General features: G+C 41.0%; 1 protein-coding gene across 2 annotated transcripts; it reads right to left on the reverse strand.

Moving 5' to 3' along the window:
• Positions 1–18,077: 18,077 nt before the first annotated feature.
• On the reverse strand, positions 18,078–103,927 carry PHF8 (PHD finger protein 8; the record flags this gene model as incomplete). Of its 2 annotated transcripts, XM_079727124.1 has the most annotated exons (21): positions 18,078–18,211; positions 19,131–19,467; positions 23,166–23,275; positions 39,123–39,218; positions 50,700–51,013; positions 51,615–51,748; positions 52,261–52,346; positions 52,641–52,819; positions 57,094–57,197; positions 57,961–58,263; positions 59,975–60,064; positions 62,578–62,669; positions 63,907–64,013; positions 64,381–64,468; positions 73,878–74,040; positions 75,872–76,058; positions 76,781–76,922; positions 77,551–77,711; positions 79,814–79,922; positions 80,313–80,398; positions 103,815–103,927. In XM_079727124.1, the coding sequence occupies 21 exons, from the start codon at positions 103,910–103,912 to the stop codon at positions 18,123–18,125; spliced, it is 3,075 nt and encodes a 1,024-aa protein (XP_079583250.1). In that variant the 3' UTR covers positions 18,078–18,122. The 2 variants fall into 2 exon arrangements, with proteins under 2 accessions (XP_079583250.1, XP_079583249.1); XM_079727123.1 differs by lacking the exon at positions 57,961–58,263 and having other exon boundaries at positions 103,815–103,912.
• Between the last annotated feature and the right edge of the window lie 17,969 nt (positions 103,928–121,896).

Below are 121,896 nucleotides of genomic sequence, written 5' to 3' on the forward strand. Positions count from 1 at the left end.
AGAACAATGTTGGCTGTGGGTTTGTCATATATGGCCTTTATTATGTTGAGGAAAGTTCCCTCTATGCCTACTTTCTGCAGGGTTTTTATCATAAATGGGTGTTGAATTTTGTCGAAAGCTTTCTCTGCATCTATTGAGATGATCATATGGTTTTTCTCCTTCAACCTGTGAATATGGTGTATCACATTGATTGATTTGCGTATATTGAAGAATCCTTGCATTCCTGGAATAAACCCCGCTTGATCATGGTGTATGATCCTTTTAATGTGCTGTTGGATTCTGTTTGCTAGTATTTTGTTGAGGATTTTTGCATCTATGTTCATCAGTGATATTGGCCTGGAGTTTTCTTTCTTTGTGACATCCTTGCCTGGTTTTGGTATCAAGGTGATGGTGGCCTCGTAGAATGAGTTTGGGAGTGTTCCTTCCTCTGATATTGTTTGGAAGAGTTTGAGAAGGATGGGTCTTAGCTCTTCTCTAAATGTTTGATAGAATTCGCCTGTGAAGCCATCTGGTCCTGGGCTTTGGTTTGATGGAAGATTTTTAATCACAGTTTCAATTTCAGTGCTTGTGATTGGTCTATTCATATTTTCTATTTCTTCCTGATTCAGTCTTGGCAGGTTGTGCATTTCTAAGAATTTGTCCATTTCTTCCAGGTTGTCCATTTTATTGGCATAGAGTTGCTTATAGTAATCTCTCATGATCTTTTGTATTTCTGCAGTGTCAGTTGTTACTTCTCCTTTTTCCTTTCTAATTCTATTGATTTGAGTCTTCTCCCTTGTTTTCTTGATGAGTCTGGCTAATGGTTTGTCAATTTTGTTTATCTTCTCAAAGAACCAGCTTTTAGTTTGGTTGATCTTTGCTATTGTTTCCTTCATTTCTTTTTCATTTATTTCTGATCTGATCTTTATGATTTCTTTCCTTCTGCTAACTTTGGGGGTTTTTTATTCTTCTTTCTCTAATTGCTTTAGGTGCAGGGTCAGGTTGTTTACTCGAAATGTTTCCTGTTTCTTAAGGTGGGATTGTATTGCTATAAACTTCCCCCTTAGAACTGCTTTTGCTGCGTCCCATAGGTTTTGGGTTGTCGTGTCTCCATTGTCATTTGTTTCTAGGTATTTTTTTATTTCCTCTTTGATTTCTTCAGTGATCACTTCGTTATTGAGCAGTGTATTGTTTAGCCTCCATGTGTTTGTATTTTTTACAGATCTTTTCCTGTAATTGATGTCTTGTCTCATAGCATTGTGGTCGGAAAAGATACTTGATACAATTTCAATTTTCTTAAATTTACCAAGGCTTGATTTGTGACCCAACATATGATCTATCCTGGAGAATGTTCCATGAGCACTTGAGAAAAATGTGTATTCTGTTGTTTTTGGATGGAATGTCCTATAAATATCAACTAAGTCCATCTTGTTTAATGTATCATTTAAAGCTTGTGTTTCCTTATTTATTTTCATTTTGGATGATCTGTCCATTGGTGAAAGTGGGGTGTTAAAGTCCCCTACTATGATTGTTTTACTGTCGATTTCCCCTTTTATGGCTGTTAGTATTTGCCTTATGTATTGAGGTGCTCCTATGTTGGGTGCATAAATATTTACAATTATTATATCTTCTTCTTGGATCGATCCCTTTATCGTTATGTAGTGTCCTTCTTTGTCTCTTCTAATAGTCTTTATTTTAAAGTCTATTTTGTCTGATATAAGAATTGCTACTCCAGCTTTCTTTTGATTTCCATTTGCATGGAATATCTTTTCCCGTCCCCTTACTTTCAATCTGTATGTGTCTCTAGGTCTGAAGTGGGTCTCTTGTAGACAGCATATATATGGGTCTTGTTTTTGTATCCATTCAGCCACTCTGTGTCTTTTGGTGGGAGCATTTAGTCCATTTACATTTAAGGTAATTATTGATATGTATGTTCCTATTCCCATTTCCTTAATGGCTTTGGGTTCGTTATTGTAGGTATATTCCTTCTGTTGTGTTTCTTGCCTAGAGAAGTTCCTTTAGCATTTGTTGTAAAGCTGGTTTGGTGGTGCTGAGCTCTCTCAGGTTTTGCTTGTCTGTAAAGGTTTTAATTTCTCCATCAATTCTGAATGAGATCCTTGCTGGGTAGAGTAATCTTGGTTGCAGGTTTCTCTCCTTCATCACTTTAATTATGTCCTGCCACTCCCTTCTGGCTTGTAGAGTTTCTGCTGAGAGATCAGCTGTTAACCTGATGGGGATTCCCTTGTGTGTTATTTGTTGTTTTTCCCTTGCTGCTTTTAATATGATTTCTTTGTGTTTAATTTTTGACAGTTTGATTAATATGTGTCTTGGCGTATTTCTCCTTGGATTTATTCTGTATGGGACTCTCTGTGCCTCCTGGACTTGATTAACTATTTCCTTTCCCATATTAGGGAAGTTTTCAACTATAATCTCTTCAAATATTTTCTCAGTCCCTTTCTTTTTCTCTTCTTCTTCTGGAACCCCTATAATTCGAATGTTGATGCGTTTAATGTTGTCCCAGAGGTCTCTGAGACTGTCCTCTGTTCTTTTCATTCTTTTTTCTTTATTTTGCTCTGCAGCAGTTATTTCCACTATTTTATCTTCCACCTCACTTATCCGTTCTTCTGCCTCAGTTATTCTGCTATTGATCCCATCTAGAGTATTTTTCATTTCATTTATTGTGTTTTTAATCAATGCTTGATTCATCTTTAGTTCTTCTAGGTCCTTGTTAACTGTTTCTTGCATTTTGTCTATTCTATTTCCAAGATTATGGATCTTGGAAATAAAATCTTGGATCAGCTTTACTATCATTATTCTGAATTCTTTGTCAGGTTGACTGCCTATTACCTTTTCATTTGTTAGGTCTGGTAGGTTTTTATCTCGCTCCTTCACCTGCTGTGTGTTTTTCTGTCTTCTCATTTTGCTTATGTTACTGTGTTTGGCGTCTCCTTTTGGCAGGCTGCTGATTCATAGTTCCCGTTGTTTTTGGTATCTGTCCCCAGTGGCTAAGGTTGTTTCAGTCGGTTGTGTAGGCTTCCTGGTGGGGGGGACTAATGCCTGTGTTCTGGTGGTTGAGGCTCGATCTTGTCTTTCTGGTGGACAGGTCCACGTCCGGTGGTGTGTTTTGGGGTGCCTATGGCCTTATTATGTTTTTAGGTAGCCTCTCTGCTAATGGGTGGGGTTGTGTTCCTGCCTTGCTAGTTGCTTGGCATAGGGTGACCAGCACTGTAGCTTGCTGGTCGTTGACTGAAGCTGGGTGCTGGTGTTGAGATGGAGATCTCTGGGAGATTTTCGCCGCTTGATATTATGTGGAGCTGGGAGGTCTCTTGTGGACCCGTGTCCTGAAGTTGGCTCTCCCACTTCAGAGGCACAGCACTGACTCCTGGCTGTAGCACCAAGAGCCTTTCATCCACCCGGCTCAGAATAACAGGGAGAAAAAGTAGAAAGAAAGAATTAGTAGAAGAAAGAAAGAGAGAGGGAAAGAAAGGAAGAAGGGAAGAAAGGAAGGAAGAAAGAAAGAAAGGAGGGAGGGAGGGAGGAAGGACGGAAAGAAAGAAGGAAAGAAAGGAGGGAGGGAGGAATGAAAGCAAAAGGAAGAGTGAATGGAAGAAGGGAGGGAGGGAGGGAGGAAGGAAAGAAAGAAAGAAAGACAGGAGGGGAGGGAGGGAGGAAGGAAAGAATAAGAAAGTGGAAAGAAGAAGGGTGGGAGGGAGGGAGGGAGGAAAGAAGAAGAAAGAAGGAAAGGAGGAGTGGAGGGAGGGAGGGAGGAAGGGAAGGTAGGAAAAAAAGAAAGAGCAGGTAAAGTAAAATAGAATAAAGTATGAAATATAGTAGCGTTATTAAAATTTAAAAGTAATTATTGAAAAAAAACACGGACTGATAGAACCCTGGGACATATGGTGGAAGCAAAGCTATACAGAGAGAATCTTACACAGAAGATTACACATACACATTCACAAAAAGAGAGCAGGGGGAAAAATCAAAAATCTTGCTCTCCAAGTCCACCTCCTCAATTTGGGATAATTCGTTGTAAAAAGAGGAAAAGGGCGAGAAGTCTGAAATCTTGCTAAGTCCACCTCCTTAATTTGGGATAATTCGTTGTAAAAAGAGGAAAAAAAAGGGGGGGAAAGTCTTAAAGCTTGTCCTCAAAGTCCACTTCCTCAATTTGGGATGATTCGCTGTCCATTCATGCACTCCACAGACGCAGGGCACATCAAATGGACCGTGGAGCTTTAATCCGCTGCCTCCGAGGCTGCACAGAGAGATTTCCCTGTCTCTGCTCTCACAACTCCCGGGTCTCAGCCTTGGACCTGGCCCCGCCTCTGCGCGTAGGTCGCCGGAGGGCGTCTGTTCTTCGCTCAGACAGGACGGGTTTAAAGGAGCCGCTGATTCGGGGGCTCTGGCTCACTCAGGCAGAGGGGAGGGAGGCGCGCGCAGTGTGGGGCGGGCCTGCGGCGTCAGAGGCCGGCGTGACGTTGCAGCAGCCCGAGGCGCTCCGTGTGCTTTCCCGGGAAAGCCGTCCCCGGGTCCCGGGACCCCGGCAGTGGCGGGGTGCACAGGCCCCCCCGGAAGGCGGGGCGGACAGTGACCCGCGCTCGCACACAGGCCCCGCGGCGGCGGCGGCGGCGGCGGCGGCGGCGGCGGCGGCGGCGGCGGCGGCGGCGGCGGCGGCGGCGGCGGCCCCAGCGTACCACGCCCGTCTCCGAGGTCCGCGCCTTACCCGCGGCTTGCGCCTGTCTCCGGCGCTTCCCCAAGCAGCCCTCTTAATGCCCTCTCCTCGCGCACCAGGAAACAAAAGGGAAAAAAGTCTCTTGCCTCTTCGGTAGCTCCAGACCCTTTCCCCGGACTCCCTCCGGGCTAGCCGTGGTGCACTGACCCCTTCAGGCTCTCTTCCTGCCGCCAGCCCCCGTCCTTTCCCTGCGCTCCGACTGAAAGCGGATACCCGAGCCTCAGCTCCCAGCCCCGCCCGCCCTGGCGGCCGAGCAGACAAGCCTCTCGGGCTGGTGTGTGCCTGAGGGCACCGATCCTCTGTGCCAGAATCTCTCCGCTTTGCCCTCCGCACCCCTGTTGCTGTGCTCTCCTCCGCTACTCCGAAGCTTTCCCCCTCCGCCACCTGCAGTCTCCGCCCGCGAAGGGGCTTGTAGTGTGTAGAAACCTTCCCTCCTTCACGGCTCCCTCCCACTGGTGCAGGTCCCGTCCCTATCCTATTGTCTCTGTTTATTCTTTTTTTCTTTTGCCCTACCCAGGTATGTGGGGAGTTTCTTGCCTTTTGGGGGGTCTGAGGTCTTCTGTCAGCGTTCAGTAGGTGTTCTGTAGGAGTTGTTCCACGTGTAGATGAATTTCTGATGTATCTGGGGAGGAAGGTGATCTCCGTGTCTTACTCTTCCGCCACCTTCCTCCGGGTCTCTCTATTGAGTTTTTAATTTTAGTTATTTAACATTTTAGTTCTAAAATTTTCATTTTGTTCTTTATATCTTCTATTGCTTTGCTGTGACTTTTCTTTTTCATTTATATCAAGTGGGTTTGTAATTGCTTGTTGAGCATTTTTATAATGGTTCTTTTACACTTGTCAGAAGATCCAATCATCTATTTCATCTTGCTGTTAGTATCTGTTGATTGTCTTTTCTTATTCAATTTGAGATCTTTTCCTGGTTCTTAGTACAAGTGCTTTTTTTAATTGAAACTTGGACACTTGGGTATTGTTATGAGACTCTGGACCTTAGTTAAATCTTTTGTTGGAGGTGGCCTCTTCTGAGAAGACTCTGATAAGGGAAATTAGGGTGCCACAACATTACTGCTAGCTGGGAGTGGAAATCCAGGTTCTCCACTTGGCTTTCTCTGACACCACCATGTTGAAGGTTGGAGCCTCTCATCACAGCCCACAAAGAGTCTAGGCTCTTCACTCAGTCTTTATTGGTGAGGGTAGGGGTAGAGCCACAGTTTTTCTGCGATTGGCTGGAGTAAAATGGTCACCGTCTAAAAGTTTTCTCTGTTTCTAGGTTACCCCTTTATGGATCCTTTAGCTAGAGAAAGCAGGCTTTTCTTGGATCTTTTTCTGTCTGCATCTGTTGGTGTTTGTGGATTGCCAGCTTCTCCAGTATCCAGTCTGGATGTATGAGGCAAAACAAAACAAAACACAAACAAACCAAGGAACTTATCACTGTGCTGTTTCTCAGGTGTCAATGCCCGTAGCTGATCTGCCTTCTCTCTGCCTTTCAAAGTCTTGTGTTTGTTTATATGTAATACCCAAGTTGTATTTAGTGGATGGAACAGAGAAAAGTATGTCTTCTCCATTTTCTCTCAAGTGGAAGTCTCTGACTTATATTTTTAAAAAGATCTCTCTTGATACCATGTTGAAATTAGATTATAGAGAAGCAATGGAGGAAACAGCGAGATGGGTTAGGAGGCTACTGTAATTTTCCAGGTGAGAAATGATGATGGTTCTGGCCAAGGTGGTAGCAGTGGAGATGGTGAAAAGTGGACAGATTTTGGAAATACTTTGAAGGAAAGCCAATGGGATTTGCCTACAGCTTGGATATGGGGTGTGAAAGAGGTGAATCAAGGACTACCCAAGGTTTTTGGCTTGAGCAACTGAAAGGATGAAGTTGCCATCTACTGATATGAGGGAGACCCGGAGAGAAACAGTTTTGAGGAGGGAAGATCATGCGTTACATTTTGGATATATTTCCAAGTGAAAATGTTGAGTTGGCAGTTGTATATTACCTTCCCCCTCTTTCCCACCTATTTATTCCTTCTGCAACTCCAATTAATCCTTTGTGAGACCTTCTCATTCTGTCCTCCATGTATCCTAGCCTCTTTTTTCTCTCTTTAACTCTATGTTGCTATCTGCTGAGTAATTTCCGATCTGTGTTCCAATTAAATGATCTCTTCAATAGTATCTAATCTGTTTAACTCATTCACTGAGTTTTAATTTTCAATTACTGCATTTTTCATTTCTAGAAGTCAGCTTTAGTTCTTTTTTCAAATCTGCCTACTCTTTTTAAAAATAGTGTTTGTTTTATGTTTTTTTATTTCTTCTTTTATGTTCTTAATCAAATTTAACATAATTAACTCTTAATTATCTGAAGTTCATAAAGGTTTAATCCTACTGTTTGTTGTTTGATGACTATTGCTTATTGTGGATTATTTTGTTCACATTCAACTGGGTTTTATCTATGAAATTCCTGTTCAGCCTGGCTTGCAAGCTTGTTCATACTGAGGTTTGGTGTTTGCTTTTGTCAGATCCCCCAGAGAGATCAGTTTTTCTGTTAATTTTACAAGTTGTAGGTTCTCAGCCCATGTAAGTAGTATGGGCTTGAACCACAAACACATGTGAAGCTCAATTACACAGTTAAGAAAAAGTTGTCCCCCATCCAAAGCCCAAGTCAAGACAGACAAGCTGCCTCATTGTGTCCTTATGCCGGTAGGAAGGCTATTTTCTCATCCTTTTCCTTGAGGGTATAGCTCTCTAAGGGACTCTTCATCTCAAGAGCTCATCTCTTATCTCTTTTGTGTTAAGACACAATCTCCTTGGTGCTACTCATCATATTTCTTGAACTGGGTAATGATTACAGGGAGGTGTTCACTTTATGACAATTCCTTAATCTGTACATTTTGAATTTGTGCCCTTCTATTTATGTATATTATACTTATTATACTTCAATTTAAAATTATATAAAAATCTAAAAATCCTCAACATGTCAGTTCTCTCCAAATTGGTCTATAGATTCAATGCAATTTCTTTCAAAATACCAGCAAGGTATGTGTAGGCACAGAAAAGCTTATTCTAAAATTTATATGAAAAGGCACAGGCCCTAGAATAGCTCAACCATTTTGAAAAAGAAGAATGGAGTGGGAGGAATAACTCTATTTGATATTAAGGGTTACTATATAGCTACAATCAAAACAGTGTGGTATTGGTGGAAGTACAGAAGCATAAGATTAATGGGACAGACTAGAGATTACAGAAATAGACCCACACAAGTACGGCTACCTGATTTTTGACAAAGGGACAAAAGCAATTCAACAGAGACAGTTTTTTCAACAAGTGATGTTGGTACAATTGAACACCTCATGGGCAAAAAAGGAACTTTGACCTAAACCTCTTACAGTATACAAAAAGTATCTCAAAATTGATCATAGATCTAAATGTAAAACATAAAACTTCTAGAAGGTAACATAGGAGAAAATTTTCCTGACCTAGGGTTAGTCAAATAATTCTTAAACATGACGATCCATAAAATAAATAAAATTGGAATTTATCAAAATTAAACACTGTTGCTCAGCAAAAGATACTGATAAGAGAATAAAAAGAGAATCTACAGACTGGGAGAAAATATTTGCAAACCACATATCCCACAAAGAATTTGTATCCTACATATATAAAAGGCTCTCAAAGCTCAATAGCAAGAAAACAAACAACCCAATAAAAAAATATCAAGGGCCTCCCTGGTGGCGCAGTGGTTGAGAGTCCGCCTGCCGATGCAGGGGATACGGGTTCGTGCCCCGGTCTGGGAGGATCCCATATGCCGCGGAGCGGCTGGGCCCGTGAGCCATGGCTGCTGAGCCTGCGCATCCGGAGCCTGTGCTCCGCAACGGGAGAGGCCACAACAGTGAGAGGCCCGCATACCACAAAAAAAAAAAAAAAAAAAAAAAAAAAAAAAAAAAAAAAAAAAAAAAAATATCAAAAGACTTCAACAGGCACTTCACTAAAGGGAATGTATAAGATGAAAAATGAGCACAAATGGAAGCACTGTGTTATGTGCAGCCACTGTTTTTTTTTAAAAATTAATCCCAAACTCCCAGTCCTTCCCTCCCCTACCTCACTCCCCCTTGGCAACCACAAGTTCTCTATGTCTGTGAGTCTGTGTGTGTGTGGGGGGGGGTATTTTAAAATAAATTTATTTATTTATTTTTGGCTGCATTGGGTCTTCGTCACTGTGTGTGGGCTTTCTCTAGTTGCAGAGCATGGGCTCTAGGCATGCAGGCTTCAGTAGTTGTGGCATGCAGGCTCAGTAGTTGTGGCTCGAGGGCTCTAGAGCACTGGCTCAGTAGTCATGGCGCACGGGCTCAGTTGCTCCACAGCATGTGGAATCTTCCCGGACCAGGGCTTGAACCCATGTCTCCTGCACTGGCAGGCAGATTCTTAACCACTGTGCCACCAGGGAAGCCCTGTGAGTCTGTTTCTGTTTTGTAGATAGGTTCATTTGTGCCATATTTTAGATTCCACATATAAGTGATATCATATGGTATTTGTCTTTCTCTTTCTGACTTACGTAGTATGATAATCTCTAGGTCCATCCATGTTGCTGCAAATGGCATTATTTCGTTCTTTTTTATGGCTGAGTAGTATTCCATTGTATATATGTACCACATCTTCTTTATCCATTCATCTGTCAATGGACATTTAGGTTGTTTCCATGTCTTGGCTACTGTGAATAGTGCTGCTATGAACACAGGGGTGTATGTATCTTTTTGAATTATAGTTTTGTCCGGGTATATGCCCAGGAGTGGGATTGCTGGGTCATATGGTAACCCTCTTTTTAGCTTTTTAAGGAACATCCATACTGTTCTCCATAGTGGCTGCACCAACTTACATTCCCAACAACAGTGTAGGCGGGTTCCCTTTTCTCCACACCTCCTTCAGCATTTGTGATTTGTAGACATTTTAATGATGGCCATTCTGACCGGTGTGAGGTGGTATCTCATTGTAGTCTTGATTTCTCTATTTCTCTAATAATTAGTGATGTTGAGCATATTTTCATGTGCATACTGCCCATCTGTATGTCTTCTTTGGAGAAATGTCTATTAAGGTCTTCTGCCCATTTCTCAATTGGGTTGTTTTTTGTTGTTGTTTTTTAAAATTTTATTTTTGGCTATGTTGGGCCTTCGTTGCTGCATGTGGGCTTTCTCTAGTTGCAGCAAGTGGGGGCTACTCTTCATTGTGGTGCATGGGCTTCTCACTGCGGTGGCTCCTCTTGTTGCAGAGCACAGGCTCTAGGTGTGTGGGCTTCAGTAGTTGTGGCACGTGGGCTCAGTAGTTGTGGCTCATGGGCTGTAGAGTGCAGGCTCAGTAGTTGTGGCACATGGGCTTAGTTGCCCCACAGCATGTGGGATCTTCCCAGGCCAGGGCTTGAACCCATGTCCCTGCCTTTGCAGGCGGATTCTTAACCACTGTGCCACCAGGGAAGTCCCTAGTTCTTTGGTTTTGTTGTTGCTGTTGAGTTGTATGAGCTGTTTGTATATTTTGGAGATTAAGCCCTTGTCTGTCATATCATTTGCAAATATTTTCTCCCATTCTGTAGGTTGTCTTTTCGTTTTTTTTGTTTTGTTTTGTTTTTATGTTTGCTTTTGCTGTTGTGTGCAGCCATCTTTTAACCATGAAGAAATATCCTGAAGACAAAGCTAACACACACGAAAGCTCTGGTTAAACTGTTCCTAAAATCCACATACTCTTAGGCTTTTCAGTTACATAAGCCAATGTCCCATGCTTGACTTGCATTTTCTGTTACTTGCAACTTAAAATATCTTTGTGTTTATGACACATATTATCAAAGTCAACATCATTCAAGATTTTAGTCCTTTCACCTCCAGGTAAATTTTCACGGCTCCTAAATACTCTTCCTCCCTTTTTCCTTTGAGTCCTCCAGTCCCTGCCAAGAGTCTGAGCCACTCGCCTTATCTCTCCCCTCTCCCCCCACCTACACACACCCCAAACCCTTTTGGAACTTCTGTGTTGTTTTATCTCACTTTCCACTCTTTCCTCTGTTATAGCACTGACCCCGGTACAATGCAACATTCAACATCTGTCACATGGAATTGTGATCCTGTTTCTCTCTGTCTCCCCCACAAGATTGTTAGTTCCTGAGGGCCCGGCAGTCTCTTGACTCAATTCCTCTCTGCCTCACCATTTCATGAATTGACCCATAAAGATGAGGCTCAGGAGGGGGAGAGGAGGGAGGTTGAAAGGCATCCATCCATCCAAGCTTGTTTACCAATGCTTGTGTATACCCCATGGCTACCTGCCCTCATGACTTTGCTGAAAGGGGAAGCCACCCAGACTCTCCTCCTGGATCATCTATTTTCAACTCCTACCCTTTCAAACTCAAGACCTACTGTGGCAGGGAGAAGGGCTGTGATTGGGAAGAGACATGTGGGAACTTTCTGGGTGGATGGTAATGTTCTGTGTCTTGATAGGGGTGTGGGTTACACAGGTATATACATTTATCAAAACATGAAATTATACTCTTAAAGTATGTGAAAGTTGTATTCATTGTGTGAATATTTTAGCTAAAGAAGAATCACAAACATATATTGAACTCTAGTTTATGGCATGCATGCAGAAGTGTTTAAGAGAATGGGTTACAGGTATCAAATTTGGAAATGCATAAAAAATAAGATGGGTTGATGGATAGATATATTTGACAAAGTAAATGTAGTAAAACACTGATTGTAGAACCTAAATGGTAAATATATGGGTATTCACTGTATAATTACTTTGATTTTCTGAATGCTTGAAAATGTTCATAGTAAAATATCAGGGAAATAAAAAAGAGAGGTGTGGGTTAACATCTCTAGTATCTTCATAGCCACTACCCAGGTTTAGACCTCACTGCATCTTAATTGGAATCTTGCAACCACCCTCACACTGGCCTCCACACTAACCCGCTTTTGTCTCACCACCCCAAGGATCGCCAGAAAGAACGTTCTGAAACATAAACCGGACCTTCATGGTTGCGTTCCTGCCAACCTCTTCAGCTTCATCCCCCAACATTTGCCATCTCACCCCAGCCTGTACACCAACTCAACTCAAAGTCTTGTAGTTCCACCCACAAACCAGGCTGCTTTGATTTTCTACTTTTGCTTATGCTGTTCCTTTTACTTGTAATGCTCTCTATTCCAACTCATCCTTCTGCCTTCCCTTGCCTGGTGAATTGCCCTTCAACAGTCAACTCAGGTGTTGTTTCTTCCTAGAAGACTTTCCTTCTCCTCAGACTGGGTTTGGTCTCCTTCCTTCATGCTCCCATAGCACCCTATACTTATTTGTAACAGTATTTATCCTAGTATTGCTGTACTTGGGTTTCCATGTCTGTGTACTAAACCACATGCTCCTTAGGATTAAGTCCTCCAAAGGCATGCACAGGGCTTGACACAAAATAAGCTTTGATAAACCACTGTAGAACTGAACCAATGATATTGAACTGGCATGGATGATACTCTGGCACCTTCCAGCAACTTTGTGTCATAGATTTAGTTGTATTTCCTCTACAGAGTGTAAGGCTCACCACAGCTATTGACTCAGCCATCTTTCTATGTCCTTCAAACATGTTCCTCATGAAGCCAACTTGATTTCCCACCCCAGGTTGAAATATTCTCTCTGACTCCTTTAAAGGCTTACTTTCTCTGTAATCTTTATAAGATTATAGGCCTTGTTGGGCAAATTTTAACAGGGGAAAATTAAACTAGATTTACCAATGACCTGAGTGCTCGTCATAGAATTAAGTTCTTTAATGACACTGATATAATTCCTCCCAACAATACTATGAGGTAGGAATTATATCTTCATGTTATAGATGATGAAACTGAGTCAAGGAAACATGAAGTAGCCAGCTCAATATCCCATAGGTGGCAGAGTTGGAATTGAGTCATTGGTTTTCTCAGCTCCCAGGTACATCCTCCTTCCACCACAGCCCATTGTCTCCAGGTTGGGCCAGGTTTGAAAAGCCTTGAAACCCAGAAGGTGTAATAAGCAGTGGGAAGCCATGGATGTTTTTATGCAGGAAGAGATGATGAAGAGAGGACTTTGGGGAGATAACCCTGAAAGGCTGTGTATGATAGAATGGAATGGAATGTGATGGAGGCTTGCTGGACTCCTGACAAGGAAAATATAAAATGGGTATTGTATCTCTCTTATCACATTCATTGGTGAGTGCTGGCATTATGTTGTGGCCCTATAGGAAAGGAGAGCTTTCTTGAGAGTTAAAAAGCTGAAAATGGGGATAAAGGGGTGCAACTTCTATCACTTGGGTTATATAAGTGGCTGACTCCATGGTTCTGCCTCCTGGAAATGGCCTGGAATATCCACCCTTTATGAGATGTAGAAGTCAAGAAAAGGTCAGAATCGACTGCAGAGTTGGGTGAAGACTTCCTTAGGGAAGTGGCATTTGATGGGGCATTAGAAGATAAGATGGTGCCCTCCCCATCCTTCTTTCAGTAACTTCCTCACTCATCTCCCTATCTTCATCTCTCTCCCTCCTAATCCACTCCTATGACTGGCAAGGGGATCCTTTTAAAAAGCAAGTTGGATCGTGCCATTTTCTGCTTAAACCCCTTTAATGATTCTCTGTCATTCATGGGATATAGCTATGTCTTTCGACAAACATCAAATTACATATCCTCCATTGTCTGAGGTTTTAAAATAAATATTGTGTCTAAAAACTAATCAATTTGGATCATATGTCTTCTCAAACTATACATTCCTTCTTGGAGACTCTGCATATGTTCCCCCGGATGAAAGTTACAGCTGCAGTTATACTAAATTGCCTGTCCTCTATATGCACATGGATTTTGTTTTTTGCCTCCACTTTTGTTTTTATTCATGCTATTGCCTTGGTTTGGAATACTCTTCCCACTGTTCTCTGCCTGGCTAATTAACTTTCATCCTTCAGCTCAAACACCACCCCTGACAGGAAGCCTTGTCTGAACTCCCAGCTTCCCTGGGACAGATTCCCTGACCAGCATCCTGTGCTCATCTCTATCATCACGTTGTACCATACGGTGCTCTTCTCCTCCACTCAGCTTACTGGAGACAAGTGCCATTTCAGTCAACTGGGTGTGAATAGGGTCCTGATGGAAAGGGAGGAGCCTGTGTACTTGAGGCAGGGAACACAATACAGGCAAGCAGAAGTGTGTGTGATGTGTACTCAGGACAGGTCAGGGCTAGAGGATTCGGTATGGGAATTAACAGCATCCAGAAAGTTTAGGAGTGACCATGCATTAGAGGGCTCCATAGGTGAGATCATTCCATCTGATATCAAGACAAGCAATCTCCCCCAAATTACTTGGTTAATCATTGAGAAGGCAGGCTCTTAGTGACAAGTCCTGTGCACTTTCCCACTCCATATTGGAAAGAGAGAAGACTGAAGTTGGGTGTTCTTGTTCTCCTTCCATTTTTTAGACTGAAGAGTAAGGTGACCAAGACTCTAGCTTATCCTCTAACCTGAGGCTGGTGACAGTGCTTTGGCCCCTTACTGGAAAGGGTGGGGTGGGAGTTGGTGACAGAGAGAACCCAGCCCACCATTCCTGCAAGGGCTATAAAATCCCTCCTCTCTTCCCTGTTGCCTCTCTACCAGGAGACACAGTTCCCCATGCCCCAGACAAGAACCTTCTCTATCCAAATCCTGCCCAATACCAAGATTCATATTGGGAGAGCTGGAGGAGGTCATTTAGCCGGTAGGTGCCAAACCCAGCCAGCCTCACCCCAGAGCCTACAGAAGCAAAATCTCCAGGATGAAGAAATCCTGATTGGGTTCAAACTTCTTTTACAGTGACCCTCAGACAGTAAGCAGCCTGCTGTCGGTCACAGAGAGTCCATGTGGTGGTAAATTTGGAGCTGAGGCTTCTGACATCACCCCAAGGGCTCTCCTCAGGACACAACTCTCAATGCTACGTCTTGCACACAAGTGCTCAATAAACTTCTGTTGGGTCATTGAGCTGCTGAAGATTTTCTAACATGGTGAGAGGAAAGAACATGAATTTTGGCATCAGGGAGATCCTGTTGTGGAAGGCCAGTGGCAAGCTTCAGTCTCCTTCACTGTAAAATAGGGCTAGTAACTATCTCCTGGGGTTGTCCGTGAGAATTAAATGACATATCCTAGGTAAAATCCCTAGCCCAACGCCTGGCACAGAAAAGGCACTTAAACAGTAGTGGTTATCAGTGAGAGGTGCTAGAACAGAGCAATAAGAACACAGACTGTGGAACCAGGTTGGCTCCACAACGTACGATGTGTGATGCCAGAAGTTTCCTTTGCCTGTTTTCTCATCAGTAGCATGAGGATACTGGTGATGATGAAATGAATCAATATACATAGAACACTAAGAGCAGTATCTGGCACAAGGAAATGAGCATGATATGCTAGCTGTAATAATTATATCCCTTGCACTGGCCCTAACACAGTAATCAAGTTCAGGTTTGAGAAACATGTCAGAGAGAGAGAGAGAGAGAGAAGGGGAAGAAAAAATAAAACCCCACAACTTCACATTCACAGAAAGAGGATACAGGTATAGCCAGTAAAAACAGCCCATGGAAGCCATGGAAAGCCTTCCCAACAAACTTGTCAGGCCCCTTTGAATTGTTGCACCCCTTTCTTTTCTGCTCACTATACTTTTGACTGTTTTTGGTGTGTGAACTGTGTCTCTTGTGAGGGCAGGGATCCTGTCCCCTCCCCACCTCAGGCATAAGGCTGTGCACTGGGGAAGAGGTGAGTTGATGAGAGAGACAGAATGTAAAGAGAAGGCAGTACTCCTGGGCCCCAACACCCCACCACTCCCACCACCACCACCAAAAAAAAAAAAAAAAAAAAGAATGCTGAGCAAAGCAATTGCCAAGATAAATCACTTTTATCTCTATAGGAAAGGGAGGATCTAAAAAAAATATATAAATTACATTAGTAACACAACATAAGAAAAAAACAGGGGAAAAAAAACCAACAGAGAAGTCTGTATGATGCTATTCTAACCTGTTTATAAAAAGGCCCTGCATCAGAAATTCACAATCCTACCCACTTCTAAAAATATATTTAGACATGTACAGAAGCGGTGGGCTTGTTTTTAAATTGCTTTTTTGTAAAAATATATTAAAGGTGAATAGAAATCCTCTCTCCCTGCCCCCTATCCAAGCCCCAGCTGTGCTGGGGATTGGAGACCAGAGGTAACTCTCTCATCATGTTCTAAACCTTGGTTACAACCACTCCCAACCCCTCCCCAACTCATTTCACTTAGAACCTGAAACATTAAAAAAAAAAAAAAAGAAAGGAAAAAAAAAAGCACACTAGCCTCTTTGGAAAAGCGTAAATCTGAGGGTAAACTTGCTTTTCATTTAAAACACAAAACAACAAACAGCCAGCTCTGAGAGCCCAACTAAATTAATCAGAAACCCAGTCAAATGGAGGTTGGGTTTCAGCTCCACAAAACTTTTAACAAAGAAACAGAAGGGAAAGAGGCCTGGAACCAGGGGGGATATGCTAGCAATTAGCTGCCTTTGAAAGATCAAGGGGAGGGGGGTGTTAATGGGCAGAAGGGCTGGGGTCCTGGTCTTGGTTACAGCAGTCAGGGCCTAGTCAGGCAGTTGCCTACACAGGGACACAGGCTGCCCTCCTTCCCTCCCCTCGCTACCCTCTGTTGCTTTGAAATCCCCAAGAAAAGCAAAGCTGGGCAGAAACAGAGGGGAGGGGAGTGGGAACCTCACGTGCTAAGGGGGAGGTAGCCAGGCTTTTTTGCCTTTGGTGTGTATAGATGGAGGACTGCTTGGCCCCTGGGGCCCCCAAGATAGGAAAAGGATATGGGGCTAAGGGACCCCTGATTCCAAGGAAGGAGAGTAAATGTCGGGCTGTGGAGAAAAGAAAGACAAACTGGAGACACGAAGACGACCAGGGAAGCCTCACATATTCCCTGTGGCCTGCACGGTAGCTGTTAAGTTCCCCAGAGGCACTGGGAAAACTGAGGTGAAGTTAAAGTGGGGGGTAGAAGACAATGAAGCACTCCGCTTGGGCAGTGCCGAGATGGAGAGAGGGAGACGTTCTCCATCCAGTCCAGGTCACCAGGGAGGCAAGACAGGTGGAGGTGGAGGGAGCTGGGGGAGGGGGAGGGAGGGGGTGGGCACTGTCTGGACAATAGAAACATTCACAAAGGGAAGAGGGGGTGGGAGGTTCAGATGATCTGCTCCTTTACAGGTGGGCATCTCCGCTCCTAGGCTCGGGCTCCCCCCACATCAGCACTCTGCTTGAGCGTCCACCTGACATCTGGGAGTGTAAAGGTCCAGGAGTGAAGATGTGAGTTCCGAAGTCTTCTTCAGACCAAGACCTCAAGGTGGGGAGAGAAGCAGGGGGGCTCCTGATGGAGAACCTGGGGTGAGCTGTCCTGCCACATCCTCTCCAGAAGGTCCAGGCTGTGCTTTGTGGTACGGGTGAAGGGATCAGGCCGTAGAGCAAGGGCTATCTGCTTCAGTGGCAGATGCTTTCAAGGCGTTTGGGAGATGGTCTTTGCCTCCTGGAGCCCAGCCAAAGCTATGTGCATAATGTTCTGTAGGACCTCAAACTCTAGGCAAATCCCTGGAGCTCACCCTGGGAGAGGTGGCTTCATCTGTAGCCACCCAAAAGTAGTTTCCTCCAATGGGCTACAAAGTCTCGGTCAAAGTCTTGGGTGTTGGTCCTCTCCCCACCTTGAGAAGTGACAGGAATCTCTCTTCTTCCCAAGGATGAATGAAGTCAGCCCATGGCCTTTCTAGGCCACTCTGGAAATGGCCCACGGTGGGGCAGTACGAAGACTCTGGGCCCTCCTCTCTATTTCCATGAAGCATTTGGCAAGAGGGGGCAGAGGCCAGAGGCTTCTCCCAGGAACGAGTCTTGAGTGGGACACATCCATTGGGCTAAGAAGAGGAAGGAGAATGGGCAGAGGTGGGCAGGCTTCTGGAGACAGGGCTGGAGCCGCAGAAAGTGTTGAGCACTGGGCCTCCCGCTTCATGAGCAGGGAAATACCGAGGGGCCCAGGCTCTCCTCATGCCTCTCCTCATCCTGCTTTCCAGCTTTAAGTGGGGATGACAGTAAAGGGCAGACAAAGCTGGTGAAAGGGAAATGGATTGGGGCAGCAGAAAAGAGGGCTCTAGTCAGCTGGAAACCTCTCCCATTTACTGGCTACTCAGAGATATGGAAAAGGAAGGCAGGATGCTCCAGTGGAAGTAGGGAAGGGAGTTGAGGGAGTAGGTGAAGGGGCCCATGGGAGAGTCCATGCCTTTGGTCAGTTCCAAGAAAGCAGGACAATGCGCCTCAGCACCTTGTCCGGGGCAGGTAGGATCCAGGAGTGCCCCGAGAATTGACAACGGAGAAGGCAATGGGGGTGAAGGGGTGAGGGGCAGGACACAAAGGGGATCACAGAAGCAGTTTGCCATTTCTGTGGATTTTCAGGATACGGCCGAGTCTCTGCTTTGCTGTAGCCAGGCCCTTTTTGGGACGCTTTCCTGTGGGGGAAGGGAGAGGTAAGCAAAGGATATGGCAAGGGTGCCAGCAGCAGCTCCAGCACCAACTGTCCTTGGGCCACCCTCCTCCTCTGTTCCTCTGCCCACAGAGTCTCCCCATCCTTATGCCTGGCTCCAGGACCATCTTGGGCCAAGGGGCCCCCCTTAACTACTCCCATCCAACACCACATGCTTTGGCTCTTCCTCCTATGACCTCCTGCATTGGCTACAGACTCCCTGGTTACTCTGTCTGGTTACTTTTCCCCACTGATTTCTTTGGTCCTATTTTCCTTCCTAACTTCTGCAAGGTGATTGTGCCTCTCCATCTTCTTATCCTGCCCACCAGGATTGAAAAAGTGCCTGGTTAGTGATTATAGCTCGGTGTCCCTGAAGTTGCCACTCCCAGGGCCTTGTTTCATTAGAAACAAGCACCAATCTCATCACCCTTGAGCTGCGTACTCTAGGGACTGGGCTTTCAGAGCCAAAGTGAGGAAAAGGAGGGCTTGAGCTCTCCCCACTTCCTCTTTCCCCACATCAAATCACCTCATCACCACATCAATCACATGTTCCATGTGACCTCCTCCATATTTGATCAATTTATCCCCTCCTTCATTCCCTCTGCCAGAGCCCTAGCCTCTCTTCACTGCAGCCTGGACTTGTGTATGTGCCTCCTTCCTAGACTTCCCACCTTCAACCCACCCTCCACTCTGGCCCACCGGAAGGATCTTTCCAAACCCACATCTGAGTTTGTCCCTGCTTAACACCAGTCAATGTCTCTTCATGGCCTATGAGGTCAAGTCCAAGTATCTTAGGTTGCCCATCAGTGTCCCTCCCAGGTGTTCTCATTTACCAGAATGCTTAAGGGTTTGAAGCCAGTGACCCTAAGATCCTTCTCAGGTCTACAACCATATGCCAGTCATACCTGGTCCTGCTTGATTGCTCTGGGAGCCAACTGAAGGGCGCCGCTGGGTCAAGAAGACACCAGGGGCCATGGGTGTGGTGCTGCGGTTTGCCTGGGCCATGCCAAAGGCATTGGGACGAGCAGTATACTCATGGTCAGCAAGACTTCCTGAGAGGGCCTCTTGTTTAGGCTCAGGGGGAGGCAGGGGCGAGGAGGAGGTGAGAAGTTGGGGTGTAGTGGCCAGAGTTGGGGCTGGTACTGCCACGCTGAGATTAGGCTCTTGAGGGCGAGGCTGTTCTACCTCCTTCAACAAAGGCTTCTTCTTGATATATTTCTTCTTTTGGGCCTTCTGTAGCTCCTGAAACACAAGCCAAATGGGAGGGGAGAATTTAGGAGTGAAGAAAACAGAAGAAAATTTCCCAGAAAGGGATCTAGACAGTGGTCAGTGTGGTTCTGCAACCTGCCCCTACTCCAAGCTTAGCCTGGATATATGTACACACAACACACAGGACTTCCAATACCTCAGGTCCTTTGGTACCATCCATTCTTAAGTCAACCCTGCTACTAACCAGTACAGTGGCAACAGAAGGGTAAATGAGTTCACAGGCTTGGGTTTTGGTCCTAGAATTGCCACTTATGAGGTGAACCATGGACATGCCTAATAATAATAGCTAAATTTACACCAGCAGCTGAGGCACTTTATATGTTTGACCTCATTTACTCCTCAGAACAGCCCTGAGAAGGAAAATCCCTCAGTTTACAGATGAGAAAACTGAGGTACAGGGATATTAAGTAACTTGAGCCCAAAGCCTCACAGCTGAACAGTTGTTGGGTTCAGGATTCAACTAGGTCTATCTGAACACCCACCCTGCACAATTCTCAAAATGGGACATCTGCGAGTGAAAGAGTAGCAGCTTTGGAATGAGATAAACTTGGGTTCAAATCTAGGCTTGTGCTCCCTAAGTTGGATGACCTTGGTCAAGTTACTAACCTTTCTGAAATTCAATTGCCTCGTCTGTAAAATGGGCAAAACAATAGCTGGTTTTCAGGGTTGCCGGAAAGATTAAATAATGACATTAAACACATAGCACATAGTAGGTACTCAACAAATGGAAACTATTATTCTATCTTCATCTCTTACAATGGTTTCTCTTCTTCTTGCTGGTCTTTTCTTTTAATAGAAGAGTCTTCCAGGTCACTGGATCTTAAAATCTCTGTTTTGGATGGGAGGGATGAATAAGGAGTTGTGTCACTTCTCACAATATCTTGGATTTCATCCATCCATTGCTCTATGAATATACTATCCACTGTGTAGTGGGTACCTTTATAGTGGGCACCTGGGCCCCTGAGAACCTGGAAAGGTGGTGCTGAGAGCATGTGAACGACTTCACCTTCTGAAATGCTACACAGCCACAGAGACCAACTCAGTGATTACATTTCTTTGCTTTCTCTTGGCAACACAGGCCTACTCCTGCCTTCAGAAGATCTGACAGGCTGTGGCTACCTTAGGGATTTTTGTGGGACGAGAATAATAATATTAGTAATATATGCCAGGTACTGTTCTATAATTTAACTCATTTAATACTCCTATGAAGCATGAGAAAAAAATAATTATAATTCCATTTTTATGAGAAGAAACTGGCACAGAGAGGTTAAGTCACTTTCCTAAGGTTATAGGAACAGTAAGTGGCCAAGCTGCGATTCAGACCCAAGCCATCTGTCTTCAGTCTCTTTTATCAGCCAAAATGCTTGTTACTCCATCCATACCAAGAACTGCATTTCTGCCCCCATTGCTCTCATCTGAATCCAGAAATTATCTCTTCATACCTAGATCACATAGTTTAAAATTTTCTACCTTTGTTGCCAATCTCCTTTTCATATACTTCATCCAGATCCCCCACAGAAGACTAGACTATCTTATGACAGGGCCACTTTCACCTTATCTCAAAAGGCCATCAGCAAGTCCCCACCCAAGTTCAGACTCCCTGGCCTGACATTTATGGTCATCCATCGTCTGGCCACTTATACCTAGCCAACCTGTAGTGATAATGATGAAAAGCTAATGTGTCTATAGTACTTACTGTGTGGCAAGTGCTGTTCTCAGAGCTTTCACATATATTACCTCATCTAATCCTCAGACAGAGTCTACAAGGAAACTGAGGCACAGAGAAATTAAGTAACTTGCTCATGTAAGAGGGAGGAGATTTGAACTCAGGCAGGCTGGCTCCAGAATTCATTTTTTAACCTCTATTTATCTTACTCCATTCCCCAACAAGAAGCCTCCAATCCAAAAAGATCTGTTCATTCTTTTATTCATTCGTTCATTCATTCATTCACTCAACCAACAACGACTAAACACATGCTTAGCATAGTAGGGATACCAAGTTAAATTAGATATGTCTTCACCCTTGAGGCCCTTACAGTTTAATAAGGAACACAGAAAAGTACACTTATGATTGTAAGTACCATGAGAATGCTATGGAAGCACAGAAGGCCACTGAAATAAACTGGTGGTGGATGGTGTGAAGGGGTGTTAGGTAAAGGCATCTGAGAGGGCACGATTCCCAATGGGCAGAGGAAACAGTTTGTGCAAAGGCACAGAGGCATGAGACAGTCTGATACACTGAATGAACAATGAGTTACCGTAATGGGTGGTGTAAAGGGCATGCATGAAGGGTTGACACAAGGTCAGGGAGGAGAGGTAACCAGAGGGCAAATCAAGAGGGCCTTGTGTGCTTACCAAGGAATCCCCTTCTCCTAGAATGCCTCCCTTTCCCCTCCAATAGCTTAGCCTGCAAAACCCTTCCCAATTTCAAAATCTCTTCTTTGAGGTCATCCCTGATCAACTCAACCAGAAGTGAGCTCCACAGAAGGCACTAAAAATAGTTTTCACAACTTTAATTAATTTGTTCATTTAAAGCAGTCAAACTTCCTTTTTTTTTTCAAATTACATCTTACATGGCACTAGGATATACATAATAGAGAAAAGTTCTGGACAAAGAATGGCCGCCTGGCCTGGTTGGTCTCTGCTGGCTTCCATCAGTAGCCTCCAAAACATTTCTAAACTCTGGAACTCCACAGAACATGATATGAAAAACATCATTCTATTAAATTTTATTTAAATAGGATGTAATTACTTAATTATATAAACATTTAACTATTTCATTTTATTTTAATAGCAAGTAACATGAAATCTGAAGTTAGAGGATATGAGTTTGAATCTTGTCTCCTCCATTTACTGGCTGTATTATCCTGGACTAGTCACTTAAAGAGAGCCTCATTTTCTTCACCTGTAAAATGATGAAAATATTACCTATTGAAAAGGGTTATTGAGCAGATTACATGAGACACTGTACATGGAAGCACCTAACATAAAGCAGATGCTCAATAAATGCTCTAAGCTATAGGATGTGGCATGAGAATCTAAGGGGATACTGATAAGGAGAGAACCAAAAGATTCACTTCCAACTGCTCCCAGGGTTGCCAAGCACATTTAAGAACTTTGAAAACCATAACATGCTAGGAAGTCAACTTGATTCTAGGCCAAAAATTAGTGGGTGAAGTTTTCTTGGGAAGCATGGAGTGAAGATCAGGCAAAGTATTTGGTACAGAGAACAAGAAAAGCCTCTCCCCAGAAAAACCAAATTCCGATACTGATGAGAGACTGAGAAACTGAGTGTACTCAACTGAGTCACCTCCTTGGAGCTTCATCTGAAGACAAGTGCTCTCACCGAAGGACAGACTTGGTCCTTCCCATCTGAGAGGTTTTTACACACCCAGAAAGGCAAGTGATATATTCAAGGGCTTTTCTCTGGCCCCCTATTTTCTTTCATCCTAAATCATTTCAACGGTGTGCCCTATGGAGGTAGCTTGTCACTGAGTTGGTATATGTAGGATATAGGAGGGAGCTGGGATACTGCCATGGATAAAGATCACAAGTTACCCACTTCCCAGTGAGACAACAGTGGGATCCTGTCAGCCTGGAGGTCTGAGTTTTGAGGCTCCAAGTCAAACTGGGATCAGTGGCAGGGCCATTGCCTGAGTGTCAGCACTTACCTGCTGGGCCAACTTTGCAGCTGCTGCAGCCAAGCCTGTCTCAATGGAAGCTACCCGGGTCCCCTCACGCACAGGACGGTCCTGCTTCGGTAGAGTTGGGGTCACACGGGCTGCAGAGGGAACAGGATGAAGACATTTATCTGAATGACAATCATATTCCCTACCTCTGGGCCCCCCAAAGGTGGTCTCATTGGTTTTCCTGCTTCTAGCTTTATACAAAGCCAGATTTTGCTTCCCATTGGGTAAAAAGCGAATTCACAAATGCCCAAGGTACACAAAGCATGCACTGATTAAAGGATAAAAGTTAATTTCCCTGAATTGGCATGTAAAGTTGTCCATGTTCTTCTCCCTACCTACCTCCCCAACCTTATTTCCACTCCCATATCCTCAGCTTCTCCAGACAGAATGGCTTCCTTATTACACTTCCAGAACATGTACAGCTCATCCTCTCCCCCTATGCCTTCATCCTCATCATCTACACTGCCTGCAGTACCCTTTTCCCTTTTGTCCACCTCTTTAAACCTGCCCATTATTCAAAAGTAAGCTGAAATCAATCTTCTATGCAAAACATCTAGGACCTCTTTGGCTCACATTGACCCCTCCCCTCCCCTGAACTTATGTACAAGTCACTTAATACATAGCACATACTATCCTGTCTCATTCCCTAATGCTGATGTGTGTTATTCTATCTAATAACCAGGCTATGAGTTCCTAAAGAAGATCACCTTCTTGTACAATTTTTTCATATAATGCCTTAACAATCTTGAATCAAAAAATAGTTACTCATCCCACATTTTACATAGGAAGTGTATTTCAGGATAACCAAACAGCCCCAGATGATGAGGGAAAGCTGTTCTTTACAGACGAATGCCAGCTAATGAATGTAAAAGGAATGACAAAATTAGAAAATCACAGGTTTGTAAGCCCTAATGAAATAACTGATTCTAGGGAATTGGATATTCACACAGTACCAAAGTATTATCTCACAGATGACTTGCTAGTCTTGAGAAAAAGAACTAACCTTACAATGATGAGATCAGGAGATCACCCCCTTATTGTCACTAACAGAAAGATGGCCAACTTCATGCACCTCCTAATGCAATTCAATAGGAAATCTACAGCATTACCTGGGAAGTAGTTTTGCCAAGACCTAACATCAAGTGAGCAGTTCATATTACTTCCAGTTTTTAGGAAACACAGAGATTAAAAAAAAAAAAAACAAGTTAAATGACACTGAGGACAAACAGTCATCCTATAAAATAACTGGCCTGGTTTCTTTAAAAACACAATGTCACAAAGAAGCAAACAAACAAATCTAGAAGGTGGGATGTGCTAAAGGACAATTATAATAGTTTTTATAACAAATCAACAGCATCAAAGAAAAAAGTATTTCTCTAGATTAAGAGATACTCAAAAAACGTGATAGCCAAATGCCATATGGACCCTGTTCAGATCCTGATTTAAACAAATCCACTATGAAAATGCCTTTTTTGTTAGACAATTAAGGAAATTTGATTACGGATTTAGTATTAGATAACATCAAGGAATTATCAAATTATTATTAATTTTGTTATGTATGATGACAGGACAGTGGTTATGTGAGAAAATGTATACTTTAGAGATGCATACTGAAGTACATGGTGGGGTGGGGAGGGAATGACACTATCTGGGATTTGCTTTAGACAGTTTTTAAAAAAAGAAGAAAGTTATAGATGAATCAAATATGGCAAAATGTTTACAACTGTTGATTCTCATTGGTGAGTGTATGGGATTTCACTCTTTTTAATTAATGAAAAAAGTCAATGTCACAGGAAAAAAAGAGGTGGTGGTGGTATCTCACCTAGACTTAAAGATTCCTTGGTTGGTTAGCTATTGTTATTGCTATAAAGGAGACTTTCTGTATAAGCGGTATGCAGATTCTAGAACAGGCAATTCAGGAGGTTGAAGTCCTTTCTTTAAAGGTGATATTGATATTTAACTTGTTTAAAAAATGATCTGAAGCAAATCTAGCAAAAATGTTAACACACAATTTTCAGTCATGGATTCTTGGGTATATTTCATATCATTCTCCATAGTTTTGTGTGTGTGGTGGCTTTAAAACATGGCCCCAAATTCTTTGACATTTTTCCTATTAATAGGTGGGGTCTATGTTCCCTCCTGTTGAACCTAAGCAGGCTCATTTGTAGCCTATAGAATGTGACAAAAGTGACACTGCATGACTTCTGAGGCTAGGTCAGAAAAGGCAACTTTAGTTTCTGCTCTGCTTCCTGGAACACTCACACTTAGAGCCCTGAGCAACCACGTAAGAAGTCTGATTGCCTTGAGGCCATCAGGCAGTGAGGAAGCTAGTCACATGGAGAGGTCACATGTTGGCACTCTGCTTGGTACTTCTAGTCTTTGAGTCCACCCAGCCCAGGCACCAGACATGTGAGTTAATGAGACTTCAGATGGTTCAAACTCTTGGCCATCCAGCCTTCAAATTATCCCAGCTGAGGCCCCAGACATCATGGAGTAGAGACAAGTTGTCCCCATTGTGTCCTTTCTAAATTCCTGACCTGTATAATACAAAAGCAAGTTGTTTTAATCTGAAAAAAATTAACCTCCTTGATTAGATCTGGATTTAGGGGGGGAAAAAAACTATGTAAAACATTTTGTAGGGACAGTTGAGAAAATCTGATCATAGAATGGGTTATTAGAAGATCTTAGGGAATTATTAACTGTTAAGTATAACAAAGTTAGTGTGGTTATATAGGAGGACATTCTTATTCTTAGGAGATACTGAAGTATTAACGTGCAGCCACCATAACATACTATAGTATGTTATGGTGGCTGCACATTACTTTAAAGTGGCTCAGCAAAAACTAGACAGATATAGATAATGAAGCAAATACAGAAAAATATTACAACTGTAGGATCTAAGTATTGAGAATATGGGTGTTTGTGTACTCTCCTACATTTATGGATGTTTGAAAGTTCTCATAATAAAAAATTTTAAATAGTGAATGAGATTAAGAGATTATAATAACCAAATGAAATGTGTAGTCCTTGAATAGATCCTGGTTTAAATAAGCAAATTATAAAAGCTATTTTTGGTACAATTGGGGGAAATTAGAATAAGGATTTGGTATTAAATGATATTAGGAAATAAATGTTACTTTACTTAGGTGTAAAATAATGGAACTATGGTTATGAAAGAAAAAGTCATTTTCATAGAGATGCATACTGAACTAATATTTAGTATGTCACGATGGATGAAATCCACAAAAAAGGCAAAGTTAAGGACTTCCAAAACGTCACTTCTGAATTAAAACAATGAAAAAACTGGCAAAAACTGTCATAATAAACTTTTTCAGAACTCTGGAAATTAACCAAAGGTTTACAGCTACCTGGAGAGCATTTATTTAAGAAAAAGAGCTGAATCTCAGTAAAATCAGTGAGCTTTGTGGCATTTTAACTTGCCCTAGACCCATACACTTCTCCCCAGCTCAGTGGTAGCCTTGAAAAATAACAGGCCACATTGCCAGTGATGTAGGGAACAGAAAGGAGCTGAAGCTTTCTTCCAAAGCCTAGTGCTCCCTGGGGAGCATTTATCAAAAATATTTAAAGGCAAGTGCTTAATGTCACAGATGCTTAAGGTGATGGATAACAGTTGTGGCAAACAACAGACTAACCCAAAAGCTGAAAAGGAAAAGTTGAGGAATGAGATATCCACTGGGGATTAAAAAAGCTCTCACATATTTCTGGGAGTCTAAAAGACCATATGCATGCATAGGGGCTGTGTGCATGATCAGGAAAGACTTGAGAAATCCCAGGCACTCACCTCTGGCTGACTTTGTGGCTCTGCAAAGCAGGAAGTGAAGGCTAAGGCACAGTTGTAAATTGCCTGCCTGAGTGCTGAAGGTATGTCCCAACATGCATATAGAGCCCCTTGTCAAGCACTGGGAGATTTCCTGGTTCCAGGCATTTAAGGAAATCTCTGTCTAATCATTAGCTGACCACTAAGCAAACCGAGTAGAAACTTCTACTTTAGTGACTTTTCTGAACAAATTCTGTAAATAAACAAATAACAACAAGCAGCAACAAAACAAACCCTGGGGAGTGAAGTAGGGAGTCTCTGATTTCCAGAGTTGCCACATTATTTTAAATGTTCAGTTTTCAAAAAATTAGAAGATATGCAAAAAAACAGGAAAGGGTAGCCACACACAGGAAAAAAGTAATGGATAAAAACTCTCCCTGACTACCTGAACAAAGTTGGACCTACTAGACAAGGACTTTATACCACCTATTTCAAACATGTTCAAAGAGCTAAAGGAGATCATGTCTAAAGAACAAAACGAGAGTATGAGAATGAAGTTTCACCAAATAAATAATACCAATAAACAGACAGAAACCATAAAAAGGAATCAAATAGATATTTTAGAGTTGTAAAGTAACGGAAATGAAAATTTCACTAGAGGGTTTCAACAGCAGATTTGAGTAGGCAGAACGAAGACTTAGTGATCTTCAAGAAAGGTCAATTGAGATTATCCAGTCTAACGAACAGAAAGAAAAAAGAATGAGGAAAATGAGCAGAGCCAAAGGGACCTGTGGGATGGATCAACTTTGCCAACACAGGCATATGGGAGGCCCAAAAGGAGAGAGAAAAAGGGGTGGAAAGTCTATTTCAAGAAATAATGGCTGAGAGGGACCACGAGAAGATGGCGGAAGAGTATGACTCGGAGATCACCTTCCTCCCCACAGATACATCAGAAATTCATCTACATGTGGAACAACTCCTACAGAACACCTACTGAATGCTGGCAGAAGACCTCAGACCTCCCAAAAGGCAAGAAACTCCCCACGTACCTGGGTAGGGCAAAAGAAAAAAGAATAAACAGAGACAAAAGGATAGGGACGGGACCTGCACCACTGGGAGGGAGCGGGGAAGGAGAAAAGGTTTCCACACATTAGGAAGCCCCTTCGCGGGAGGAGACTGTGGGTGGGGGAGGAGGAAAGCTTCGGAGTAGCAGAGGAGAGCACAGCAACAGGGGTGCGGAGGGCAAAGCGGAGAGATTCTCGCACAGAGGATCGGTGCCGACCGGCACTCACCAGCCCGAGAGGCTTGTCTGCTCGGCCGCCGGGGCAGGTGGGGCTGGGAGCTGAGGCTAAGGCTTCTCGGTCGGAGCGCAGGGAGAGGACTGGGGTTGGCGGCATGAACACAGCCTGTAGGGGTTAGTGCACCACGGCTGGCTGGGAGGGAGTCCGGGAAAAAGTCTGGACCTGCCGAAGAGGCAAGAGACTTTTTCTTCCCTTTTGTTTCCTGGTGCATGAGGAGAGGGGATTAAGAGTGCTGCTTAAAGGAGCCCCACAGACAGGCACGAGCCGCGGCTAAAAGCGCGGACCCCAGAGATGGGCGTGGGACGCTGGGGCTGCTGCTGCCACCGCCAAGAGACCAGTGTGCGAGCGCAGGTCACTGTCCACAAGCACTTTACGGGGAGCCTGTGCAGCCCGCCACTGCCGGGGTCCCGGGATCCAGGGACAGCTTCCCCGGGAGAGCAGAGGGCGCGCCTCAGGCTGGTGCAATGTCACACCGGGCTCTGCCACAGCAGGCTCGCCCCGCACTCCGTACCCCTCCCTTCCCCCGGCCTGAGTGAGCCAGAGTCCCCGAAGCGGCTGCTCCTTTAACCCCGTCCTGTCTGAGCGAAGAACAGACGCACCACAGCAACCTACACGCAGAGGTGGGGCCAAATCCAAAGCTGAGACCCGGGAGCTGTGAGAATAAAGAAGAGAAAGGGAAATCTCTCCCAGCAGCCTCAGAAGCAGCGGATTAAAGCTCCACAATCCACTTGATGTACCCTGCATCTGTGGAATACACGAATAGACAACGAATCATCCCAAATTGAGGAGGTGGACTTTGAGAGCAAGATTTATGATTTTTTCCCCTTTTCCTCTTTTTGTGAGTGTGTATGTGTATGCTTCTGTGTGAGATTTTGTCTGTATAGCTTTGCTTCCACCATTTGTCGCAGGGATCTATCCATCCGTTTTGAAATTTTTTTCTTAATAATTATTTTTTATTTTAATAACTTTATTATATTTTATCATACTTTATTCTATTTTACTTTATCTTCGCTCTTTTTTTCCTACCTTCCGTCCTTCCTCCTTCCCTCCCACCCTTTCTTTCTTTCTCTCTTTCTTTCTTGCTTTCTTGCTTTCTACTTCTAATAATTCTTTCTTTCTAGTTTTTCTCCCTTTTATTCTGAGCCGTGTGGATGAAAGGCTCTTGGTGCTCCAGCCAGGAGTCAGTGCTGTGCCTCTGAGGTGGGAGAGCCAACTTCAGGACACTGGTCCAAAAGAGACCTCCCAGCTCCACGTAATATCAAATGGCGAAAATCTCCCAGAGATCTCCATCTCAACACCAGCACCCAGCTTCACTCAACCACCAGCAAGCTACAGTGCTGGACACCCTATGCCAAACAACTAGCAAGACAGGAACACAATGCCACCCATTAGCAGAGAGGCTGCCTAAAATCATAGTAAGTCCACAGACACCCCAAAACACACCACCAGACGTGGACCTGCCCACCAGAAAGACAAGATCCAGCCTCATCCACCAGAACACAGGCACTAGACCCCTCTACCAGGAAGCCTAAACAACCCACTTAACCAACCTTAGCCACTGGGGACAGACACCAAAAACAACGGGAACTACGAACCTGCAGGCTGCAAAAAGGAGACCCCAAACACAGTAAGATAAGCAAAATGAGAAGACAGAAAAACACACAGCAGGTGAAGGAGCAAGAGAAAAACCCACCAGACCTAACAAATGAAGAGGAAATAGGCAGTTTACCTGAAAAAGAATTCAGAATAAGGATAGTAAAGATGATCCAAAATCTTGGAAATAGAACAGACAAAATGCAAGAAACATTTAACAAGGAACTATAAGAACTAAAGATGAATCAAGCAACGATGAGCAACACAATAAATGAAATAAAAAATACTCTAGATGGGATCAATAGCAGAATAACTGAGGCAGAAGAACGGATAAGTGACGTGGAAGATAAAACAGTGGAAATAACTGGTGCAGAGCAAAGAAAAAACAATGAAAAGAACTGAGGACAGTCTCAGAGACCTCTGGGACAACATTAAACACACCAACATTCGAATTATAGGGGTTGCAGAAGAAGAAGAGAAAAAGAAAGGGACTGAGAAAATATTTGAAGAGATTATAGTTGAAAACTTCCCTAATATGGGAAAGGAAATAGTTAATCAAGTCCAGGAGGCACAGAGAGTCCCATACAGGATAAATCCAAGGAGAAATACGCCAAGACACATATTAATCAAACTGTCAAAAATTAAACACAAAGAAAACATACTAAAAGCAGCAAGGGAAAAACAGCAAATAACACACAAGGGAATCCCCCAGAAGGTTAACAGCTGATCTCTCAGCAGAAACTCTGCAAGCCAGTAGGGACTGGCAGGACATATTTAAAGTGACGTAGGAGAAAAACCTGCAACCAAGATTACTCTACCCAGCAAGGATCTCATTCAGATTTGATGGAGAAATTAAAACCTTTACAGACAAGGAAAAGCTGAGAGAGTTCAGCACCACCAAACCAGCTTTACAACAAATGCTAAAGGAACTTCTCTAGGCAAGAAACACAACAGAAGGAAAATACCTACAATAACGAACCCAAAACAATTAAGAAAATGGGAATAGGAACATACATATCGAAAATTACCTTAAATGTAAATGGACTAAATGCTCCCACCAAAAGACACGGATTGGTTGAATGGATACAAAAACAAGACCAGTATATATGCTGTCTACAAGAGACCCACTTCAGACCTAGAGACACATACAGACTGAAACTAAGGGGATGGAAAAGGTATTCCATGCAAATGGAAATCAAAAGAAAGCTGGAGTAGCAATTCGCAAAGCAGAAAAAATAGACTTTAAAATAAAGACTATCAGAAGAGACAAAGAAGGACACTACATAATGATCAAGGGATCGATCCAAGAAGAAGATATAAGAATTGTAAATATTTATGCACCCAACAAAGGAGCACCTCAATACATAAGGCAAATACTAAGAGCCATAAAAGGGGAAATCGACAGTAACACATTCATAGTAGGGGACTTTAACACCCCCACTTTCACCAATGGACAGATCATCCAAAAGGAAAATAAATAAGGAACACAAGCTTTAAATGATACATTAAACAAGATGGACTTAATTGATATTTATAGGACATTCCATCCAAAAACAACACAATACACATTTTTCTCAAGTGCCCATGGAATATTCTCCAGGATAGATCATACTTTGGGTCACAAATCAAGCCTTGGTAAATTTAAGAAAATTGAAATCGTATCAAGTATCTTTTCCGACCACAACGCTATGAGACTAGATATCAATTACAGGAAAAGATCTGTAAAAAATACAAACACATGAGGCTAAACAATACACTACTTAATAACGAAGTGATCACTGAAGAAATAAAAGAGGAAATAAAAAAATACCTAGAAACAAATGACAGTGGAGACACGACGACCCAAAACCGATGGGATGCAGCAAAAGCAGATCTAAGAGGAAAGTTTATAGCAATACAATCCCACCTTAAGAAACAGGAAATATCTCAAGTAAACAACCTGACCTTGCACATAAAGCAATTACAGAAAGAACAAAAAGCCCCCAAAGTTAGCAGAAGGAAAGAAATCATAAAAATCAGATCAGAAATAAATGAAAAAGAAATGAAGGAAACGATAGCAAAGATCAATAAAACAAAAAGTTGGTTCTTTGAGAAGATAAACAAAATTGATATACCATTAGCCAGACTCATCAAGAAAAAAAGGGAGAAGACTCAAATCAATAGAATTAGAAATGAAAAAGGAGAAGTAACAACTGACACTGCAGAAATACAAAAGATCATGAGAGATTACTACAGGCAACACTATGCCAGTAAAATGGACAACCTGGAAGAAATGGACAAATTCTTAGAAATGCACAACCTGCCAAGACTGAATCAGGAAGAAATAGAAAATATGAACAGACCAATCACAAGCACTGAAATTGAAACTATGATTAAAAATCTTCCAACAAACAAAAGCCCAGGACCAGATGGCTTCACAGGCGAATTCTATCAAACATTTAGAGAAGAGCTAACACCTATCCTTCTCAAACTCTTCCAAAATATAGCAGAGGGAGGAACACTACCAAACTCATTCTACGAGGCCACCATCACCTTGATACCAAAAGCAGACAAGGATGTCACAAAGAAAGGGAACTACAGGCCAATATCACTGATGAACATAGATGCAAAAATCCTCAACAAAATACTAGCAAACAGAATCCAACAGCACATTAAAAGGATCATACGGGCCTCCCTGGTGGCGCAGTGGTTGAGAGTCCGCCTGCCGATGCAGGGGATACGGGTTCGTACCCCGGTCCGGGAGGATCCCATATGCCGCGGAGCGGCTGGGCCCGTGAGCCATGGCTGCTGAGCCTGCGCATCCAGAGCCTGTGCTGCGCAACGGGAGAGGCCACAACAGTGAGAGGCCCGCGTACCGCAAAAAAAAAAAAAAAAAAAAAAAAAAAAAAAGGATCATACACCATGATCAAGTGGGGTTTATTCCAGGAATGTAAAGATTTTTCAATATACACAAATCAATCAATGTGATACACCATATTAAGAAACTGAAGGAGAAAAACCATATGATCATCTCAATAGATGCAGAGAAAGGTTTCAACAAAATTCAACACCCATTTATGATAAAAACCCTGCAGAAAGTAGGCATAGAGGGGACTTTCCTCAACATAATAAAGGCCATATATGACAAACCCACAGCCAACATTGTCCTCAATGGTGAAAAACTGAAACCATTTCCACTAAGATCAGGGACAATACAAGGTTGCACACTCTCACCACTCTTATTCAACATAGATATGGAAGTTTTAGCTACAGCAATCAGAGAAGAAAAGGAAATAAAAGGAATCGAACTCGGAAAAGAAGAAGTAAAGCTGTCACTGTTTGCAGATGACATGATACTATACATAGAGAATCCTAAAGATGCTACCAGAAAACTACTAGAGCTAATCAATGAATTTGGTAAAGTAGCAGGATACAAAATTAATGCACAGAAATCTCTGGCATTCCTGTATACTAATGATGAAAAATCTGAAAGTGAAACCAATAAAACACTCCCATTTACCATTGCAACAAAAATAATAAAATATTTAGGAATAAACCTACCTAAGGAGACAAAAACCTGTATGCAGAAAATTATAAGACACTGATGAAAGAAATTAAAGATGATATAAATAGATGGAGAGATATACCATGTTCCTGGATTGGAAGAATCAACATTGTGAAAATGACTCTACTACCCAAAGCAATCTACGGATTTAATGCAATCCCTATGAAACTATCACTGGCATTTTTCACAGAACCAGGACAAAAAATTTCACAGTTTGTATGGAAACACAAAAGACCCCGAATAGCCAAAGCAATCTTGAGAACGAAAAACGGAGCTGGAGGAATCAGGCTCCCTGACTTCAGACTATAGTACAAAGCTACAGTAATCAAGACAGTATGGTACTGGCACAAAAATAGAAAGATAGATCAACGGAACAGGATAGAAAGCCCAGAGATAAACCCACGCACATATGGTCACCTTATCTTTGATAAAGGAGGCAGGAATGTACAGTGGAGAAAGGACAGCCTCTTCAATAAGTGGTCCTGGGAAAACCGGAGAGGTACATGTAAAAGTACGAGATTAGATCACTCCCTAACACCATACACAAAAATAAGCTCAAAATGGATTAAAGACCTAAATGTAAGGCCAGAAACTATCAAACTCTTAGAGGAATACATAGGCAGAACACTCTATGACATAAATCACAGCAAGATCCTTTTTGAGCCACCTCCTAGAGAAATGGAAATAAAAACAAAAATAAACAAATGGGACTGAATGAAACTTCAAAACTTTTGCACAGCAAAGGATACCATAAACAAGACCAAAAGATAACCCTCAGAGTGGGAGATAGTATTTGCAAATGAAGCAACTGACAAAGGATTAATCTCCAAAATTTATAAGCAGCTCATGCAGCTCAATAGCAAAAAAACAAACAACCCAATCCAAAAATGGGCAGAAGACCTAAATAGACATTTCTACAAAGAAGATATACAGACTGCCAACAAACACATGAAAGAATGCTCAACATCATTAATCATTAGAGAAATGCACATCAAAACTACAATGAGATATCATCTCACACTGGTCAGAATGGCCATATTCAAAAAATCTACAAACAATAAATGCTGGAGAGGGTGTGGAGAAAAGGGAACCCTCTTGCACTGTTGGTGGGAATATAAATTGATACAGCCACTATGGAGAACAGTATGGAGGTTCCTTTTTTTTCTTTAAAGAAGATTTTGGGGGTAGGAGTTTATTAATTTATTTCTTTATTTTGGCTGTGTTGAGTCTTCGTTTCTGTGTGAGGGCTTTCTCTAGTTATGGCAAGCGGGGGCCACTCTTCATCACGGAGCACGGGCCTCTCACTATCGTGGCCTCTCTTGTTGTGGAGCATGGGCTCCAGACGCGCAGGCTCAGTAGTTGTGGCTCACGGGCCTAGCCGCTCTGAGGCATGTGGGATCCTCCCAGACCAGGGCTCGAACCCGTGTCCCCTTCATTGCCAGGCAGATTCTCAACCACTGCGCCACCAGGGAAGCCCCTGGAGGTTCGTTAAGAAACTAAAAATAGAAGTACCATATGACCCAGCAATCCCACTACTGGGCATATACCCTGAGAAAACCATAATTCAAAAAGAGTCACGTACCAAAATGTTCATTGCAGCTCTATTTACAATAGCCAGGTGATGGAAGCAACCTAAGTATCCATCATCGGATGAATGGATAAAGAAGATGTGGCACATATATACAATGGAACATTACTCAGCCATAAAATGAAGCGAAATTGAGTTATTTGTAGTGAGGTGCATGGACCTAGAGTCTGTCATACAGAGTGAAGTAAGTCAGAAAGAGAAAGACAAATATCGTATGCTAACACATATATATGGAATCTAAGAAAAAAAATGTAATGAAGAACCTAAGGGTAAGACAGGAATAAAGACATAGACCTACTAGAGAATGGACTTGAGGATATGGGGGGGGGGAAGGGTAAGATGTGACAAAGTGAGAGAGCGGCATGGACATATATACACTACCAAACGTAAGGTAGATAGCTAGTGGGAAGCAGCCGCATAACACAGGGAGATCAGCTTCGTGCTTTGTGATCACCTAGAGGGGTGTGATAGGGAGGGTGGGAGGGAGGGAGATGCAAGAGGGAAGAGATATGGGAATATATGTATATGTATAACAGATTCACTTTGCTATAAAGCAGAAACTAACACACCATTGTAAAGCAATTATACTCCAATAAAGATGTTAAAAAAAGTATCTACTTTGAAAATGTGATAAAAGTTATTAGCTTTCTTTTTAGAGAAATATACATAGATATATGCATACATTTATGTTAAAAATACAGCAGTGTTAATTATCTGCTCTAGGAATAGGGAAACAATGGATAAGATCACCTTTTGATATAGAAATATTCGTATTTTTTATGTAGAATGAGGAAAAAATATCATAAATAAATCATATATATATTTGACTATTTCTTACTATATGTAAAAAGGGCATATGAAAATTTTGAAGACCTACATGAATAAATGGGCAAAACTCAGACATAAAATTTAGAAAAGAAGAAATTCTAATGCTAATACAAACATATAGGAAATGTCTAATCAAAGAAATGCAAATTAAATCAGTGAGATGCTGTTGTTTGCTTGTGAATTACCAAAGATCAAAAAATACCATGATACAGACTGCTTGTTTTCAACCTAGTATCATTCTCCCTTTCTTGCTTACTAATAAAAACATAATTTTGTGGAACAACAATGTACCTAACTAAAAACTACACTTCTTGGCCTTTCTAGCAGATAATCTTGGCCATGTGACACAGTTTCAGCCAAAGAGATATTTTTTTAAAAGTAGAACTTAAAGCAGCCATCTTGCGACCCTGAGGGGATAAGCACTCACTAAGGATGCCTGAGAGGTTCCTATTACTCATAGGCAAAGACTTTTGTTAACTATATGCTCAATGCCTGTGAGGATTCATAAACAAGTACTCTTGCATATGGCTGGTGGTAGCGTAAACTAGTAAAACCTTTCTGGAAAACAATTTGGCAATACATATCAAGAGCTTTTAAAACATTCACATTAACAAATTGTAGTGGCAAGAGTGTAGGGAAATAAGCACTCTCATGCATTGTTTGTGGGAGTGTAAACAATCTCCAACATGTAATTGTTAAGTGAGAAAAGTAAAGCACATAACATATATAATGTATGTCTCCAATTGAGTTAAGAGGGGGAAAGAAAATATATACATGCATTTACTTGTATATGAATAAACTACGTCTAAAAGGATACACATAAAACTGGTAATAGTGGTTGACTCCAGGTGGGGAATTGGAAGGCTGTGGAACAGGGTTGGGAGCGAGACTTTTCACTGGATATCCTTATATACCTTGGCCCTTCAAGAGTTTCATGGGAATCTATCCTAAGCATATAAATAGAGATACAAACACTTACATACAAAAATGTTCACTCCAATGTTACCACTAATTGTAAACACCTGGCAATCGGCTAAATGCCCTACATTAAAGAGGTCAGGTAAATTTAGGTTTATCCATGGGATAGAATATTTTGTAGCCATTAAAATATTATTTATAAATAATGGCACAGGGACATGCTTATGATATAATATTAATTTAAAAGGCCAGATATATTTACTGGTTTTCAACTTTTACAGTCAACCTCTAGTGAATATAGAGTATTAATTACAAGTCAATGGTAACAACCTTGACAATATAAACAAAAAAGTACAGCTTATAGAAGGTTGGAGGAAGAAAGAAAGAATAACAGCACTAATGTCCATATCTTAGAAAGTGGGTAATCAAGAGAGACTGACAAAAGCCGATGGGAGGAGAAACAGAGGTTAAGTTAATAAATCAAGGGGGAAAGGGCAGGGGGTGGGATGAATTGGGAGATTGGGATTGATATATATACACTATTGATTCTATGTATAAAATAGATAACTAATGAAAACCTACTGTATAGCATAGGGAACTCTACTCAGTGCTCTGTGGTGACCTAAATAGGAAGGAAATCCAAAAAAGAGGGGATATATGTATATATGTATAGCTGATTCACTTTGCTGTACAGTATAAACACAATATTGTAAAGCAACTACACTCCAATTAAAAAAAATCAAAAAAAGGTTAATAAATCAAGAAATGGTGGTATAAACCCTATTTTCTTGAGTTTTGGAGGCAACTACCAGAAAAATGAAAATGACAAGTTTGCCTCTCAGGCAAGGGATTGGAAGTAGGGAAAGCAGAGGCAGAAGACCATTGCATTTCATCGTAAATCTCTCTGTACTATTTGGTTTGCTACCAGATATACACATTATTTTGATTAAAAGGCAAAAAAAATTTTTAAGTAGGATATATGACTGTGATTTCAACCATAAAAAGAAAAATGCATAGGAAAAAAGACTAGAAGGAACTATATCAAAACGTTAACAGTGGTTGCTTCTGGGTGGCAGAATCATGGGTGATTTCTTCTTTATACTTTCCTCTATTTTCCAAGTTTCCTATTATGCTAAAAAGCCAGAAAGTATAGGAGGAAATAAAATCAGAAAATAGGCCTGAAGAAAGAAAAAAGAAACATTTGCTGATTGACTCACTAAGAGAACACTTCCCAGGACTGCCCTGCCACCCCATTCCTCCAATCCCAAGCAAATACCAGAAAGGTCAAATAAGGCTGGGTGGGGACAGCATGCCCTTTATTTCCTGGGGAGCCACAGGGGTACTGCGATGCCAGCACCCTCTGTGGCAGACTGTTGCAGTAACGGCTCTCAATCTGCTCACATGTCCTTGTGTGCATAGGAAAACTTTGCAGTTCCCACTCCCAAGAGATAGAATCTATTTCTCCACTTTTGGAATCAAGACTTGGCCATGTAACTTGCTTTGGCAATGGGACAATAGAAAACATGACACAACAGAGGCTTGAAAAGTGCTTGCATATTGGGTTTGTCCTCTCTTGCTGCTGGACACCCTTCTGCTACCTTGTGAAAAAGCTTAGGCTGGCCTTCAGGTGGGTGAAAGACCACATGGAGAGAGGCCCCAGACACCCCAAATTAGGTCCCGGACACCTGAAGGAGATCTTTTTAGACCATCCAGCCCCAGGCAATCTGGTCCAGACTGAAACAGTAGTTCAGCCAACCTACAGAATCATGAGAAATGATCAACCATTGTTCTAAGACACTAAGTTTTGGATAGTTTGATAAGCAGCAAAAGCCAACTGACATACCCTCCAATGAAAAAACCACCCAGCCAGTGAGATGAATAAAATTCTTTTATTACCCTCTAAGTTCCATATTCAACTCAAAAGTCATTCTTTCTTCCTTCCTCAGAGATGGCCTCTCAGCCAGTACAGGTAACAATCTAAGGAGTCTTGGGCCTTGTAGAGCTCAACAGTTAGCAGAATTTCCCTCCTTTGACAACAATATTATTACAAAAGGGCTGGGATGATGGTAGCAGAATGTTCTCAGGAGGCTTAGACTGCTTGCTGAAATCTGCTCAAGGTCTTCCTCTTTTCATCTCAAGCCATGTAATATCAAAAGCAACATGCTCCATTACCTCTGATTTTGCTGAACTGAGTGCACGAACTCTGTGTCTTATTGATCATTTTTGCTCCAGCACCTAACATGGTACCTGGCATACAGCAGGCACTCATCAAATGTTTGCTGAATAAACAAATGAGTGTTTTCCTATATTAAATGTCCCACCTAGCCAGTGGGACATATTTTTCCCCCCAACCACCCCCACAGAGTTTAAGGACAGAATACTGGATCACCTTTAGGACTCCATGGAGCATCATCTGAATTCTTCTTTTTCTTGGGTCGAGATTTCAAAGCAGGGTCATCATCGTCAGACTCCAGGGAAGGGTAAACTGCAGTGAGAGGGAAAAGCAGGGTAAAATGAGATCTCATCCAGAAGGGTGATGACAGGATGATACCTACCTGAGCTCCTCCCACCCCTCTACAAGTGGACCCTTTACTTAATCCATACTCAACTGTAGGAATTCTTGAATATGCCACATACTTTTCATGTCTTTCTACTTTTGTACCCTTGCTGCAAATGTCCTTCTCCCAGCATCACCTAACTCTGATTTCACTCACCCAACATCCATTTAGTGAGTAACTTCATGAGTTAATGACCGTACAAAATTCAGCTTTAGATTCACATCCTAAAGAAGCCTTCCCTCTTCTCTTAATCTCATTCAGATGCGTCCTCAACTCTCCACAGTATTCTGTGTATACCTCTATTGGAGTTGTTATATAGTATTTAAGAGATGATTAGTAAAAGTCACCCCCAATTTACTGTGAGGGCAAGGATATGTATTATTTGATTTTAAACTAAGGGAGCTGAACATAATGAAGAGTGGGTGCTCAGTAAGTGTTTGAATTAATGGAAAAAGAAATTGCTCACACATTCACACAAAGGGAACAAAAAGACCACTTAGGCTGAACTGGGAACAAGATTATTATAACTGAATGATGTGAATGACAAAACACACATATATAAGTATCTCAACCTATATAAATACATAGAAACATCCAGTTTTATCATACACATGCAACACTATACAGTTTAATAGGAAAATGGTCTAGAAAGGTCCTACTGATGAGGTCAAAGTCTGCTGCTGCTAAACTAAAAGAGAAGCAAAGTGAGAGTGAATATTTCCTCCTAATGACTACTCCCATTCCTCCTACTGATCAGCTTCAAACTTCTCTAGAATTCTGCTTCATCAGAGGAATCTAGTCTCCCACTTCCTTCCAGAAGGGTCTCTCTGTAGGAAAATAAGTCCATTTTTCAGGACTTCCTCCTTGAGCAAAGAAGTAAAACACCTCTTTGACTCATTAAAATTTTTTTTTTGAATTTATTAATTGTCCCTAGAAAGAAATGACTACTGGTAACAGAGTTGTTTGAGAAAGGTTCCATCCCTACTAGACTAATGGCTGTCAATGTTATTTTGTTGGGTTTGAAAAGTTTTTCCACCTAAAGGAAAGAAGTGTAGTATAGTAGAAAGACCTTGAGTCTCAGGATTAGACAATTACTTTGAAATCCTGGACTGACCCACTAGCTTAGTAGCCTAGGAGAACTCCTATAAGTCTCACTACCTTCACCCATAAAATTGAAGTAATAGATGAACCTGCCTTGCAAAGTTCTGAGGATTGAGAGATAACAGGTATAAAGTAACATACAAAAGGAATTCCATTCTAAGGTTCATGTCTTATTCAAGATGGAATAAGATGTAGATAATAATTAATTTTAGACATTTAAAGAAAATACAAGTTAAAATACGCATATTAAAAATACAAGGGTGAGGGGCTTCCCTGGTGGCGCAGTGGTTGAGAGTCCGCCTGCCGATGCAGGGGACGTGGGTTCGTGCCCCGGTCTGGGAGGATCCCACAGGCCGCCGAGCGGCTGGGCCTGTGAGCCATGGCCGCTGAGCCTGCATGTCCAGAGCCTGTGCTCCGCAACGGGAGAGGCCACAGCAGTGAGAGGCCCGTGTACCGCAAAAAAAAAAAACAAAAAAAAAAAAACAAAAAAAAAAAACAAGGGTGGGAGGAGTGATGCCTCCTCCAAAAATGATGGAGTTGGGAGCTCCAAGGATCTGTCCCTCCAATGAAGCAACCATTAAGCTGTCAAAAACTACAATAATCAACTTTTTGGGGACTCTGGAATCCAATCAAAAACTTATAACAACAAAGGGGATGCTTAACAAAGAAGAAGCCTGCTTAATTAAGGCATTTAAGGGAAATTCTGTCAGGGAATCTCAGCTGACTGCTGAGGCAATGGAACAGATGCTTCAGTGACCACACACAACAAGGAACATGGTATTTGCAAAAACTTATTTGGAAAGTCATTAAATAAATAGCTAACTGTAGCTCACAATAAGCAACAACAGCAATCTCTAGGGAAGAAGGAAGATATGACTTCCAGAGTTATCACATTATAATATTCAAAAGGTCTAGGTTTGAAACAAAAATTATAAGGCATGCAAAGAAACAGGAAATTATGTCCCATTTACAGGAAAAATATTGATAAAAATTGTCCATGAGGAAGCTCAGACATTGGACTTACTATACAAAGACTCTAAATCAACTGTCTTAAATATGATCAAAAATAACCATGTCTCTGGAAGCAACTTAAATGTCCATCAACAGAGGAACAGATGAAGAAGATGTGGTACATATATACAATGGAATATTACTCAGCCATAAAAAGGAACGAAATTGGGTAATTTGTAGAGACATGGATAGACCCAGAGAGTGTCATACAGAGTGAAGTAAGTCAGAAAGAGAAAAACAAATACCGCATATTAACACATACATGTGGAATCTAGAAAAATGGTATCGATAATCCTATTTGCGAAGCAGAAATAGAGACACAGACGTAGAGAACAAATGTATGGATACCAATGGGGAAAGAAGGGGGGTGAGAGGAATTGGGAGATTGGGATTGACACATATACACTATTGATACTATGTATAAAATAGATAACTAATGAAAACATACTGTATAGCACAGGGAACTCTACTTAATGCACTGTGGTGACCTGAATGGGAAGGAAGTCCAAAAGGGAGGGGATATATGTATATATGTATGGCTGATTCATTTTGCTGTACAGTAGAAACTAACACAACATTGTAAAGCAACTATACTCCAATAAAAATTAATTTTAAAAAATGTCCTTTGAAAAGATCAATTAAGTTGATAAGATGCCAGCAAGAATGACAAAGAAAAAGACACAAATTACTAACATCAAGAATAAAAGTAAAAAGAATAAAAAAATAAAATAACATCAGATAAAAAAATGTCACTAAAGACTTCACAGACATTGGAAGGATAATAGGGGAATACTACAAACAACTCTATGCTCATAAATTCTACAACTTAGCTAAAACGGACCAATTCCTTGAATACCATGAACTATCAAAACTCACCCAAGACGAAATAGAAAACCTGAATAATCCTATATCTACTAAAGAAAATAAATCCATAGTAAAGGCCTAAAAAAATATCCCTAGGTCCAGGTGGTTTCACTCAAAAATTCTACTAAACATTTAAAAAAACCCACTAATTGTACATAATCTCTTCTAGAAAACAGAAGAGAAGGGAACATTTCCCAACTCATTCTTTGAGGCCAGCACTGATTGCCCTGATACCAAAACTAAAGACAGTACAAGAAAAGAAAATTATAGACCAATATCCCTCACGAACACAGACACAAAAATCCTCAGTGAAATACTAGTAAACCAAATCCAGTAATATATAAAAAGAATAATACACCATGAGCAATTAAGGTCTATCCTGTGATTTCAATTCTGGTTTGATATTTGAAAATCAGTCAATGTAACCTACCATATTAACAGACTAAAGGGAAAAAAAACACATGATTATATCCACTGGTGGAATAAAAACATGGGGAAAATTCAATATTCATTCATTAAAAAAAAAAAACCTCTCAGCAAAATAGGAACAGAAGTGAACTTCCTTAACTTGATAACCTATATAGATAATATCACAATAATGAAAAGACCAAATGCCTTCCCCCTTAGATTGGAAACAAGGCAAGGGTGTAAGTTCACTCTCACCACATTGTGCTTGAAATCCTAGCCAGAACAAAAAGGCAAGAAGGAAAAAAGACATACAGATTGGAAAGAAAGGAATAAAACTGTACCTACTTGCACATGACATGATCATGATCATCTAGACAAAAAAAAATACCAAGAATATATAAAACATTCCTAGAATTAATAAGTGAGTTACCAAGGTTGCAAGATACAAGGTCAACACACAAAAACCAATCATACTTATATATACTAGCAATAAACAGTTGGAAACCAAAGGTTAAGAAAAGTACCATTTACAGTATCTCCAAAAAATATGCAACTCAGGGATAAATCCAACAAAAAACATGTGTAGGACCCGTATGCTGAAAACTATGAGACACTGATGAAAGAAATTTTTAAAAGAGTAAATATGGAGGAACATACCATGTACACAGATTAGAAGATTCAATATACCTAAGGTGACAATTCTCTTGCAGTCCTTGTGTAAAAAACAGTTTGGTGGTCCCTCAAAGAGTTAAACACAGAATTATCAGATGACCCAGCAATTCGACTCTTAGGTATATGCCCAAGAGAAATGAAAACGTGTGTCCACACAGAAACATGCACAAAAATGTCTACAGCAGCATTATTCATAACAGCCAAAAGGTGGAAATAACCCAAATGCCTATCAGCAGATGAATGGATAAACAAACTGTGGTATAACCATACAATGGAATACTAACTCAACCATAAAAAGGAACAAAATACTGATACATCCTATAACTTGGATGAACCTTAAAAACATGGTAAGTGAAAGAAGCCAGACACAAAAGGTCACAAACTATATGATTACTTTATATGACATATCCCAAATAGGCAAATCCATATGGACAAAAAGCAGATTAGTGGTTACCAGGGGATGAGGGGAGGGGGGCATAGGGAACAGTTACTTAATGGATCCCGGGTATTTTTCTGGGGCCATGAAAATATCTTGGAAACAGAGGTGGTGGTTGCACCACATTGTGAATGTGCTAAATGTCACTGAACTGTACACTTTAAAATGTTTAATTATATGTAATGTGACTTGCACCTCGATAAAAAATAAAGATCACAATTCTCTCTGAATTGATCTATATATTTAACACAATTCCAACCAAAATCCTAGCAGAAATTGCTGTGGATTCAGACAAACTGATTCTAAAATTTATATGGAAAGGCAAAATTGAAGAAATCATATTACTTGATTTTAAGAATTAATAAAGCTTCAGTAATCAAGATAGTAAGGTATTGACAAAGAGACTGACACGCAGATCAATGGAAAAGAACAATTCAGAAAGAAAACCACACAAATATGGTCATTCGATTTTTGACAAAGGTACAAATGCGAGTCAATAGAAAAATAAATAAAAAATAGTCTTTTCAAGAAATGGTGTTGGAACAACTGGACATCCATATGCCAAAAAAAAGGTGAACCTCAACCTAAACATCATACCTTATGTAAAAATTTAGTCAAAATGGAACATGGATAGAACTGTAAAACCTAAAACCATACAGTTTTTAGGTGAAAAAAAAGGGAGAAAACTGTGCCCTGAGTTTACAGAAAGAGTCGTTAAATAAGACACTAAAAGCATAAGCCATGAAAGATAAAATTGATAAACTGGACTTTCTAGAAAGTGAAAGTGTTTACTTTAAGAAAGAAAGTCTTAAGAGAATGAAATACAAGCCACAGACTGGGAGAAAATATTTGCAAATCACTTATCTGACAAGAGACTTGAATCCAGACTATATAAAGAACTTTCAAAGCTCAACAGTTAAGAAACAACCTAATGTTTTAAAAGGCAGCAGTTGTTCAAAGTGCCTGTTTAGGCATTTCAAAAAAGAGTATATGACTGGCAAATAAATACATGAAAAGATGTTCAACATCATTAGCCATTAGATGAGCCGCTAAATGAGATATTGCTACACACCTATTAGGATGACTAAAATAAGTATACTGACAATACCAAGTGCTGATGAATATGCAGAGCAATTAGAACTCTCACACGTTGCTGGTGGGAATGTAAAATGGCACAGTCACTGGAAAACAGTTTGGCAGTTTCCAGTAAAGTTAAAGCATCCACTGCCCACATTGTTCAGGAATCCCATTCCTAGGTATTTATCCTAGGGAAATAAAAACTCATGTTCACACAAAAGCCTTCATACAAATATTCACAGCAGCTCAATTCATAATCACCCAAAGCTGTAAACAATCCAATGTCCTTCAATGGGTGAATGGATAAAGAAACTGTGGTAGAGGGACTTCCCTGGCGGTCCAGTGGTTAGAACTCTGTGCTTCCACTGCAGGGGGCATGGGTTCAATCCCTGGTCAGAGAACTAAGATCCCACATGCCACATGGCAAGCCAAAAAAAAAACCCCCAAAACAAAACAAAACTGTGGTAGATCCATACAATGGAAAACTATTCTTCAACAAAAAAGAACAAGCTATTGATACGCAACAACATGGATAGAATCTTAAAGGCATTATGCTAAGTAAAAGATACCAGTCTCAAAATATTACATACTGTATAATTCCATTTATATGACATTCTGGCAAAGGCAAAATCACAGTGATGGGGAACGGTGGTTGCCAGGAGTTAGGGGTAGAAGGAGGGCATGACTACTAAGGGATAACATAAGGGACTCTGGAGGGGTTCTGTGTTCTACTCATTGTGGTGGTGGTGGTGGTTACAAGAATCTAAGCGTGTGTATACCAACAAAGCCAATTTTACGTAATGTTAATTTTAAAAATAAAATTTAAAAAACCCTTTATCAAAAGGGAAAACAGACTGAAAATAAATGAACAGAGCTTTCAACTCAAGATGTTATACAAAGAACATTAAGAAAAAGGAATAAAATAAAACCAGAAATTAACAGTAAACAAACACCAAACACTGGAGATAATTAGTAAATCATCAAATAAACTAGACAAACTATGTTAAACACTACAACCAAATAAAGCTAATTTCAAGAAGGAAATATCAATTCAAAATCAGTAATTCTACTAATGTAAATCACCATTAGCAAATTAACAGAAAAACTATGTGTTTATATTAAAAGATGCCCAAAAATCATTTGATAAAACCCAATTCCACTCTGGATTTTTTTTTTTTTTTTTTTGGTGATATGCGGGCCTCTCACTGTTGTGGCCTCTCCCGTTGCAGAGCACAGGCTCTGGACGCGCAGGCTCAGCGGCCATGGCGCACGGGCCCAGTCGCTCCGTGGCATGTGGGATCTTCCCGGACCGGGGCACGAACCCATGTCCCCTGCATCGGCAGGCGGACTCTCAACCACTGCGCCACCAAGTAAGCCCCTGGATTTTAAAACAAACAAAAACCTCTCAAACTCCCCTGAACTTCATGGGAGTAGTCTAACAGAGACCTACAGAGCCCCACATACTGAGTGGACAAACACTAGCAGCATTACCTTTAAAGTCAGAAACAACACAAGGGTGCCCCCTATCACCATTACTACTCAACACTGTAATAAAACTAGGAAAATTTCTGAATACCAGAAAGAAAGGGGGTGTTATGGGCTAATTGTGCCCCCACCCCAAAATTCGTATGTTGAATTCTTAATCCCTGGTACTTCAGAATATGACTGTATTTGGAGATAAGGCTTTGAAAGAGGTAATTAAGTTAAAATGAGACCACTAGGGTAGGCCCTAAGCCAATCTGACTGGTGCCTTTTTAAGAAGAGATTAGGATATAGAGAGTGACACCAGGGGCCCATGTGCACAGGGGATGACCATGTGAAAAGGTAGCAAGAGAGAGGTCATCTGCAAGCCAAGGAGAGGCCTCAGGAGAAAGCAACCCTGCTAATACTTTGATCTTGGACTTCTAGCCTCTAGAACTGTGAAAAAAATAATTTGTTGTTTAAGCCAACCAGTCTGTGGTATTTTGTTATGGCAGCCCTAGCAAACTAAGATAGGGGACACAGATCACCTACCTCAAGAGCCCAAGACAATTAGCTGAAAAACTAACAGAACTAATAAGAGTATATAAGGCAATCCAACACAGGATCAATATAGAAAAATCAACTATTTTCCTGCATACTAGCAACAGCCAAATGGAAAATATAATAGATAAAAAGATGCCATTTTCAATAGGAACCAGACTATAAAATAAAATACCTAGTAATAAACTGAAGAAGAGATATACAAGAAAGCCTGAATAAATCGACCATTTTTGAAGATAGAAGGACAAGATGGCCTGTTTTGCGGCTGCTCAAAGGTAAATGGCAGAATGATAGCAATGTCATCCAGAAGTTGCACTGGTTCAAAAGCAATTTTCCCTGGCATGTTGTTTTTAACCAATCAGTGGTGAGTTTTCTCACATTTCAGAGAAAACCTTAGCTATATATGAAGACCTACACACAAATGCTAAAAATCCTGCAATAGTGCCTCCCGTCAGAGGAAGGGTAAATGGTGGCTTTGTTTTCTACAAAATTAAGTTCTGTTGGGAGAGGAGGATGGTGGAGAGTGCAGCTGAAGACGTTGTGAAGACACTTTCCCCTGTGTTTAAAAACAACAAAGGACTTCCCTGGTGGTGCAGTGGTTAAGAATCCGCCTGCCAATGCAGGGGACACGGGTTTGAGCCCTGGTCCGGGAAGATTCCACATACCACGGAGCAACTAAGCCCGTGTGCCACAACTACTGAGCCTGTGCTCTAGAGCCCGTGAGCCACAACTACTGAGCCCGTGCGCCACAACTACTGAAGCCCGTGCACCTAGAGCCTGTGCTCCGCAACAAGAGAAGCCACGCACAACAATGAGAAGCCCACATACCACAACAAAGACTAGCCTCTGCTCACAACTAGAGAAAGCCCACGCACAGCAACGAAGACCCAACACAGCCAAAAATAAATAAATAATTAAAAAAAAATAAAAACAACAACAAAAGACTGCTGACGACTAGGCTCTGGATCAGATTTTAATTTGATAAAGCTGCTATTTATCTTAAGCAAATGCCCTCAAGAACCTACATCTGGAAGGAGGAACCTGAGCCCAGGCAGAGTTTAGGGCTACAAAGGATCCACTGACTACAATGCTGGGTGCAAATGCCGATGGGCTCTAACCAGGCAAGGATTACTATTAGGACTGTCATTATCTGGGCCAGTGTTTTGGCTTCAAAGCCACAGAGATTTTGAGGGGTATACCCCTTTCTTTTTCTTGTAAGCCCTATTATTTTTAGTGTACAAATCTTCAGGATATTTTTCAGAAATGTGTATATCCCACTGTAGCAGAAAGGGCTCTGATGAAAGATGTCAGTCTCCATAAATTAATCCATAAATTGCAAATGCCAAGCAATCTTAATAAAAAATCCTAATAGGATTTTTCATGGAGTTTGACAAGCTGATTCTATAATCCATCTGGACTAGAAAAAACTCAATAATGGCCTAGAAATTCTGGAAAAATAATAACAAGTAGTTGGGTACCTCCTCATTAAACTGCCTTTCTAGTGTTGCTGGGCAAAGCAGGGAGGGGGAAGCAGACAGAGGCTGAGTGAGCTGTTTGTCCTGAGGTAGGACTAGTGAGACCAGGTCCAGATTCCTTGGCTATAGGTCAATGTGACTGTCTGCTGAAGGTAAGATGGATAGCCAGGGAAATTTGGCAACAAACTAAGACCAATCACAGCTCAACCCAGAGATGATGGGCTTGCTGAACATCTGTATTCTCCTCAGGTCCAAAGCAAGTTATGCAGAGGGGATTTGCCCTACCAGACACAAGGCCTAGAGTAACTAACCTATGAGGTAGTGCCACATGAGTGGACAAGTTGGTTTTATGGAACAGAATAATATTAATAATATCTAACACACAGCACTTACCATGTGCTGGGCAATGTTTTAAGTGCGTTATGTATAACTCATTTAATCCTCACAACAACCTATGAGGTAGGTACTATTATCACAGAGAGGTTAATTAGCTTGCCCAAGGTTACATAGCTATTGAGGAACAGAACTGGGAATAGAGTAGAAAAACAAACCCAGGGAATTGCCTGGCAGTCCAGTGGTTAGGACTCTGCACTTTCACTGCCAAGGGGGTGGGCTCAATCCCTGGTCGGGAACTAAGATCCCACAAGCCTCTCAGCGCAACCCCCCCCAAAAGAGAAAAACAAATCCATATATATATGGGAATTTAGTTCAGGACAGAAGCGGAGCTTCAAATCAGGGGGATAACTGATGAACTAGTCAATAAGTGGTATTGGGGCAAATGACTATCCATGTGGAAAAAAATATAGATTCTTACCTCTCACAATTCACAAAACCTAATTCCAGAAAAAAAGCTAAAATTTTAACTTCTATACAAGTTTTAGGTGAAAGTATAAGAAATTCTTCTTACACAAAACATAAAATACAAAAAAAATTGATAAAGACGACTATGTAAAAACTGAAATCTGCTACATGCTAAAAGATACCATAAGTAAAATTAAAATACAAGCAACAGACTAAGAGAAAATATTTTTCAACACTTGCAGAATATATAAAAAACACTCCAACAAATCTAGAATACATAAAGAACTCCTACAAATCAATAAGAAAAACTAACATCCTGAAAATGAGTGAAAAACTGAATAGATAATTCACGGGAAAGGAATAAGGAAGAGCCAATAAACATAAAACAAACAAACTGCAACACCATTTTTTGCCATCAGATTGGCAAAAATTAAAAAGGCTGATAACATCCACTGTTGGTAAGGCTGTCGGAAAACAGGTATATCTCATACACCACTCATATACTGACCTTTTTGGAAGGAATTCGGCACTATCAACATTTATGTTGTATGTACCTTTAACTCAGCAGGTCTAGCTACCTTACAGAAATGTTAACGGGCACATGGGCACAAAAGGTTATTTACAAGAATTTTCAAAACACTAAAAATTAGAAACAACCTAAATGATAATCAGCAGGAAATAGTTAAACATATGATGCTATACCTATGCTACAGACTACTACGCAGCAGGTAGATCTCAATGCATTGATGAAGTGTATCTCTAGGTACTGATGTTGAAAGATACCCAAGTAAGTTGTAGAACCACACACACTAAACGAAACTATACCTCTATCTATTTATGTCTACATATGGGTGTAAACACAAGAAAATAAAAGGTATATATCAAACTGATAACAAAGGTTACCTCTGGATAACCTTTCTCAGAAGGGGAAGAGTGTTAGTCAAAGGGAATTTCTGCCTTCTCTGTCTTGTTCTAATTTTGGTCAATGAGGATTAATTTTTAAAATAATATTAAAACAAAAACCTACATTAAAGTCAGCTGCACTATACAAAAAAGTGCTTTATACATTGTAGTACTCAACAAAGTTTACTTTACAAAAAAGGAGTCATCTATTAAATGTGAAAAGCCCACCGAAAAGTCATCATAAACCTTTGCAAGGGATGAACTGAATGACACATAACACAAATGATACAGGTAATGGAAGTAAAATAGACAAGAGGGAAAAAAGAGTCACCAGCAGTGAAGATTGGACAATGCTAAAAATGGTTAATAGCTAATTATAATAGCTACCATTTTTTGAGGGCCTCCCATGAACAAGACACGGTGCCAGGTGCTCTGTGCAAGCATCATCTTTAATTCTTACATCAACCTGTGAGATATCCCCATTTTACAGATTAAGAAAATACGGCACAGAGAGACCAAGTGTCAGGCTTAAGGCCATGCCTTTGCTCACTACAGGCTGTCCTGGATTGGAATTGGGATTGAGACGGGGGCAGGGGGGAGCCCTCCTGGCCTGGACTCAAGTGCTCAGCTGCCCTTACTATACTCTGCATCCTTGAAGCATGCTCCCAAGCTGTCCTGTTCATCGAGACTGGCGTTCTCCTCCTCCTCCTCGCTCTCGGTTCTCCAGTATGCTGGCCGCTTGATGGGCCGCTTCCCTGGGATGCGCTGGGAAGCAGGACTGCTAGACACTGTGCCCAGCCCACTGCTGGAACTCCCACTGCTTCGGTCCTGCCCCCCGGTCCACCAGGCCTGCAGGCTGGAGGTAGCTGGCGAGGATGATGAGGATTGCAGGTTGGCCATGCACAGCATGCCCTGGATGGCCTCCTGAGTGCTGGGAGAGGCAGGGGCCTCGCTGCAAGGGACAGAGGAGAAATGCTGAGGGAGTTTCTCTAGTTGTCAGAGGAAATCAGTCATCAGAAGAGTCAGGGAGGAGGGACAACAGCTGCCGGGGTCAGGGTGGGAGGAAGGAGGAGAGAACCATCCCTGGCGAAAAACCAGAAACCACACTAAAGGTCAAAATAGTATCAAAGACTATTTTCATAAAAAGGCCAGTCCTTCTTGACTCAAGTCTCTCCATAGACAGCAGGCAAGAAGGCAAAAAGAGGGGTGCACCTCCCTTCCTGTTCACCAATACTGCATTCTTTCCTTTTTCTTTTTTCTTAAAGCAAGGCCCAGAAAAGGCCCAGCTCTTCTTCCATGCCTCTTCTAACTTCCAAAAACCCCCAAACTTATTACCCTTGAAGTCCGTATATCCTCTCTCAGTCAGATCTTAAGTACCTCGGGACAGATTTCATGTCTACTTTATTCTTTCAGCCCAAATGCCCTGGCTAATTTTTGTCCCTTTAAATGACCCAATTAATATCTACTGATTGGTTGACCTAGCCCTTTGGGTGGCAGGTGGGGGTGTGTGTTGTCTGAACACCTAGAAAGGGGAGATCAAAGCCAGTACTCACGTGAGGGCAGCATAGTCAGGTCCCCCCACCTGCCTGCTGGCCTTGAGCAGATCAAGAATTCCACCAGCTCCACTCCCATTTCCAAGCTTGCCTTCGACCCCTTCTACCATGTCCTCATCTGTTGTATAGTCCTCCTGTTGGAGAAAAAGGATATCACCTCAGCTGCCCAGGGTTGGTCTGGTAAGGCCCCAATACAGGGTTGACAGTCTCACTCCTGATACTAATATCTTCTGAGCACCAAGTGTCTACCAAGTACTAAGCAGAATATTTGTTCTTTCATCTTAATCTCCACAGCATCTTTGTGAGGCAAGTCTAACTCCCATTTTACAGATAAGGAAACTAAGGCTCAGTGAAGTTAAATAATTTGTGTAAAGTCACAAACAGATATTCCAAATCAGATACTCTTTCTGCTACATCACACTGACTTTTATTCTACTCTATATTAAAGAATTTTTAAAATATTTCAACTAAAGTATAATCTTCCATTTATATGTTCAGGAGCACTTAGCCCACAGTCTTTTATTTTATAAATATTTTAGGAATGGAATGCATAGGATGTCTCCCCCACCCTCAACTAGAATGACAATCTGTATTCTGTCTACGTAACCAGAATGAGCAGAAGATTAGAAACAGGGCAGGCCCCTACCTCAATGTCAAACTCAACTTCTCCTGGTTCACGAACTCGGTTGGGGTCAGAGCAAGGCTTCGCACGGGGCAACTTTCGGGGAAATTCTAGAAAGCAATGGAATGCACTTATCATGAAGCTAAGATTAGCATCTGAGCCAAACACCCAGGGGAAAGAGAATAAGACTATAATTTTCCTGAAAGTAATGACCACAGACGAGTAATTTAGGGAGGTTAGGAATTAGCTTATAAATAAATCTCTAGAGCAAAGGATACATGGAAGCCTACAGAGCTGGTAAATCAGAATGTCAACAAGCTCAGGCTTAAGGTCTTGAGTCTATCAAGCGGACCAAAAACAAACTGAAATGGGCAGGGCAGGAAAGAAAAAGAACAAGTACACACTTGGTCTTATTATCAGGGTCGCCTTCTCCTTTCCCAGTCTCTCATCAATCTGCAGTTCATCATCTGAATCCAAGTCAAATTCATCCTCCATCACCTGTTCTGCCACCAGCCTAGGCTTGTCTACCTTCTTTGCGATCTTGGCTCGCCGAGACTTGGATAAGCTCTTTACCCTCTTGGCACTGGAGAGAGAGTGAAGGTGAACATAAAAACAGTCACACTCGATGGCAATTCTACCCAAATTGATCTACAGATTCAATGCAATCCTATCTAAATCCATCTAGTTTTGTAGAGATTAATAAGCTGATACTAAAATGTATATGGGCATACAAAGGACTTAACATGGCCAAAACAATTTCAAAAAAGAACAAAGTTGGAGGACTTATACTACTCAATTTCAAAATTTACTATAAAGCTACAGTAATCAAGGTAGTGTGATATTGCCATAAGGATAGACATACACATCAATGGAACAGACCTGTGAGTCTAGAACTAAACCCTTAAATTTATAGTCAGTTGATTTCTGACAAAGGTGCTTATTAGGCAATTCAGTGGAGAAAGAATAGTCTTTTCAACAAATGATGCTGAGGTAAGTGGATATCACATGCAAAGAAATGAATGTGCACTCTTACCTCATATCATACACAAAAATTAACTAAAAATGGATCATAGATCTAAATGTAAAAGCTAACACTATAAAACTTCTAGAAGAAAATATAGGAAAATATCTTTGTGGCCTGAGATTAGGTAAAATTCAAAACAATTGTGCTTCAAAAGACACCATTAAGAAAATGAAAAGACAAGCCACAGACTAGGAGAAAATATTTGTAAATCATTTATCTAGAAAAGGATTTGTATCCAGAATATTTAAATAACTCTTAGAATGAAACAAAAGACAAACAAAACCAATTAAAAAATAAGCAAAAGATCTGAATAGACATTTCTCTAATGATGATATATAAATGGCTCAACATTATTAGTCATTAGGGAAATGCAAATCAAAACCACAATAAGATACCACTTTACATCCATCAGAATGGCTATAATCAAAAAGACAGACAATAACAACCATTAGCCAATATATGGAGAAACTCATAATTGCTGGTAGGAGTGTAAAATGGTACATGCTTTGGGATAAATTTTGGCAATTTCTTAAAAAGCTAAACAGAGTTGCCATATGACCCAAAATTTTACTCCTGAGAAACAAAAACACGTCCACACAAAAACTAGTACTCAAATGCTCATAGCACCATTATTCATAATAGCGAAAAAGCATAATCAATCCAAATGACCATCAACTAGTGAATGGATAAACTAAATGTGGTATATCCACACAATGAAATACTATTGAGCAATAAAAAGGAACAAATTAATGATACTTCTACATCATGGATGAACTTCAAAAACACTGTTAAGTGAAAGAAGCCAGACACAAGAGACTACATATGTATGATTCCATTTATATGAAGTGTCTAAAAAAGCAAATCCATAGAGATAGAAAGTAGATTAGTGGTTGCTTGGGCCTGGGGAAGAGAACCAGGACTGACTGTAAGTGGATATGAGGGATCTATTTGGTGTGATAGAAATGTTCCAAAATTATATTGTGGTGATGGCAGCGTATTCTTTAAATTTACTAAAAGTCATTTAATTGTACACTTAAAACAGGTTAATTGTATGGTATGTAAATTATACCTCAAAAAAGCTGTTAAAATATATAAAGGAAGTAGAAAGAACTCAAAAGTGGCTTAAATAATCCTGTTACACATGGTAAACAATATTAACCAGTACAGACTGCTCAAATAAGCCTTATAGTTAAGAGAAACAAGTTTCTGGTAAATCAGTACACTTGACACATTCAGCAAATAGTCATTTGGTGAACTGGATTTTAGTGAATTAGCTGTTTTCTACCTCATAGGGTTGCTGGGAGGATTAACGAGCTAATGTAGAGACTGACACGTGGCAAGTGGCCCAATGGTAGCTAATCTTATAGTTCTCTGGGCCTCACTTTCCCACGTTAGTAAAATGGGGATAACAACACTTACCCTCAGGGTTGTTGTGAGGACTAAATAAAATAATGTATGTAAATGGCTAAGATAGAGTCTGACACAGAGCAGGTGCTCAATAAATGGTAGCTATTTAACCTTGATCTTTTATTAACTTCTAATAATGAAAAATCTCAAACATATATAAAATATTAAAAACTCCCATGTACCTATGACCCAGCTAAGTTTTAGCAATTATCAACACACAGCCAATCTTGTTTCATCTACACCTCAGTCCCCACAAAACATGGCATTATTCTGGAGAAAAGACCAGATATAATATTATATTGTCTATAAATATTTCTATACCTTGACTCCCTAGGTTCACTTAGCAGCAGCCTCTGGCAGGTGCAAGAAGGTAATAGAAGCAGCACAAGAAAGACTGGTGAGGAAGGGGAAAATGTCTCATTGTGTCCTCAATAGCCATTATAGGCTGGACCCTTAGGACTCTTAATTTTCTCTACCCCAGCAGACCAACCATGGGTTCTAGACAAAGGCAATGCTCAACAGTCTCTATAATCTTATTCTTCAGTAACTATGTTCTCAAATAACAAGGATAGCTCTGCTGCTTTCAGAATCTCCCCTGCCCTCACACTCCCTTTTCCCTTATTTCCCAGCCAGGTAGACCTACTACCTTGGGATCTGAAAACAATCTTTTCCTACAAAAAGGCTGTTAAGGTATCCTTGTCGCTTATGTTCCTACACTGTTCATACTCTGTACTTAACTCTTGACTGCTCCTATCTGGTGTTCTGAGTGTCCAGATGGTAACTTTTACTGTCTTCCTTTGCCTCCCTACATGTTTGAGGGTTTCTGATGACCTACTTAGCTTGTGGCCATACCCACAACCATCATCATCACCACCACCACCATCACCTTTCATCTTCAACTTCATCATCATATTCATAAGAGCGACCATTTATTAAGCATTTACTATGTGCCAGAACCTGTGACAGGCACTTTACATGCATTACTTCATTTAGTCCTCCAACAACCCTAAGGTTAGTTTTATCTATAGAATAGATAAAATGAGGACAGAGAGGTGCAGATACGTTAATTAGTTTGTCAAGGTCACATAGCGAATACGTGACAGAGCAGGGATTCAAATTCGGGATTGTCTGATTCCCAAGCTGGAGCTTTTTGCCAAGATGTGCTTTTATTTTATTCTTTTAGAAAACATTCTGTTAAAAATTATTTTAGGGCTTCCCTGGTGGCACAGTGGTTGAGAGTCCGCCTGCCGATGCAGGGGACACGGGTTCGTGCCCCGGTCCGGGAAGATCCTACATGCCGCAGAGCGGCTAGGCCCGTGAGCCATGGCCTCTAAGCCTGTGCTCTGCAACGGGAGAGGCCACAACAGTGAGAGGCCCGCGTACCGCAAAAAAAAAAAAAAAAAAAATTATTTTAAGAAAAGTAATATGTGCTCACTGTATAAAATTCAAATGCTTTTGAAGTGAAAATTTCCTCTCTTGCTTCCCCTATTCTACTTTCCAGAGATAACTACTGTTACAAGTTTGGTGTGACAAGTATAAAATATGTGACAAATATATTTATTTGCATGAATGTGTATAAACATCTCTGGAAGGAAATCGTTGACATTGGTTTTCCATGCGGAGGGGAACTTGGGAACAGAGAGGAGTGGGAGCAAAATTTTTCACTATGTATTCTTTCACACTTTTTGAATTTTAAACCACATAAATTAAATTTTAAACCTCTTCAAAAAGGTTAAGTTAAAGGAAAAGGTGTGTATGTTGTTTTTTTACACAAACACACACACATATGTGCATACGTGCTTTTTTTAAAAGTTAAAATGAACTATTCCTATATATTATCTTGCAACCTGATTTTTTCACTTAAAATATATCTTGGAAATCTTTTCACGTCAGTAGATAGTAAACTCATTCTTTTTAAGTTACAAAGCATTCTATTCCATAGATGTACCATAATTTATTTATCCAACCTTTATTGATGAACGTTTCCAATTGCTTACTATTACAAACAATGATACAGTGACTACTAAATATTTCTCTTTACACACCTGTGCAAATATTTCTGCAAAATAAGTTCCTAAAAACTGAATTGCAAAAGGTATATAAAAAACTAATGCTCTTAACCAGTATGCTGTACTACCTCCTATTCCCACCAACAGTTCTGATCCACTGACTTGCTGAAATTTCTAGAACTTATACAAGATTTTTCTCAGGACTGCCAATTAGTTCCAGACCTCTCCCCCTTCCCACCCCCAATACCACCGTGGTTCTCTGTACTAAGGAATGTTATCTGATAATATCTGGTTATTTCCCCAAGCACAGTCCCTCCCTCACCCATGTCCCAGCCCCAGGTCCCAATTCCATGCCTTGTCTTAGTGGCATATTGCCACCAACAATCCCAGCATCTCTGCTTCTTCTCCCCACCTCACCTGCCATTAGACATCAACAGGGCCAGCGGGACCTCATTCCCATCAAGGTCCAAGTCTGGCGAGTCATCATCTGAGTCATTCAAGCAGGTACCAGTGATGTTGAACTGTAGGAGGAGGAGGCTCAGTTGTCACCTGTCTGGAACTCCCATGTGAATCAGAATGACCAGTTCCCTCTGGTTTCACTGGTTGAGTTCACTGTCAAAACCACCTGAACCAAGGCCTTCTGCTATGCTGTCCCCCCACCCCCAACCCAAATGATCACAGGAGCAGAAGGCTGAGAATGTATGGCTGGCTCAGGGGAAACCTATCAATCTTGCAAAACATGTTCCCTAAAAAGAGGTGGAGCATCTTCACATGCCTATGGAGGGCGCCACAATCTTGAAGCAAGGTGGAGCCCTGGAGGAGGGCTTTTCTCAAGAACCTGTTCAAGATTCCAACCTGCCACTCGTATACCATGCTCTCAAATGTCATTCCCATCCCAGCATTTCAAGATTCATCTCAAGTGTCACGTTTACTGAGAAGAGCTCCTGACCATCGCCCCTACCCAGATAGAATCATCCCCTCCCATGTCTCAGGGTACCACACACACCCTTGATCGTGGCATCCACAACACTTCATTGCACTCATTTCTTTTTATGCCTATCTTTCTCACTAGCCTGTCAGCCTCTTGAGGGTTATGTCCACAGCACCTATCACAGTGCCCAGCATAGACAAGATCTCAATAAATGCCTGTTAAATGAGTGGGACTGGTAGCCAAACACCAGGGGCCCTAAGGGAGGTGGGAGGACAGGAGAGCCTATCCTTTTTATACCCTGCTCTTCCAAGGGACCCAAAAGGGTTGGGCTGAACCCAAGGGCCAGCACCCACCTTTGCTTTCTGGGAACAGCCTGTCTTCAGTGCCTGATGACTGTATGTGTCCATGAGATTATAGCTCAATTGGCCAGCAGGCCCCAAGGCTGAGCTCTCCTTGCCCTTTCGCTCTGCCTTCTTGAAGAATTCCTTGGGCTTCAGGCCTTTCTTCTTTGAACCACTTTTGGAGGGCAGTGACAGCCTGGACATGGATACTGAAGTGGAATGGGCTGGCCTGGTTAAGGGAATGGAGCCGGCTGGGAAGATCCTCTGCAGCCCAAAGATATTGCTTGTCTTCCCAACGTTCTGTTGGAAGATATCCTACAAGAGTGTTAGTACATGAGGGGGTTAGAGCTTACTCAAGGGTTCACTCTGCACTAAGAGCAGAGGTCTGTTCATGGCACTGGCAGTACTGCCATGAAGGGGCTTAAAGATGCTCCACATATGCACTTATGCACACCCTAGTTTTGGCACAATAAGTCATCAAGAATTTACTGGGTGGCATTTCTTTACCCAGCCATTGACGAGTAAGGAGAAGACGAGCAGAGGAAAAGCTCAGCACTACTGTCAAAACCGGAGAGGAAAAGACTCCAAGAGCAGCTGACATGAGACAGAAAATAACTGAGTACTAAAATGTGTGGTTCCAACTCTAAGGACCACAGGATTTGAGAGCAGGAGAGAGGTTCTAGTCCTAATTCTGCTACTAGCCTCCCACCTTCATCTTATTCATAGCAGTTATGCTTTGATTGATTGTATATATTGAGCTTCCACATTAAGATTTCATTTGAAAAAAAGGATTTCATTGCTTCAAAACATTTGAAAGCCAATGAAAAAGATATGATCCATCTCTTAAGTCCTCTTCCAACCAGCCCAAAGTTCTGTGTATATAAAACTGGTTTAAGTGGGAAGAGCCAGAGAAAAGGTAGGCCTAAAACCCTGAAGGATTCTGACAGATGGAAGTGGTGGAAAATGAGGTAGGAGGTGGACAATGTAAGCTATGGTGTAGGCAGTGAAACATGCTGCAGGAGGTGAGGCTAGAACCCCAACTTCCCAGTAGCTCACTCTGACCACCCTTCAGCACAGATTTAGTGCCTATATCCTGGGCACTAAATGGAACCTTACAGCTTCTGAGCTAAAGGAAAGTTGAAACTTCCTCAAATCCAATTCTCCTCTGGTGCCTTTGCTACTTCACCAGCCCACACTGAGTTCTCTCTTTGCTGTAGTCTATTAATAACAATGGCTCACATTTATTGAGTACTTACTCTGCCAGGCACTGTGCGAGGGGCTCTATATACATTAGCTCTTAATCATAACAAAACTCTGAAAAGGTGGTGTTATCCCCACTTTACAGATAAGGATACTGAGGCTCTGAAAGGCTTGCAAATGACAGAGCAGGAACCAGAACCCAAGTTTCTCTGAGTCTCTTACCACTGCACCTTACTGTCTCGTGGTATATGCCACCTGTTGAAACATGGCTTTGTAATCATCTTCAACCCGGGAGAACTGTCATTTTGTAGAATGTAGAGACTGAGTCAAAATATTAATAACAACAACTACTACTACTACTACTATGACCTCTGCCACCCACGACCACCATGACCCACCAGCAGAATTTACTGAGCACCTACTGTGTGCCAAGCCCTATACTTAGTGCTCAACCTGTATTATTTTACTCAATCCTCTTAATAATCCCTCAGTAGTTATTAGTTATCCCCACTTTAGACATGAGGAAACTGAGGCTCAGACAGGTTAACTTTCCTCAGGTTCCTCTACTAGATTGTGAGTTCTTTGTGGGCAGGCACTGTATTATTTATGTATCCTAAGCACCTAGCCCAACATGTGGCACACTTGAGGGCACACTTGAGGCACATAATAATTATCTGAATGAATGAATAAATGAATGAATGAATAGGGTACTTGGCGGGGTCTTCCCAATCCTTCCCCTGAGCTCTCATGCCAACTGCAAAAGCCTGACCTGCCACTTGAGCCTTGAGCCCTTCCCAAACGCCTCCCCTGCTCCCATGCTTCTTACTTCCACCAGGCGAATCTCCCTAGCCAGATCTTTAATGAGCTGTACGGTCCTCACTGTCTCCGGGATCTCATCCTCGTGGTCTGGCAGAGCCTGTCAAACAAAAGGCATGAGGAATAGATCCACACATAAATGAACAACTGATTTTCAACAAAGTTACCAAGGCAATTCAATGGAGAAAGGGTAGTCTCTTTAACAAATGGTACTAGACTGATCAGATACCCATATGCAAAAAAAGAACTTCATTCCATATCTTGCACCAGACACACACACAGACTCACAATGGATCACGGACCTAAATGTCAAATCTAAAACTATAAACCTTTTAGAAGGAAACAGAGGAGAAAATCGTTGGGACCTTGGGTTAGGCAAAGATTTCTTAGGACACAAAAAGTATGAACCATAAAAGAAAAAACTGATAAATTAGACTTATTAAAAAATAAAAACTTCTTTTAGAAAAACACTGTTAAGACAAACCACTGACTGGGAGGAAATATTTGCAAAACATATATCTAATAAAATAAAGGACAGTGTCAAGAGGTGTGAGGAACTTAGTTGTGGCTTGAACCATACCCCTCAGAAAGTCAAGAACCTCAGCAAGATCCCTGGGAACAACCCAGCCTCTCCACTTGTGAGGACAGAACTCAATGTTGAGCAGCTACAAGCCCACAGCTAGCCCAACAGCAACCCGGGGAGAGACCTGTTGATTGTCTCTCTTTTAATTCATTTGCAATCTTATTTATCAATACATCTCTATGCAGACAGACAGCTCAAACTTTTCCTCTGTGACTTCTTCCACCAGTTTTGACTTGAATTCTGTATCCAGAGGACTGATAAAAATTCCTCAGCATTTCCTCCTTGCTTCCCATGGTTTGATTCCTTTAACTCTTTTAATCCATCTGGAATTTATTTTGGTGGCTGGGCAGTGATGGGGGCTGAGAACCCATGTGACCCAGCTGGATAACCTTGATAGCTCTCTCCTCCCAGCCCAGGGGCTCTGGAAGGGTGAAGGAGCAACTCCTTCTCTTCACAAAAGAGAAGTTGTCTGCACTTCACAAAAGACTTCTCCCATGAGTGTGGGCTCCTCAGTTCTGTGTCCTACTCTCTTCCAGCTCCCTTTGGTCACACTGTTTGGGGCCATCCCTTGGTCCCTGAGGCCATCCTGGCTCAGGACATGAGTGCTTAGGACCTACCCACCTCCCTCCCTTTTGGTGTTCCTGGGACAGAGTCACTCTGAAGTTCACTTCGTGGGAGGGTCAGGTGTGGATGCAGAGTCAGAGATGAAACCCAAGGTAGCCACACCTGAGGGATGTGGCAAAACAGAATCGAAGGCTAAGGCCCAGGTGCAGTTGAGTCCAGGGAGCAAAAGGCCCAAAACATGAAGTCCAAGGATACCTGGGGGGAAGGCTGTCAACAGGAAATGGGGAGATTGTGCACATTTAAGCCTGCAGTGGCTGAAAAGTCTCCTCAGGCTACTGTATGCAGGGGAAGGAATCTACAAAGAGTATCAGAAGCATAAAAGAGTATATTGATATTTCCTTTTTTTGCATTTCTTATAATTGGTTTTTAAATAAATTCAACATTTTGAGTAGGTAATCCATTCACGTAGTTCAAAAATCAAACAATATAGAAAGATATATATTGAAAAGCCTCAGTATATATCTGACCCTGCCATCAGCTCCCCTAGCCCACCCCAACAGGTAACCACTTTTATTAGTTTCTTCTGCATCCCTCCAGATTGTGTCTTCAGTCAAATACAAGCACATACAAATATAATTCTTCTTTTCCCCCCTTTTACACATAAGGTAGCGCACTATACACATAGTTCTACACTTTTACATGATAAATTCTGGAGATCTTTCCAAATCAGTACATAAAGAGCTTTCTTAATCTCTTTTAGAGCTGTTTAGTATTCAATTGGATAGATGGATATTGGTATAATCCTAAAAAGCCATTTTGTCAGTATACATCAAGAGTCTTACATTTTTTCACATACTTTGATCTAGTGATCGCTCTTCTAAAAATCTATCCTGAAGAAACAATCAAGAGATGAGGAACAAAGACTAATGCAAACAGCTATTTACTGCATGATTTTCTAGAACTATCTCCCAAATAAATAAATAAGCAACAATAAACAGGTGGTTAGGTAAGGATGGTACATCCCTGCAAAAGAATATCATGTAACTATTAATGTTTGTGGAGAACTCTGATGATACAGAAAAATTAAGATAAGCCAACCAATTCAGATACAAAATTATATGTACAGGGTGAGAGCAATCATGTTTTAAAAATGAATATTAAAAAAACAAAAGAAAGTATACCCAAATGTTAATGTTTATTCCCCGAGTTAAAATTACAGGTGAAGTTTTTCCTTCTTTACACTCTTCTGTATTTTTCTAATTCGCTACAGTAAGCATGTATTACTTTTTATAATCAGAAAGAAAGGTTTAAAAATATAATCCAAGGAGTCCTAGCCCAGTCCTCTACTCTAATCCTAGGAGCCCACAAACCTCCCTAGTTTCCTCCATGTTCCCAGAGGATCTTCCCAAAGCCAGTCCCTGCTGAGAGTAGACCTCTAAAGTAGGTAGAGAAATAAGTATATTTACTTCTTTCCTTGTCCAGGCTCTAAAGGCCAAGTTCAGGGCTTTACCACCATGGACCAGGTAGGAGGCAGGGTGTCTCCTGTTTTCTCGCAAACCTAAAGGGGGAAAGAGGAAGGTAGAGTGTCAAAGAAGCCATGCAGGGAAGTGAAGGACTTGTTAGTTTTTTTCAGGCAACCAGAGAAAATGCTCAAGGTCCTGAGCACAACTCCAGATCTCAGTTCTTATAATGGTGTTCATTTTATGACTACCTTGATGTCTACTAGCTCATTTAATCCTATACCCAACCCTATAAGCCAGATATCATTATCTTCATTTTATAGTTCAGGAAATGAGGCTCAGAGAGGCAGAGAGACAACCAAAGGCCACACCTGGTAAGTGCCAAAGCCAAGATTGAAACCTCATCTGTCTAAATCTGAGGCCTGTGCTCCTTCTACACTACTCTGCCTCTTGGGTTTCAAAATGTGAACACTCAGGACAACTGCCACCTACACAGATCTGAAGAGCCATTAATGCCTTGTTCTGAGTTACTCCAGGAGGAGGTTATAACAAACATCCAGATTTAGGCTCAGTAAAGAATTTTCTACTGAACTAAGCTGTTCAGAACAGAAAATAATAAGCAGTTAGTCATCCAGCCTCTGAATGAACACTTAAGTGATGGTCTGCCTAGATGGCAGAATAAGGGATTGAGGTACTGCATAAGAGACTGTACCCATTGGCCTCTGAGGTTCTTTGTAACTCTTCCTGGCCAAGTCACCTTGAAGAATCTCAGGTCTGAGTAAGGGAGCCACTCTATTTCCAAGCAGACCAGGAAAGAGGAAACCCAGCAGGTTGGCTTCTACCTGGGCTGATACCCAGGAACCAAACCAATGATGGGTAGTCAGGACTGGGCCTTGTCCCCAGGGGAAGCATGTCCAGGGAACTGACACTATACCGATTGAGTTTCTTACTTTAATTGGCAGGAAATAGGAATAATTTCACTGTGATCCAATTTTCTCAGTCCCCTTTGCTAAATAAAAAAGTTAAAATCCATGCCCTACCCTACATTACGATTAGTAAAAAAGCCAATTTCAAAAGATCACATCCTTTGATTCCATTTTTATAGCATTCTTGAAATGACAAAATTACAGAGATGAAAAAGAGATCAGTGGTTTCCTGAAGTTATGGATAGTTCAGGGGGAGAGAGTGGGTGAGGTTATAAAAGGGTAACACTACAGAGATCTTTGTGGTGATGGGTACTGTATCTTGATTTGAGGTGATGGTTATGTGCACATGTGCACACACATATGGTCAGGGCAGCAGGGCAAAAAGGACAGTTGGCAAAGGGCTCCATACCTCGAAAGATGTCCAGGATATGCTTTCCCACATACCAACAGATGGTCTCAAAGTTGGGGAACTTGAAGAGGTCTGCTGTGCTCAACCGCTTCTCAATCTCATAGGCTCTGGAGGAAGTAGGCACAACAATAACAATGATAACAAGGACCCTGTTTACTGGGCACCTACTATGTATCAGGTATTGCTCTGGATGCTCTGTATCCATTATCTCTAATCCTCACAACTACCCTCTAAGACCTTACAGAGGGTTAGGAAACTTGGGCTCAAAGATTATGTGACTTGACAAAATTCACATAACTACTAAGTGAGGAAGAGGTATTCATCTTCAGACTGAACATCATCAGAAACCAGTATCCATTCCTTTCTGATCATCTTGCCTCCCTTCTATGCTGCACTCCTCACAATAGCAGAGAACTCAAGGACTCTAGCAGATGGGAATGGCCAACTTGGGATCACCAGAGCTTCAGGACTCACTTGAGCTGCATTTCAATGTTAAGGCTGTGTAAGAAGTTCCCTCCAAAGGCAAGGCAGTCCACGGGGGTCAGCACAGCATGGATCCATCCTGCAGTGTAACAAGGCAAAAAACATAGCTGGCAGAGGGCCTTTCTTCTTTGGACATCACCACTGCCCACTCAGCTCAAACACATCTCCTTAGACCAGCCAGCCTGGCAGTAATTCAGAACATTCTAGCTTCCTCCACTCTCCCAACGCCCATCCTAGCCAAGTCTGCCATCATTATAACCCTGAACTGCACCAACCTATGGGGTTAATAAACTCCTACTTCCCTTCTCTGCACTTCAAAATCTCTTCATTGCCTCACCCATCCTCTGTCTTATTGCTAAGAAAGGCATCACCTCCTTGCCATGACTACCCGTTCTAACTCTGCGCTAGGTAAAACAAAGAGCTTTTGTGTTAGACAGACCTGGGTTCAAATCTTGCCGTTTCCTATAGCTAAATATCCACTTTACAGGTTGGTTGTGGAGGATGTACCTAGTTGAAACTAAATTATTTTCCTTGCCCTTGACCCTATACTGCCTTCTGGGACCTTCTGATTTTTCTTCTGACATCTCTCTCATATTCATCTCCCCTTCTTCATCCATCCATCCTACTAATGGCTTGGCTCAGATCCATCATTATCTCTCACCTACGCTATTTGCAACAGCCTACAAACTGGCTCCTCTAACACCAGTGGTTCTTTAAGGTGTGATCCAGGGAATCCTGGGGCTCCTTGAGACTCTTTCAAAGTATATGCATATGCATGGTCAAAACTATGTTCATGATAATACTAAGATGTTATTTGTCTTTTTAACCCTCAGTATACAGTGGAGTTTTTCAAGGGGTACATGACATGATATCACAACACACAGAAGCAGATTTGAGAACACAAGTTTTCTGCTAACCCAAATATTAAACAGATTTGCAGAAATGTAAATGTCAATCTTTTCACTAAATTTTTTTAGTTTGAAAATAGTTATTTTCCATAAAAATTGTTACTTATGCTAACATGTAATGGGTTTATTCTTGTTTTTTCCTCAATGAACTAATAAATATTTTTAAATTCTCAGTTTTAATTTATAATATGGTAAATATTAATAAATATAAACCATATAAATAAAAGCTCTTTGGGGTCCTCAATAATATTTAAGGGTATAAAGAGGTCCAGAGTCCAAAGTGTTTGTAAACCACTGGTCCACACCAATCTCAACCTCTGAAGTCCATCCTCCACATCTCAACCCTAAGTGATATATCTGAAATGCAAATCTGCCCATGTCACCTCTTGCTTGAAACTCTTCAATGAAATGTACATCCACAGAAGAATAGATAAACTGCTGTATACTCATACAATGGAATACTAGAAAGCAAGTGAAATGAATGAACAATAGCCACATGTATCAACATGGATCTCACAATCATAATGTTCAGAGAAAAAAGTTGAGAAAAATACATCTAATATGATTCCATTTATATAACATTCAAAAACATGTAAAATAATACTATATACTGCTTACTAAGGCATACCTATGTAATAAAGGGATAAAAATGCATGAGAATGATATCATCAACTTCAGGACAACAGCTAGCTCTGAGAGGGCAGAATGGGAATGTAATTGAGGAGAGGTATATACAAGGCTTCAAATATGTTTGTAATATGTTATATTTTTAGTTGAGTTATAAACACATAAATGTTCATTATATTATTCTTTATATCTTTTGCTACATCTGAAATATTTCATTAGAAATTAAATAAACAAATAAATCTTCAGTAGTCCCCAGTTGCCTCTGAAGTAAGTTCAGCCTGCCAACCTTTTCAGCTTCATCTGCTCCCAGCCCTTGGTCTTTAGGCTCCAGTATCCATAAACTGCTTCAAACATCTTTGCTTTGTTTATGCCTTTCCCTTTATCTGAGAGGACTTTCCTGCCTTTCTTTCCTTGGTCAGTCTCTATTTACTCTTCAGGTGTCACTCTTCTGAGAAGATTTTTACAAACCTCTGGCCAGACTAAGTGCTCTTCTCTGTGCTCCCAAAACTTCTGGTGAATACCTCTATTGTGTCTATTAGAATATTATACTGAAATGGCCTATCCATCTTCTATCTCTAGCACCTAGCCCAATGTTGGGGCAGACAGTAGACATGAAATGCTAGTGGAACTAAGTAGATTGCACCCAGTTTCTGGGAATTTCTACCAAGATGCAAATGAATCCAACTCAAATCTCTGGTAGACAAATTCAATTCACCAGTTACCAAGTGCCCAGTGTACAAAAAAAAAAAACATCATGTGAGACCCAGCAAAAAATTCAAAGATGGGTGAATAAATGCATGGGAATAGAAAACTATAAAAGAGAAAAGCAGATGGGTATGGGAGTAGGAGGAGGGGGGCATGACTTGCCTCATCATATATTAAACATTCTATAAAACCAATGTAATCAAATCAATATGATATTGATATATGAATAGACAAACAGATCTGAGTAACAGAAAAGAAAATCCAGAATTATACAATATAATGTTAGACAAAGATGTTAGAATTATATGACACGAGTTTTAAAGGAGTCATCATAAAAATGCTTCAACAAACAATTACAAGCATCCTGGAAACAAACAAACAAAAGAAAGAGAAGCTATAAATAAGAAACAAGTACAAATTATAGAACTAAAAAATACTACATCTGAAATATATAATGAAACAATGGACTCAACAGAAGAATGGAGACAATGGAGAAAAGAATCAGAGAATTTGAAAACAGAACAATAGAAAGCACCCAATATGAACAAGAGAGAAGAAATAGACTGAGAGAAAAATAAACTCAGGAACCCAACAAGGACCAACTGTATAGCACAGGGAACTATATTCAATATCTTGTAATAACCTATAATAGAAAATAATCTGAAAAAAGATAGATACTATATATATAACTGAGTCTCTTTTTGCTGTATACCTGAATCACTGTAAATCAACTATATGCCAGTAAAAATAAAAAAAGACAAAAAAAATAAAGAACCATGCAATGGTACAGAAAAAAAACCCTCAGGAACCTGTGGGACTACAGCAAAATGTGTTATATTCGTATCATCAAAGACCCAGAAGAAAAGTTAGAGTGAGGGAATGAAAAAGTATTTGAAGAAATAATACCTAAAAATTTCACTAATGTGGCAAAAGACATAAGCCTACACATTCAAGAAGCTCGATGAACATATACAGTATAAACCCAAAGAAATCCACACCAAGACACATTATAGTCAAATTGCTGGAAAACTAAATAAAAAAGAAAAAATATTGGAAGTAGCAAGGAATGACACATACAGGGAGAAAAACAATTTAAAGGGTAGTCAAAATCTTATCAGAAACCACAGAAGCCAGAAGGAAGCAGCACAACATTCAAGTGCTGAAAGAAAATATCGACCCAGATTTCTACACCCAGGAAAAATACCCTTCAGGAGTGAAAGGGAAATCAAGAGATTTACAGATGAAGGAAAACTAACAGAATCTGTTGCCAGCAGACCTACCCTGAAACTCTAAACAGAGAGGAAATGATAAGAGAAGGAATCTTGGAACACCAGAAAGGAAGAACAATGGAAGAGTAAAAATACAGGTAAATACAATAGACTTTCCTGCTCTTGGGTATTCTAAATTATGTTTGACAGCTGAAACAAAAATTAAAACACTATGTGACATGGCTCTAATGTATGCAGAGGAAATATTTAAGACAAATACATTACATATGGTAAGGGTAAAGAGATGTGAAAAGAGGTAAGGTTTCAACTCTTTCTTCAAACTTGTAAAATGTCAATACCAGTAGACTGTCATAAGATAGATATATATGTATATATAAATATACACATATATGCAGAAAATTATAAGACACTGATGAAAGAAATTAAAGATGATACAAATAGACGGAGAGATATACCATGTTCTTGGATTGGAAGAATCAACACTGTGAAAATGACTCTACTACCCAAAGCAATCTATAGATTCAATGCAATCCCTATCAAACTACCACTGGCATTTTTCACAGAACTAGAACAAAAAATTTCACAATTTTTACGGAAACACAAAAGACCCCAAATAGCCAAAGCAATCTTGAGAATGAAAAACAGAGCTGGAGGAATCAGGCTCCCTGACTTCAGACTATACTACAAAGCTACAGTAATCAAGAGAGTATGGTACTGGCACAAAAACAGAAAGATAGATCAATGGAACAGGATAGAAAGCCCACAGATAAACCCCTGCATATATGGTCACCTTATCTTTGATAAAGGAGGCAGGAATGTACAGTGGAGAAAGGACAGCCTCTTCAAAGTGGTGCTGGGAAAACTGGACAGGTACATGTAAAAGTATGAGATTACATCACTCCCTAACACCATATACAAAAATAAGCTCAAAATGGATTAAAGTCCTACTTGTAAGGCCAGAAACTATCAACCTCTTAGAGGAAAACATAGGCAGAACACTCTATGACATAAATCACAGCAAGATCCTTTTGGACCCACCTCCTAGAGAAATGGAAATAAAAACAAAAATAAACAAATGGGACCTAATGAAACTTCAAAGTTTTTGCACAGCAAAGGAAACTGTAAACAAAACCAAAAGACAACCCTCAGAATGGGAGAAAATATTTGCAAATGAAGCAACTGACAAAGGATTAATCTCCAAAATTTATAAGCAGCTCATGCAGCTCAATAGCAAAGAAACAAACAACCCAATCCAAAAATGGGCAGAAGACCTAAATAGACATTTCTACAAAGAAGATATACTGATTGCCAACAAACACATGAAAGAATGCTCAACATCATTAATCATTAGAGAAATGCAAATCAAAACTACAATGAGATATCCTCTCACACCGGCCAGAATGGCCATCATCAAAAAATCTACAAACAATAAATGTTGGAGAGGGTGTGGAGAAAAGGGAACACTCTTGCACTGCTGGTGGGAATGTGAGTTCGTACAGCCACTATGGAGAACAGTATGGAGGTTCCTTAAAGAACTACAAATAGAACTACCATATGACCAAGCAATCCCACTGCTGGGCATATACCCGGAGAAAACCATAATTCAAAAAGAGTCATGTACCAAAATGTTCATTGCAGCTCTATTTACAATAGCCCAGAGATGGAAACAACCTAAGTGTCCATCATCGGATGAATGGATAAAGAAGATGTGGCACATATATACAATGGAATATTACTCAGCCATAAAAAGAAAGGAAATTGAGCTATTTGTAATGAGGTGGATAGACCTAGAGTCTGTCATACAGAGTGAAGTAAGTCAGAAAGAGAAAGACAAATACCGTATGCTAACACATATATATGGAATATAAGAAAAAAAATGTCATGAAGAACCTAGGGGTAAGACAGGAATAAAGACACAGACCTACTAGAGAATGGACTTGAGGATATGGGGAGGGGGAAGGGTAAGCTGTGACAAAGCGAGAGAGAGGCATGGACATATACACACTACCAAACGTAAGGCAGATAGCTAGTGGGAAGCAGCTGCGTAGCACAGGGAGATCAGTTCGGTGCTTTGTGACCGCCTGGAGGGGTGTGATAGGGAGGGTGGGAGGGAGGGAGACGCAAGAGGGAAGAGATATGGGAACATACATATATGTATAACTGATTCACTTTGTTATAAAGCAGAAACTAACACACCACTGTAAAGCAATTATACTCTAATAAAGATGTCAAAAAATTAATTAAATAAATATATACATATAGATCTGTATGTACATATATACATATATACACATATACATATACATATTTATCTATATATGTACATATACAGATATATGTGTATATGTCTATGTCTATGTACATATACATATATATCTATATATGTATACATATATACATAAATATCTATATATGTATACATATATATCTATATATGTATACATATATACATAAATATCTATATATGTATACATATATATATAAAACTAGAGCAAACACTAAAAAAAAATCTATATAGGGCTTCCCTGGTGGCGCAGTGGTTGAGAGTCCGCCTGCCGGTGCAGGGGACATGGGTTCGTGCCCCGGTCCGGGAGGATTCCACATGCCACAGAGCGGCTGGGCCCGTGAGCCATGGCTGCTAAGCCTGCACGTCTGGAGCCTGTGCTCCACAACAGTAGAGGCCACAACAGTGAGAAGCCCGCGTACCACAAAAAAAAAAAAAAAAAACTATATAAAACCTGAAGCTGAAAAATTCATATGGAAATTCTAGGGGCCCAGGAAGGCTGACACTTCCCAATTTCAAAACTTACTACAAGTGTACAATAACTGAGACAGTGTGATACTGTCATAAAGACAGGCATACAGATCAATGGAACAGAATTTAAAGTCCAGAAATAAACCAATACATGGCCTATGGTCAACTGATTTTTGACAAAGGTGTCAAGACAATTCAATGGGGGAAAGAATGGTCTTTTCAAATTGTTCTGGGACATCTGGACATCCACATGCAAAAGAATGAAATTGGACCCATATCTCACACCATATACAAAAATTAACTTGAAATGGATGAAAGACATAAATGTAAGAACTAAAAAGAAAACTCAGAAGGAAACACAGGTGTTAATCTTCATGACCTTGAATTAGGCAACTGTTTCTTAGATATGACACCAAAAGCACAAGCAAAGAAAAAAACAGATAAACTGGACTCTTGGGCTTCACAGAACAACATCAAGAAAGTGAAAAGACAACCTCCAGAATGAGAGAAAGTATTTGCAAATCATACATCTGATAAAGGTCTAAACCAAAATATATAAAGAATTCTTACAACTCAACAATAGAAAGACAAATCACCTAATTAAAGAATGGGCAGGGACTTCCCTGGTGGCACAGGGGATAAGACGCCACACTCGCAATGCAGGGGTCCTGCGTTTGATCCCTGCTCAGGGAACTAGATGTCACATGCATGCCGCAACTGAGAGTTCACATGCCACAACTAAGGAGCTCGTGTGCCGCAACTAAGGAGCCGGTGAGCTGCAACTAAGGAGCCTGCTTGCCTCAACTAAGACCTGGCACAATCAAGTAAATAAATAAATAAAAAGAATGGGCAGAAGTTTTGAATAGATATTTCTTCAAAAAAAGATATATAAACATCCAATAAGTGCATGGAAAGATGTTCAAAATCAATAGCCATTAGAGAAGCACAAATTAAAATCTCAATGAGCTACAACTTCACACCCACTAGGATGGTTATAATCATAAAGACAGGCAAAAACAAGTGTTGGGGAGGATGTGGAAAAATTCAGACCCTCATAAATCGTTGGTGGAAAATGCAGCTGCTTTAGAAAACAGTCTGGCAATTCCTCAAGAAGTTAAACACGGAGTTACCATATATATGACTCAGCAATTTCTCTCCTAGGTAGATATACCCAAGAGAACTGAAAATATATGTTAACACAATAACTTGTACATGAATGTTCATAGCAACACTATTCATAATAGGCAAAAAGTGAAAATAACCCAAATGTCTATAAAATGATGAATGGATAAACAAAATATGGTATATCCATACAATGGAATTATTATTCAGCCATTTAAAGAATGAAGTATGATAACATGGATGAACCTTGAAAATATTATGTTGGGTGAAAGAAGCCAGACATAAAAGACCACATATTGCATGATTCCATTTACATGAAATATTCAGAAAAGGCAAATTCATACACAGAGAAAAGTACAGAAGTGGTTGACAGGGGCTGGGGGGAAAGAAGGAATGGGGAGTAACTGCTAACAGGTACAGGGTTTCTTTTTGAAGTGATGAAAACTTTCTGGTATTAGATAGTGGTGATGTTTGCACAACTTCATGAATATTTTTTTAAAAACTGAATTGTACCCTTTAACATGGTAGTTTTTATGGTATGTGCACTATATCTCAATTTTTTTAAGCACATTTAACAAAATGAAGATACAACATATCAAAATATGTGACACAGCTACATCAGTGCTGAGGGGGGAATTTATAGCACTAAATGTTTATATTAAAAAAAAAGAAGAAAAGGGCTTCCCTGGTGGCGCAGTAGTTAAGAATCTACCTGCCAATGGAGGGGACACAGGTTCGAGCCCTGGTCCAGGAAGATCCCACATACCGTGGAGCAACTAAGCCCATGCGCCACAACTATGGAGCCTGTGCTCTAGAGCCCACAAGCCACAACTACTGGGCCCACGTGCTACAACTACTGAAGCCCGCGCACCTAGAGCCCGTGCTCCGCAACAAGAGAAGCCACCGTGATGAGAAGCCTGTGCACCACAATGGAGTAGCCCCCACTCGCCACAACTAGAGAAAGCCCATCTGCAGCAATGAAGACCCAGTGCAGCCAAAAATAAATAAATAAAATAAATTTATTTAAAAAAAGAAGAAAAGTCTGAAATCAATAATCTAAGCTCTCATCTCATGATTGGGAAAAGGAGAGCAAAATAAGCCCAAAGCAAGCAGAAAGAAGGAAAAACAAAGATAAAAGCAGAAATCAATGAAATTGAAAACAGAAAGACAACAGAGAAAAATCAATGAAACAAAAAGTGATTCTTTAAAAAGTTCAACAAAACTGACAAACTTCCATTAAGACTAACATAGAATAAAAGAGAAGGCACAAATTACTAACATCAGGAATGAAACACAGGGTAGCACTAGAGACTTGGAAGATATCAAAAGAATAATAAAGAAATACTATCTCTACACACATAAATTTGACAACTTAGATAAGATGGACCAATTGCTCGAAAAGCACAAACTTACAATTCACTCAATATGAAACAGATAATTTGAATAGCCTAATACAGGTTTAAAGAAATTGAATGTTAATTAAAAATTTCCCAAAAAGGAAATCTCCAGGTCCATGTGGCTGCAGTAAAGAATTCTACTGAACATTCTGAGAAAATTTAACACTAATTCTGAAATCAAGGAATTAAGAAATTAGAAAGTCAAGAAAAATCTAAATCAATGGAAAGACATATGTTCATGGAAGATTCAACATACTAAAGATGTCAACTTTCCCCAAATTGAGACAACTATGGGGACTCTTTCAAAATAAATACACTCAGACCCCACCCCAGACCAATGAATTTATAATTCTAGGGGTGAAGCCTAGGCATTTTTTGTTTTGGGGAAAAAAAAACCTACCCCCACCCAGGTCATTCTGACTTATAGTCTACAATGCCAGTCTCTCAGTCACTATCTCTAGAGTCACGGGGCTGAGAGTCCTGTTTTCTATCTGTCCACCAAATTGACATCAGTCCAGTGCAAAGGAGCCTATCAACTTCCTCCTGGACCTCCCCAAGAAACCACACTGCCCACTGGCCACCACTAGAATTTTCTTGATGTCCACTTCTGAGCCTTCAACTGATATGGGAGGGATATCTCACATAATCAGATCAACACATTATGGGAAGGGGTTGGTTCCAGTGCCACAAGCTCTCTTCCTCTTCCCACCTTCCTCAAACCCTCCCAGAGGAGACCAGGGAAGACCTGTAGGAATGAAAAGTGTCTGTCCTTGCTTCACAGAACACTTGTAGCACTTGTCCACCTGGTCCCCAAAGAACATCTCATTCTGGTTAGAGGAGCTGCTCCAGCACTCAAAGAGAGTCAGGTTGGCATTTGTTGGGCGGATCAGGTAGAAGATCTTCTCACCCTGAAACAAAGAAAGATTGACATGTCAAAAATATCAAGGGTTTCCAGAGAAGTCTTCTGGGAGTCTCCAAAAGAATATTCTCTCTCTCATGTTCCAAGACCATGTAGTATGCTAGAATTCCTTCTGTCCAAGGATCATTTATATATATATTTGGAAAACTTCAAAAGTCCTTTTGCACTTTGTACTTTTAAGCTTCTATAAAACTGACAAAAACAATTTGGAAAGGGCATTTCAAACAAAATTGTCAACTTAAGACAAATGTACACCAAAGGCTCCTATTTTAGATGCAATGCCAAATGAAAAATGGCCTCTATAGATGAGTAGATCAATATTACTAGCCCTAGGAGAATTTAAGGCCACATTACTAATGAGAAGAAAATTGAATTTGCCTTTAAATGCCATTTACAGAGAGTGTTCCTTCTCACACCTGCAATCAAAAATAATAAAAGTTTAAAAGTTCAGTAATCACCCAAGGACTTCTGTAAGATTATATGTTGGGTGATTATCTGTTGGAAGAACATATTATTTCCTAACTATGTTTTGCCTGGATAATCACCAGATAGATAATTTGGTAGAAAAGAAAAAAACCTACTAGCACAAAAATATCCCCAACCCATAGCTTGATTAGCTTAAGCAATATTTCATAATACATTTCAATGTAGAAAATTATCTACTAGAAATTATCTACTGTACAATTAGAGAAATTTGAATCAGATCCATTGATTAGATAACAGTATTATATCAATATTAATTTTCTGATTTTGATAACTATACTGTGGTTATATAAGAGAATACCCTTGTTTTTAAGAAATACACACTGAATTATTACGAGATAAAGGGACACCTTGTCTGCAACTACTCTCAGGTGTTTCAGAAAAAATATTTATGTAAAACCATTTATTATGTTTGCTTCAGAGAAAGAGAGAGTATAATAAAATAGTAACATGGGAATCTGAGTGAAAGGCACACAGGAAATCTTCCTATTATTTTTGCAATTTTTCTATGAAAAAGAAACTATTTAAAAATAAAAAAGTTAAATCTAACATTTGCATAATAGCACTTTCATTTACACACTCCAATTTCTTCATGATAAACCAATGAAAACAACTAGTTCAGGATTTGTGATCATTTGGACAAGAGCCATATCCAAGTTTTCTGCTCTTTCCTTGGCGTTTCTGATAAGAAAGCTAAATAGCATGAACAGTGGTGGAAAACAATAAAACTTACTTAAGAAATTTGTTTTCCAGACCTCAAAAATCCTTTATAGTCATTGACAATCAATACGCTAATTATAAAATTGTAACGACCGCTAAAAGGGAAACTATAGAAAGGCTGACATTAAAAAAAAACATCTCATACGTGCTCTATCTTGATGGTGGTGGCAGTCATGCAACTATTTATACAATTGTCAAAAATCATCAAACTATACACTTAAAACAGATGAATGTTACGGTATACAAATTATAACTCAGTAAACTTGGGAGGGGAGAGGGAATTTCTCATGTTACCAGAAATTTCTGCAGTAAATATGGCCATTTCCATACATAGCGGTAGGAGTACAGATTGGTTCAATTAAGATAACAGTCAGAGAAAACCTTAGGCATCTGCTGTTATTAAAAAAAATAAGTTAACCATCAAAACTGTAAAGTAGAGACAGTTTATATGGCATATTCACTCAGTACCCAACCCTGATAGAGCAGTTATGTGGAAATGTCACCCAAATAGAATCTGGGACGCAGGTAGGCCTTAGCAGCCTGTCTTTATGCTGCCACCTGAAACAAACAGGGAGGCCCAAGGCCTGGCTGTCTTCAGAAGCCATAGCCATTCTTACCTTGAGCACATGGTACCAGACTGAGGTGCCACCAAAGTCAATGTGAAAGTCTGTATAGCTATCCCGCACGCTCATGAGGCAGTACTTCTGTACATTGGGCCTCTCAAAGATACACTCCTCTGGCCACAAGTTCTCCACCCATGAGAGCTTCCGAACAATCTTGGGTGTCTCCACAAGGTTAGAAAGCCTATCAAGGAAGGGGTGGAGAGCAGATGTCAGCTGATTGGGAATTGAAGGTTGAAGCCTGAATAAAATGCCCCCCATCCCAGTGAGACTCAGATAAGAGAAAGAAGTTCTCTCCACAGAATCCCAAAGAGCACATAGGACACATTTTTGTAAGTCCAGTCAGCATCCTCATTCCACTCAGCTCTGGAATTGCCAAGTCCCAGCTCCACAGCCTTCCCCAGTCAAAGGTGATCATTTCCTCCACTAAATGCTCAGAATCTCCACACCCGGGCCCACTCACTTGGCACATGGTGTTTAACAGTATTGTACTGTCCCCATGTTGTAGTGTCTTCTTTATGAGGAACAATTAGAGAAACCTCTCAGGGCTCAGTTCCAGGTAAAGAAGTGTTTACCTGGGACAGAGGACCTATCCTGGGAGTTAAACAGTGACCATGCCACAATCTAACCACCAAAAAAAAGGTCTAAGAAAGCTGTCCTAAATCTTGAAGGAAACAAAAATTAATTAAATAGCTACTGTATAATCTATCCTATGCTAGAAACTGTAAAGGAGAAATATGATTTGGTTGTTATAATGTGAGCAGCTACCCTAGAAAGTATAAACCAGCTCCTCATCCCAAAGGAAGAAACCACCAGGAAGAAGGGAAAGGAACACTAATACACACTCAGTATATCACAAGTCCTAGGCACTTTGTGAGGCTTTTTACTTACCCCTTTCCCTCTTACCTGGTATCAGAGAATTCCAAACTAATGACATTGAGGACTTTCTCCCTCTTCCCGCTATAATAATATTTCACAAAATCACCAAGCTTCATCTTGCAGTCGGCCTGGCGGGTCACATCAATCACATCAATCTCTTTGTCAGAACCTGGAGTAAAGAGATGGATTCTGCACCAAGTCCCAGGGATCAGAGAAGACTCTCACGTCCTCTAACCAGTCCCTAAAATGAACTTACACTGAAAACTTCTCACTGTATTTGTACGTGCATAAATGGGAAGTGGGGGTAGGTATTCTTCACACTCTCCTTAGACCTATGTGCCAGGTCCAGGCTTGCTAGGGCAACAGAACTGCCTGGACCTGGCACATAGCTCTAAGGAGAGTGTCTCACTCACAGTACTATCCACCTGCCTGGGCCCTGCTTCCTCACTTCTCTTCCTATCCCCCAAAACTCATGTCCAGAACACAACTAGCATGTGAGGGCAAAAGTCAAAGGCTTTCTCATCTCAACAGAGGACAGAGAGGCCATAACAATCCTTGGAATTCCCCAGGTAAAAGATGGGGCTCAGCCTGGGATTTTGTGGTGTGTTAGGAGGAAAAGGAAGGGTAGGCTAGGATTTTGGTTCTAGCTTTGCCTAAGAATGACTCGGGGCAAGGCACTTCACCTCAAATTCCCAAGCTGGCTAGAAAGGAAATGCACAACGTAGACTGGAGGGGAAGGGTCATACGTTTTGATGGAAGTGAACAATGTCACAGTTAAGAGGGTCTGTGGTGCTTACCAACATAGTGTTCCACATCCCTCACAGTGAATGACGGTGAGGGCAGTGTCATCCCCAATCCATCCTTCTTCAAGACCAGGATGGGCACACTGAAGCTATTCTCTTCCAGGAATTCCACGGTCAGCTGACTTCCAGTGGGCTTCAGAATCACTTCATCTGAGCTGTGGGCCACATGAGAGAAAGCCTGAACCCTAGAGGCCCTGCTACTGAAGGCCTCACTGGATGCTGTCACTCACCCAAGGGGTGGGGTCTTCCTGAGGGGATCTAATGTTGGCTGGCAACTAATGAGTGGCATAAACTTCACCTGCCAGGGAAGAAATGACCTATAGAAGGCAAGAAGCCAGGTCACTGGCAGAGGCGGGAAGCTAAATCCAGGATAGCCTGTCAATATGGTGCTCTTCTCTAGATGACAAAGGAAGAAATCACTCAACAGCCTGCCCAGGAAGAAAAGACATATCTGACAAGTCTAGCTAAATTACTCTAACCCAGAGCAGCACTACCCCATTTTAAACACTGGCAAATAAAGAGAAAAGACTGATTTAAAAAACAAAAACAATTTTTACAGCCACTCTCTTGACACACATACTTAGTTAACTAGAAAACAGGAGTTTTTGGTTTTCTTAAGATCATGCTGGAGAAAAGACTGGCTATTTGACAAGTTGTGTTGGGATAAACATCTGGAAAAATATTAAGATCAAAGTCTATCTCACTTTTTAAGTAATTCTAGATGGAACAAAGATCAAATTAGAAAAAATAAAGCCATAGAGTAGTAGAAAAATAATCAGAGAGACAAGGCCCAGTAATCATTATAAATAGTAATAAGTAAATTTACGTAAAAATTAAAATTTTCTGCAAGGAAAGCTATTACAAATCTGTATGAAATAGGCAGTAACCCAACAGAAAAACTGTTAAACAATGTTGAGAAGGCAGTTAACAGAGAAAGAAATAAAGATGACTTATAAATGTATGATAATAGATATGCTTCCTTCATAACTAAAGAAATCCAAGTGGAAACAATTAAATCTCATTTTTTATCTTATCAGAAAGGCAAAAAAGTTTGATAATAAACAGTGTTGGCCAGGATATAGGGAAACAGGTACCCTCACACATTGTCTAGTGGGAGTATGAAATAGTGTGGCCACTTTGAAAGCAATCTGGCAATATTTATAAACATTTTTAAAGCACATACCCTTTGACCTAGCAATTTCACTTTTAGGTAGTAAATCTACACATATTCTCACCCACATATGCAAAAACCTAAGTACAAAGACATTCACTGCGCATTTTTTTTCTAATAGCAAAATACTAGAATTGATTTAAATGTTCATCAACAGAGGACTGGTTAAATAAATTATACATCCATACAGTGGAGTACTAAACATCCATGAAAAAGAATGAAGATCATCTGTATATGCTGTTAGGATTGATCTACATAATTTAGATTTTAAAAAAAGCAAGATGTAGGACAGTAAGTGTTTCTGTTTGTGTTTTTTAATAAAAAAGGGGACACACACACACACACACACACACATATATGTTTGTATAAGCAAAAACTATTTCTGAAAGAATGCACAAGAAATTGGTTGACTCTGGAGAAGGGACCTGAGGGGTCTGGGGTAGAAAGGAGACTCACTGCCGTTAAATAAATAAAACAAAAATTATTAAGTTGAAGAAACACTTATAATCCTAAATAACACTTCAATTACAGGAAAGCTGGAAAAGGTCAAATGAATTAAAAACTAAGCAAAAGAGAATGCTTTATTCATTAATTTTTCTAACATTATTTTTGATCAATTCAAGTAATTTATTTAATAAGCCCATCTTAATTTTCCAAAAGAAAAAATTTTTTTCTTGATTTTAAAAGAAATACATGACTACTCAAAAAAAATTTTTTTCCGAAGAGTTTCATTTTCTCTACAATGAGAGAATTAAACTTTCTGAATTTTATGACTCCTTCTAGTTACAGCATTCCCTGGGTGCATGTAAATATCTTCCCCTGACTGAGGCAAAAACTGCCTATCTACCAAAAGTTTCTACAAGTGGACCTTAATGTACTCTGCACATCAAATGAAACTCTAGCAATGTTTCTCAGAAACTGACTAAAACAGAAGATCCCTCCCCAGAGGGAACTCACAGAGCCCTGCAGACATCCCCAGATGGTGGAGGTACCCAGTGCGACAGCCAGTGGGAAAGCTGGGAAGAGATGGGCCCCAGCTTCCCAGAGCCCTGGCATTCACTGGCCCTTGGAGTACAGGGTCCTCACCTGTCAAAGGTCCTACTCCGAAGCTCTCGAATGAACGTAGGGCTTCCCGTCTTCACTGGCTTCCCCTTGTGTGTATCATGGCCTTTTGAAGATACACGGCGTTTTTTCACTAAACCAGTAAAAGACAAGACACTGTCAGTCAAAATGGCTACAAGCTATGGTTCCAAGAGCAAACGCCTCAGCAGATCCTGCTTCTCTTCCAATCTAACAACCCCTTGGATCATCTGGAGTCAAGGAGGCCCTCACAGTCTCAGGAAAGCTCTTGGTGAGGATAGGTGCTTCCTCTGGGGAATCCCTAAGTAAGGGAGGGAGGTGAAACTCTGCATTTCTGCCCTCTCAGTGGAGCAGCTGCTGGCCTGCAGGGCCTACACAGGCTTCTGCTATTTCCCAAGGGAGACAAATCTGAAGCACTCACGAAAAGGCAATTTTCCTTCCAAGCTTCCTTTGCTTTGTCTCTCCTCTGGACTGCCTTCTCTTAAAAACCCCAAGATCTACTTACTGATGGAGGGTCCATGTAAGACCTCACAATTGGGGCAGTGGTAGAGGTCAATGTCAGCAGCCTTCTCCTCTTCAACACCAACACAACTAGAAAAGAGAAAATCAGCCAAGGTTTGTGGAAATTTTACTTTTCGTAAGGTCTAGAACTGTGCTGTTCAGTACACAATTAAGTAAAATTTTAGATGCAGTTCCTCCATCATACTAGCTACATTTCAAGTGCTTAGTAGCCACACGTGGTTACCATATTGGGCAGATTATCAAACTTTTTTGTCAACGCAAAAAGTTCTATTGGACCAAATGGTCTAAAATAATTATGACAGAGTTAAAAATGTACAGACAATAAAGCTTCATTAAGACTCAGAATGGTCAAAGCTGGAAGAGCCTCTAGAGCAATGCTGTCCAGTAGAAATATAATGTGAGTTAAATATGTAATTTTAAATGTTCTAATAGCCACATTAAAAAGGTAAAAAGAAACAGGTGAAATTAAGTTTAATAATAATTTAATATTTTATTAACCAATATATCTAAAATATTATTTCAACATAAAATCAAACATTTAAACTTTATTGAGCTATTTACTTTATTAAATGAAAAGGAATGAAAATAGTATTTTATAGTCAACAGTGGTTCTCTCTGAGTGAAGGATTATGGTAACCATTTTTCTCTTATATGTATTTTCTAATTTTCTACAATGAACATGTGTTATTTATTTCATACTGTAATGTCTGAGAAAGATTTATTTAATTTTGAAAATCTAAGTTTGCATGTATGTGAGCTGGTAATCTCACAAAATTTAAAGCCTTCCTCACCAAAGAAGTCATCGGCAGCCCTCCAAAAAACTTCTGGCTAAGATCTAAAATCTTTGGTCAGCCACAGAGAACAGGGAGCATAAAAATAAGGCAGAGCTCCAACCATTTCGACCAAGACTGACTTCCTAGGATCAGGACCCCACCACCTTCCCGACTGCTAACCCTGTAAACCTGTTGCACATCAATAAATTGAGGACATTTTATTTTATAAAAGGATTGGTCTATTATGAATTGGAAATTAAAAAAAAAAAAACCAAAATACCCTGGGTCCTTCACCTCAGAAAGTCTAAGAAGCACTGTGTTAGAACCCGGTCAGGTAGAAGCTGTACATTCTCCCAGACCCTTGTAACTCAGGGCTGGGCTGGGGGTGAACATCCCCCTCACTTTCCAGTGAGACTCTGAGATCATCTCTCCTCTATCCTTGTGTAAGATCTCCTATTCCTCTGAGTTTCATATCATCCAACAATAGCTCTTCCCACTCCTCTTCACTATCAGCTACTCATCTCCCCAACATACCTCTTCACTATCAGCTACTTATCTCCCCAACATACCCTCTTCACTCACTGAAGAACCTGCTCACATATTCCTCTTCATCCCAAGTCCTGCCAGCCTCCCATGTGACATAATTATGGATATAAAGGCCTAATATCCCAGCCTCCTAGCTCATTGACCTTCTCATCTTCAGAGTCTGCTGCCTCCACTCCTATTTCAGCTACCAACTCTCATGGCCATCCCCCAGACCTTGTCAACACTTGCAACTGCTTCACCTCTGGAATATGAAATGCATACATCACACTCTGACCACAAGTACATCCATCCAGCTCTCATTCATTACACCTGTTCTTTGCCCTCAAAATCCCTTGATCCTACTTTTCACCTATTCAACTACTGTTGCCTTCACCGTTCTTCCCTATCTAGTTCATAGATTTCATCATTCCTCACTTCAACCATGCTCTTACAGATAGCTTCAACTCACTTGCCCCACTGCCTTTACATTACTCCCACGTGCAAATCCCAACCCTGGCTCAATCCAACTATATAACATTGGACCATTGGACATGGCTAGAGAAAAATCATCCATTGGATTGGTGCCACAATAAATTCACACTGTCCAAAATATCTGAGTCACAGAAAAACCAACACAATATTGAAGGAGAAGAACAAAGTTGGAGGACTGATGCTACCCGACTTGAAGACTTATTATAAAGCTACAGTAATCAAGACAGTGTGTTACTGATGAAAGAATAAACAGATCAATAGAACAGAAAAGAGAGCCCAGAAATAGATCAATAGAAATATAGTCAATTGATCTTTGACAAAGGAGCGAAGGTAACACAATGGAGCAAAGACAGTCTTTTCAACAAATGGTGCTGGAACAACTGGACATGCAAACAAATGGAATTAGACACAGACCTTATATCCTTCACAAAAAAGAACTCAAAATGGATCACAGACCTGAATATAAAATGCAAAACTATAAAACTCCTAGAAGACAACATAGGAGAAAATCTAGATAACCTTGGGTTTGGCAATGACTTTTTAGATGGAACACCACAGGCACAATCCATGAAAAATGAGAACTGATAAGCTGGACTTCATTAAAATTAAAAACCCGTTCTGTGAAAGGCATTGTCAAGAGAATGAAAAGACAAGCCAAAGACTGGAAGTAAATATTTGCAAAGGACATATCTGATAAAGGGCTGTTATCCAAAATATACAAAGAACTCTTAAAACTCAACAATAAGAAAATGAACAACCTGATTAAAAAATGGGCAAAAGATCTGAGCAGACACCTTACCAAAGAAGATATACAGATGGCAAATAAGCATATGAAAAGGTGCTCCACATCCTTTATCAATAGGACAATGCAAATTAAAACAATGAGATATTACTATACACCTATCAGAATAACCAAAAATCCAGAACACTGACAACACCAAATGCTGGCCAGGAGGTGGAGCGACAGGAACTCTCATTCTTTGCAGGTGGGAATGCAAAAAACAGCCCCTTTGGAATACAGTTTGGCAGTTTCTTACAAAACTGAACATACTCTTAGCATACAACCCAGCAATTGTGCTCTCTGCCATTTACTCAAAGTAATTGAAAACTATGTCCACATAACAACGTGCACACAGATGTTTATAGCAACTTTATTCATAATTGCCAAAATTTGGATGCAACCAAGATGTCCTTCAGTAGGTGAATGGATAAACTGTGGTACGTCCAGACAATGGAATATTATTCAGCACTAAAAAAAAAAAAGAGCTATCAAGCCATGAAAAGACATGAAAGAAACTTTGAAAGAAGCCAATCAGGCTACATATTATATGATTCCAACTACATGACATTCTGGAAAAGGCAAAACTATGGGGACAGTAAAAAGATCAGTGGTCATCAGGGATTGGGGGGGAAGAGAGATGAACAGGCGGAGCACAGAGAAGTTTTAGAGCAGTGAAACTATTCTGCTACTAAAATGATATAATGGTGGGTACAAGTTATTATATATTTGCCCAAACCCATAGAATGTATAACACCAAGAGTAAATCCTGATGTAAACTATGGATTTGGGGTGATAATCATGTGTCAATGTAGGTTCATCTACTTTAACAAATGTACCACTCTGGTGGTGGGGGACGTTGTTAACGGGGGAGGCTATGCATGTGGGGGCAGGAGGCATATGGGAAACCTCTGTACCTTCCACTCAATTTGGCTGGGAACCTAAAACTACTCTAAAAAATAAAGTCTATTTAAAAAAATCTGGGTCATGCTGCCTGACAATTCTCCTGTATTTCCCTGCTCAGTTCTCTCCACCATTATCCACAATGGCTATTTCAAATCTCTGACCCCCCCCACTGCCTTCCTCTTCTCTCTCAGCAAATGACCCTGCCTCCTACTTCTTAGACAAAATGAAGTAATCAGATGGGAACTACCTCAACTTCTCACACCAAATCCACCTCCTTCTGCACCCTTCTTTTCCTCCTGTTACAACGAAAGAACTATCTTTCCTTCTTTGTAAAGTCAGCTTTTCCACCTGGGTCACATCTTTTTTTTTTTTTTTTTTTTTTTTTTACCTTCTCAATAAATTCTTTCTTTCTGCAGTATCTTCAACCTCTCCCTCTCTACCTTTTCCTTCACAATAGCATTTAAACTAGCTCACTGATCTTTGCAAGACCTTCCCTGCCTCCTTTCTGCCCCTCTCTGCCACTTCAGAGCTAAATATCTTCTTTGTTTAATCCTATGCAGCTTCACAATCACTTTTACTTAAATAGGTATTGATTATACATTTTATGAAACTCAAAAGGTACAGAATTGTATACAGTGAAAAGTCTCCCTCCTACTCTTAGCCACACTGTACTATCCGGAGATGTTCTACCAGGGCCAAACCTATAAAAAGAATTTTTTTGAGTTGCTGTGTACACTTTCTCACCCACTGCTGCAGTCTGATTTTAGTCCCCACCTTCTCTAAAACAGACTTCACTGATATCTTGACCTCCTTACTGAAACATGCAATAAGTACTTCCTTCCTTTATCTCATTTGACCTCCTAGCAGCATTATCACAGTGCTGACCCTGTGCTCTGTCTACTTGACTTTCGTAACACCCCATTTGCCCGGGGTCCATCCCTCCAGCTAACATTTAATGAGCATCTGCCAGGCCCTGGTCTAGGTGCTGGAGAGACAAAGACACAGAACAAAGCATACAAAAATCCCTGCCCTCATGGAGCTGACAATCTAGTGGGTGAAGCACACAAGAAGCAAGATAAATCAGGGTAATCAGTGAAATATACTGTACGTTAGATAGAGGAGTTAAGTAGAAAAATAAAGCAGGAAGAGGAATATGTATGCATGTATATGTAAGTATACATACACACAGTGGGGGGTGAGGGGAATGACAATGGTGTTGAAATTTTAGGTAGGGAAGCCAGGGAAGGACTCACTGACAAAACAATTTTTGTATAAAGACCTGAAGGGAGTAAAGGAGCAAGCCATATGTATATGAGGGAAGAGCATCCCAATTAGAACAGCAAGTACAAAAGCCCTGTGGCAGGAGTGTGCCTAGATTATTATGCCAACAGAGAGGAGGACAGTGTTCTGGAATAGAGAGAGCAAAGGGGGACAATAATAGGTCAGAAAGGCTCATGCAGTAGAGTCCTGTAGGCCAGGGGTCCCCAATCCCGGGGCCTTGGACCAGTACTGGTCCGTGGCCTGTTAGGAACCGGGCCGCACAGCAGGAGGTGAGTGGCGAGCAAGAGGAAGCTTCATCTGCCGTTCCCCATCGCTCCCCATTGTGCACATTACTGCCTGAATCATCCCCCTCCAACCCCAGTCCGTGGAAAAATTGTCTTCTATGAAACCGGTCCCTGGTGCCAAAAAGGTTGGGGACCACGGCTGTAGGACATCATAAAGGACTTTGGCTTTACCTGAGTGAAGAACTGGGTGGAATCCACCAGAGGATTATGAGCAGGGATGTGATGTGATTTTAATTATGTGTCTGGCTGCTCCTTCTGTTTCCCAGTGCATTCTTTTTCTCCTGCCCACTCCTTAAATGTTGACATTTCTTAGGTCCTCTTTTCTAGGCTCTCTTTTCTCCTCACTTTCTCTCGTTGGTTTCACTAACTCCCAGGGCTCCATATGCCCTCTATATAACTATAACTGCAAGCCAGATCTCTCTGCTGAGTTTCAGACCCTCCCTCGAAATTTCTCCTGGATATTTCTACTAGATAGCCCACTTACATAGGACTTCAAATTTAACACGTCCAAATTCAATTTCTCCCCCTGCCTGGCCCCTAAACCTGCTCCCTCTCTAAGGCACCATAACCTTACCAGGTGTTTAAGCCAGAAACCTGGCAGCCACTGATGACTTGCCTCTCACCTTCTCCCTCCACTGAATACCTGAGTAGGTATTCAAGCTCAGGACCTTAGACTTTAGGGCCAGACTGCTTGGGTTTACAGCCTAGCTATACTTTCCACTTACTACCTGTGAGATCTCAGGCAAGTTACTTAACTCTATGCCTCAGTTTCCTCGTCTCTAAGGTGGGGATAAAAATTTGTATGTGGGGCTTCCCTGGTGGCGCAGTGGTTGAGAGTCCGCCTGCCGATGCAGGGGAGACGGGTTCGTGCCCCGGTCCGGAAAGATCCCACATGCCGCGAGGCGGCTGGGCCCGTGAGCCATGGCCGCTGAGCCTGCGCATCCGGAGCCTGTGCTCCGCAATGGGAGAGGCCACAACAGCGAGAGGCCCGTGTACCGCAAAAAAAAAAAAAAAAAAAAAAAATTTGTATGTGTATTATAATGTTGCTCTCAAAAATAAATGAGTTAATTTATATAGTGTTTAGAACAGTGCCTGGTACAGAGTAAGTGTTCTGTACGTGATGCTATTATCATCCAAGTTATCACCATGTCCTATCACTTCTATCTCCTAACTGGCTATCAATTGTATCCTTCTGTCATCCTCACTGCCCCTGCCCTAATCCAGGCCACTATTATCTCTAACTGGGATTACTGTCCTGTCCTCCTAACTGGGTTCCTGGCCTCTACTCTGTCCTCACCCAAATGGCCCTCCACAGTACAGCCAAAGTGATCTTTTTAAAATGTAAATTTGATCCTGTCAACCCTTGTTCAAAACCCTCACATGCTTCCTATTTTTCTTAAGGTAAAGTATAAACTTATCATGACCTAAAAGACCCCACCTCTTGCCCTTCACACATAGCATTGGCTATAAAATTTGTGGGGCTGGTGCAAATGAAAATCAGGGGCCCCCAGTTGGCAAAGAAAAGCTATTTCCTCTCTTCCATGATCTCTCTCAACTTGCCGTGGGGCTTTTTATTTGTTAATTACTGTCATGTTCCCTTGGGCATGGGGATACTCAAGGGGCAAGCGCAGGCCCTCACAGGCACTCAGGGGCCACGCGCTATGACTTAGTGTGTAGGGTGCATGCACCTGACCCTCACTCTCCAGCACCTGCACCCAGGCCCGGCAACCCAGGCAGCCAGTCGAGAATCCGTTCAGGGAGGCAGCAAGAGGCAGGACCACAGGTGAGCTAAAGCTCTAGGCCCCCAGGATAAACTCCACTGTCCCTTGAACTGCACATACAAAACACAAATTCAAAGGTAAAATTATTAAGAATTTCAAGACTACAACCACAGAGCATTAAACTTCAAGCATGGGCATGGGGCCCCCTTCCAAATATGAGGCTGTGTGTGACTACAGCGGTCACACACCCATGAAGCCAGCCCTGCTCTAAAACCCAGCTCGACTCTCAGTGCCATGCTCTTTCTGGTCTCTGGGACTCATCACACATGGCTCCCTGTGCCTAGAACATTCCTTCCCTTCCTCTTCCCTACTGCCATGCCTCGCCCCCCTAACTATCCATATTTTAGCACTCACCCTGCAGACTTGCAACTGCCCATTTACTTGTTATCTGCCCCTACTACATACAGCAGACAGCATCTCTTGTTCACCCCAAGTCCTCACCTTATCCATCTCCCAGTCTTGCTTTTTTTATTATTCAACCCAATTCATTGGGATAGATAATATCTCACATCAGGAAGGCATATGGATGAAAATCAGGCTTCTGGCTGCACTGTCTCAATAATTATTACCTGGACCAAGGTTCCTAAATGCTGTTTTGCTTCCTTAGTAAAGAGGACAATTATCACAGCACCAGGTCTCAACATTAAGATGAATTATCCCCAACACGTGCCACAGAACCTGGCACATGGTAGGCACTCAGTATTTGGATGTAAGTGGGTGCATAAATTCAATAAATATTGACTGAAAATAGCTACTGCCCTCATGGAGTGGACATTCTAGAGGGGGAGACAGGTGGTACCAGAACAGTTTCATAAGCGCTATAGTAAATAAAGTATATTTACTTTATTTATAAAGTAAATAAAGCAGGGTAAGGGGGTGGTGAGTGAATTTGAAGCCTGCATAAAAGGAGTTGAGGAGAAAAGTGAACTGTGAATATATTATCACACATATATTAACACATCTAATCTCTACAACAAATCAGGGCATTCTGTACAGTATTTAGAGGCACAGAGTTTAAAAGTGCAGACTTGGGAGCCAAACTGCCTGGGTTTAAATCTCACCTCTGCCACTTACTAGCTGTGTGAACTTAGGCAATTTACTTAACCTTGCTGTGCCTCAGTTTCTGCATCTATAAAAGAAGAATATTAATAGTACCCCACCTCATAGAGTTGTTAGGCTTAAATGAGCTAACGTAGGTAAAGAACTGAGAGTACTTGGGACAAAGTATTAGCTATCAACATTACTAATATTATTCTAATTTAACAGATAAGAAATCTGAGTGGTTAGGGAACTTGTTGGTCATTACAAAACTAATAAATAGCAGAGCAGGATAAAAATGCAGATCCATCTGACTCCACTATACCACTACAATACATAACTAGAATATAATATGGGATTATTAGTAGAGTCAAGTGCTATGAGAACACAAAAGTGGGCATTCAATCCTTCCAGGGATGTGGAATTGAGGTGGGGGCTGAGGGCTGGAGAAGCTTGAGAGGTGACAAGATTGCCCAGGATCCTGTCTAGCTTCTTATCTGCTCAACCTCTGCTCTCTGAGGATTCCCAAAGAGCCAGGTCCTGTCACCACCTGTGCCTTGGAAAAACAATGTCTTCATTCATCAATAAAAAGGAAAAAGAACATATTTTACCTTTCTTCATTATTCAAAAAATATCAGAAAATCCAAGTCAATTTCTAGTTTCCTGCAACACCTTGATTAGGCCAAGCACAATGTATAAAAACAGGGATGACCCATCCCGAGATGCTGAGGCACCCACCATTCGCACCAGTGGCCCCCCCTGCCTCCAAGCACATAGGACTTGGAGGAGTACAAAGGACACTGAGCAAGTTTCAGTGCACCAGGGATGTTTCTTTTTGTTCTACCCAGTCCCTGGCACATAAGTTTGCCAATAACAGGCTTCACTAAATGCTGGATGCACCAACAGAATCACTCCATGTGCACGGACATGCAGGCAAGCAGGCTGTAATCTCTATCTCCCAAAAAACCCAACCAAACAAAAAATCCTCTTGTGACCCCTTCTGTCACTGCCCCGTTACTCTGTTCCCCTGTATACCAAAACTCCTCAAAACGGAGTCATCCTTGAGTCCTTTCACAACCCCAATCCAATCTGTCAGCAAATCCTGTATCAATATACATTCAAAATCCAACCGCTTCTCATCACCACTGACTCCAGTCCAAATCACCATTGCCTAATTAGACCAGTGTTTCTCAAACATTAGGGCACATCAGAAACACCTGGAGGGCTTGTTAAGACAGATTCCTAAGCCTCACCTCCAGAGATCCTGATTTGGTAGATCTGGGGTGGGGCTCAGAAATGTGCATTTCTAACAAGGTTGCGGGTGATGCTGATGCTGCTGGTGCAGGGGCCATATTTTAAGAAATAATGATCTACAGTGATCCCCAAACTCTCCCTGCTTCATCCCATACTCACCTTGAGTCTGTCCTCACAACAGCCAAAGCCTAAACCAAATCACAACTCTCCTTTGCTCAAAATCCTTCTATGGCTCCCATCCTATCTAGAGTGAAAACCAAGTTCTTACAATGGCCCATAGGACCCAATACCTGTGGTTCTCAAACTTTAGTGTGCATCAGAATCACCTGGAAGGCTTGTTAAACCATAGATTCCTGGGCCCCACCTCCAGAGTTCCTGATTTGGTAGGCCTGGGGTAGGACAATGGAATTTGCCTAACCAGTTCCCAGGTGATGCTGATCCTGCTGGTCCTACTTGGAGAACCACTGCCCTACATGATTTGGACCCCCAGCCCCTATCATCAGCTTCTGCTACTCTCCCCTCACTCTGTCTAATAACATTGGTCCCTTTGCTATAACTGGAATGGTAACATGTCAGGTGTGCTCCCCACTCAGTGATGCCTCTGTTTCCAAAAGCAGATTTTCATTTAGCTCCCATAACTCAGTCCTGGGCATCATGCCTATCAGACCTGATCTGAATTTTCATAATACTCCTCTTGGATACTGACCACCCATCCTTTGGTAAATGTTTGCCATCCCAAATTTCTTCTAGGTGGGTTGGGGGAAAAATTATGCTACCCCACTGGTGAAGGAATTCTGATTCCTTCTGTTGTTCTGTATTCTGATTGTGGTGGTTACAGGAATCTACAAGTGTGATAAAATTGTATAGAACTAAATACACATACACACACACAAATGAGTGCATGTAAAACTGGTGAAATTGAAATAAGATTGGTGGATTGTACCAAGGTCAGTTTCTTGGTTTTGATATTGTACTGTAGTTATATAAGATATCACCACGGGGGAAACTGGGTAAAGGTACAAAGGCCCTCCACATACACTTTTTACAACTTCCTATGAATCTATAATTATTAAAAAATAAAATTTATTTTTTTAAAATATGTCACTCCAAGAGACATCCTGTGAGCCCTGACAGAGCAAACTGTCCTTCTGATACTTCTAACTCCACACCCTATAAGACTTTCTCCAGGGCAGGGATTCTGCAGCCCATACATTGTATTGTAGTAAACCCTGAATATGAATGCTAGGCCTTCTCTTCCCTTTGCTACACACTCCTAAAGCTGTGTAGCAGCCGCTTCAGCTGCTTCAAAAAGAGTGATGTCCATTTTAACCTGATTTCACTTTGAACAAAAATGTGGAGTGCGTGTGAGTTTATAAGCCTGATTTTCTCTATCTCCCACAACACCTTGAAAATGGCTTAACCTGAACAGTGCTTTATACTATCTATAGTATTATATCCTATAGCAAGAGTCCAAGGGACCCAGGTTTGACTTGTGGTTGAGCAACTAACTGGCTGTGTAGCTTTGAGCAAGCTATTTAGCCTCATGAGAGAAAATAATAGCTCCAAAGAGCTATTTTAAAGATTAATTGGTCACTTCTGGTTTTGGAATAATGGAGTAAACACACTTCTCCCTATTATTGCCACTAAATAAAGCTAAAAAACTTGGACATTAAAAAAAAAAAGGTAAGACGACTCTGAAAGATGGAGAGAAGGCAGCCTGACTAGATGACAGCAGGATCTGAGGTAGTGAGTGCCAACAGAGAGCAACTGGGGGAACCTGGACTTCTACTCCTACCTGGCAGTAAAGAAGTAGTACCCCCTTCCCCTGCCACTGAAGTGCAGTGTCTGAAGAGGCCCGCAAAAACATAAGATATAATAATATCCAGAATCTCATAACATAATACCCAAAATATTCAAGATACAATGAAAATAATCACTCATCATATCAAGAACAAGAAAAATCACAACTTGAATGAGCAAAGAAAATCAATCTCAACAATGAGATGACACAGATGTTGGAATTATCTGATAAGGATTTTAAAGGAGCAACCACAAAAATGCTTCAAAAAACAATTACAAACATGCCTGAAACAAATGAATAAATAAAAAGTGTTAGCAAAAAATAGAATCTCTACAAAGAAATAGAAGATATAGAAAAGAACCAATGGCACTTCTAGAAAAAACTATAGCAACTTAAATGAAAACTCACTGTATGGGCTCAATAGCAGAATGTAGACAACAGAGAAAAAAAATAGTAAACCTGAAGATAGAACAATAGAAATTATCCAATCTGAACAACAGAAAGAAAACAGACTGAACTACGAACAACTATAAGTCAACAAATTGGACAACCTAGAAGAAACAGATAAATTCTTAGAAATATACAATCTGCCAAGACTGAATTGGGAAGAAATAGAAAATTTGAAGAGACCAGTTACTAGTAAGGAGATTGAATCGGTAATTAAAAAAAAAAAAACACCCAACGAAGAGAAACCTAGGACCAGATGGCTTCACTGGTGAATTTTACCAAACATTTAAAGAAGAATTACCACCAATTTTTCTCAAACTCTTTAAAAAATCAAAGAGAAGGGAACACTCCAGAACTCATTTTATGAGGCCAGCATTACCCTGATACCAAAGCCAGATAAGGACACTACAAGAAAAGAAAACTACAGGCCAATATCCCTGATGAATACACATGGAAAAATTTTCAATAAAATACTAGCAAACTGAATTCAGCAGCACACTAAAGGGAACATTTCCCATGATCAAATGGGATTTATCCTTGAAATACAAAGCTGGTTCAACATAAGCAAATCAATAAAGGTGATACATCACATTAACAGAATGAAAGAAAAAAGTGATCTCAAAAGAAGATGCAGAAAAAAACATCTGACAAAATTCAGCACTTATTCATGATTAAAAAAACACTCAATGGGGTATAGAAGAAATGCACTTCAACATAATAAAGGCCATATATGACAAGCCTAGAGCTAACATCAGACTCAGTGGTGAATGGTTGAAAGCTTTTCCTCTAAGATCAGGAACAAGACAAGGGTGCCCACTCGCGCCACTTCTATTCAACAGAGTACTGGAAATCCCAGCTAGAGCAATCAGCCAAGGGGAAAAAGAGGCATCAGAATTGACAAGGAAGAAGGAAGAAGGAAAATTACCTCTATTTGCAGATGACATGATTTTATATATAGAAAATCCTAAAAATTCCACCCAAAAACTGTTAGAGCTAATCAATGAATTATGTAAAGTTGCAGGATAAAAAATTAACATGCAAAAATCAATAGCATCTCTATACACTAAAAACACATTGTCTAAAAAAGAAATAAAGAAAACAATCCCATTTACAATAATGTCAAAAACTATAAAATATTTAGGAATAAATTTAACCAAGCAGGTGAAAGATCTCTGCACTGAAAACTACAAGACATCAATGAAAGAAACTGAAGAAAACACAAAGAAATGGAAAGATATCCTGTGTTGATGGATTGGAAGAATCAATACTGTTAAAATGTCCACACTGCCCAAAGCCATCTATAGATTCAAAACAATCCTTATCAAGATTCCAACAGTATTCTTTTACAAAAGTAGAAAAAACAATCTTCAAATTCATATGGAATCACAAAGGACCCAGAATAGCCAAAGCAGTCCTGATAAAGAAGAAGAAAGTGGGAAACATCACATTTCCTGATTTCAAACTGTATTATAAAGCTACAGTAATCAAAACAGTATGGTACTGGCATTAAAAATAGACACATAGACCAATGGAACAGTATCGAGAGCCCAGAAATAAACCCATGCATACACATTCAAATAATATTTGACAAGGGAGGCAAGAATACTCAGTGGAGAAAAGACAGTCTCTTCAGTGAATGGTGCTGGGAAAATTGGATATTAACATGTAAAAGAATGAAAATAGACCCCTGACTTACACCACTCACAAACATTAACTCGAAATGGATTAAAGAGTTAAATGTAAGACCTGAAACCATGAAACTTCTAGAAGAAAACATAGGAAAAAAGCTCCTTAACATGCATCTTGGCAATGATTTTTTGGATATGACATCTAAAGCACAAAGTGACAAAATCAAAAATAAATTAAAGGGCTTCCCTGGTGGTGCAGTCGTTGAGAATCTGCCTGCTAATGCAGGGGACACAAGTTCGAGCCCTGGTCTGGGAGGATCCCACATGCCACGGAGCAACTAGGCCCGTGAGCCACAACTACTGAGCCTGCGCATCTGGAGCCTGTGCTCCGCAACAAGAGAGGCCGCGATAGTGAGAGGCCCACGCACTGCGATGAAGAGTGGCCCCCGCTTGCCACAACTAGAGAAAGCCCTCACACAGAAACGAAGACCCCACACAGCAAAAATAAATAAATTAATTAATAAACTCCTACCCCAACATCTAAAAATAAATAAATAAATAAATTAATTAATTAATTAATTAAAAATTTAGTTTGACCACATCAAACTAAAAAGTTTCTGCACAGCAAAAAAAAAAAAAAAAGAAAGAAAGAAGAAATCATCACAATAAAAAGTTAACCTATGGAATAGGAGAATATACTTGCAAATCATATGTTAAATAATGGGTTAATATTCAAAATAAATGAAGAACTCATACAGCCCAATAGCAAAAAAAAAAAATCTGGTTATAAAGTGGGCAGAGTAACTGAATAGGTATTTTTACAAAGAAGACATACAAATGGCCAACAGGTACATGAAAAGGTGCTCAACATCACTAATCATCAAGGAGATGCAAACCTAAACCACAATGAGATATCATCTCACACCTGTTATAATGGTTTATAAAAAAGACAAGGGATAACAAATGTTGGTGAGGACATGGAGAAAAGGGAACCTTTGTGCACTGTTGGGATTGCAAACTGGTGCAGCCACTTACAGTATGGAAATTCCTCAAAAAATTAAAAATATAACTATCATATGATCCAGCAATTCCACTTCTAGGTATGTATCTGAAAGAAACAAAAACTATGTTAAAGAGATATCTGCACCTCCATGTCCACTGCAGACTTATTTATAATAACTGAATCATGGAAACAACCTAAATGTCCATCAAAAGATGAATGGATAAAAAAATGTAACACACGTATATATAAATACACCACACACACACACACACACACACACACACACACACACACAAAATGGAGTACTATTCAGTCATAAAAAAGAAAAAAATCCTGCCATTTGCAACAACACGGACAGCCCTTGAAGGCATTATGCTAAGCGAAATAAGTCAGAGAAAAACAAATATTCTATGATCTCACTTATATGTGAAATCTAAAAAAACAAAACCCAAACTCATAGAAAAAGTGAGATTTGTGGTTACCCTGCAGAGCTGGGGGTGGGGTGGGAGAAGTGGATGAAGGTGGTCAAAAGGTACAAACGTCCAGTTATAACATATATAAGTACTGAGGATGTAATGTACAACATGATGACTACTGCTGTATAGTATATTTGAAAATTACTAAGAGTAAATCCTAAAACTTCTTGTCACAAGCAAAAAAACTTATTTTTCTTTCTTTCTCTCTTATTTGTACCTATATGGGATGATGGATGTTAACTAAACTTATTGTGGTAATCATTTCACAATATATGTATATGTAATTCAAGTCATTATACTCTATACCTTAAACTTAAACAGTACTATATGTCAATTATATCTCAATAAAACTGAAGGAAAATAGATTGAAAAAAATGAATAGCGCTTCAGCAACAAAGAAATCCACACTGAGAAACAGCAATAAACAGGGAATTCCCTGGCGGTCCAGTGGTTAAGACTCAGAGCTTTCATTGCTGTGGCCCAGGTTCAATCCCTCGTTGGGGAACTAAGATCCCACAAGCCATGCAGTGTGGCCAAAAAAAATTGCATAATCAAAATCCTGAAAACAAAAGACAAAGGAAAGATCTTGCAATCAGTGAGAAAAATGACATTTCCCAAAGGAAAACACCAATTTAAATGACACAGGATCTCTCAGCAGAAACCATGGTGGCCAAAAGGAAGTAGCACAAGTTTTCAAGGCCTGAAAGAACTGGAAACACAGAATCTGATATCAAATGAAAGGACCCTTCAGGAATTCAAGGGGAAATCAAGACATGCTCATATGAAGGAAAACTAAGAGTATTTGTTGCCAGTAGACCAATTCTAAAAGCATGGCTAAAGGAAGTTGTTTAAACAGAAAGGAAATGATAAAAGAAGGACTCTTAGGAACACTAGGAAGTAAGTGAGAACAAGGGAAAGAGTGAAAATATGGGTACATACAATATACTTTCCTTCTCCTCTTGAGTTTTCTAAATTATGTTTGAGAGTTGAAGCAAAAATTGTAACACTATATGATATGGTTCTCAAAGTATGTAGGTGAAATATTTAAGATAATTATAGCAGGGGAACATAAAGGAATTTAAAGGGAAGTAAGGTTCCTGCTCTTCAATCAAACCGGTAAAATGTCAATACCAGTTGGTTACACTCAAAAACATTATAGATAAATCAAAATGGAATTCTTGAAAAGATTTAAGTAACCCAAAGGAAAGAAGGAGAAAGAAAACAGAATGAACAGAGGGAACAAACAGAAAACAAAAAAATGACTAACTTATGCCCTAACATATCAATAACTGCATTAGGTATATATGGTCAAAATATACCAATTAAAAGATATTGACAGCTTGAGAACAAAAAATGGAGCTGGAGGAATCAGGCTTTTCTTCACCATCATCCACCATCATCCACCATCACCTTGATACCAAAACCAGACAAGGATGTCACAAAGAAAGAAAACTACAGGCCAATATCACTGATGAACATAGATGCAAAAATACTCAACAAAATCCTAGCAAACAGAATCCAACAGCACATTAAAAGGATCATACACCATGATCAACTGGGGTTTATTCCAGGAATGCAAGGATTCTTCAATATATGCAAATCAATCAACGTGATACACCATATTAACAAATTGAAGGAGAAAAACCATATGATCACCTCAATAGATGCAGAGAAAGCTTTCGACAAAATTCAACACCCATTTATGATAAAAACCCTGCAGAAAGTAGGCATAGAGGGAACTTTCCTCAACATAATAAAGGCCATATATGACAAACCCACAGCCAACATTGTCCTCAATGGTGAAAAACTGAAAGCATTTCCACTAAGATCAGGAACAAGACAAGGTTGCCCACTCTCACCACTCTTCTTCAACACAGTTTTGGAAGATTTAGCCACAGCAATCAGAGAAGGAAAGGAAATAAAAGGAATCCAAATCGGAAAAGAAGAAGTAAAGCTGTCACTGTTTGCAGATGACACGATACTATACATAGAGAATCCTAAAGATGCTACCAGAAAACTACTAGAGCTAATCAATGAATTTGGTGAAGTAGCAGGATACAAAATTAATGCACAGAAATCTCTGGCATTCCTATATACTAATGATGAAAAATCTGAAAGTGAAATCGAGAAAACACTCCCATTTACCACTGCAACAAAAAGAATAAAATATCTAGGAATAAACCTACCTAAGGAGACAAAAGACCTGTATGCAGAAAATTATAAGATACTGATGAACGAAATTAAAGATGATACAAATAGACGGAGAGATATACCATGTTCTTGGATTGGAAGAATCAACATTGTGAAAATGACTGTACTACCCAAAGCAATCTACAGATTCAACGCAATCCCTACCAAACTACCACTGGCGTTTTTCACAGAACTAGGACAAAAAATTTCACAATTTTTATGGAAACACAAAATACCCCCAATAGCCAAAGCAATCTTGAGAAAGAAAAACGGAGCTGGAGGAATCAGGTTCCCTGACTTCAGACTATACTACAAAGCTACAGTAATCAAGACAGTATGGTACTGGCACAAAAACAGAAAGATAGATCAATGGAACAGGATAGAAAGCCCAGAGATAAACCCACGCACATATGGTCACCTTATCTTTGATAAAGAAGGCAGGAATGTACAGTGGAGAAAGGACAGCCTCTTCAATAAGTGGTGCTGGGAAAACTGGACAGGGACATGTAAAAGTTTGAGATTAGATCATTCCCTAACACCATACACAAAAATAAGCTCAAAATGGATTAAAGACCTAAATGTAAGGCCAGAAACTATCAAACTCTTAGAGGAAAACATAGGTAGAATACTCTATGACATAAATCACAGCAAGATCCTTTTTGACCCACCTCCTAGAGAAATGGAGATAAAGACAAAAATAAACACATGGGATCTAATGAAACTTAAAAGCTTTTTCATAGCAAAGGAAACCATAAACAAGACGAAAAGACAACCCTCAGAATGGGAGAAAATATTTGCAAATGAAGCAACTGACAAAGGATTAATCTCCAAAATTTATAAGCAGCTCATGCAGCTCAATAACAAAGAAACAAACAACCCAATCCAAAACTGGGCAGAAGACCTAAATAGACATTTCTCCAAAGAAAATATACAGACTGTCAACAAACACATGAAAGAATGCTCAACATCATTAATCATTAGAGAAATGTAAATCAAAACTACAATGAGATATCATCTCACACCAGTCAGAATGGCCATCATCAAAAAATATAGAAACAATAAATGCTGGAGAGGATGTGGAGAAAAGGGAACACTCTTGCACTGCTGGTGGGAATGTGAATTGGTACAGCCACTATGGAGAACAGTATGGAGGTTCCTTAAAAAACTACAAATAGAACTACTATATGATCCAGCAATCCCACTACTGGGCATATACCCTGAGAAAACCATAATTCAAAAAGAGACATGTACCAAAATGTTCATTGCAGCTCTATTTACAATAGGCAGGAGATGCAAAGAACCTAAGTGTCCATCAGCAGATGAATGGATAAAGAAGATGTAGCACATATATACAATGGAATATTACTCAGCCATAAAAAGGAACAGAATTGAGTTATTTGTAGTGAGGTGGATGGACCTAGAGTCTGTCATCCAGAGTGAAGTAAGTCAGAAAGAGAAAGACAAATACCGTATGCTAACACATATATATGGAATCTAAGAACAAAAACATTGTCATGAAGAACCTAGGGGTAAGACGGGAATAAAGACACAGACCTACTAGAGAATGGACCTGAGGATATGGGGAGGGGGAAGGGTAAGCTGTGACAAAGTGAGAGAGTAGCATGGATATATATACACTACCAAACGTAAAACAGATAGCTAGTGGGAAGCAGCCGCATAGCACAGGGAGATCAGCTCAGTGTTTTGTGACCACCTAGAGGGGTGGGATAGGGAGGGTGGGAGGGAGGGAGATGTAAGAGGGAAGAGATATGGGAACATATGTATATGTATAACTGATTTACTTTGTTATAAAGCAGAAACTAACACACCATTGTAAAGCATTCATACTCCAATAAAGATGTAAAAAAGAAAAAAAAAGCGATTGGCAGAGTGGACAAAATTAATTCTGAACTATATGCTGCTTACAAGAAACTCACTTCATATATAACGACATCAGTTGAAAGTAAAGGGATAGAAAAAGATACCAGGCAACCTTTAATCAAAAGAAAGCAGGAGTGGCTATATTAATGGCTATATTAATATCCTATAAAGTGGACTTCCATGCAAAGAAAATTACCAGAGACAGAGAAGGACATTACATAGTAATTAAAGAGTCAATCCACCAAGACACATTGATCCTAAATGCATCTGCATTCAAACAACAAAGCTGCAAGATGTGAGGCAAATGATAGAACTGAAAGGAGGAATTAATAAACTGACAATTATAGCTGGACACTTCAACACCTCCTTCTCAACAACGGACTGAACAACTATACAGAAAATCAGCAAAGAGAGGAGAATTCAGCAACACCATCAACCAACAGGAGTAAGTCAACATTTACAGAAAACTCCTCCCAACATCAGCAGGATATACATTCTTTTCAAGTGACCATGGAACATTTACCATGACAGACCATATCCTGGGCCATAAAACAAACCCCAGTAAATTTAAAGGAACTGAAATTGTATAGAGTATATTCTCTGACCGCTATGGAAACAAATCAGAAATCAATAACAGAATGATAACAGGAAAATCTGCAAACACTTGGAAAGTAAACAACATACTTCTATATAATTCATAGGTCAAATGTGAAGTCTCTAAGCAAAGTAAAAATTATATTGAACTACATGAAAAAGAAAACATATCAGAATTTGTGGGACACAGCTAAATCAGTACTAAGAAGGAAACCAATAGCACTAAATGCTTATATTAGAATACAGGAAAAGTCTCAAATCAATACACTATGCTCCCACCTCAAGACATTAAGAGGAGCAAAATGAACCCAAAGCAAGAAGAAGGAAGGTAATAATAAAGTGCAGAAATCAGTGAAATTGAAAACAGAAAGACAATAGGGAAATTCAATGAAACAAAAGCTTCCACTCTGAAAAGATCAATAAAACCGACAAATCTCTAGCAAGTCTGACAAAGAAAAAAAGAGAGAAGAGACAAAATTTCAATATCAAGAATGAAATGAGATGTCACCACAGAGCCAGCCTGCAGCCATCAAAAGGATAATAAGGGAATACTACGAACAATTCTACATACTTAAATTTGACAACTCAGAAGAAATAGATCAATTCCTTAGAAAGCACAAACTACCACAACATATCCAATACAAAATAGATAATTTAAATAGTCCTATAACTACTAAATGAACTGAATTCATAATTTTAAAACTCCAAAAAAAGGTTAAAGATAATTAAGCAAAGTGTTTAGCATAGTGACTAGCAGACTAGCTAGTGCTCAATAAACAAGGGCCACTACCATTTTATTTAAATCATCACACCCACTCTTGGGGAAGTTGAGGCTTCACAGAGATGAAATCCTTTGCTAAAAGTAACAGAGTCAGAATTTGAACCCAGATCTGAAGCCAGTGCCATTTCCTCTAGAGTTTAGAGTCCACACCACAGCTACCACCTTGGGGATATGCCAACCAATACTTCCTTTAAAGATAGGAAAACTGTAGAGGAGTGAGATTTTGCCAAAGCCCCGGACATCAATAAATGCTTGCCAACTAACTTCCTCCACCAGTGTACAGCAATGTTTCTCAAAAGTTAAGGTACATCAGAATCTACCTGCTTGTTAAAATATTGATTGCCAGGTCTCAACCCAAGAATTTGCATTTTTAACCAATTCCCAGTTAATGAACCACATTTTGAGAACAACAGTGTACAGTAATGATATGTTAGCCCACCCATCCCCCAATATCAGAAGCTGTCACACTCTACAGAAAGGGAAGGAACTGAGACAGAATAATACTCTAAATCAGTGGTTCTGAGAGTGGCCTCCGCTCACATACTGAATCAGAAACCCTGCAAGTGGAGCCTACCTATCTCATCTTTTAAGAGGTCTTCCAAGTAATTCTGACACACCCTAAAGTTTGAGAACCACTGTTCTACAAATCAAAATGCCCTTCAAAATCCAGCCCTTTAAAATAGAGGAATGGAGCTATACCATTTTTTTCCCACTTTTGAGAACCTGGGCTCTGGAGCCAGATAATTCTAAGTTCAAATCCAGACTCAGAAAGTAACTTAACCTCCATGAGATCCAGATTCTCACCAGCAAAATGGAAGAGTCACCTTACTTGCTATAACCTTACCAGGAAGTAACATGGCATTACTAATCCCCAACTGGACTTTAAGAAATCTGGCCTATGGAAGTCATCAGAGATGTGAACAGATTTATATCATCTATAGGCATTTGTGGGCTTACCTATTGTGAACAACCGTGAAAAGTCCACAATATTTAGTAATTTTCAATTATGCTAAAGTACAGACTTAACTAGAGCACTATGAGCCTGGTGTGTGTGTGTGTGTGTGTGTGTGTATGTGTGTGCGTGCATGCGCACGCGCACGCAATGCACTGAGTAAGCAAGAACAGCCACCCACCAAGGACCTGATTCTCAGCTGGCTTCCTTATTCTCTGGCATCCCATAGAGAAAAGCATGATAAGAGATAAAAGCTTGGTCTCTTTCACAGGAAAAACAATTAAGGCAGTTAACTTATGTCAGGGTGTGCACAGAAACACAGGACTCGCCACAGAAATGTGATTAAGGAGGGGCCTGGCCCATAAATCCATTTCCATATTTGTAAATTTGGAATTATTAAATGCCTCAGTGGTGTTCCTTGTAAATGTCAAGTCTCTACTATGCAAAGATGTTCACCGCAATGTTTTTTTTTTGTTTCAACAAGCACCCAAATAAAAATGCAAAACATTTCCAGAACCCCCAAAGTTTCCCTCACATCATAGTATTATTTATAATATAAAAAAGTAGAAATAACCTAAGTATCCAACCTCAGAGGAAATGACCAAGTAACTGGTGACACAGATATACGATGGGACATCAGAAATTAGATCAATATTTAATGACCTTAACTTTATAATGTTAAGTAGGAATAAAAATCACGTTACAAAATGGTACTTATAATACAACCCCATGTTGTAAAATATATGTTTATATCCTAAGTCAAATGATGGGAGTTAATGCAACAAAAAAATTAAACAGTAGATTGTTCTGGATAGTAGGCTCACAGATGATTTTTATTTCCTTCTTTATTCTTTTTCTGTATGTTCTACAATGAGTATGTCTCACATAGTCAGGGAAAATTTTTTATTATTATTTAAAAAAGAAATACCTAACTTTCAGGATTGGATGTGGATTAGATGAGATAAATGCATGCCAAGTCTCTGTCATGGGGCCTGGAACACAGTAAGCACTCAGGAAGCATTCATTCCTATTTCCTGTTCCCAGACTGCAGAGTTAGGGTCTCTGTATTGTGGGTAGGAGTTCACTTTCCAGGTTTAAACCTACACAATCCAAAGCAAGGGCCACAGGCAATAGCTTTTTTCAAGACAACTCATTCATTTGTTCATTCAAAAATGTACTCAGGGGGCTTCCCTGGTGGCGCAGTGGTTGAGAGTCCGCCTGCCGATGCAGGGGACACGGGTTCGTGCGCCGGTCCGGGAAGATCCCACATGCCGTGGAGTGGCTAGGCCCGTGAGCCATGGCCACTGAGCCTGCGCGTCCGGAGCCTGTGCTCCGCAATGGGAGAGACCACAACAGTGAGAGGCCCGCATACCGCAAAAAAAAAAAAAAAAAAAAAAAATGTACTCAAAATCTATTATATGTTTAGCATTGAACTAGGTTCTGAGGATACCAAACATGAAAAGCTGACATCTCTGCCCTCAGGCAGCTCTTGCTAATGAGTGACACAGACGTATTTATAACTATGATATGATGAAATAATCACTTTCAATAAGGATGTACACAAAGTGCCATGGGAACATGACACACAGTAATACTCAACAAAGATCAGCTGAATATGAATTTGGATGTGCTGCACAGGGCAGTCCCTGCTAAGAGCAGAATTTTAGTAGCACCAACACCTTCAGTTTGGTCTTGGGTGTGATAGCAGGAACAGCTCCTTTGGAAGGGACTAATGACAACTGAAAATTCTAGAATCTAACAACATGCAACAGGAGGAGGGCGCCATACACTGTTTTGTTGTACTCTAATGTACAAATCCCTCTCATGGTTTTCTTTCCAGAGCTGGGATATAAGTCCCAATAATGGGATAATATTACAAGTTTATTCCACACACTAACCTCTCTGGAATCCTGGGTGACAGGTGCTTATGTGCACACATGTTTAGCTGGAGGGAATTCATTAGTGGTTTTACTCCTCCTGTTTTACCCAACATCTCCTCTGCTTAATTCAATTTAGCTGGATGGTTCTGCAGATAAATACCCTAGAAATAAAATACTATTGCATTTCTGCCTCCATTTACTGAGTGCATGCAAAATGCTTTAAGTAAACAGGAAGGATGTATTAGATATACTTCATGGGTGAAAACAGAGGCTCAGAGAGGCAAAGCAACTTGCCCAAGGTCACTCTGATAATAAGTTGCAAAACCACAACTCAAATCCATATTTGTTGGACTCAGATATCTCAAAAATGCAGTACTGTCTCCCCCAAAGACAGCATCTGAGGCAAAACAAAACTGCCAGAATACAAAAATGATACATTCTTTGTGGCTGGAAAGAAAGTATTTTTCTAAGGGAAAAAAACAAAGAAACAGAAGAAGGGTACAAAGAAGAAATACATATGGGAAAAGAAAAAAGAGGAGAAACCAGAGGCCAATGTCAGCTAGGCCCTAGTCTGCAAGGAAGGATGTAAGAATCTGGGTCTGGGAGGTGGGTTGCTGTTAACTGTCTGCAAGAGAGGGGAAATAAGTTTCTGAGCGGGAACCTGAACCAGAGTTGAGAAAGGGGCAAGCGAGTGAGCACCTGGTCACTAGACCCTGTCCAGCGTGCCCTGCCCTCCTTACCTGCCATGAAACCAGTCCTGGCACATGTCACACTCGATCATGAAGCGGGTGACATCGTAAGGAAGCCGACAGAGGCAATACACCGGTACCGAGGCCATCTTCGCCTGGCCTTGGAGCGTTCTGCGGTGGGCCAGGTTCTCAGCGTCAAAGGGAGCGGGAGGCGGCAGCACGCGTTCTCTCTGGACGAAGGCTGGGCACAAACAACACTTTTTACAGAGTGAATCAGGTCCCTCAGCTCACAAATGGGCAGTTACCACTGCCGGGATGCAACACAGCTGGTGCGGCTGTAGGGGGCAATCGGAGAAAGTCCACCGGCCGCCAGAATTTCTTTAACAAATAAAGAACGGCGCTCTGCCATCGAGGCTTTTTTTCCCTCCTTACCTCCTTCAGCCCCCAGGGTCAGTGATAACTTCTTTCCGGGTTTCAGGGAAAGATCTGATGCCTTTTCAAGAAGGTTCTTTAATCCCTCACTGCACCCTCTCCTTGTTAGCAACCTTGTTTCCCAGGGCTCTCAATATTTATGACACAAAGCATAGCCTAGAGGATGAGGCTGGGGGTACCTCAGAAAAAGCCACTTCTCTCACCCCCAAAATAGACGCAACTAGAGAGAGATGAGGGATCCTTGGAAGTCCTCAGATTACTCGACAATTACCTCGATGTCTCCAGCAACGAGGCACACAAGACTAGGCGCCCAACTCAAATCACAGTTCTGGGGTTCTGTTGTGAGAGTTTAAATGATCTGCTCTTTCACTCTCAAAATCATTCCATCCCCGACCAATCGGGAGTCTCATCACCCCAACAACTGAAATAAATCTCAACCTCAAAACTGATCAGCTCACCCTCTACTTCAAAGACGACAGGATTCTTATTGCACCCCCAAAACTCGAAAGGATCGCTTCAAAACCCCTAAACTGACTAGAATTTCCTCACACTCCTGCAACCAAGCCAGGATTTTCCTCCCACAGCTCTGAAACTGGCAGGTATCTCCTCACAGCCCCCTCAAACTGACCAAGACTCCCCTGTCCCCCAAAACTGACAGGGATCTCGTCACAGATCCCAAGAGTGACAGGAATATCCTTGCAGCCCCCGAAACTTACGAGAATCTCTTCACGCCTCTCAAACTGACAGGAACCGCCTCACGCCCCAAACCTGACAAGAATGTATTCGGTCCGGAACCCTACAGGGACCTCCTCATCCGCAAAGCCGCAGGGATTCCTCACGCCCGCGGAGCTCAGTCCCACCGAAGCGCCGGCGGCCGGGCTCGCTCCGGAGCTGCTCAGCGCCTCGCTCAGTGAAGGTTCGGCCAGCAGTTCCGGCCCCACAGGCGACGCGCACCGAATTCTGGGATCGTCACGGCAACGCGGCGAGCCTGTCTCGCCTTATTCTCGAGCCACCCGCTGGGTCGCGCGGCCCTGGTCGCGCGGCCCTGGCCGCCCAGCGGTGCTTCAGGGCAGCTTTCTCCACAGCTCTGCCCCGGGCCCGGCTGTCAGGGCCTACTGGAGCCCGCGGCTCGGGCCTAGTCCGGCGGCCGCCTGACGAACAGGCAAGCGGCGGCGTCGCTGGGCAGGCAGGAGATCGCCGCGAGCAAACCAACGAGGAAGGAGATGAACCGGCGACCCGGTTGGAGAAAAACAGCCCGAAAAATCGCCGGGAGAAGCCGGGTGGCGGTGATGGGCAATTCAGAGTAGTCAATAAAGTTTATTCAAAACAACGAGGAAGTTGAGGCGGAGAGGGGAGGAGAAATACGGGGTAAACAGCTACCATGTTGAGAGTGGCGGTGCCGCCGCGGGTAGGCGACCCGACCGCCATCTTATGAAGGCCGGACACGCGAGGTAACCGCGGCACAGGCGGGGAAGGGCGGGCCCCGGCTCCCGCGTGACGCCATCGGGGGCGGAGCGTCACCTTGAGAAAGGGGGCGGGGCTCGGCCACCTTTGGACCCGCTCGACTCCCCAGGTACCCAATCGACGCTGAGAACCCGGAACCGAAAGGCGGGGAGGCCGCCATCTTAGGCGAGGCAGGCGCTTGGCTCCATTTTGAGTGGGGCCAGAGTCTTCCCCGCCTTCCCCCGCCTTCGCCTTCCCCCTACTCCGGGCGAGCAGGGAGTTAAGCAACCCGCCCCCGCGACCAACATCACTGACACACTGTCACTCACTCTCTCCCCTCCTCCCCAGACACACACACCCTCCCCTCACACACCGTACACACACACCCTACACACACACACACACACACTCCCTCCCCTCACACACACACACACACACACCCTCCCCTCACACACACACACACACACACCCTCCCTTCACACACACACACCCTCCCCTCACACACACAAACTCCGTCCCCTCACACACACACTCCCTCCCCTCATACACAGACTCCACACACACACACACACACACACACACACACACACCCTCCCCTCACACACACACCCTCCCCTCACACACACACTCCCTCCCCTCACACACACACACCCTCCCCTCACACACACAAACTCCGTCCCCTCACACACAGACTCCCTCCCCTCACACACAGACTCCACACACACACACACACACACACCCTCCCCTCACACACACACCCTCCCCTCACACACACACTCCCTCCCCTCACACACACACACACACCCTCCCCTCACACACACACTCCCTCCCCTCACACACACAAACTCCGTCCCCTCACACACACACTCCCTCCCCTCACACACAGACTCCACACACACACACACACACCCTCCCCTCACACACACACACCCTCCCCTCACACACACACTCCCTCCCCTCACACACACACACACTCCCTCCCCTCACACACACACACCCTCCCCTCACACACACTCCCTCCCCTCACACACACACACCCTCCCCTCACACACACTCCCTCCCCTCACACACACTCCCTCCCCTCACACACACACACACTCCCTCCCCTCACACACACACACAACCCTCCCCTCACACACACACCCTCCCCTCACACACACACACACACCCTCCCCTCACACACACACACACCCCCCCTCCCCTCACACACACACACACCCTCCCCTCACACACACACACTCCCTCCCCTCACACACACACACACCCCTTCCCTCCTCCCAACCATCTTTTTCCTCTTACGAGAGGAGGTGAACTCTGACTGTGCTCCGCAAACTTAATAGGTGGCGGCGGGGGGCGGGCCTTTGGCCCGGGTGGAGGCGGGGCGAGTACTCACAGGTTTCCGTTCATTGAGCACCTTCAGCTGGCCGGCCTCTTTCACACGGTCTCCGGGTCGTTTACTCTTCACCCTGCAAGGGAAGCTCTGTTATTATCCCAGAGTGAGGACACGCGCTTAGGGAAGCCAAGTGGCTTAAGTTTCAGAGCCGGGAAGTTGTTGAACCTTGCACCCTCTACTATCCCCCCCCAACCCCGCGTCCTGCCCTCGGTCCCTCGATCGTAATTCCTCCGTAAATCCTCTGTCCCCAGCTACCTCTGAAATCTCTCTTCTTTGACCCCACCCCAGTTCACTTTAGTTCAGTTCAGATACAGTTCAAGGATTTCCATGCACCTGTCCCACGATTTTCTAACTACAACCTGAGGGTGGGGTGGGAGAAGAGGTTGAATGAGTGGAACTCCACACACATGCTTCAAGGTGGCGCTGGTTTTCTCAGACATTCTAGAATATTCTCTAGGAATACTCTTACTATTTCATTTTCTTAGGGTCCAACTGCTTTAGAAAAGGAAATGTGTGTGTGCACACCAGTTTCCTAAGTGATGGTGGGTTAGGCCCTGGGGATACAATGATGAAAAAGAGGAACTCTGCGGTGGGAGATTGCCAGCCAGTGCAGGAGACAAACTTGCAGGTAAACAGTTGGAATACAGCATCTAGTAAGCACGCAGATACCTCTTGCAAAGTGCAGAATGAGGCTAAGGAAAGTGCCTCAGAAGCTGCTTGCTGCTGTCAAGGAAGATTTCAGAGAGACTTGGAGGGTATATAAAAGTTCACTAAATTAAGAAGAACATTGTATATAAAGGATTATCATGTACAGATGCATGGATGCACATGGGAAAACATTTACAAAAAGAAGTTGAATATTAGATTTTATCCTGTAAGCAATAAGAAACCATTGTAGGTTTTTGAGCAAAAGCAGCAGAGTCACATTTGTGGCTTAGCCAGAGGACAATCCAGGTTTAGTGGGACCTGAAACTTGTACCGTTTGTGAGGTAGGATTCCATTAAGAAAAGAATATAGACTTGTGAATACAAAATTATGTTCAAAGGTAGACAGAGTATTTCTAGAAGTCATTCCTACACCTGGGTAATAACTATAAATAGAAGCGGTACAAACATATAAATGTCCCCACTAAACCCAAACTAAATGTATCCTGCAAATCAACTTCCACTTAGATGGATCTCAAAAATGTCTGAGGCAGCTCCAGCACCACCTAATACAAGGAAAATGTGACCAGGAAAACTCTCAGTGGAAAGGGACAGCAATTTTAACCAATTGTGGTTTAAATATATTTTGCAAACTTTATAAAACATATGACCACGTGACCATATGGCAAGTGACAAACCATGCAGCTTAAGCTTTCTTAGCTAAACGAGAAGGCAGGAGGGTGTTCACTTCAGCAGCACATATATTAACATTGAAAAGACAGAAGATTAGCATGGCCCCTGTACAAGTCTGACATGCAAATTTATGAAGCATTCCATAATAAATGAGAGAAAAATGGGAGAGGCAGAGAGGAGGAGGCAGTCGCATTAGTCATGAAAAAAAGATGAGGCCTGAATCAGAAAAGTTGCAGCAGGGGTAAAAAATGATCAGATAAGTGGGATATTTTGGAGGTTGAATAGGCCGGGCTAGGAGACTAATTGAAAATAGTGGGTGAATGAGTGAAAGGAGTGTGAGTTCGTTTCTAGGTTGGGTGTCATTTCTGGATGATGGTGCCATCAACTGAGCCCGGGTACACAGAAGAAAAAGCAGGTTTCGTGGGGAAGAAGAGACTAAGTTCAGTGTGGAGTATGTTGAGTTAAGGTGTATGTGGAACATTAATTCACTCACCCAACAATTCTTTGTTGAGCATCTACTATGCACTAGGCACTACAGTGAGGATGTAGCAGTAATCCAGAGGGACTAGGTGTGAGGATGTAGCAGTAACCCAGATAAGGTCCTGGCCTTCATGGTGCTAATATTCTTCATGGGGATCAGTCAATAATCAAAACAAATACAATTTCATTCATATATTTATTGAGCACCTACTATATACAAAGTACTGTTCTAGGCACTGGGGATTCAGACAAGGTCCCTGCCCTCCTGTGATTCACATTCCAGAGAGGGAGACAGACAATAAAGTGAGTAAAATAAGAGAATTTCAAACTGCAGTGTGTGCTATGATGGAAATAAAACAAGTTATGAGACAGAGAAAGATTTGAATAGATGGTAGTCTATTTTAGACAGTCAAGGAAGGCCTCTTAGAGAAGCTGGCATATGAGTGGAAGACCTGAATAACATGAAGAGCTGGCCAGGGACAGGGTAGGAGGAATAAAAGTACAAAGTCCCTAATTTGGTGGTGGGGGTCAGTTCAGGGCACTCTCTCAGTAATACTGCCTGAGCATTTATTTATGATGGACTGGGTGGGGTATGGGTGGGGTTTCGGGGTGGCATCTCCAGACATGAGTAAGAGACCCTGTGTATACCCTTAAGGAGTATACAATCTAATGAGGGAAGCAAGGTTCAATGAACAATAACAGGCTGAAAAAGGTCAAACACTAAGTGCTACCTAGAGGTATGAACAACATGTGTAGGAACAAAAAGGTAGCCACAATTAGCTCAAACATATTCAGTGAGTGTGTCAGGAAAGGCTTCACAGGAGATGGCATTTGACCCAGGTACAGTGGTACCCACCCCTAAAAGTTCTTCCCCAGTGATATTGGGTATTAGAGTTGCGGGGTAAAGGATAACGGGGGAGGCAAAGCTGTCAGGGGCCTGAATCCGAGGCAGTTAGATTTGCTGACAAAGGAACTCACACTGCCATGGATGGGAGGCAGCCAGCTGTTGCCCTGGAAATATGTGCTCTAGTTGTGTCTCACATCAGTGCACGATCTGAACTGGCCACCATAGTACAAGGCTGCCCTGGAAACTTTCTTCCTCTACCCCACCTCCACTTAACAGCTGTAAACATTTACTTTTAATTACATAGGCAATAGTACATGCATTTCCATTGTAAATAAACATCCAAACAGGCTGAAGATGCCCCTGACCACCACTTAATCCCTGCTTACTTTCCTAGAGGGAACCTCAACGAGCTCTTTTCCGATTCATCTCTCTGCATATAAGTACATATAACTGTTGAGAGGAAAAATGATGAGGGCCAAAGTGGACTATAAAATACATGAAGAAAAATGGTAAAAAATGGGAAAACATTACATGAGGAAGAACAGACTTGCTCCAAAACGGACTTGAAAGTACAAAGACAGTGAAAACAAAAGACAAAATAATGACAAATAACATTATCTGAGAAGTTACTGTGCGCTAAGCACTGTTCTAACCCCTTTACATGCATTAACTCACTCAATCCTTACAGCAACCCCATGAGGTAGGTACTAGAACTATCCCCATTTTATGGATGAGGAAGCTGAGTGTAGAGACTTTAAACCACCTGCTCGAGGCCACATAGCTAGTATGTATGCAAGCTGGGGTTCCTGGCAATACAGGGCCAGACTCCAGGCTCTTCACCACTCCTTGTGTGAATCTAACAGCAACTGGTAGCTCTAAGATCCATGTCATAGGGAAAGGTGATCGACAGTTTTTTGCATAATTTGAATCACAGAAGCAAAATATGGTTTACACTCACTTGGAATAAAAACTAGCAGGTCCCCCAGGTGCCAAACTAGGTAGCTGAGAGCACCAACCCACTCCTCCAGGGCCAGCTTTAGGGGTGTGCCACCTGTACAGAGAGCTCTGCTCCCAGAAAGGATTTCAGGCTCGATTTAATGCTCTCCTGTCATTGTCTTGACATTCTTAGTAATTTTATCTTTGAGCCTGTGTCTTGTAAGTATAGTCCAGTGTGACAATGGAGCATACACATGAGCAGAAGAGATACACTGGGTGGCAGTGAGCAGAGCCTGTGGGTATGGCAGGTGATGTGCATGCTGAGCAGTTGGCCAGGCCGCCTGGCATATACAAACACATCTGGGGCAGTCTTGGGCACCATGGGGCCCGGAGCAGGGGGGGTTGGGGGACATTGGGCCAGTGACAATGGTGGCAGGAGTAGCATAAGCAGCAGCAGGGGTGGCAGTAGCCATAGCCCTGAGAGAAAGGACAGCCTCTGCATGGGGACAGCGATGGGACCTGTGGTGAGAGGCAATCTTGCCCTTCTGTCAACAGAGCCTGTCCCTGCAGCATGTGCACAAATATTAACTCTGGCCTGAGCACTGGGACAGGAACTGCTGGCACGCAGGCAGTAAACATTGTCAGTAAATTATTACAAAATAAAAAAGTACTCACGGACATTGAAGTAAAGTACATCACGGGAGGTTATTAGAATTCTTTGAGGAGTTTTACAGCAGTCCCCACGCTTTTTGGCACCAGGGACCTCTTTCGTGGAAAACAATTTTTCCATGGAGGGGGGCGGGGGGTTGGGAATGGTTCAGGTGGTAATGCGAGTGATGAGGAGCGGCAGATGAAGCTTCGCTCTCTCGTCCGCAGCTCATCTCCTGCTGTGCGGCCCTGTGGTTGGGGACCCCTGGTTTAGAATTGCTCATTTTGAAAACTAGTGCCAAATTGCAAAGCAAATATCCACAGGCTAGGAAATGGAAATTAAATTTAAGGATCATCAAAGTAGACACAGATGAAGGCTTTGGATGAACCAATTATTAATGAGGAAGACAATTTAAAAGTGTTTTCCTTATAATTGAAGATATAGGGGTAGAATGCATAAAAAGGTGTTTTGAATTATAAATAAATAATGAAGCCATTTTCATTCCTTGTATGACCTTGTCTTAGTCTGTTCAGGCTGCTATAACAAAATTGCCATAGACTGGGTGGCTAATGAACAGATTTATTTCTTAAGGTTCTGGAGGCTGGGAGGTTCAAAATCAAGGTGCTGGCACATTCAGTGTCTGGTGAGAGCCCTCTTTCTGGTTCATAGATGGTGATCTTCTTTCTGTGTGGGGGAAAGGGTGAAGGAGCTCTTTGGGGGCTCTTTTATAAGGGCACTAATCACATTTATGAGAGCCCCACCCTCAAGACCTAATCACCTACCAAAAGCCCCACCTCCTAGTACCATCACGTTGTGGGGGTTAGGATTTCAACATGACTTTGGGGGGCGGGGACACAAGCATTCAGTCTATAGTATACCTCCACAAGTTACAGGAAATGTCAGAGGAAACGTTAAATGCCATTGTATAAATTTATATTTAAAATTAGATTCAGACTTAGACAAAACTGATCTGTATGAAGAGTTAAAACTTTTTAGAAACATTGTTCTACAAGAATCATCAGATCTAGATGTATGAACATTTGTATTTTGAAATAATTTATCAGGAATCTATCCCAATGTTGTCACAGCCTACAACAAACAGTGCCAGTAACAGTTGCATCAGTAGAAAGCTCCTTCTCAAAATGAAAAGTTATCAAACATTTGCAATCTTGACTGATGTCACCTTCAATCATACTGGTTCAAAACGAGGTTGCTAAAAATATAGATTTGATGATTAAATAATTGAATTTGCAGAAAAGTGAGCCAGAAAAATCTTATGATCAATCAAGGTATCATATTAATAACGTTATTAATTTTATTATATAAACTATGATAAAAATATTGTTCTGCGATTTGTACATTTATGTTGTTATACATGTATCACTGTTATCCCTATTATGTTTTTTGTTTTTTGGTTTTCTTTTTGCGGTATGCGGGCCTCTCACTGTTGTGGCCTCTCCCGTTGCAGAGCACAGGCTCCAGACGCGCAGGCCCAGCAGCCATGGCTCACGGGCCCAGCCGCTCCGCAGCATGTGGGATCTTCCCGGACTGGGACACGAACCCATGTCCCCTGCATCGGCAGGCAGACTCTCAACCACTGCACCACCAGGGAAGCCCCCTATTATGTTTTATAAGTAATAAAATATTTATAAAGAAAAAAACATTTTATTTTAGTGCCTTTAACTGCATTTCCCACCTCTCCCCTGGTTTTTGAACAAGGAACCCTCCATTTTCATTTTGCACTGGGCCCTACAAATTATGTAGCAGGCTCCCACTCCTGCTGGATGGTAATTGTGAGATGATTTGAAGGAATTGTAGCCACTCAAACAGCCTTACTGCTCTAAACAAACTCCTTTCCACTGGGAGTAGGGGATGAGGGTGGGTAGAGACAAGATGTCAACACAGAAAAATGGAGGTTAGTGTGGAAATCTATCATTTTCACATGAACAGGATGACACTGTCCATATCATTTGGCCAATTACTTTCTTCACTTGGCAACATCTTGGAGATCTTTCTGCAAGGAAATCAACCTTGTTCTTTTTTGAATTCCTGTTCAGGGAATTCCATAATTTGGATGGGTCTTGATTTATTTCTCCACTCCCCTGATAGATATTTAAAGTGGTTTTATTTTTCAGTAATACAGAGCTTCAGTGAACATACCAGTAGAGGCCTCCTTGTGTACAGGCATGTTTCTGTAGGTGGACACTCACAAGTGAGTTGGTGGGCCACTTTCAATCTTAATTACATACTGTCAAATTGCCTTTCAAAAGCATTGTGCCAGTTTTCACTCCCATCAGCGGTGTATTTTCACATTTCCTAAGACTCTGACCTTTAAACTGTTTGCCAATATGATGGAGAAAAGAAATGGTAACTCATGTTTGTTTTTAACTCTGCATTTTCCCTCACTAGTGCAGTTGAATGTCTTTTTATATGATGTTTATTGGCCCATCCTCTGTGAACTTTTTGTAACCGTTGCCTAGTTTTTCTTACAGGTTTATTTGTTTTCTCCATATTAAGTTGTAGGAGTCATTTATATTTCTGGACATTAACCCTTTGCCTATTATATATATTGCTGATATTTTCCCACAGTATGTAACATGTTTATGGTTTGTGTTAGCATACAGGAGTTATCATACAGAATGTTTGTATAGCCACTTGATATATTTACATCAATCTTTTCTTCTATGGCTTTTCTTTCTTGTTTATTCTTTTGGAAGACCTTATTTATACAAGGCAACAACTATCTTTTTTTCTCATTCTGTTATAGTGCTTTCAATTTAGGTCTTTAACCTACCTTAAACTCATTTCCTTCTCAACTTTTGCATTTCTCCTATCTGGAACTCTTTTTCCCCAGATCTTCCTATGGCTGACAACTTCAGAGTCAGCTCAAATATTACTTCTTCCAAAAGGCCTTCCCTGACCACCTTAACTAAATTAACCACCCTCTCTACATTAAGATGTGCCCTAGTTTGGGACTTCACTGGTGGTCCAGTGGGTAAGACTCCGCACTCCCAATGCAGGGAGCCCAGGTTCAATCCCTGGTCAGGGAATTAGATTCCGCATGCATGCCACAACTAAAAAGATCCCGCATGCTGCAACTAAAAAGATCCTGCATGCCACAACGAAGATCCCGCGTGCCACAACTGAGACCCAACACAGCCAAAATAAAACAAACAAACAAAAACAAAAAAAGATGTGCCCCAGTTCATTACCTTGACTTATTTTCTTCATAGATCACCTCTTACTGAAGTTACCCAACTTATTTGTTTATATGTTCATGGTCTGTCTGTCCTTAGATTGGAAACTCCATGAAAGTAGGGATTTTGTCTTGTCCCCAGCTTCTAGAATACATTTAGAATTTATTATAGTGAATTTGATATGATGTGAGGATAACTTTATTTTTTCCAAAAGGATAGCTGATTTTCTCAACACCAGGACTTGCTTTTCTAAAGGAGAATTATTACTGAGTCGAAGATGGTTATGATTATTATTCAGTCCAGTGGTTCTCAACCTGTGGTGTATTGGAATCACAATTGGAGATTTTTTTTTTAAATTTAGATTTAATTTTAATTTAGATATAGATAACAAAGTACCACAAACTGGGTGGCTTAAAACAGAAAGGTATTGTCTCACAGTTCTGGAGGCTAGAAGTGGTATTGGCAGGCCATGCTCACTCTGAAAGCCCTAGCAAAGCATCCTTATTTGTCTCTTTCTAGCTTCTGGTGGTTGCAATCCTTGACATTCCTTGACTTGTAGGTGTATCACTCTGCCTCCATCATCACGTGTGTGCCTGAATTTCTCTCTTCTTATAAGGACCCCAGTCATTGGGCTAAGGCCCACCCTAATGTAATATGACTTCATTTTAACATACAAAGACCATATTTCCAAGTAAGGTCACAATCACAGGCTCTGGGTGGACATGAATTTTGGGGGGGACACTATTCAACCCAGTACAGAGTGTCACATTTACAAACTCTGCTTTATTAGGTCTGGAGTGGAGGCCCAGCATCCTTAATTTTTAAAAGTTTTACAGACTTGACAAATGATATCAATGTTCACCTGGAAAGGTGGACATGGGGGAAGGCCCTTTTGAAGCAGAATCTCAATCCCAGATGCCAGTAAAGAAAAATACTGAGGAATTTCACTGCATAAAAGTTAAAACTTTGTGAGGTAAAAAAATACCATAAACAAATTCAAAAGATCAGCAAAGCTGGGAAAACATATTTGCATCATATATGATAAAAGGCTAATTTCTTTAATTTATAATGAGTTCAGAAGAATTAACATGAAAGAGACAAAACCCAATAGTAAAATGAGCTAAAGAATAAGCAAGTAATTTACAGAGAAAGACATACACATATCAATAGAGATTTGAAAAGATGTTCAATCTCATCCATGAGTAAAGGCATATAAATCAAAACAATAAAATACCATCTTGACCTATCAGATTGGGAAATGTTTAAAGTTTGATTGTACGTAGAGCAAGTGAGGGTATGAAGAAATACTAGATACTTTCATATGGCGTTGGTGGGACTGAAGTTGGTACAACTTTTTTCATTTATAATTTGGCAATATATATCAAAATAGAACACGCACATATTCTTTGAATGTTGTGGGCTTTGCTAGTGCCTCCTCAGCTATCATTTCCCACTTTTTCCTTCCCAAAAATTTGTAGATTTTTATTTGTATATCTCTTCTTCCCACTCATAGCCCATGTATTTTGGGGTAAACAGATCTTACTCCCAGTTCTTCTGACCACAGACATCATTAGTTCAGGGGAGGACTTGTGACCTAAGCAAGCTAATGAGGGAAAAACTTGGGAGTCCTGCTCACTGGGAATGTTGGGTCAGAGTTTTCTCTTCTCTGCTGGACTTAAAAGAAGAGATTCAAAGCCTCCATTGCCACTAGCAGCCATCTCGTGGCCACCTTGGCTAAAGCACTGGTTCTCAGCCTTTAGTGTGCATCATAATCACCTAATCTATTAAAACGCAGATGGCTGATCTCTACTCCCAGAGTTTCAGATTCTGCAGGTCTGCAGTAGGGACCAAAAATTTCCTTTTCCAAGAAGTTCCCAGGTGATATTGATGCTGCTGGTCCAGGGACCACACTTGGAAAACCACTTGGATAAAGTAGGGACTACACAGCAGAGACTTAAAGAGACTGGGTAGCTCTAGCTCACCCTACCGCTGGAGTTGTGTTTTGTTACTTGTAACCAAAAGCGCCCTAACCAATATACTCAGCAATCTCGGACTAAAAATTTACCCTATGGATATACTTGCAGAAGTTTACCAAAATATATGCCCAGGGATGATCATTGCAGCACCGTTTGTAATAGCTAAAACTGGAAGCAATCAAAGTACTTGTCAATGCTATTCTCTCACTTCGTCCCAGCTTACCCTTCTCCCTCCCTGTGTCCTCCAGTCCATCCTCTACCTTTGCGTCTTTATTCCTGTCCTGCCCCTAGGTTCATCAGAACCTTTTTTTTTTTTAGATTCCATATATATGTTAGCATACGGTATTTATTTTGCTCTTTCTGACTTACTTCATGCTGTATGACAGACCAGAGGTCCATCCACCTCACTAATACAGCAGAAACTAACACAACATTGTAAAGCAATTATACTCCAATAAAGATGTTTAAAAAAAAATCTGGACCTCAAAGTACTTGTCAATAGGGAATTGATCCATCTGATGGAATCATCCATCTAATGGACACTATGTAGGGTTAAAAATTATGAAATACTCTGTACATGCTCATAGAAAAATATCTCTAAGATATATTAAGTATAAAAATCATGATGATTAAAAGGGAGTAATTTATACTTTTTAAACAAAAGAATAAATAAGCAGATATGCAGGTATATGCTTAATTGTTTCCTGGAAGGCCAATTCTGATTAAGAATGGCTATATTTGAGGAAAGGAGTTGAAATTGAGGTGGTGCTAGAGGTTCTTCAGTCTTCATTTTGTATGTTTTTATTCTGTTTGAGTTGCCTAACCTTAGGTAAACTTTCCTTTTTTCAAAAAAGAAAATGTCATTTGGAGTTATCTGGGCAAGGCATAGGCCAATTTTAATTTCCTTCTTTGTGTTTCTGTATTGAAGAAACAACTAATAAATGTTATGTTATTTTTTAGAAGATTAAATCATGAAAAGGTGAATGGAAAATTAAAGACTTCTCGGGTATTCTGATGTGCAGCCAGGCTTGAGTGCCACTAACATGGTGCATACGTTATAAACTGGTGAGGACTTATACCTATCCAGATTGAGACTTAACTGGGGAGCTGCTAATTATACTTTAATGTGCATATGAATTACCTAGGGATCTTGTTAAAATGCAGATTCTGATTGAATAGATCTTAGGTGGGGCCCAATATTCTGCATTTCTAATAGGCTCTCAAGTGATGCTAATGTTGCTGGACTACTGATCACACTTTGATAGCAAGAACAAAGAAAGAGGAAAAGAGGAAAAAGAAGGAAGAAGAGGAGGGACCATGAAGATGGAGAGGAAGGGACAGATATGCGACACTGCAGAATGATTGGGCATATGGAAAGAGAGTCTGAGGTGATGAGGTTTTTGGCCTGGGTGATGCGAGGATAGTAGTGACATTAACCAGAGATAGAGGAATCAAGCTGGAGGAGGAGGAAGTATAGGAAACAATGAAGGAGTGTGAGTAAGACTTCACATTTAAACATATTGAATTATGATTTTTCTGGGAGAGTATTATGTGGCTTGTCCAGCAGACCATTTGAACTCTGACTCTGCTCAGTAAAGTTCACATAGAGGTAGGTTTGAGACTCATCTGTATAAAGGTAAGAGCTGAGACCATGGGATAGGATGAAACTGACCAGGGAGAAAGAATAGTGAGAAGATGGCTGAAAACAGAAACTCTGAGAAATGTTAATCTTAAGAGACATGCTAAGAAGGAAATGAAGAAGTAGTTGGAGAGGCAGTACAGAAGACTAAATATCCTGAAGGGTTTTCCTACTAAAGAACAACTAGATCCTGCATAAAACATAATTTTTATTGTATTGCTGGATGTGTGAGTTAGCAACTGCTGCATAATAAACCAACCCACAACTCAGTAGCTTGAAACCAAACCATTTATTGTTGCTCATGAGTCTATGTGTTGGTGCTCTGTTGATCTGCACTAGGCCAGGCTGATCTTGGCTGGGCTCACTCATGTATCTGTGGTCTGCTGGTGGGTTGGTTGGTGGCTGACAGGTCTAAGCTGGTCTGGCTGGATATAGCTAGACAAAAGGGTCTCTCATCCTCCAGAAGGCTAGCCCAGGCTCATTCCCATGGTAATTCCAGGGGTCCAAGAGAGTGAGCAGAAGCACGCAAGGCTTAGAACTGACATAATATCACTTCTGCAACCGTCTATTGATCAAAGCAAAACACACGACTAGTCTAGATTTGAAGGGTGGAGAAACAGATGCCATCTCTTAATGGGAAGAGCTGCAAAAGGTGTGGATACAGAGAGATGTGAACAACTGTGGCCATTTTTGTAATCAATTTATCATGCTGGACTTATCAGAAGTACAAGGAGTCTTTAAAGAGCAAGCAAAATACAGCAAGCAAGCAAACAAACAAATCCATGACAATAGTAATAAACCCCACTGAGCTGGCTAGGGAGAGCAGGGCACTTGAGGACACTTCCAAAAATGGAATAGAGGTAGTTCCTTGGAAAATTGAGGTGCTGTTACTGGAAGAAATGAGGAAAGGCTGCTGGTCAGGTAGGAAAACAAATAGACATCTGCCTCAGAATCCAAGAGTCTAGTCTTTGTCATGAGAAAATTCTAGGAATACTTTAAATTGACACAGAACAGCCTTGTCTTTTTGGTCCTTGAAACCAGTACGCACGAGGCAACTTTTAGGAGTTTGAGCTTGGACTCAAAACCAGCATGTCAACTGTGTCTTCTTAAGGTATTGAAAGTGTTTTCACATCCACTAGCTTGTGTAACTCTCACAACTACCTATAAGGGAGGTAAAGCAGGCATTATTATTCCCATTTAATACTACTTCTAAAAATAATTTTGTCACTATCTTATAAAAGTGAGCATTTGCATGCCTTAGGTCCCAGCAGGAGACATGTGCACAAGCATACATGGCAACATTAATGGAAATAAGCCATATTTCCATTGGACAGAGAATGGGTAGATAAATTGTGGTATATTCACACAATGGAATACTATACAGAAGTGAAAACAAATTAACTACAGCTACAGCAGTAACGTGTTTGAGTCTTAGAGAAAAAAAAAGTTGGGTGAGAAAAGGAAGTTGCAGAACACTACATAAAAATAACGTTTTTATAAAATTATAAAGCAAGTACAACCTAACAATATATTGTTTAGGAATAGTTACATATGTGATGTAACTATTTAAAAAGAAACCAAGGGAATGAAGACTAAAAGTCAAGATACCGGTTACCTCTGGGGAAGGCAGAGAGATGGGATAGTTCTTAGGTTGGGCAGTGGGCTCATAAGTGTTCATTTTATTATTGAATTTCATTAACATATGTTACATGTATCCTTTTGTGTTTATCAAATAATACATAATAATTTTTAAGTAGTCAAAAAAGGAAAGAGAAATAGCAGAGAAATGTCAGGGAAGCCAGAGAATTTCAGGAAATGGGTTGTGTTTCAGTGTCAATTACTGTGGAAGTCCTCAGCAAGATGCCTGCATGAAAACCCTGGACTTGGTGACTGGGAACACACTAGTCGCCTTTGGAAGCAGCCACATTCAAATGGGAAGGGCTGATGCCAGATTATAGGCTAGGAAGAAATGTGTTATGAGGAAATCAGGACTGGGAGCGTAGACAAGTCTTTCATCTACTACCAACCCTCCCACCCCCACCAAACCCATAACAGCTAACATTTATTGAGGCTGAATTATATGCCAGGCATTTTACATACACTATGTCATTTAATCCTCAAAACCACCCCCACAGGGTGTGCTAGGGGAGCTAAACTCAATGCTTGTGTTACCACAAGATTATATCCACTTCAGCCCACATGCAGAGAACCCCTATGACACTGGAATGGGAATGAATGTTTCACTATTCCATTACAAATTTTAGGTATACTGACTCAAGTGGTTAGGTAATGGCAACCAGCCAAAAAGCAATGAGTCAAATCTACCCAGAAATGGGTCATTTCTCCCTGTGATGCTATTATTGCGACTCACCAAACTTACCTCTCCCTTTTTCCAGGGACATAGTAGAATTGTACTTTTCCACCTCTAGGAAATTAGGTGCAACCATGTGGGCCATCTCTTTGGGCAATAAAAAGAGAGAAGTGATGTGTGACGTTTTAAGCTTTAAGAGTTAGTGTGTATTTTGGTCACATTCCTTCCCAACTCAGTGATGCGGCTTCTGTTGGTCTGAGTTATCAAGTGGCTTTGGATGAACAGAGCTCCCCTGACAACACATGTTGGACATAATGAGCAATAAGTATACCTTTATTATGTGAGATTTGGGGGTTATTATAGCAGCAAAACCTAGCCTATCCCAACTGATACACTCCCCTTTTCTAGAGTTGAAGATTATAAATGTGTAAGGACTGAATAATGAGATGAAAATGTTTTAAAATATATAAAATAAACTACCTAGAACTCCCTCTGGCACATAGTAATCCCCTGATAGATGACTTTCTGCATTTGCTCCTAATAAATGAGCACAGAATTTTCATATTTCTCACCCACAAATAAAAGATTAGCTGTAGAAGAAATAAATAGAAGACAATGTTCCAGGCTCACATTATTCCTAATACTTGTGATTTTAGAAGAGATATTTTCATTCTTGGTCACTTTATCCCTCAAGTCCATGAAAAAACACAGTTGACGCTGCTTGGGTCATATACCCATCCCTGCACTGGGGGAGGTGAAGCCATGTGACTGATGGTCAACCCATCCCTACCCCAAGATTGGAAAGAGCAGTTCCCCAAAGGAAAAAGAAAAACAAAAAACTGCACTTAACTGCTGCCAGAAAGAGGAAGGAATGCTGAGGAGGCAGAAATAAGAGTTATCTACTTAGTCAAAACATAGGTTTAGAACCCTGGTTTTTATCACTTATTAGCTGTGTGTGAACTTGGGCACCACTGAACCAGTTTGCTCATGTGTAAAGTGAGGATAGTACTTACTTTGCAGAGTTGTTTGAAGCTTAGAAACAGTGTACAATAGCTTAGTACTATGCTTGGTACCTAATAGGTCCTCAGCAAACAGTAACTTTTAAAAGCCAAATGCTAAGGATTTCCCACTATTAAGTTCTGAGTCCCAACACTCAAAGATCAAAGGTTAGAAAAAGACATCTATAGCCATAATGAACCAAATACAAAACAAATTTTTACAAATGACAGTTTTCATTTAAGTGTAATATTTACAAGCTTCAGTAACCTCTAATGCTCGCCTTTAGGTTCATCTGTTTCCTTTTGTAATCTGTACACACAAGGCACAGAGCAGCCAGGGAGGCCAAGCCCAGCTAGCAACACTCAGCAGAAGCAGTAAGGTAAGAAGAATGCCCTAGAGTCCTGGCTTCAGACTCTGCTCCAAGCATCAGTCTATTGCTCAAAGGTGACTCAGAACTCTTTTTCTCTTTTTTGAGAGCCCCATTTAAAAGCACA

The sequence above is a fragment of the Hyperoodon ampullatus genome (genome assembly GCF_949752795.1).
Source record: "Hyperoodon ampullatus genome assembly, chromosome: X".
NCBI classification, from domain to species: Eukaryota; Metazoa; Chordata; class Mammalia; order Artiodactyla; family Ziphiidae; genus Hyperoodon; species Hyperoodon ampullatus.